This window comes from Benincasa hispida, chromosome 3, assembly GCF_027475165.1.
Source record: "Benincasa hispida cultivar pf3 chromosome 3, pf3_genome.v1.1, whole genome shotgun sequence".
Classification (NCBI taxonomy): domain Eukaryota; kingdom Viridiplantae; phylum Streptophyta; class Magnoliopsida; order Cucurbitales; family Cucurbitaceae; genus Benincasa; species Benincasa hispida.
Window position 1 is genome coordinate 5400640 of NC_143480.1, and position 144179 is coordinate 5544818.

The 144179-nt window shown below is 33.2% G+C and overlaps 2 protein-coding genes, 1 long non-coding RNA gene and 2 pseudogenes across 3 annotated transcripts; 3 read left to right on the plus strand and 2 right to left on the minus strand.

Moving 5' to 3' along the window:
• Positions 1-19705: 19705 nt before the first annotated feature.
• LARP6A (RNA-binding protein) lies at positions 19706-26931 on the plus strand. The gene is made up of 11 exons (XM_039026195.2): positions 19706-20231; positions 20720-20801; positions 22540-22634; positions 22729-22800; positions 22881-22960; positions 23051-23135; positions 25491-25538; positions 25635-25700; positions 25768-25947; positions 26411-26504; positions 26584-26931. Exons 1-11 carry the CDS (start codon positions 19983-19985, stop codon positions 26712-26714), a joined length of 1182 nt encoding a protein of 393 aa, XP_038882123.1. The 5' UTR covers positions 19706-19982; the 3' UTR covers positions 26715-26931.
• A 3949-nt stretch (positions 26932-30880) lies between these two features.
• On the plus strand, positions 30881-34788 carry LOC150036977 (uncharacterized; annotated as a pseudogene).
• A 17002-nt stretch (positions 34789-51790) lies between these two features.
• Positions 51791-54155, plus strand: LOC120074625 (cytochrome P450 710A11-like). The gene has a single exon (XM_039027806.2). The coding sequence runs from the start codon at positions 52266-52268 to the stop codon at positions 53790-53792; it is 1527 nt and encodes a 508-aa protein (XP_038883734.1). The 5' UTR covers positions 51791-52265; the 3' UTR covers positions 53793-54155.
• Positions 54156-64110: 9955 nt separating this feature from the next.
• Positions 64111-69183, minus strand: LOC150036978 (uncharacterized; annotated as a pseudogene).
• Positions 69184-125455: 56272 nt separating this feature from the next.
• On the minus strand, positions 125456-128220 carry LOC120072931 (uncharacterized). Its single transcript, XR_005480630.2, has 3 exons — positions 127108-128220; positions 126234-126302; positions 125456-126048 (listed from the first exon to the last, which is right to left on the minus strand). It is a non-coding gene; the product is annotated as an uncharacterized LOC120072931 (long non-coding RNA).
• Positions 128221-144179: the final 15959 nt, after the last annotated feature.

The window sequence follows — 144179 nt, forward strand, 5'->3', positions numbered from 1 at the left end:
TGTTTTTGTTGTGAGCTTGAGGAGCACAATAGAAACACAGATGTCAATAAAATATAATATTAAAATAAATATAATATAATACAATAATAAAATAAATAAATATTAAAATAAATTAAACATAATATATAAATATATGAAATAAATAAATAAAAAAAAGTAAAAAAAATAAAAAGGATGGATTTCTTCATTATTTAACTTGTTTAAGATCTAGTTCGTATGAGTTAGATAACTAACCTGCATCTTCACAACCAACTAGATCATAATTAGATTTATTAGAATAATAAAATAAATCAGTGTAAACTAATTCTCAAATAAAACGTACCATATGTTTACCTCTACTCCAATATCCTCCTTTTGGAGGAATATCATATATATGTAACAAAATTACTGAAAAATACTACAAAGTGTCGTGTATAAACTATTCAAGCAATATCAGTGCACTTATTTCTCAAAATTTATAGTTCTTCAGGACCTAACATTCTTCATCATCTTCCTGAGATCATGTGATATATCATTTTTCATATTGAGTGAATGAACCACCAAGGAGTATTCAATGATGTACACAATCCACAAAAGGTATTTAATGTATAAATTGATGCAATTCCATTTGCTCTATGCTTTATTTGTAAGCTAAATCAAAATTTATCATCTCAATTTCTTTTTTCAGAAATTCTATTGTCTTTGAAATCTTTTTAGGAGTTTTTGCTCAAATCATCAACATATAATAAATCTCAAGTTGTGATTTATTTATAAAAAAGATGGACAAATGGGGTTATTTTTGTATTCTCATACCAACAAATATTGAATAAGATGATTATATCACATTCGTCAAGAATGTTTTATAAGAATATCTATGATATATATATATATATATATATATATATGATTCTCTAATATTTGAATTATAAGATTATGGTACCTTTAATTCTTCAGGAATTTTTATAAATAAATATTATTATTAAGAGATTCGTATAATTGTGGTATGACTGCATCCATAAGAAGTATATTAAACTTTTTATACACAATCAAATAAATTAGATATCTCATGGTATTGTATATTGATCATTAGAGAATATGTTTTCTCATAATTAATACCAGCCAATTGAGAGAATTGAGATCTATCTCGCTTTGTATCTTGTGACTTCGCTCAATTTGTTTTACAAATACTCCACTAATATCCCACATGTTTGACATTCTTTGATGTCTAGACTACTACTCCTCACAATTTGAAAAATGAGTTTATTTATATTGGATTATTTCTTTCCACATAAGTCATTCTTTTCTATGTCAATATTTTTCATACTCACTTTCATAAATAATGTCGTGAGTAACATTGTATGAAAAAATGCCTATTTGTAAGTTACCCTAAAGGAACGAGAGGTGGTTACTTTTATGATCCTAAGGATAATAAGGTGTTTGGTGTTAACAGACGCTACCTTTTTAGAAGAAGACCACATAAAGGAGCTCTAAATTTATTAATACCATAAAATATCTAAATGGTCCACTTGGTGGGTTAATAGTGTTAGGGTTGATGCCCTAAATCTCATGTTTAAATGATAACCTAAATGGTCTGTAGTAGATGGATAAGGTTGGGTACCTTATCTTGGTGACACTACAAATACGACTTGTTTTGTAGATGTTACCATTGTTTTAAGTGCTATAAATGATCTGACTCTGATCGTTCATGTAGAGACATGTGAGCGGGGGTATTCTATACAAAGGAGTTTGTATAAGACCGAACCACGAAACGAATAGTCTCATTATATAACACCGTTAATAATAGAAACTTACATTTCACCAGGATAACCATAGGTGACATGACCTGAATCCTGAGTGAGTAGCCTATGAAAGTAGTCCTTTGATTTGTATAGGTGAGAGTGACCAATTCGCGGACTCAATAAACCTACCATTTTGGGGATTCATCTGATTTGGGAGCTGGGACACAACTACACAAGATGGAATTCACTCATTCTCTAACATCTGGGTAGGTAGATAAATTGCTCCCTTAAGGGTTAATGCTAGGGCTTGAAAAATGTGGTACCACACCCTTTCTTGGGCCGATAGAGGTTTGGTCATAGTTGGACTATGACTTATTGTTCATTAGAGGGATAAGTGGTAGTTAGGTGTAACTATAGAGGCAAAACGGTAATTTTGGCCCCATTATACTTATGAGCAATTTGTGAAGGGTCATCACTGTTGACTAGATATATCTAATAGACACATAAATATATCTCTAGTGCGAAGAGTGCAGTTGTCGGTCTTTGGTGGAGTGACAGAAGTTAATGGATGTTAAATAATTAATTAAACTAATTTAATTAAAAGAGTTTAATTAATTATTTAAGTACCATTGGAGTTTGCAGGTCCATAAGGTTCCCTCTGTAGCTCAACATAAATTATTGGGAATTAATTTTTTATTAATTTGAATTGTTCAAATTAACCGGGAGAATTAATTATATGTGATAATTAATTTAACTTAATTATATATGCTATAATTAATATAATGTATTTGATACATTATACAAAGTTTATTTGAAAAGAAATAAATATTTGAATATGATTCAAATATTAATTATGTGAACTGGATTCACATAATTGAATTTAGTATAAATGAGATTTATATTAAATAATATGTATTGATGAGAGAATTAAAATTATAGATTATATTATATTTTATGTGTGTATATATATATATATATATATATATATATACTTTATTAAAATTAAAATTAATTTAATTTAATTTTTAATTTAAATTTAAAGGGAGGAAAATAACTTCCCTCCTCTTAATTCTCTCTTAATCTCACATAAAGAGTGGGTAGTCGAAGGGGGTGATTCTTCTTCTTCAATTTACAGTATTTAGTGGAGATCTCATAAAAAAAATCCTATAGATTCTCTTTTTCTCCTCTAAATCTCTCTTCCAAAATCTCAGAGCCTACACCTCCTGAGAAATCCTCATCTTAAGAGAATACAAAGGAAACTTCTTGTGGTGGTGCCCCTTGGTTTTACCGTTCATGGTTTATTGTTTGTGATTCTTTTAGAGAAGAGATTTCGTGAAGACTGTGAGTTCTTCAAGGGTAAGTTTTTCCTAACCCTAATTTCCTTTTTTTCCCTCTCTAGCATGTTGTATAATTTTTTTAGATTTTGCATATTTTTGTTCTATAAAATTTTTGTTATATGAAAATGAAAAATTGGGACGATACCCGCTTCCGCAATGGACTTCACCGTTCCTTCAAATAGGTACACATATATCATGAATTCGATTTAAAAATGTAGGGGATTCAATTCCCACTTTAGCTAGTGATGATCTAATTATCAATTTTTCATGAGAGCAAGCATCACATGATAATGTATTAGATTAAAGAATCTTCTGGTTCTTTAATGGGTGTCCATTTTAATTCTCAATAATTCTTCTCATTATTATAGACCCTGGATGATCTAATATGTCATGCCAAATTGTAAATATGTCTGGATTCATGAACTTCAGATTCATTGTTGCATGTGTTTCAATTACTTGTATATGAGTATATAATCTAGAAAATAAAACAGACAATTCTTCCAATATACGTTTTTCATGAGATAGTAGGTATGATATAAAGATTCTCCATATTATTCTTTCTATCGGTCTTAATATGATAACCATTGCAACGTGTATCTTTAAAATTAAGTAGATTTCTCTTTGATTGACTAGAAAACAATGCATCATCAATTATAAATTATGTTCCTCTAGGCAAAATGGTATTTGTTTTTCCAAAGCCTTCAATCAGGTTTGCAGAACTTGATATTATATTGACTTTTGTTTCTAGCATTTTCAATTTGAAAAAATATTCTCTATTTTCTAGTATTGTATGTGTAATTAAACTATCTGCTAGACATAGATTTTCTTACTCATTTTTTAGTCACTCAACATATAAAAATGATCTTGGTTGCTTTATTAAAAAAAATTACAATAAGAAAAACAACACTTGAAATTTAAAAAATTTAATATTAACTAAGGAAAAAACATGAAAATAAAAAAAAAAACGAACAACATTAATACTAAATATTTAGTAGAGATCTTATAAAAAAAATCCTATCGACTCTCCTTTTCTCCTTTGAATCTATCTTCTAAAATCTCAGAGCCCACATCTCCTGAGAAATTCTCATCATAAGAAAATACAGAGATAACTTCTTGTGGTGGTGTCCCTTGGTTTTACCGTTTGTAGTTTATTGTTCGTGATCCTTTTGGAGAGGGGATTTCGTGAAGGCAGTGAGTTTTTCAAGGGTAAGTTTTTCCTAACTCTAATTTCTTTTTTTCTCTTTCTATCATGCCTAAATTTTCTGAGATTTTTTGTAATTTTTTTTGTTAAATTTTTGTTCTTTGAAAATTAAAAATTGGGACGATCCGCGTTTCTGCAATGGAACTTCACTGTTCTTTCAATTGGTATCAGAGATAGGTTTTGGTCCCAATTTTTTTTTTTTTTAATTTTCCATAATGTATTTACAATCTATAGTGGGTTGCATTATGTAAATTGATTCATATGATGAATGGATTTTTTTTTTGTTTGCAATTATTGGATTTTTTTCGTGATTGGATCATAGTTTTACAACTTTATTTTACAAATTTGGTTTGTAAAGACTTTTTGTTTTTTTGGCATAAATTGTTGTAGAGTTTATAATTCTTTAGTTTTGAGTCGCTCGTGATAGGATTTCCCAAACTCCAAATATTGATAGGATTACTTTAGTTTTTGTTCCAATCGATTTTTTCCTACGGTTGACTCATTCGGGCGGAACTATAGAATCTAAAATAAGGGGCTACACTTATAAAAAAATGTTAAGTGAGTTAATAGTTTATGGACCAAACAACAGTGACAAATATTTACAGTAACAAGGAGTTGTTCGTATATTCCCTTTCAATGAAGAGGTACCTAATCACCTTATGGTGACTTTTACCATGCATCACTGAAACATCATTACAAATAGATGTCACATGGGGTGCATTAAATTATTTCACTAAATTTGATTGGTTTTTCTAATGGGTAATACTAGAATACTAATATAAATAATTTGTATGTTTCAACAATTTTTCATTATGACTTCTGCGACACTAAATTTACTCGCCACCGACAAACTTATCGGTGAAAATTACACTACATGGAAAAACACAATCAACACGATTTTAATCATTGATGACCTAAGATTTGTCCTTATGGAGGATTGTCCTTCTATTCCTGCTCAAAATTCATCTCGAAACGTTCTGCAGGCATACGAATGTTGGATATGGGCAAATGGAAAGGCCCGAGCATACATTTTGGCAAGCCTTTCTAAAGTCTTGGCCAAGAAACATAAGCCTATGATCACTGCCCATGAGATCATGTTGTCTCTGTGGGGAATGTTCGGACAAGAGGCATGGCACTCTGAAAAACATCTTCAATGCCCATGTGCAAGAGTGGGCATCTATTAGAGAACATGTTCTCAACATGATGATCCACTTCAATGTAGCGGAGATAAATGGGTCTGTCATCGATGAAGCCAGTTAGCTTCATCCTGGAATCTTTACCTGTAAGTTTCCTGCAGTTCTGTAGTAATGTTGTTGTGAACAAGATTGACTACAACTTGACCACCTTGCTCAATGAGCTATAGACATTCCAATCCTTGATGAAATCCAAGGAACGGAAGGATGGGACAAATATTGTTTCATCCTCTAAAAAGTTCTACAAAGGCTCGACCTATGGAACTAAGTTTGTGCCTTCTTTTTCTGACACCAAAAAGTGGAGAAAAAAAAAAAGAAAGAAAAAGGTGGAAAGGGGAAAGTTAACCCACCAGTTGTTGTCTAGAAGGGTAAGAAGGCTAAGGCTGCAAACGGAATTTGTTTCCATTGCAACCATAAGGGACACTGGAAAAGAATTTGTCCCAAAACTTGGCAGAAAAGTAGAAGGCCAAGCAAGGTAAATATTATTTACTTGTTTTGGAGACTTGTTTAATAGAGAATGATGATTCAGCCTGGATAATAGATTATGGCGCCACTAACTATGTTTGTTCTTCATTTCAGGGAATTAATTCCTAGCGGAAACTGAAGGGGGGAGATGATGATGCATGTTGGAACTGGGCACGCCATCTCAACTATGGTAGTGGGAGGACTCCGGCTTACTTTACAAAATAGATATATTTTATTAGAAAATGTATTTGTTGTTCTTGATTTAAAGAGGAACTTAATTTCTGTAAAGTGTTTGATTGAATAAAAATATTAGGTACGTTTTTCTATGAGTAAAGTGTTTATTTCTAAGAATGGTATAGAACTTTGTTTTGCTAAGCTGGAAGATAATTTGTATATGCTAAGACCGTTAGCGACTAAAACCCTCCTAAATACTGAAATGTCTAAAACTGTGATAACTCATAAAAAAGACTTAAAATTTCTCCTAAGGAAAATGTCAATCTTTGGCACCTAAGATTAGGACACATAAATTTCAATAGGATTGAGAGACTAGTAAAAAATGGACATCTAAGCTAGTTAGAATTCTTTTTTTTTTACTTGTGTGTGAGTCATGCCTTAAAGGCAAAATAACTAAAAGATATTTTACTGGAAAATGTCACAAAGCCAAAAAACCCTTAGAACTTGTACATTCAGACATCTGTGGTTCGATGAATGTTAAGACAAGAGGAGGGTTTGAATATTTCATCACTTTTACTGATGATTATCTATGCATGGGTATGTTTATTTAATGCAACATAAGTATGAAACCCTTGAAAAGTTTAAGGAGTACAAGGCTGAAGTTGAAAATGCATTAAATAAAACCATTAAAACATTTTGATCTGATCGACGTGGAGAATATTTGGATATAAAATTCCAAGACTATTTGATAGAACATGAAATTGCATCCCAACTCTCGACACCTGATACACCTCAGTAGAATGATGTATCAGAAATAAGAAATCGAACCTTATTAGACATGGTTCAGTCTATGATGAGTTATGCTTCCCTACCAGACTTGTTTTGGTGTTATGCAGTACAAACTGTAGCTTACATTTTGAATTACGTCCATCAAAAAGTGTTACTGGAACACCTTTAAAATTATGGAATGGTCGTAAAGGTAGTTTTTGTCATTCAGGATCTAAGGTTGCCCAGTATATGTGTTTGAGGCAAATCTTAAGAAATTGAAAATGAAGGAAATCGGAAACGAGATTTTCATGAGCAACGGAAGCAAGACTATTCCAAATTACAATCATGAATCAACAAATTGTTTACAGTCGGCTTCAAACAAACGGTTATGCGATTCATACAGAAATTACAGCATGTAAAATACAAAGGAACAGAGATTATAACTCTAAACACATAGGCAGAAGCGTCTCCACGCTCCGTTGCGAATGAATGCTGGAATAACAATAGCCTCGAATGCCCAATCTACACGACCGCAACACCGCACAAACATAGTACGAACATTTCGCGCTCGTCCTCAGCGATCTTCTCGATCACGATCTCCTTCGCAACAAGAATGGCCTCCACAACACCACGAATGGCCTCCAGAAAACCTCGACAGTGTCGAGTTGGGTCTGACACCACCAACAAGGTGACATTGGTATTCTCGGTGTGAGAACCCAGAGGGTGGGCTCTATTCGGACTTGGTATGAAGCAGACGAAGGGAGGAAACAATGATCGCGTACACGACTGGGTAAGTGGCAGAAGTCAGAGACCTATCGTATAAGTCGATGCCCAATCGTTTAGATAAAACTATGCGATCGTCTAACAAAAGCTATGCGATCGTTTAGCTCTATCGTTTAGCTTGGTATGTCGCCTACAGACTCTACACGATCGTTTACTTTAGAACAGCAACGATCGTCTAGCAAAGCTATGTGATCGTTTAGTAAACACTACACGATCGTTTAGTTCGCACCTGCACGATCGGTTAGCTTGTCCAGCCGTTGTTTAGTAAATCTGTATTTACTTGACGACCACCGTGAGTTTCTTTTCGCTAGAGAGAAAACTCAATATCTTTTTCAAACTTTTGTAAAAACTCTTTTCAAAATAGGAAACCACTTTTCTTTTAAACTCACGGTTACCATGATCCAATAACCACTCACTACTTTGGTTATTTAAAAGAAAAAGTATTAATTATTTAATAATTAATACTATTATAAACATAAATTATAACAAACTTATCATACTATATTTATAACCTATAGTTTTAATATTCCATCTCATGAAACATATAAACCATAGTTTTTTTTTCTATTCTATGGTACTTAATGTAAATCTCATTTACATCAATCCTCCACTAGATGTATCTTATACATCATACCGATTATATCATATATAATCAAAATACCTCTTGTCAATTTGAACATTTTAAATCAACACCAAGAACTGATCCTCAACAGAATCCAAGCTACCAAGGGGACCTCGTGGACTTGTAGATCTGAAGCTCCAACGGTACGTGAATAACTGACTAAACTCTTTAGTCACGGGATCCACCATCCGTTAGCTGCCAGACACTCCACTAAAGACCGACAGCTAAACTCTTCTCACTACAGATATATTATGTGTCCATCTTAACCAATCAGCAGTGCGTCGACACTTCACAGATCACTCGTAAGTACAGGTGGGCCAATAAACGTTATGCCCAGTAGTTACATCTGTCTTCTTAAGTACCATTGATCCCTCTAATGAACATAAGTCATAGTCCTACTATGACTGAGTCTTCTCTTCCAAAAAGAAGCTGTGGCCACTATGTTCAGGCCCCGAAATTAGCCCTTAAGGGAGCAATCTCTCTACTTATCCCTGCTTCGGGAAAGGAGTGAATTCCATCTTGTGGATTGAGTTCCCAGCTCCCAGATCAGACAAGTCCCCAAAAAGGTAGGTATGTTGAGTTGACAATCTGGTCACTCTCACCCATACTAATCAAAGGACCGCCTCAAAGGCAGGAGTTCACAAAACACTCAGGACTGAGGTCGTGTCACCTATGGTCGTTTAAGTGAGATGCAAGTCTCTAGTATCAACGGCGTTATATACAGAGTCTAGTCATCTCGTGGTCCAGGTCTTTACAAACTCTTTGTATAGGATACCCTCGCTTCACGTCTTCACATGAATGGTCAGGATCTACCATCTGTAGTAGTTTACAACACTTGCAAACCTCTACAAAGTGGGTCGTATCCATAGTGTCATCAGGGTCAGGTATCCCACCTTAATCCTTATACTACAGATCGATTTAGGTTATCACTTAAGGCATGATCCACTTGTATATCACATATACATACTTAGATTCACATAAGATAACCAAGGAGCTTTGTTTATTGGATATGAGTAAATGTCAGAATTAAATAACACTTATTTTATTCATTGAACAATCTGTATCTTTACAAAACAACGAGACTCCGGGAGAATTAGGACACCAATTCTAATAGAAAGCTCGTTTAAAATTGTGCCTATTTGTAGGTTACCATAAAGGAACGAGAGGTGGTTGCTTTTACGATCCTAAGGGTAATTGATAACTTGTCTACAAGTTATTTATACTATTTTATTTAGATATTGCGGCCAAAAGAGAGGAAAGTTACGTCAATTGTATGGAAATTAGCTAAGAAATACAATAATTATAAATTATCGTCAATACACCCATTAACACTATTGCGATGGTAGACAAGAATATTTCAAGTCTGTTTTGCAGGAAATCCAGTCATCGTATGCGTTCATGGCTCAAGAGAGAAAGATTAACGCATCTACATCGCATTGCGCCCATCATTCAAGAATGACAAGACGATCAACACAATGACGACGCATGCGACAATCGATCCAGAGCTGAACTTCAACCGCATGTGGTAATAAAAAACAACATCGCATGTGGGCACACGATCGAAGATGCAAATGAGCGACGCAATCACGGAGGATTTTGACACGTGTACAACTAACAGTTGTGCATTTTCGACGGACTGATTACATAACAGAAGGAATATTTATTCCACCATTCTCGGAATTTCCATAACAATAAAGTGGGGACCACAAGTTAGAGAGTCAAAGCTTTCATCTATAAATACCCTCAAAGAATTCATTGAAAAGATATACTTGATATGCGGGATAATTGATACGAGGCTATTGAGAGAGAGGCTGATTTGAGTGCTAATCGGAGAAGATTCGGGAAGAAAAGAGATAAGGCCGAGAGGTGAGTCTCAGGGCGAATCGTTCCAAATCCCCGCCGTGAAGCTCTGTACCTAGATCAACTCTATCGGTTAAGCAAGCCTGAGAGGGAAGCTCATCCTTCCATTCACTCCATCTACGTCGGCAAGCAATCTCTCCATCCAGATCGATGTCAAGACATTGGCACTCTTATGTATCTGTTCTAACTCTTATTCATCAATTGTACTTCATCTTCTTAGTCTAAATCATTCACAACCATGTATCAGACGCTTGATTTTATAATTAAATATCATGATTACTTTCATTTCCACATTTCTGTCTATTTCCGTTCCTCCATTAATTGCTTTATCCACGATGTTTTCTTAATCCCGTAGTGATTAATATGAATTAAACAAGTAACTTAATCTGTTCTAAAGAGATAAAGATGTTTAGCTAAAACATGCTAGACGACATCTTCACCTGTGAGAGCAGAAGTGAAAATGCCATTCTGATCTGTCGAGAGAAGGTTAGAAGAATGTGTTAACTAAAGCAAGAAATACTTCCAGAGATGGAAGCAACCTTGCGTTCACTACATTCGTCCCTGTTTCATAATAAAGATGTGGGAACCGCGGCCGATCACGGAGAGGTGTACGCCAAGGGAAAGCGGAACCGTACTTATATCTTTAACGCAATTAAGAAACTTACGATGTTTATATTAATTATCCTTTCTCTTTCTATTTCGCACATAAGCCTTGCCACCGCATAACACAATCTTTGTATAATTTTCATAATTAGTCTCAACCTCGATATCTTGTATCATGTATCATCATAGCTTAGGTTTATTTTATCGCACTTTACTTTTATCATAATTTACTTTATTATCACATTTTTATCGCTTATTTTTACTTTATTGCACAATTTACTTTATCGCATGTACAAACCACACTTTTATTAAATTGAAAAACCCCTGGTCGCATATATCACAAACGTAACAAAATCAACCTAAAACAATCCCTGTGTTTGACCTCGGACCACACCGAGAAACTTACGGTGGAATAATACTTGGTTCCAACGCAAGGAAACTTGTGACAACGCACAACATACTACAAGAACATTCATTAATAACGCATACATCTAGAAGTAGTATCGCATATCATCGCAATCATCCATGCGTTGCATGACATAAGAAGATAAATTTTATTCATTCATATTCATATATGTCAATAAGTTTATGGCATCATCGCAAATTATGTCACATCAAGTTTATGGTGCCGTTGCCGGGGAACTGGTAATGGGAACATGGACTTGTAGCTTAGATTAAAATTATGTCACAACAAGTTTATGCCAGTGCCCAGCCATTGTTGTTCCAGAGGTAGTAAGGGACTTCTACCATGGACGGCTACATGGCACCAAGGATGTGGTGACCATAAAAGGGCAAATGGTGTCTTTCAGCGCAAGGGACATCAATGAATTATACCAAATGAAGGATAACCCGGATGCACCGGGCAACAAAATCATTGATGATCCCACGGAAGAGCAGACGGAAGATGCGCTGCGAGTATTAACGCAACCGGGCACTAAGTGGTCGGTTTCTTTAAAAGGCATCAAGACCCTAGCATCCAAAACTATGCTTCCGGAGGCACGGCTTTGGGTTTACTTGGTTAAACGGCGGCTGATCCCAACTTCCCATGACAAGACAATTTCAAGTGATCGAGTTATGGCCGCATATTGCATTGCGCGCGACATTCCAATTGATGTAGGCCAGTTGATCGCAAGACAAATCAGGGGTTTGTGGGGCACATAAGAGGGCAGTACTTCTTCCCATGGACAGTTTCAAGTTTATGCCTATCACTAGGTGTAGGCATTGATGAAGAGCCAATGGCAGAAGTTCATGGCCTGATAAACGTCAAGATTTTGAGGTTGCTCCTCAAAGATTTCCCACATTGCCCTGAACCCCCTTTGAAGAGGCCTAGCATTGATCTAAATGCGCCGCAAGAACCCAAGCCAAAAAGACAGCGCAGAGATGATAAGGGAAAGGAGAAAATTCAAGAAGAAACAACGCAAGATCCAGAACCCTTGGATCCTTTGCCTTTAATAATTCGTCCTCCAAGCCCTCCCGTGCAACCTTCTTCTTTTTCCCTTCCTAAGCACTTTACCAATCTTCTCCAACCGCATACTCAGCAGCCCCATCCTCACCTTCAACATCATCACCGCAACATTCCCTTCCACTGCCGCATGTTGATGACCCACACGATTTGGGTGAAGGAATCTCTGCCCAACCTCAAAACGTTGCTGGCGAGACATCGCGGGCACAACACAATATCGCCTCCTTAGCTGTTGAGTTAGCAGAAATGCGGTCCCTCTTCTCCCAACAACAAAAACTCTTCGCTCAACAATAAGCCTTCTTCAACTAGAAACTTGATATGGTAATGAATCAATTCGATGATATACAATGCAGTGCTGCTACGTCAAGAGAGGTGTTGATTAATATTTAGCGTAACATTTATACAATCCATTGCCATCAAAGACAGCTTGCGGAGCGCAACCATGAGTACTTTAATTTTCCAACAACATATCTTCATGGTCCCATGGTGCCTTCGCATCTCAGGTAGCGTCTGATGTTTGAAGAGACTCCACCCCTACCGCATCAGAACCCTCCTCCAGACCCTTCTGCTCCTCAACAATAATCTTTACATTTTTATGCGGCCATTGTGTATTTTTATTCAATTCATTATTTTTCTAAGTTAACGAAATGATTCTTTATATAGGCCAAAATTTTTGTATTGCATTAATTTGTATACTTAGTTAATTTTCAATGCAACTAAGTAACAATTCTATCTTTGTGCATGTGCCTTCTTCTTTATCATCCTTTGTCAACTTTGCGATATTCTTAATCTTTCTTTTTGTGTTATTCATTGTGCTGCCATGATGTATAATATGCTTACACTTAGAAACATGTCCCATACTTTGTACTTTCTAACTAACACTTAGTTAATTCGTAGCTTAGCAATGTTTTACCTTTTATTTTTCAAAGTTCTGCTCAAACCTTCTTTTTGAAATTTTATCTAAGTGTTTGTCTATTCTGTCCAAATAACGCAATGAGGACCTTGCGCATCTCTAAATTTGGGGGTGGGAAAGGTCTGAGCAGATGAGATCAAGATTATGCGGTCTTTAAGAAAATGCGTTCAATTTCCAAAAAAAAAAAAATCATGTCAACTCCAATGTCAGCGCAAGGGAAAACTTCAAACAATTACCAACCTGATAAAGTTAGTTGTGAAAGGAACCTGCTCGTAGTTAAATGTTCGCATGACACCCGTGGGAATAAGCCAAAATGAAGGTGGGTTTCCAATAACAACGCAATATGAAAAGAGACAAAAAATACAAAAGAAAAATAAAAGAATGCAAGAGACAACTCCTTTGAAATTCATGAGTTAAAGATGAGATTGGCACACAACCGAAGTTGGATGTTCGCATGACACCCGTGGAAACAAGCCAAAACGAAGAGTGTAATCATGATCATCAATCTCTAATAAATGACGCAAAGTTTGACCACCGCATACGGACGCATCAAGTTGTTTTGACAAGAAGAGGTAAACATTCTTTTTAAAACTAGAAAAGCATTTTTTAGCAGAAATTTGTAGTATAGAAGAATAAAGTAAGGCTTTGTTAGGAATTAGCAAGGATAGAAGGAAATTGCGTTGTTAAGTAATGTGCCTAAGTGGAGCATTTGGAGCAACCAATCGACGCAAAAAATTAGGATAGGAACTGAGCATTTTTGCCTTAGTAGAAGATATGCGTGAGGACAAGCATATATCTAAATTTAAGGGTGTGATAACTTGTAGAAATACAAATTATTTATACTGCTTTATTTAGATATTGCGGCCAAAAGAGAGGAAAGTTGCGTCAATTGTATGGAAATTAGCTAAGAAATACAATAATTATAAATTGTCGTCAATACACCCACTAATACCATTGCGATGGTAGAAAAGAATAATAAGGTGTTTGTGTTGTGAAACGCTACCTTTTTAGAAGAGGGCCACATAAAGGAGCCTTAAATCTATTAATACCATAAAATATCTAAATGGTCCAGTTGGTGGATTATAGTGTTGGGGTTGATGTCCTAAATCTCGTGGGTCCTGTAGTTTGTGATTGTAATGTACAAACAATTTTATTTATTTAATAAAATATGAGATATTTTATTCACATTTAGTAGCATTAACCCACAAACTAATAAACTAACATCCAATGTCATCTTCTGTACCTTAAACGTGTATGTAGAGATATACAAACGGATCATGTTTAAGTGATAACCTAAATGATCTATAATAGATGGATAAAGTTGGGTATCTTATCCTTGTGACACTACGAATACGACATGCTTTGTAGATGTTATAATTGTTGTAAAGTGCTACAAATAATCTAATTCTGGTCATTCACGTAGACACATGTGAGCAGGATATTCTATACAAAAGAATTTGTATAAAACCAAACCACAAAATGAATAGTCTCATTATATAACACCGTTAATAATAGACACTTAACATTTCACCAAGATGACCATAGGTGACATGACTTGAATCTTGAGTGAGTTGTGAACTCCTGCTTATGAAGGCTGTTCTTTGATTTGTATGGGTGAGAGTGGCTAGTTCGCCATTCGCCGACTCAATAAGGTTACTATTTTGAGAATTCGTCTGATTGGAGAGCCGGGAACACAACTACACGAGATAGAATTCACTTCTTCCCTAACATCTAGGTAAGTGGATAAATTGTTCTCTTAAGGGTTGATTTCAGAGCTTGAAAAATATGGCGCCACACCCTTTCTTGCCCGAGAAGGGTTTGGTCATAGTTGGACTATGACTTATTGTTCATTAGAGGGATTAGTGATACTTAAGGAGTTAGATGTAACTACAGGGGAAGTAGTAATTTTGGCCCAGTTGTACTTATGAGAAATTTGTAAAGGGTCATCATATTGTTGATTATATTTAATGGACACAAAAATATATCTGTAGTGCAAAGAGTATAGTTGTCAGTCTTTAGTGGAGTGACCGACAGTTAATGGATGTTGAATAATTTAATTAAAGAAGTTTAATTAATTATTCAAGTACGATTGGAGCTTCAATGTACATGTCCATAAGGTCCCATCTGTAGCTCGGGAATTATTGGGAATTAATTTTTGATCAATTTGATTTGTTCAAATTAATTGGGGGAATTAATTATATGTGATATAACTAATTTAACTTAATTATATATGATATAATTAATATAATGTATCTGATACATTATACAAAGTTTATTTGAGAGGAAATAAATATTTGAATATGATTCAAATATTAATTATGTGAATTGGATTCACATAATTGAATTTAGTATAAATGAGATTTATATTAAATACTATGTATTGATGAAAGAATTAAAACTATAGGTTATATTGTATTTGATGCAATATAAATCTATAGGTTATGTGTTATATATGATATAACATATATATATATATATATATTATTTATTTAAATTTAAATTAATTTAATTTAATTTTTAATTTAAATTTAAAGGGAGGGAAACTTCCCTCCCCTTAATTCTCTCTTAATCTCACGTAAAGAGTGGATAGTCGAAGGGGGTGATTCTTCTTCTTCTTCAGTTTACAATATTTAGTGGAGATCTCAGGAAAAAAATCCTACAAACTCTTTTTTTCTCCTCTAAATCTCTCTTCCAAAATCTTAGAGCCCACATCTCCTAAGAAATTCTCATCCTAAGAGAATATAAAAGTAACTTCTTGTGGTGATGCCCCTTGGTTTTACTGTTCGTGGTTTATTGTTCGTGATCCTTTTAGAGAAGGGATTTCGTGAAGACTGTGAGTTCTTCAAGGGTAAGTTTTTCCTAACCCTAATTTTCTTTTTTCCCTCTCTAGCATGTTGTATAATTTTTTTAGATTTTGCATATTTTTGTTCTGTAAAACTTTTGTTCTATGAAAATGAAAAATTGGGACGATACGTGCTTCCACAATGGACTTTACCATTCCTTCAAATAGGTGCACATATATCATGAATTTGTTTGAAAAATGTAGGGGATTCAATTCCTACTTTAGCTAATGATGATCTAATTGTCAATTTTCCTTGAAAACAAGCATCACATGATAATGCATTAGATTAAAGAATCTTCTGGCTCTTCAATGGGTGTCCATTTGAATTCTCAATAATTCTTCTCATTATTATAGATCCTAGATGATCTAATCTATCATGCCAAATTGTAAATATGTCTGGATTCATGAACTTCAGATTCATTATTGCATATGTTTCAATTACTCGTATATGAGTATATAATCTAGAAGATAAAGCAGACAATTCTTCCAATATACGTTTTTCATGAGACAGTAGGTATGATATAAAAATACTCCATATTATTCTTTCTATTAGTCTCAATAGGATAACTATTGCAACGTATATCTTTAAAACTAAGTAGATTTCTCTTTGATTGACTAGAATACAATGCATTGTCAATTATAAATTTTGTTCTTCTAGACAAAATGGTATTTGCTTTTCCAAAGCCTTCAATTAGATTTGCAGAGCCTAATATCATATTGACTTTTGCTTCTAGCATTTTCAGCTGGAAAAATATTCTCTATTTGTAAGTATTGTATATGTAATTGCACTGTTTGCGAGACATAGATTTTCTTTACTCATTTTTTAGTCACTCAATATATGAAAATGATCTTGGTTTCTTTATTAAAAAAATAATTACAATAAGAAAAAAAACACTTGAAATATACAAAATTTAATATTAACCAAGGAAAAAAACATAAAAATATAAAAAACGAACAACATTAATACTAAATATTCTCAAAATTAAAAGAATGCTTGTTATGCCATCAATTGTGCCAATTTTCTCTTCAGGAGATTTGAAAAAATGTGTCACATCCAAATCTGTTAAATTGGATGGGTAAAATATTTCATTATCCTGGTATTCAAAATTTGCTTCCACATTCCCCTTTTTCCTTTAGGAAGACTTGATAGAGATCAACTAAGTGTTTTGACGTACGACAGGTACGTGACCACTGGCCAGTCATTCCACATTAAAAACATTTATTTTCAATACATTTTGAACTCTTATCTTATGAAGTTTTTCCTTTGTGATCATCATTTTGTGTGGTTCTTTTGAAATTTGAATGATTAGAAGGACCACCATGAAAATAATTATTATTTCTTCCTCTGCCATGGTCACGACCTCGACCGTGACCACGATCACAACCACGATTATTAACATTCACAACATTCACTTTAGGGAATGATGTTGTTCTAGTTGGTCGAGATTCATGATTTTTCATTAATATCTTGTTTTTTCGGCCAATAAAAGACATGAAATTAGTTCAGGATACTATCTAAAACCTTTCTCTCGATGTTGCTACTGTAGGAGCATATCCGAAATGTAGAGAAATGTCTTCTCCAATATATTGATTTAAAATTTTGGAGCCTCTAGTGCATCCATTTATGACGAGCTTTATGAAGAATAATTGTTTTCCGATGATTACATTTTTATGGCATCCACGTGTGTTTTAGCATTAAGCACTAATGACAAATAACTATTATCATTAATATCAAATAATACAAATTCTTATTTTATAATATTTTCATATTGACACTATTGCAAAATATTATATTTATATTAGAAATTTAATATATATCAAATATGTAAAACAACATTTAATTTATTAATTATAGCAAAGAGAGAAAAAACCGACATACTTTTAGGACCTACCTTTAACGAGAAAAAGAATAGAAGCTTGTGTTGATAACATGATGTGAACTTGAGGAGCATAACAAGAACACGAATACCAATAAAATATTGTATTAAAATAAATATAATATAACATAATAATAAAATAAGTAAATATTAAAATAAAATAAATATAATATATAAATATATAAAATAAATAAATAACAAAAGTAAATAAAATAAAAAGGATGAATTTCTCCACTCTCTCCAATCTAATGTGAGACACATAGACAACATTTTGAAAAATGAGGACATGACGGATGGTCAATAAACCCTAAACCTGAGCATCTAATGAGCATCTATCATCATAATATCTATAATAATTTTTTGTTTGGAGGTACCTAGTTTGTCTTAACTATATTAAGGAAGCTCATTGAAGATTCAAGCCCAATGTGTTGAAATCCTAGCCCATTATCCAGCATTCTACATAAACCAAAGCTTTGAAGCATTTCTATTTGTGTCTGTTAAATCTTCTGTAACAGCCAATTAGGTTACTATAAATACTTCTCCAATCTCTGTATTTTGATTAAGAGAGAATAATAAAAGTTTCTCCATTTTCTTAACATTGTGATGCTATCAAGAAAAGGCTTCAGACGAGGTATGTTTACTACCAAATGTTTTCATTAACTTTCCTCTTGTTTCAGTTTTATTAACCCTTCAAGCTCATCGAATCCATCTTTTTGTCAAAATATACACTTAAAATTGAGCCTATATAAGTTATCTTATTATGTCCTTCTCTCTATCAAATTTATTTTAATTATTTTAGAAAAAATTTCACCGATAGAAAAAATGTCAAACTGTTAATAGAAATAGTAAAAAACAAAAGATAGATACTGGTAGATTTCTATCAGCCTATAATATTAAATTTTACTATTTTGTGTAAATAGTTTTCCTTATTTTTCTATTTTTAAAAATTTCTAAAAAAAATTATTTATCTACCTATTTTGATAATATATTTCTTAAATTATAGATTTCATGTCAAATATTTAAATTTTAAATTCAAATATAATTACGTTGATTAAAAAATCTTACTAACATTAAAGATTATACCTCAAAAATCATTTATTACATAATTACTTCATTTCAATTATACGTTACAAACATTATGTCATAAACAAAACGTGTCTTGCAATTAGTATCGACTAAATTGTACCAATGATCGCACTAAGATAAAATTGTACCAGTGATATCAATCAGCAACTATCATTAACTTTTTACAATGAAATAAAATATTTAAATATGTCATTAACTTCTTACAATGAAATAAAATATTTAAATATGTCATCAAATATACATACTTTTTTTAAGCATCAAATATACATACTTAACATTAAAAACATGGACGATCTAAGCGACACGAGGTAACTTCAAAACCTGTAATAAAAAATGCAAGCTGATTGACGATTTGAACGACTCAATCTAATTACGTCTGGAAATTACGTTATATCGTTATCATTATGATTACTTACTGTTTCACAAGAAAAATTAAGAATTTTGACACATTTACTGTTACCATTATTGTTATCGTTATTGTCATCGTTTGACCTTTGGACGTGACGATAATGATAACGGTAATAATAAATATGGAAAAATTTATAATTCTAACTAAACAGCGATAAAAAGCAGTTCAATTACATTTGCGATTCAGATTCAGAACTATCAATTGAATCTCATTATGATTATAGCATTTTTTATTAGGATTTGATAAAAGTAGGATTTTTGAAAACGGCAACAATTTTGAAAGAAAAATATAAAATATATTTAATTTAGATACAAAACATATGTTTTTTTTAGTCAAATTGAAGGAAAAAAAAATATTATACAAATTACTTACACCGATTAGGAGAAATTGCAAGCCGACCCGGTTAGGGTCGTAACTAAACAGAGGACGTAAAGAAAAAGAAAAACAATACTGGCGCCGATTGACTCCTAGAAATTGCGGGCAAAACATGGAATTCAAAAGACATTACAAAAAAGGATCAAGCGAAATGTCCAAATTGTCCTCAACAATGGAGGGTGTTGTCGGCTATTGATATAAAATGGTCCGTCAAAGAACCCATCGAAGTAGGAGAAACGGAGGGCGTGAAGGTACTTTGGGTTCTAACCGCCTAACGCTTCTCTCCTCCTCACCATGGCCGGCGATGAGCCTCCGACTACCTCCTCCAACGCCGCTGTCTCTTCCTCCGTCGCCGAGTCCATCCTCTCTCCTCCACCTCGAGATCCCGTCGGATCACCCAGTCGCGATGTGCCGGAAACTCAATCATTGATATCCGAAGACGATCATGACCAGGGACCCAGGGAGAGTCACGATCACGGTCACGAACCCGCAGTTAAACCCGCTGTTCTCCCGGAGGATCTGAAACAAAGGATCGTTAAGCAGGTAACTCTACCGCCTCTCCCCTCTCCACTCTCCCCCGCCCTTCCAATTGGACCTCGAATTTCTTTGCCGTTAGGTTTTGTCTGGTATGCGATTTTTGGATTTGTGGATTCTGTAGGAGTTTGGAAGTTTAATTTTTTTAGGATTGAGAATCAGTATGTAAATCTGTTTTCTCTCCTCTCATGTATTTGAATTTCTATACGTGACTTTCTGTATATATACTTGCATCGTTAGTGCAAATATTAGGAAGCTTATGGTTTGGCTATCAACTGTAGGGGTAGTTATGATATCAATTGATCATTTCACGGCCGTGATACCATATAATTTGTGATTTCTTACGCTGCTACTAGTAGTCGTTTGACGTAAGACCTGAAGAGAGCATTTTGATTATGTTAATTTGGTTTTCAATTCATTCAGCTTTTATATCATTCTGTAGAGTGTTTTAGAGCATGGCGTCGTCGTCTTTGTGATTGGTCTAAATATCTTCGCAGGTAGAGTACTACTTCAGCGATGAAAACTTGCCCACCGATAAACACTTGTTGGGATTAATCAAAAAGAACAAGGAGGGTTTTGGTATGTTACTTGGCTAATCTTCACTTTTATGGAGATTCTATTATCATTGGAAATGAAAACTCCCACTAGTATTGACCTCCTTTGAAGGGTTGAGCATGCATAATAAGTCACGTGAGAATTTGGTTTCTTTGCTATTTGGTCAAATTTTGAACTATGAACAAGTAAGCAATAAGTAATAAGTTGCTTTGGAAAAATTTCCACCGGAGCCAAACACAAACAGTTGGAACTAAGGAAAATATGTGTACTTTTAAATTTTTAATTATCTTTTCTACTGTATGACTTATGGAAACCAAGAAGCTTGAATCGCTTTCATTTCATTGATGTGGATTGCCTTAAAAAATTGCCATAGAGCTTTTCTAGATATTCTTATTAGCAGTCTAATTTGACAGCATTTTTGCTTTGAACATAGGATTTGCACAGAGTAAAATAGGAAAAAGAATCATTTCATGGAAATGATTCAGGAAGTTATCTTTGGGCATCCGTTGGTTAGGCGGGTTGTTCTGTGAAATTAGTCGAGATGCAGGTAAGGTGGTCCGCCACTCAAGGATACCAAAAAGAAGGTTATGTTAGGGCATTCCAGATTGCTGAATAGGGTGCCTACTCTACATAGATTAGGCATCTGGGCCTTCCAACCTATTTTAGTGGAAGGATGTGCTATGTGTATAAATCCATTAGTTTGTAATCTTCTTTTAATTTCTTTTAATATTTATTAGGCCTATTGCTCTGTGACTTCAGTTCTTGTTCTTAATTTTGAACCAATGACAAGGGGGACTTTCAGATTTCAATTTTTTAATCAATATATTTTAGTATCAAACTTGAAAGTACCTTTTTTGTTACAAAAGGGTATGAAACCTAAGGGATGGCTTTGTTGTGACTTGTGGCTTCTTGGGCATTCAATCATCTGAAATACCCCGAGATCACTGGACATATCTTATTGATATAGAAGAGCTCTGGAGGTGGTCTTTTTTTGTTTTATTCATATTTGTTTTCCATATTTTCCCCCATAACTTTGGTATTAATGTAAAATTTATAGAATGGTTATATTATACATGATAACTTGGAAAGAGACGAGATGGGGTGATGAGCCATGTATGCACTTCACAAGATGCATTTCTTGGACGATTTTTGGTTCAGCCAGATTTGTCTGTGATGAATTTCATGGACTATGACTGTTCTGAATTAAGCATGGTTGATTGCTGATTATTTGCTTCTCTATTCATGACATTATGGCCTTTGACGTGTGCTGAACATGTTTCATGTAAAGGACTAGAACAAACCAACGACAGTTTATCTACCAATGCTTCTAGCCTTTGCTGATTTTTGACATTGCCTGCACAGCTTCTTTCCCTAGAAATGTAGTTGAATATAATAAATCTAAATACCTTGAATGAAAGATAAAGTGCGGAACATTTTCACATTCTAAATTGAGTGAAGTGTAAATAGTTTGTTTTATGACCATATTCTCCTATTTGTTTGCTCATTTGCCCGTACCCATATCATTGTATATATATTTGATGAATGAAAATAAGACCGTTCATCTCCTTTTTTTCCAAATTTATCCTCTTTGTTTTTGTTCTTCTCTCTCTCTCTCTCTCTCTCTGTGTATATATCTATATATCTATATATCTATATATTCCTTCTGTCCATGGGTTCTGATTTCTTAATATCTTGTAGTAATCAATCGTCATGTTATGAATCCAGAAATACGTTGAAATTCATTTTCTCTTTATTTGTCTAGTTCCTATAGCTATTATTGCTGCCTTCAAGAGAATGAAAAAACTTACTCAAGATCATTCATTTATCACTGCTGCCCTGAGGGAATCCTCTGTTCTTGTAAGATACATGATGCTTCCTTTTAAAATGTAGCCACCAAAGCCTGTTTTTGCATAATGCCATGAGCACATGTTAATTTACCTGCCAACTGCAGGTCATAAGTTCTAATGGGAAGAAAGTCAAGCGACTCCATCCTATTCCATTACCTGAGACTAGGGATCCTAAGGTACTTGCTTGCATACTTATGAAATCAACAATTGATGTGTAACTTATGGTAACTGTATGACATTTCTACGTGGAGTATAGTTATTTACTATTTTGGTAGAAAATCTACCTGAGGATCATTCAGAGGAGAATATCAAACGAATATTTGGAGCAGCTGGACGGTATGCTATTTCTGTTCCATAACTATGTTTTAACAAAAATATTTCTCCCTTCACACTTCACTGCATGAAAAACTGTTTTTGTATTTTTAGCATAAGAAGCATCACCATTTGTGACCCACATGTGGTAGAGAAGTTGGGGAAAAGCAGCAAGGGTGATGTGCTGATCAGTAATAAGGTAAATTGTGTAACTAGCTGATAGAAATGAAAATTTTCAGTTTTAGATTAGAGGGGACATTGTGGTGATGTATTTGGTTATCACTCATGCTTCCCATTTGAGCTCTAGTAATGATTCTAATGAGAGTGATTTTTGTGGGTGGACATTATACTTTTTGTGTTTCTTTATATTCTCACATTAACCATGAAAGAGGTGTTCTCTCAATTTGTTTTCCTTTTGTCAAAATCGTGTTATGTACTTTATAGTGGGACAACATTTGTGAAAAGGTAGTTAAGAAATAAAAATAAAATGAAGAGAGGTTTTCTTTCACCAGACTGAAATTTTGTTGAAAGTAGCATGTTGGGACCTGAAGATAAGGAGGGGGGATTAGTTCAACGCCAGTTTGGTAATGCAGGTGCAGAGAAAATTGTGTGCACTATTCAATACAGTTAGATGTTTGATCTTCTGAGTGTCCTATTCTGTTCCTCATTACAAAAGCCAAAAGAGGAAAGTAATAATAATGTAATAATGTCCACTAATATATATATATATATATATATATATATATTAGGTGCTTAGGCACTTTGGAGAACCACACCCCAAAAGCTAGTTATTGGGTTGGGAGAGTCAAGTCACTTTAGTACCACATTGGTCATCCCATTCTAACAAATGTGGGACAAAAATCTCTCATACTACCTTGATTCCCAACAATACCCCATCCCCGAAAAAGTCGACATCCTAGCGGCTACTTTGACGACACTTCACTCGGCCACACCTGGTCAGAACCCTCCGTTGGTTCCACTCTGAAACGTCAACAACCAGCTCTGATACCATTGTTAGGTACTTAGGCACCTTGGAGAACCACACCCCAAAATCTACTATTGGGGTGGAAGAGCCTAGCCACTTAACTCTTAAGTACCACATTAATCATCCCATTCTAACCAATATGAGACAGACATCTCATACTACCTTAGTTTCCAATAGATTTTTGAGTGTTTGGACCAACTTATGAGCACCCGAACTATATACATATCTGAAAGATGAAAATCTTTCTCAATGCCAGGTTTATGTTATACAGTAGTTGGGTGATGTAGCCAATGTGTTAAAAAACTATTGAGGTTAAGCGTTGAGGCTCGCCTCGAAGCAAGACTCTAATTGTAAGCCTCGAGACTTATGCCTTCGTTGAACTATAAGAGACGTTTATTTTCATGAAATGCATTGAGGCTAGAGATGTCCAAAATACAGGGGGAATGGGGAATTTTTTTCCATTTACAATTTGGGGCACTGCCCTGACTTTTGTATATAAATAATAAATTTATGATATATATTGGAAACCTTGTTAGTATAATTATGGATGTTTTAGTTATTTAAGTTTAAGACTTAATTACTTTAATTCCTTAGATCTTGTAAAATATTTAAGATAGGATGTTCTAATTGTTGAATTTTAATTTTTACAGATTACGAGAATTTAACACTTTCATTATTTCTTTTCAAATTGCATGTATATTATTGTTTTAACAAGCAAAATTGATAATATTTTATTTAAATGAAAAATTTATTGGAAATATTAAATAATTATTAAAAAATATATTTAATTGAAATGAAAAAATTGTTAAAAAAATAAAGGCGGAGAAGTTTTCTCACGGGGAACCCGATCCTCGTGGAATCTCCACCCCGTTCCAAGCAGGAAAATTCGCGGGGATGGGGAATGCTTCCTCGTCTCCGCCCTGCCCCGTGGACATCTCTAATTGAGGCTGAAAATCTCTATGCCTTGTCCAAGGATTAGTACTTTTACTAATGTGATTTCAAAAACATATTGAGGTTTAAGCATTGAGGCTCGACTAGTGGCAAGGCCCTAATTGTAAGCCTTGAGACTTATGCCTTCATTGAACTATAAGAGACTTCCGCTTCATGAAACACATTGAGGTTGAAAATCTCTATGCCTCGTCTGATGATTAGTACTTTTACTAATGTGACTTCCAAAACATTGAAGTAAAAAATTTATAGTATTAACCAATCCTATCAACAATAAAAGTAGTGATGTTTAAGATAGCATTTTAGAATTTTTGTTTTAGTGAAAAATTTGCGGGTGTTTTTTATTTCACTTTTATAATGACCATTATGGTTGACAATACTTGGTCATAATAATTTAGGAACTGCAAAATATTTTTAATTAAATTTGAGGCTTACACCTCATAATGCCTTGCCGTTTCAAGAGAAAGAGCCTCAAGATCGTCTTTTACCCTTTTAAAACGTTCATGTAACTATGCTTTGTGCCTGTCTCGGACTTCTTGATGTAAATTGAATTATATTAAAAGATCAAATAAACTACTTTTACTCATCCAGTCGGCCTTTTTTCTTGGTCACTGTGTACAGTTGCATGCTCTTGTGGAGTATGAGACTCTGGAGGCTTCTGAGAAAGCTGTGAGTAATCAGATCCGTGCTCCATTTACTTTAAAACTTAATAATTTTACCGTGTTTGATTTGATATCAATAGTCGTTTTTCTGATGGTTCATTAGGTGGCTACTTTAAATGATGAACAAGATTGGAGAAATGGCATGCGGGTTAAGCCTCTCAAGCATCTGGTACTGTATCTTATTTCACGTATATATATCAAGTTGATTGTATTCACAATGTAGTTTTCAACTCCAGAGTAAGCATGGCCAGAGGAAACAACATTGGCGAGGACCTGATCCTGACAAAAACAGCACTGGGAGAATAACTGATCAGAGTGGTCCTGACAAGAACATCCCTGGGCGAACAACTGATCAGAATGGTGATGAAGAAATTCACAACGTAAATGAGCATCATGACGATGTGCCTGATGAGGAGGTTAATGTTGCTCTTTTACTTTCTTTTCCTGAGTGCATTTGGTCATACATGTTACTGAAATTTGTTCGTGAGTTTTCATTATGTGTTTGTCTATTTTCTTCCAACTTCCCAAGGAACTAGTTGGAGTCTGATGGCATATTAGGAAATGATTTTTAAATGGTTAAAACTACTTTCGTCATTTTCAAAATCACTTCAAAATATGTTTTTAATCAATCAAAAACAATTTAAATTGTTTAATAATAGCTTTTAAAAATGTAAAATCAAATATTTAGTTGATTTTTAATGGTTGAAGACATGTTTGGAAGTGATTTTGAACACAACAAAAGTGTTTTTAGCGCTTCGAAAATCACATGCCGCAAAAGTCCGGTGACCCTCCTTCCACTCAAACCCAAAATGTGAATTTCTAGGAGATGAGATTGCAAGAAAATGCTTGTTATGATAATATCAACTTTGCTAAATTTAGGAGGGGGATCATCAACACAAAGACAAACATGGACATAGAGGTCGAAATCAAGGACGAACTAGAAGACAAAAGTACAAGGGCGTCAATGGAATGGGTACTGACTGATCTGATCGCGTTATTGTAGAATTCATGTTAAAAAAGTTTAGCTTGATAATCTTTTGCTCTCTTTCTAGGTCATGGAACTACAACTTCTGCCCATCACATTGAACTTTCGAAGCCACCCCCTGGCCCGAAAATGCCTGATGGAACTCGGGGGTTCACGATGGGGCGTGGCCGACCTCCAACTTCCAACCAAGGCACATAGTGAGAATTTCATGAAGTGGGTTTGTAGAAATTTCGCTTTCTATGTTTTTTTACTTTGATTGATGGGCATGCTAGAACACGTCCTGGTATATGTCTGAGTAGGTTGGCCAAATGTATCTTCTAAGTCTTACCTGAAAAGCTCTGTGTCTCAAGAAAATGCTATCTTGTATAATGTTCACCTGTACGGTATATTTAAATTTGCTGGTTTGAATTTTCAACCGAGTCTCTAACTAAAAACTCAATGCATTTTCTAAAAATATGAATAATGTTTATTTAGTTCAATAGGGTAGGGAATTTGAACCAATACTCCCTTTGCGGAGGATATACATTTTATGTTACTTGAGCTATGTTCGTATTGATAAAATTATGTGTAGCGTATATATAATCAATTTTTTTTTTCTTTTGTATGAAGCAAATGGGTTGGGTAGAAGAGTTATATATGTTTTGTATCCATTTTTATCAATAGGTGGTTTCAACTAGCAAAAGAATATTTTTGGAGGGAATAACTGTTGATTGTGATTTTATAAAAGGAAAAAAGAATAAGTCCTTTGTTGTGAGATGAGTTGTAAAGTCCACTTGCTCCAACGTTTCCACCCAAAATTAAGAATCTTGTAAAGTCCACTTGTTAATATTATAATAAAGGTTAAAAAAAATAAAAACATCTTGATCAAATTATTTGTTCTTAAAGCATGAACCCACTAGCAGTATCTCTAATGTCACCCAATTCGGCCAATAAACGTTACAAATCAATATTTAAAGGTAATGTATAATTTTACTGTTAATTCAACCAAACTAAAAACAAATTACATATATATATATTTCAAAAAATAAAATAAAATGAAATTTGCAAATTGATTGTAGAGAAACAAAAACTATCCAATTTGCCAATCATTGCTCAAACCATTCGGGTTTTCTTTTTTAAAAAAATTGCAAAGAGTGCACATATTTATTAATTTTTCATAAATTAGTTAGCAAAAATTTGATAGTTTTTTTTTCCAACCTTTCTTCAACTTGAAATGTGTGTAAATTTTAAAGCTACTGTACCATCTACTAATTCATTTAATTCCTATATACTTATTCATTAAATTAAGTTCTATATAACTTTTCGTCCACGCTTTATTCTCATAAATTATTTTGCAAAAACTCAATAGTTTTTTTTCCCCCAAATCTAATGAAGGTCTTTACATAGAAATGTGTATATATTTTAAAGCTACTATACTATGTACCTATCTATTAAATTAAGTTCTATACAACTTTTCGTCCACTCAAACTATTCACATTCTTTAATCTCTAATTATATTCATTTAATTTTCCAACCATTCCTTTTTGGTGAGCAATGAGTTTTGATCTTTAGTGTGGACTTCTACATTAGGAAAGATAGCAGATTTTTGCAGATATGTTCAAATTCATCTCCTTCATCTAATTTTTCATTATATTCACAACCATAGTTATATTCTAAATCATAGTCTTCACTCTCCTCATAATTTTCTTCTCCATTTTATTCCCTTCCTTCCAAACCATACATGTTCCTTTCGTCCACAAAATTTGGTGTCTTGTCTCATTGGCCAAGTTTAATTGGACAATAATATCACTTAAATCAGAATTAGTGATGGTATATATATATATATATATATATATATATATATATATATATATGAAGTTAATTATCAAGTGAGAGTGATACAATGGGATGGATAATTAATAGTATGTTTTGGTATAAATTGTAAGGACTGTAGAAATGATGGTGAAAACAGTTGTGGGATAGGTTGTGAGAAAGGTCATTGGAGAGACATTCTAACAACTAATGAACAAAATTTTTTAGGGTGTAGGCAACTCAGATTTTGTTTTATGTTTTAGATTCATTAAATTCAATGGATATGCATTTGGTTGACGGTTTAAATTCTATTTTTGAAATCTGTTTCTGGATTCTGAGATCTAAATAGTACAAATTTCGAAAACAACTTTTTTATGTTTTCAGTGTATTCGGATTTTGAATTCAAATTTAAAATATAGAATTATATTAAAAATGATAAAAAAATAATAACAAATATAGTATTTCATGATATAAATTCAATTATTTTTGTTAAGAAATATGTAATATATTATATGTGTTGAATGAGAAATTTTAGACCAATCACAAGTTGCCATGTCATTTACTAAATTAATGATGAAATTCCAAATCATTAAATTTGGGCTCAATTAGGAGTTGACATATGTCCTGAATTGAAATTGAAGACAAATTTCGATGACGTCACGTGGTTTTATCATGACTGTTGAATTAGATAAGATTAATTGGACCCAATTTGATATTATTATTTAGGTCAAAGTCCAACTAAGTAAAAAAAATAGGCTGAATTTGACCCAAATGTCAAATCAAGCATCTGATTAATTGGGCCCAAAGGCCAACCCCATGGACCAACCAAGCCCAAGTCTAACTAATTGGGCCCAAAGGCCAGACCCATGGATCAACCAAGCCCAAGCCCACCTGTGAACTCTATAAATAGATAAGCTCTCCTCATTTGGAGGGGTCAGCAATTCTATACTCCAGAGAGCTTATAGGGAATTCTCTATAACCAGAAGACTCCTTGACTCCTGAAGCTGATCACACCTGAAGACTGAAGTCCTTTGAAGATACAAACATTCTGAAGATTGAAGTCCTTTGAAGATGCAAGTATTCTGAAGATTGAAGTCCTTTGAAGATACAAACATTCTGAAGACTGAAGTCCTTTGAAGATACAAGCATTTTCTACATTCAGAGAGTTCAAAGAATTCATCAACAAGCAGAAGACTTCCAAAACTCCACTCCTAGAAGACAGAAGACCCTTGAAGACACAAAGAAGACTCTTCCAAGACTTCTGCTTCAAGAATGTTCGGTGCTTTTCTTCTTCAAGTCAAGCACATTCACCTAACTGAGAGAGAATCAGAGGATCAAGTATTAGAGATCGAACCATATCACATCAAATCAACCTCAATATCAACACCAATTCAAGTTCAACTCCACGAAACAAGTTTCTCCGGAAGCCTCGTGTGAACAAATTGGCACGCCCAGTGGGACCATCTCTACCTCTCATCTCTCTCTCGGCATCCATATAAGGCAAATGGCACCTAAGAAGATGGCATCCAAGGCTTCCTCCATAAACGACTCATACATGGGACCTGTCACCCGCAGCCGCTTAAGAGAAGTCATGTAGGAGCAAGAACAGAGCTCCCTCATTGCCATAATATCTTGAGGCAAATGACGGAATCCCCACAAAGCAGGGTTGTCATCAAGGAAAACCCCCTGTTTGAAAACTCTATTTCCGCCTCCAGCAAGCCAAAAAGAGATTCACCGCCAGATGTGATCTCCGTCATGATGGCAGATGTGACGGCAGAAGCGGCCATGGCGGAAATGGAAAGGAAGATTAACTTTCTGATGAAAGCCGTTGAGGAGCGAGACCATGAGATCGTTGACCTGAGAGAAAAAATGCAGTCTCGAGAAGCTGCTGAATCCAGCCAAGCACCTGCGGTCAAAGCAACTGACAAGGGGAATACCGTACTACAAGAAAACCAAGGGCGACAGTCAGACTCGGTGGCCTCTCTATCGGTCCAACAATTGCAAGACATGATCATGACCTCCATAAGAGTTCAATATGGGGGGCCGGCTCAAACTTCCTTCATGTATTCCAAGCCATACACCCAGAGGATCGACAATCTAAGAATGCCTGCAGGGTACCAACCTCCAAAGTTCCAATAATTCGACGGAAAAGGCAACCCAAAGCAACATATCACCCATTTCGTAGAAACATGTGAGAATGCGGGAACAAGGGGAGATCTACTAGTCAAACAGTTCGTCAGAACCCTCAAAGGAAATGCTTTTGACTGGTACACAAACTTAGAGCCTGAGGTGATTGATAGCTGGGAACAACTTGAAAGAGAATTCTTGAATCGCTTCTACAGCACTAGGCGCACTGTCAGCATGATGGAGTTGACAAACGTCAAACAACGAAAAGGGGAGCCGGTCGTCGACTATATTAACTGATGGAGAGCTCTAAGTCTGGATTGCAAAGATTGACTCACCGAATTATCTACTGTAGAAATGTGCACACAGGGTATGCACTGGGAACTCTCTACATCCTACAGGGAATAAAGCCCCGTACCTTTAAAGAATTGGCGACCCGTGCCCACGACATGGAGCTAAGTATCGCCAACAAAGGAACGAGGGACTTCCTGAGCCACGAACCGAAGAAAGACAAGAAGGAAGTGAAGGGCACTAAGAAAATTGTGACAGGTGCCACAAAGGAATCAATGGTCGTTAATACGACCCCGTTGAAGTTCTCCTCAAAAGGGAAAGAGAAGAAGATAGAAAAGAGAAATGAAGGAGGCGAAAGACATCGCCTAACCCTGAAGGAATGATAGGAAAAAGTCTACCCGTTCCGCGACTCTGATGTTGCGGATATGCTTCAGCAACTACTAGAGAACCACCTTATCCAACTACTAGAATGTAAATGATCGGAACAGGCCGACAAAGTGGATGATCCCAACTATTGTAAGTATCACAGGGTCGTTAGCCACACAGTTGAAAAATGTTTCGTACTGAAGGAATTGATCCTCAAATTGGCTCGTGAGAGGAAAATAGAGCTGGATCTAGAGGAGGTGGTCCAAACGAATCATGCTGCGGTGACGGTAGCTCCAAGCGTGGCGGCACCAATCATATATTATGAAGAAAGGGAGAGCTTGGTCTAGTTTGGGACCTTCGAACCTATGGTAGTGCGGTTTCAGTAAGAGGTCCAAGCTACAGATCCTTAAAACGGAGGAGAGCGCGCTGACGATGACGATAATGAAGGCTGGATTCTTGTGGCACGCTGTAAGAAGGGAAGACTGAACTCTACCCAAAAAGAGCTACGCTCTCATAGAAGCTACAAGAGAGGGAGAAAGACATGAAAAAGGAAGGGTAGAAAAAAGGCTTGGAGGCCCAAAGCTATTGACGAGAAAGACGAGGATGTTCCTCGTCCCAGACGACAGATGACGTTAGCAGATTTCCTCCCGAAGAACTTCAGCAATTGGGGTTCAGAGGAGACACCAGAGATTGCTGCATGTCATGTTGTCAGTATCAGAGAGGACGAAGATACTATTCCAGGCCCATTAAAGTCGATAGGAGAACCAAAGGGTTTGTCACCATTCAACATAGATGACCTATTTTCACTCCCGCGAGAAGCTAAGACGACCCTCATTAAAGCACTGTTAGAATCCCACACCTTTGGTGCATCGACCTCCGCAGCACGTGCTTATGCCTCGTGTTGTACATCCATAGGGTTTTCAAACAAAGATCTACTACTGGGATCCAAATTGCATAATAGGCCTTTGTACGTCTCTGGATACATTCGAGAACAGAGAGTGGGTCGAATCCTTATCGATAATGGATCCGCCATCAATATAATGCCTAAGACGACTATGAAACAGTTAGGCATACTCATGGAAGAGCTATCAAACAGCAAATTAGTAATTCAGGGTTTCAATCAAGGCAGCCAAAGGGCGATAGGCATGATACGCTTGGAGCTCCTCATTGGCGATCTGAAGGCCGACGCGCTGTTTCATGTGATAGACTCAAAGACCACCTACAAGCTGCTATTAGGACTTCCTTGGATTCATGAGAATGGTGTGATTACATCGACACTACATCAGTGTTTCAAGTTTTACCAAAATGGGATTAAGAAGGTTGAAGCAGATTCTAATCAGTTTTTCGAGGTTGAGTCTCACTTCGCAGATGCAAAGTTTTACCTAAAGAGTGAGAATTCCAGTGAGACTATGCCGGCAGAGAACTTGCTGGCAAAGAAAGCAGGTGGATCCCGGTGAGGTCGCCAATAGACACAGAGAAAAGGGCGGGTAGCAAGGTACAAGCCTTCAACCCTAAAGAGAGTATAATATCCCTCGACGTTGGAGAATCACCCATGGTGAGGGGCGAAAAAACCTCAAAACCTCCGATTCTCGCTATGTCCCTTTGTCGAGACGAAAAAAGGGTGAGTCACCTTTTATGGAATGCTCAAAATGTTTGCAGGTCGGAGACATAGAAATTCTAAAGAAGAGTTTTGTCACACCCCTCACGCCGATAACGAAGCAGGAAGTCCACAAGCCGGAGGCAGAAGTGACAGGGTTAAAGCTGCCCGAGAGGCGAACTAAAGATAGATTCGATTCCAAGGTTTATAAGCTGTTGGCGAAGGCGGGCTACGACTTCATAACTCACATTGAGTTCAAGAGTTTGAAGATTTATGAGCAACCCCGACTCTCGCCAACCCAAAAGAAGCTTTTGCAAGAAGGACACACTATACCCACGTCGAGGGCGGGACTCGGATATGAGCCGTCAGAGCCAGTCCGCATAATCAGAAAGGTGAAGGGGAAAGTGGCCAACAGTAATCATATCACTGCAGAAGAAGTCGATGATACAAGAGAAAAGGAGGACAAAGATAAAAGAGCCTCAACCTTCGACCGTATTAGACCGTCTGCCGCATGCACCTTGGTCTTCGATAGGTTAAGCATGATAGAAGCAGAAAGGGAAAGCCCACATACTATTCCCAGAGTTACTTGACGTTCAGTTTTTCGAAGGTTGACTCTGCCAAATGAAGGAAATGAGGAAATCATCTGTCAATCGCTAGTGGTAGAGCGACCGTCAGCCTTCGAGAGACTGACGCAGTTCCGACGGAGAACAAAGGAGAACCCCGCGCTCCTGTTTTTGATTTCCTGAAGCACGAGAGGGCTGAAGACCCCTTCGGCCAATATGTCCCTAGTAAGACAAAGGATAATGGAAAAGCCTACGCTGACACCCCCGAAATGACCATAAGAAAAAGGGGGCCGATACCCCGAGCGTCCATCTGGCGACGAATTGACCTTAAAAACGCTGAAGCGTCATCGGACCAGAAGGCATCAGAAGAGGCAAGAAGTGATGGAGAAATCCGTAGTACCGTCCCCTCACGCATGAAGAGAAAGACCTTCGTTAATCTAAACACAAGTGAGGGCACGCTCAAAGTAAAGAGGCACGACATCGTTTTCATCAATCCTCAGAATGGAAATTTAGAGCAGGAGGAAGGCGAAACTTCATACCACCACATCACAATCACGGAAGAATCCGAAGAGGGTATGACCGAAGAGGAAGTGGAGGACGCTCTGCAAGGTCTAGAGGACGGTGGTCAATCCACGGTGGACGAGCTAAAAGAGGTGAATCTGGACACTGTAGAAAAACCGCGTTCGACTTTCATTAGCACGTCCTTCTTGGAAGAGGAAGAGGAGGAGTACATGAGTCTGCTCACTGAATACATGGATGTTCCTCCTGGTCATACAAAGAGATTCCGGGACTAGATCCAAAAGTAGTAGTCCACCATCTCGTGATCAAACAGGGGTGTCGACCTGTTAAGCAAGCTCAACGACGCTTTCGGCTAGAACTTATCCCCCAAATTGAGGTTGAGGTTAATAAGTTGATTGAGGTCGGGTTCATTCGCAAAGTTAAATATCCAACATGGATAGCCAACATTGTCCCGGTTAGAAAAAAGAATGGACAGTTTCGTGTTTGCGTAGACTTTCGCGACCTAAATAGCGCATGCCCGAAAGACGATTTTCCATTGCCCATCACAGAGATCATGGTCGATGCGATAACGAGACATGAGGCCTTATCCTTCATGGACGTATCTTTCGGGTATAACCAAATATGAATGGCCCTTGCAGACGAGGAAATGACGACATTTCGAACCCTAAAAGGGATATATTGTTACAAGGTAATGCCCTTCGGGTTGAAGAACGCTGGTGCTACTTATCAACGTGCCATGCAGAAGGTGTTTGACGATATGTTGCACAAACACGTGAAGTGCTATGTGGATGACTTTGTGGTGAAGATCAAGCGACGACATGACCATTTGAAAGATCAAAGAACCGTGTTCGATCGCCTGCGAAAGTACCAGTTGAAGATGAACCCCCTCAAATGTGCGTTCAGCGTAACTTTAGGAAAGTTTCTAGGCTTCGTTGTGAAACATCAAGGGATAGAGATAAACCAATCCAAGATCGATGCCATCCAGAAGATGCCACAAAGCCAAGGAATCTACATGAATTAAGAAGTTTGCAGGGACGTCTGGCCTTCATCTGGAGGTTTATTTCTAAGCTGGTAGGGCGGTGTCAGCCTTTTCAAAGATTGATGAGAAAGGGGGAGAAATTCGAATGAGATGAGGCCTTCCAGAATGCTTTCGATAGCATAAAAAGGTATATGATTAGCTCTCCTGTCTTAGGAGTCCTAGTAGAGGGCAAGCCGTTGATACTGTACATTGTAGCGCAAGAGAGATCACTGAGGGCACTATTTGCGTAAGAAAGAGAAAAGGGAAAAGAACGCGCTCTCTATTACTTAAGTAGGACCCTGAATGGAGTCGAGAGCAATTATTCCCCTATAGAGAAGACGTGCCTTGCGCTCTTCTTCGCCATAGATAAGTGAAGGCACGACATGCAGGCCTTCACAGTCCACTTAATTGAGAAAGTCGATCCCATTAAGTACGTCTTGTCCAGGCCGATTATCTCAGGACGTTTAGCCAAGTGGGCAATCATGCTTCAATAGTACGACATTGTTTATGTACCGCAAAGGGCAGTTAAAAGGCAGGCATTGGCTAATTTCCTGGCAGATCACCCAGTTCCATCGGATTGGGAGTTAAGTGAAGACTTGCTCGATGACGAAGTTCTCTTCACAGAAACCTCAGGGTCGTGGGTCATGTTCTTTGACGGTACGACACGAAAAAGGGGTGTGGGGGCAGGTATCATCCTCATTTCTCCAGAAAAGCACATACTGTCTTATAGCTTCGCACTTGCCGAGTTATGCTCAAACAACGTCGCTGAATACCAAGCCTTGATAATTGGTCTCCAAATGGCCTTAGAGATTGGAGTAGCTTGTATAGAAATCTCCAGTGACTCAAAGTTGATAATCAATCAACTCTTATGCCAGTACGAGGTGAAACATGACGACTTGAAACCCTACTTCACTTATGCTCACCAGTTGATGGAGAAGTTCGAAAGCGTGGTGTTGGAACATGTCCCGAGGATAGAGAACAAGAAAGCGGATGCCTTGGTAAACCTAGCCACTACCTTAACAGACCTGGATAATGTGCCGTTTAATATATCGCTGTGGCGGAGATAGGTTGTACCTTTAGTTGGGACTACATATGGGGAAACGAATGCGATATCAGTTCATCTAACCGACAAGGAAGACTGGCGGCAGCCCATCCTAAATTACTTTGAGCATGGAAGGCTACCGGATGGCCCCTGTCGTAAAACTGAGGTTCGTAGGAGGGTCGCACATTTCATTTACTATAAAGGGGTCCTATACTGTTGATCCTTTGAAGGACTTTTCCTTCGATGCCTCAATAAAGAAGAGTCAGCGAAGGCTTTGGAGGAAGCACACTCAGGCATATGCAGCGCACATCAAGCTGGACCAAAGTTACAATTCTAGTTGAAAAGAATGGCTTACTATTCGCCAGGAATGATCCAGGACTTAATGGATTATGCAGAGAAATGTGAAGCTTGTCAATATCACGTGAATTTCATTCATCAACCACCCGAGCCTCTACATCCGACCATAGCCTCGTGGCCTTTCGAAGCATGAGGGCTTGATCTGGTCGGCCCTATAACACCTAAGTCATCAGCAGGGCACTCATACATCATCGCAGCCACTGACCACTTCTCAAGATGGGCTGAGGCTGTCGTGCTAAGGGAAGCTAAGAAAGAAAACGTGGTGGATTTTATCTGCACTCATATCATTCATCGGTACGGTATTCCCCATCGGATCGTGACGGATAACGGAAGACAATTCTCCAACAGTTTGATGGATAGGTTGTGTGAAAAATTCAAATTCAAGCAGTACAAGTCATCCATGTATAACACCGCTGTAAATGGGTTAGCTGAGGCATTTAACAAGACATTGTGCAACCTACTAAAGAAGATTGTTTCAAAGTTTGGCAGGAGAAGATCGGTGAAGCGTTGTGGGCTTATCGCACCACTCACCGTACCCCTACAGAAGTCACCCGTACTCTCTCATTTATGGGGTAGAAGTTGTCTTTCCTTTGGAAAGAGAAATTCCATCGCTAAGAAGGGCTCATTACAGAGGAAAACGTCAAACTGCGGCTCCAAGAGTTGGAAGCACTGGATGAAAAACAATTAGAAGCTCAACAAGCGTTGGAATGTTACCAGGCGCGAATGTCTAAAGCCTTCGATAAGCATGTAAAGCCTCCGTCCTTTCAAGTCGGTGATCTAGTGCTCGCCGTAAGGAGACCAATTATCACGACAAGACATACGGGGAATAAGTTTACATCTAAATGGGATGGGCCCTACGTCGTCAAATAAGTCTACACAAACGGTGCGTACAAGATAGTTGATCAAGATGGGCTAAGAATTGACCCAATCAATGGCAAGTTTCTCAAGAAGTTTTACGCTTAACAAATGTAAAAAAAAAAAAAAAAAAAAAAATTGTTCGAACTACGTTATGACTTGATCTCTGTCATTATAAAGGGTATGTAGGCAACTTAAAGAAATTTAAGTTCAGTCGCGCAAAAAAAATAAAACATTCTTCTTGAACTACATTATGACTTGATCCCTATCATTATGAATGGTATGTAGGCAGCCTGAAAGAAACTTCAAGTTCAATACAGTTAAAAAAAAAAAATCTTCTTGAACTACATTATGACTTGATCCCTATCATTATGAAGGGTATGTAGGCAGCTTGAAAGAAACTTCAAGTTCAGTCCAGTTAAAAAAAAAAAAAAAAACTTGAACTACGTCATGATTTGATCCCTTTCTTTAAAGGTACGAAGGGATTTAAAGAATTTAGGTCTAGTCCATCAGAAGAGGTACGACAACCACGCAAATATGATACTACAAGATTGATGTTGATCATCCCCATTAAAGAATGACACTCCAGATTGAAGATGTTAATCCCTATTGGGGGTAACATAACGGATTGAAGAAGTTCATCCCTCGTAAAGAGCCAGCACAGTAAATAAAAGGCACACGTTTGGAATGCACTTCGCTTCCTCTTCGAAATCAAACTCGGATGCTTTTCCATCTTCAAGTTCAGAGGTTTCATCGATGCTTCATCTTCATGCTCAAGTCTACAGGCTTTTCAATGGCATCTTCATGCTCAAAGTCACGAAGTCGAGCTCAATGTGAAGATTCATCGATGCTTCGTCAAACTCAAGTGCGGAGGATTTACGGATGCTTCAAGCTCAAATGCGGAGGATTCACCGATTCTTCAAGCTCAAGTGTAGAGGATTCGCCAATGCTTCATCAAACTTAAATGCGGAGGATTTTCCAATGCTTTGTCAAACTCAAACGCGAAGGTCTCGTCGATGCTTCTCCATCTTCAAGTTCAGAGGCTCCATCGATGCTGCTTCATCTTCAAGTTCAAGATTGGCGTGCATGACCCCACTTCCATCTTCAAGTTCAAGATTGACGTGCTTGGCCCCACTTCCATCTTCAAGTTCAAGATCGGTGTGCATGGCTCTACTTCCATTTTCAAGTTTAAGATTGGTGTGCATGGCTCCACTTCCATCTTCAAGTTCAAGGTCGGTGTGCATGGCTTCGCGCCGTCTTCAAGTTCAAGGTCGATGTGCATGGCTCCGCTCCATCTTTAAGCTCAAGATCGGTGTGCATGGCTCCGCTTCATCTTCAAGTTCATGGTCGGTATGCATGGTTCGACTCCATCTTCAATGAGTCAGTTTACAAAATCATGACGCAGCTTTGCTTCATCTCCAAAGTCTGGCGTGGTTCGCTTCATCTTCAAAGTCCTGGCGTGGCTTCGCTTCATCTCTAAATTGATGGCACGACTTCGCTTCATCTTCAAAATTTTGGTGCAGTTTCGCTTTATCTCCAAAGTCTGGCGTGGTTCGCCTCATCTTCAAAGTTGTGGCGTGGCTTCGCTTCATCTCTAAACTGATGGCACAACTTCGCTTCATCTCCAAAGTCATGGTGCGGTTTCGTTTCCTCTCCAAAATGTTGGTACAACTTCACCCCTTCTCCAAAATTGGTGTAGCTTCACTTCCTCTAAAAAATGTGGGTCTGGTTCCACCTCATATACGAGATCAAGTTTGGTTTGCCAAGCTCTACCTTATATACGAGGACAACTCTGGTCCGTCTGGCTCTGCCTTGTACGTGAGATCGACTCTAGCTAACCTGACTCCGCTCAAAAGCTTGATGACATATTCTTCTCATCTTCAAAGTTTGATGGCATATCCGCCTCATCCTCAATACTCAATGGCATATTTCCCTTATCTTCAAATTTTGATCAAAGAGTAACATAATAAGGTAGACCTTATCGAGATCCTCCCTAGGGTGAAAGCATGGGAGAGTTGTAAGCCTTGCAGGCCCCTCCCATGACGTTCAGGATATGTGAACGGTGCTACAAGGTAGACTTTATCGGGATCCTCCCTAGGGTGAAAGCATGGGAGAGTTGTAAGCCTTGCAGGGCCCCTCCCATGACATTCAGGATATGCAAACGGTGCTACAAGGTAGACCTTATCGGGATCCTCCCTAGGGTGAAAGCATGGGAGAGTTGTAAGCCTTGCAGGGCCCCTCCCATGACATTCAGGATATACAAACGGTGCCATAAGGTAGACCTTATCGGGATCCTCCCTAAGGTGAAAGCGTGGGAGAGTTGTAAGCCTTGCAAGGCCCCTCTCATGTTGTTCAGGATATGTGAACGGTGCTACAAGGTAGACCTTATCAGGATCCTCCCTAAGGTGAAAGCATGGGAGAATTGTAAGCCTTACAGGGCCCTTCCCATGACATTCAGGATATGCAAATGGTGTTACAAGGTAGACCTTATCGGGATCCTCCTTAGGGTGAAAGCATGGGAGAGTTGTAAGCCTTGCAGGGCCCTCCCATGACATTCAGGATATGAGAATGGTGCTATAAGGTAGACCTTATCGGGATCCTCCATAGGGTAAAAGCATGGGAGAGTTGTAAACCTTGCAGGGCCCCTCCCATGACGATCAAGATATGCGAACGGTGCTACAAGGTAGACTTTATCGGGATCCTCCCTAGGGTGAAAGCATGGGAGAGTTGTAAGCCTTGTAGGGCCCCTCCCATGACGATCGAGATATGCGAACGGTGCTATAAGGTAGACCTTATCGGGATCCTTCGGGAGAGTTTTAAGCCTTGCAGGTCCTCTCCCATGACGATCAGGATATGTAAATGGTGCTACAAGGTAGACCTTATCGGGATCCTTCCTAGAGTGAAAGCATGGGAGAGTTATAAGCCTTGCAGGGCCCCTCCCATGACGATCAGGATATGCGAACGGTGCTACAAGGTAGACCTTATTGGGATCCTCCTTAGGGTGAAAGTATGAGAGAGTTGTAAGCCTTGCAGGGCCCCTCCCATGACGATCAGGATATGCGAACAGTGCTACAAGGTAGACTTTATCGGGATCCTCCCTAGGGTGAAAGCATGGGAGAGTTGTAAGCATTGCAGGGCCCCTCCCATGACGAATAATATATACGAACGGTGCTACAAGGTAGACCTTATCAGGATCCTCCCTAGGGTGCAAACATAGGACAGTTGTAAGTATTGCAGGGCCCCTCCCATGATGATCAAGAAACATGAACAGGCATACAGTAGATAAACCATACCAAGGTCATCCTACAAAAGACGCGGTTGTACTCCCTTGAGTTGCGCTTTAGCTCCTACAAAAGAGTAAGGGGGACAAATTAGTAAACCTACGCGCAAAAAAAAAAAAAAAAAATAGCAAGTAAAGAAAAAAGAAAAAAAGAGAAAAAAGAAAAAAATAAGGAAAAAAAATGAAAGAAGAAGAGGAAAAGGAGAGAAATGAAATATTAGAAGAAGAATAGGGGATGAAGATAATGGAAGGGTTTGGGATCCTATTTATAGAAGTTCCCTGGTTTCCATAACAAATTAAGAAATCCAAATCAAATAAACGATTTGATTTAAAATATTAGATTTTTTATCAGATTTCTTAATTTGATTCTATCCTAATTTCAAATTAAATTAAACAAATTTCCTATTTAATTTAATCTTATTAGATTTTGTCCTCAAATTTATCTTCAACTAAGATTTAGACATATTCCAAATTTTATTCAAAGTCAAATTTAAGTTGTGGATAAAATCTGACCATATTCCCAATTTTATTCAAAATCAAAATTGTTCAACATTGAGATTAAATTGCAAATAACATCTCAAATTAAAATTTGGGCATATTTCAAATTTTATCCCAAATCTAAATTATGAGACTTTTATGCTCAAGCCAAATTATTAAGGATAAAATCTCAAATTAAAATTTGGGCATATTCCAAATTTTATCCCACCTAAATCACCAAATCATACTTTTATCCCAAATTATTTAGTCAAATTAAAATTTGGACATATTCCAAATTTTATCTCAAATCCAAATCATCAGACTTTTATCCTCAATCCAAATTATTAAGGATAAAATCTCAAATTAAAATTTGGGCATATTCCAAATTTTATATCAAATTCATCTGGTTCTAAATCAAGTTGTGGAAAAGATCTAAAATTCATCCCAAATTAAAATTTGGCCATATTCCAAATCCAAGTATCCTATTGAGCGGATAAGAAAAAAATCATCTTTTATTCAAATTTGGACATATCCCAAATTTTATCTTAAATCCAAATCAAATTAAATTGGGACAAAGCTCAAAATTTTTCGTAAATTTGGCGATATTCCAAATTTTATCCCAAATTCAAGTTAAACTTATGTACTAAATTCATAGTTTGACGGACAAATTCAAGAACAAATATATTTGGATTTTTCAACTTTATATTTTTCGAGATTCATCTACTCATGTATATGCATAAATCTCAAAAGGGTCATTTGTTGAATGAGAAATTTTAGACTAATCACAAGTTGTTACGTCATTTACTAAATTAATGATGAAATTCCAAATCATTAAATTTGGGCTCAATTAGAAGTTGACATATGTCCTAAATTGGAGTTGAAGGCAAATTTCAATGATGCCACGTGGTTTTATCATGACTGTTGAATCAGATAAGATTAACTGAACCCAATTTGATATTATTATTTAGGTCAAAGTCAACCTAAGTAAAAAAATAGGCTAAATTTGATCGTCAAATCAGGTCTAAATCCGATTAATTGAGCCCAAAGGCCAATCCCATGGACCAACCAAGCCCAAGTCCACTAATTGGGTCCAAAGGCCAGGCCCATGGATCAACCAAGCCCAAGCTCACCTGTGAATTCTATAAATAGATAAGTTCTCCTCATTTAGAAGGGTCAACAATTCTATACTCTAGAGAGCTTATAAGGAATTCTCTATAACCAGAAGACTCCTTGACTCCTAAGCTGATTACATCTAAAGATTGAAGTCCTTTGAAGATACAAGCATTCTGAAGATTGAAGTTCTTTGAAGATACAAGCATTCTGAAGACTCAAGTCCTCTGAAGATTCAAGCATTCTGAAGACTGAAGTTCTTTGAAGATACAAGCATTTTCTACATTCAGAGAGTCCAGAGAATTCATCAATAAGCAGAAGACTTCCAAGACTCCACTCCTAGAAGACAGAAGACCCTTGAAGACATAAAGAAGACTCTTCCAAGACTTATGCTTCAAGAACGTTCGGTGCTTTTCTTCTTCAAGTCAAGCACATTCACCCAACTGAGAGAGAATCAGAGAATCAAGTATTAGAGATCGAACCACATCGCATCAAATCAACTTCAATATCAACACCAACTCAAGTTCAACTCCACGAAACAAGTTTCTCTGGAAGCCTCGTGTGAATAATATGATATTACAAAATAATATAATTATACATTTTTTTTTACATAAAACTAGTTCACAAATTAATAGCTAATATTTTTTAATCAACCTAGTATTTAGTGAATAATTATAATTAGTTTTATAGTTTATAACTATGTTTTCAAACACATTTTTAAAAATTGTTTAAATTGGAATTTAATTTTTGAATCTACTAGCAAACACATATAATGAAAACATGAAATATAACTCTATTTTCTTTAAATCCCTTGTTTTCAGATTGCCCAACGAACAGACCCTTAGTTCTTTATCATCCCTCGAGCGTGCAAAAACTTTTGAATCAAAGTTGTAAATGTTGTAGGTTTTAGAAATTTGTTAGATATTATAATTAAATTTACTTTCACACATTAGCTTGATCTTTTGGGCCAATCAGTGATTTAAGATGATATCGGTGCAAATTGGTTCAGGATGTTCTTGTTCAAACCCTTGTAATGTTATTTCTTCCCCCAAGTAATATTCATTTCACTTGTTAGGTCTTCTTCATATTTCAAGCGCACAAGTGAAGGAAGGTGTTAAATATTATAATTAAATTTACTTTCATCCGTTAGCTTAAGCTTTTGGGTCAATTCACTACAAGAAAAGTTAGCACGCTATCACGCCCCATAACACGCTCAAGTGATCAGGCAAACTGCCAAGGCTGTATAGTAGCGCCTAAGCCTCAGGCGCACGACCAAGACCCATGCAAGTGTCCCATCGAGTGCCCATGTGTGCCATCTTGCGTGCAGCCTAACGTGCACACATGGCTAGATGATGCACGACCCTATGTAAGACTAGGCAAGCCAACAGATGTATGGCCAAACGTGTGCCCTTACCTCGGTTGCGCGAGTCCAGGTGCACATGAGCAATCACGCCTGCATGGCCCCCAGACGACAAGCTCTGCGAATGCCCCACAAAGGCAGACGATAAGGCATATGTGCGTTGTTGCGCACGCACGCCTCAAGCGCATGTGAGTCCCTGAGCACACACCCATGGCCGAGACTCTCCAGGACGATGCTGGAAGACGTGTGACATCTCTAGACAGCTCTGGAAGCTTCTAAAATGCTCGAGGCATAGCTAGAATGGTCGTCTATAGCCTAGGTAGCCCCGAATGGTCCCAGAAGGCACTAGACAATGCTAGTGCACTCGAGAAAGGTCTGAACACGTCTGGAAGCACCCAGACAGGCTTACACAACACCAGAATGGGCTAGATAGCCCTACATAGTCTCGAAAGCCTCTAGAAAGGTCTAGAAAGTGCTAGAACGTGCCAGGCGACTCTAGATGCACATGGACATGCTGGAATGTTCCAACTCCAGCCCACATATGAATGTTCTAGATTTCTCTGTAATGGTCTAGAATAGTTTATGAGAGTCTAGAAACGTCTTGTATAGACTTGGATGCTTATAGAAAGGCCTAGTATGGCCCATGAACCTTCCAAGACACATTGAGAAAGCTCTAGATGAGTCATAACCAACCTTTAAGGGCGGTTTAAACCCCTTAGGTCAATGGGGCAAGGCTATAGATAGCCTATCACTCTTCATTTGTACATCATTGGTTGGAATCAACATTCAACCATCAACAAAGCTCTCAACCACACTCTCAAACTCACTCATTTGTCCAACACTCTTAAAACCTCTCTTCATGTACCTAAGTGTCTTCAATGGGCAAAAGCTCTTCATAAAGGCTTACTTGGTGCTTCTTTGATAGCAAGATAGCCCAAGTGCCACACTTTTGGTTGTTGCAAATAATAATCATGTGACAGGTGGTATCAGAGCAACGGTCCTTGAACCTAGGTACCTCCACACATATTCATTAGCCCTTGCAACCATATGGCATCCAAGGATGGATATTGCTCATTGATTGAGCAAGTTGTTGAAGGTCCAACAACTCGTGGCCGAAAGGCAAAACACTCTCCGTTCAAGCGAGGGAATTCCAAGGCCCTAGAAGCGAGACAACATGTCGAAACTCGCTTGGCCAATTTGGAGCAAAGCTTTGAGGAGGTACAAGCAACGATTGGCAAGCTGAGTGATGATTACGAAGGCTTAGTCCAAGAGAATGCCAAGATCAGTGTTGCTGCTAAAGAAATGATCACAGAGCTTGGATGCACACTCGGTATGGAGGTAAGTGCCCTATCCATTGATGTAGCTAATCTACGTAAGTTTGTGGAGGGTGAGCTCCATGAACTTTGTAAAGAGCTCGACGACATTTGAGTTGAATGTCAGGACAATCATAGGGCTAGTAGTCAAAATGCTTCCACTAGTTCTCCATTCGCTGCACATATACATGGCACACATGGTTTGAAGGTACCAAAGCCCGACACATACAATGGCATACGCAATGCCACAAAGGTGGAAAATTTCTTATTCGGCTTAGAACAATACTTCGAGGCCATTAGTGTCATCGACGAGGGTGATAAAATTGCCAATGCATCAAAGTTCCTACGTGCAACAACCCAGTTGTGGTAGTGCAGGAAGCATTTGAACGAGAACGTGGCCAATGCAACTTGTATATGTGGGAGCAATTCAAATCAAAACTCCAAAAGCATTTTGTTCCTACAATGCCGACATGGAGGCAAGAGGAAAGCTTAGAAGGCTAAGGCAGACTGACAGCCTTCCCGAGTACATAAAGGAGATCACAACCCTCATGCTCGAGATTGAGGATTTGTCCGACAAAGACACACTCTTTCATTTCAGAGAGGCCTCAAGGATTAGGTGAGGATTGCTGGATAGGTGCAATATGAAGACCTTTGATGATGCCATTGCTACTATAGAGGCTCACATATTACTCTTCCAAAGGAAAGAAGGAGAAGTGTTAAGAGTCTGAGAAGGAGAATCATCCTAAGGCCAAAGGAAACTCGAAAAATGGCAGGAAGAAAGGAAAAACCCCGGTTGTAGACGAAGGAAAGTCCTTCAAACCTAAGTAGCCTCCTAGACCTTTCTTTCTATGTAATGGGCCACATTGGACGAGAGACTGTCCATAAAAGAAGAAATTGAATGCCATAGCTTCTGTGTCCTGCAAGATGTTGGAAAAAGATGGAGAGCCAGAAGCAAGAATGGGCTCCATGTACCAACTTAGTACCCTTGTCCAAGATGTCTCTTCAAAAAAGAATGAAAAGAAAGAAGCCAAAGAGCCGAGTCAAAACCCAAAGACAAACTGGGAACAAAGCCTAGGTTAGTCTCCCCCCAATCCAATGAGGGAAACAAAAAGGAAACGGGATGCTCGAAGAAGCCACTCGCAACGAGGACGTTGCAAAATCGAGTGGGGGAGGTTGTCACGCTCCACAAAAATGACCCTTCAAATCACGTTGAAATAGGCCAAGATTTCTTTAGCAAGGCCAACGAGGAGTCAAGGAAGAGGCACCCTAACGCCCCCAAGCGTCGCACACATGCACGCCCAAGTGATCAGGAAAGTTGTCAAGGCCGTAGGACAGCGCCTAAACCTCAGATGCACGACCAAGACCCATGTGAGTGCCCCATCGAGTGCCCATGTGCACTATCGTGCGCGTAGCCTAGCGTGTGCACACACCCAGATGATGCACGACCCCGTGCGAGGCCAGGCAAGCCAACGGGCGCACAACCAAACGTGCGCCCCTATCTCGGTTGCATGAATCCAGAGGTGCACGAGCAATCACACCCACTCGACCCCTAGGCGACAAGCCCTGTGCGCAAGCAACGGGCACGCGCACGTCCCTACGCGCACCCCACAGAGGCATACGATAAGGCGTGTGCGCATTGCCGCGCATGCAAGTCCTTACACACATGCCCATGGTTGATACCCTTCGAGACAATGTTGAAAGATGCGCGACATCTCTAGACAACTTCGGAAGCTTCTAGAACACTAGAGACATGGCTAGATTGCTCACCCATGGCCTAGGCAGCCCTGGATGATCCCAGAAGGTACTAGACAGTGCCAGTGCACTTGAGAAAGGTTTAAACACATATGGAAGCACCCATACAGGCCTATACAGTGCCATAATGGGCTAGACAGCCCCACACAGTCTCAGAAGCCTCTAGAAAGGTATAGAAAGTGCCATAACATGTCAAACGAATTTAGATGGCTCATGGACATGTTGCAATGTCCCAACTCTAATCCACACATGAATGTTCTAGATTTCTCTGTAATGGTCTAGAATAGCCTAGAAGAGTCTAGAAGTTTCTCGTATAGACTTGGATGCTTATAGAAAGGCCTAATATGGCCTAAGAACCTTTCAAGACACATTAAGAAGGCTCTAGATGAGCCATAACTGGCCCTCAAGGGTGGTTTAAACCCTTTAGGTCAGTAGGGCAAGGCTCTAAATAGCCCATCACCCCTCATTTGTACATCATCGATTGGAATCAACAATCAACCATCAACAAAGCTCTCGACCATTCTCTCAAACTCAATCACTTGTCCAACACTCTTAAAACCTCTCTTCTTGTACCTAAGTGTCTTCAATAGGCAAAAACTATTCATAAAGGCTTAATTGGTGCTTCTTTGATAGTAAAATAGCCCAAGTGTCACACGTTTGGTTGTTGCTAACAATAACCACGTGACAACGTGTTGGTAAAAGTAACATTTTACTAATGCATAGACGTCACTAAATATTAACTTTTAGCAATACGTTATTTGTCACTATTTTTCTTATACAGTGACACTGGCATTTTCTTATTGAAAGTTATGTTTTAGCAACATATAAGACTGTTACTAAATGTGGATCAATGGTTATTGCAAGTATCTTTTGCAACATATTTAAGCGTCGATAAAATTAATAATTTGTGCCACTATAAAATTTCGAATGTTTTTTTTAAATACAATTTACTAACGTTAACCTCGGTAAAAGTATTTTATTAATTATAAAAATAATACACAATTTAATATATAAACCTATTAAAAAATTTAAAATATATAATCTTTTGAGCAAATCAAGAATCAACTAATCAATTTGTATTTAAACCAAAATTTATAATTGAAGATAAATATTCCCAATATCACAGATTATCATTGAAACAAAATGAAATAATACTAACTTGCTATAAGTTATCAACTTCGATAATATGAACAAATATAGTAACTTTTCTAGTCGAAGCTAAAATTATTTGCTATAAATCATTAAAACCACCCTATACGATTTTCAAAGTGAGGAGAAGAAACATAAATAGAGTTGCTGCACGACCAGTAAAAAATTATTTTACCAAATTTTCTATTTTTCATGAAAGTAATATAAGGAAAGATTGAAAACTATCTCTAAATTCTTAAACTTAACTTCAATTTTAGGGATTTTGTACAAAGGTTCTCAATTCTTTATCATCTTATCTTCAATATAGAAGAAGTATTTTTCAACAAATAAAGAAACTAACTGGCATTAATCTAAATAACCAAACCCATATGTTCTTGAAATAAGAAATTAAAACTTGTTGAGTTCATAAATTAAGTTCTTGATGAAAAATTGATTGGCTAAATATACTAACAAAATACATACTAATTGATGAAAATTGCACACAAAAATAACTTGAAAATGAGTAGGTTCTCTAAAAATAAGTTGCTTCCAATTTGTTGATAGGTAGAAACCTATCGAAAAGATGCTTCTAGTGTATTAATTGATGGAAATTTCACATAAAAGTATCTGAAAATGAATGGTTCTCTAAAAACAAGTGCCTTGTGGTCAGACTAGAATCATCAAAGAGTTGCGTGAGTTTGAAAATCGGGGTTAAATGTGTACTAATTGATAGAAATTTCACACAAAAATCACTTGAAAATGAGTAGGTTCTCTTGGAAACAAATACATTGTGGGTTTATTTCAACCTATTCGCTACCCGTGATGTATGAGTTCCAAAATGAGTGGGTTCGACAATACCTTCATTCACCGATTGTCTGTTCACAGCAGGGAGGTTGTTCGCCGGTGGTCTGTTCGCAACAAGTGTTCATTCGCCAATGGTATATTGGCAGCGGGGTGTTCCGTTTTTAGCAAGGAGTTCTGTCTTCGTGCAGCAGGTTGTTCGTCCCATGGGTTCACAACAGGTTCTTCGCGGCGGTGAGTAGTAGCGTCCATTTCCGACGGTGAATAAAAACCTCCGTTCGTCCCGACGTGATGCATGAGTTAAGAGGGAGGAAAGGAATATGATGTCGAAAAACTGAGGGAAAGAAGAGAGGGAAAAAGCCACAAATTTGTACTATTTTTTTTTTAATAATAATATATATATATTTAGTGACATCTTAATATGTAGTTAAAATATTTTAATGGTTTAGTGGCGTTAGTGGGTGCATTGCAAATTCTTTTAATGATGCAAATTTAAGATATATGTTGCTAATAATGAACTTTTTGTGACATTTTTGCAAAATGTTGCTATAAATTGACCTTTAGTGACAAAATTTGCACACGCTACTAAAAATTTGTCACAAAAACTCTCTTTTCTTATAGTGATTAGTGATTTAAGACAAACTATTAGAAGTGTAGTTGTAAAGATCTTTGAGTCAACTAACTCTAGTTAAGTTCTCTTTTGTATTATCTAGTTTGAGAGTGAGATTAAAGAGTACGAGTAGTATAAAAAAAGTTGTGATTGAGATCGATGAGATAATTATTGTGTGATTGTAACAATTTTTCACATAATTGATTTCTTTCAGGTGGGTCATTATTTTTCTCCGATTTTCACATAAATTTTTTGTGTTTCCTAATTTTATTGCTTTCTTATAATTTCTTAGTTGTTTTTCTTTTTATTCCTACAATAATATTGGAGATTTTCCCACAATATAAACATGCTATTATATTTCATATTGGGCATAGTCAATATCACTTAGATTTATGTTATTTATGCTTCTTTTATGCACCAAACCGTAACACACAAAAAGATGCAAGGTAAAAATATGACAGAAATACCATAAAATTACATGAATTCTAGGAAATATATCAGCTGAATCTTGATCGAAATTCATATTCAAGTGGTCGGAATTATACTTTCAAATGGCCATTTCTACCAATTTTTCAGAACAAATAATTTCTTCCAAGTCCCAATGACTTGTTTTTTGTTTCTAAAAACGGTAAAAAAAATTAAAAAAAAATGATAAAAGTGTAGAATAGGTGAGTTTGTTACAAAACCTGTTCAAAGTTAGAAACTGTTAGAAATGTGGACTTTTGAAGTGGTGGGGTACGAACTTTCTCTATCACAACAGATGAAAAATGTGAGTTTTGACTTTTAAATTACATTAAACTCAAAGCTGTTAATTATTGAAATTGGTGTACGCTAAAGGTAGGTGAAATTTTTGGTAGAGCAACGATTCAAGTATCGAGGTTTATACGTTGATTCCAACCTTTCAATTTTATGGATATATTAATAATTATTTTTCGATTAAGTTATAGATTTTGTCGTATTGAAAATACTAGGGGATTTTTGTTGATGTTTATGGATATTTATAAAACATATTCAATATATTCATTATTTGGTAAAATTGATGTCGAGCCCTATCATTTATAAATGCGTTCGCAATTCAGATTCTATTTTATGTTTTCAAATTCACTGGAATCAGTGAATATGTGTTTGGCAGACAATTCGAATTCTATTTTCGAAAATTTTGTGATTCAAAACAGTGTAAATTCTGAAATATTTATTATGTAATATATTATAAATTAGATTAAATTCCAAATTCAATCTCTATGGTTTGGATAAAATTAAAAGTTAATTCATATGATTTTAAAATTTAAATTTTAGTTCCTATGTTTTAATAGAACTTCACATATAGTCTCGATGCTTTGTTAAATCCTTTTAAATAATCCCTACCTAGAACTATTTATGAATCTTTTATCAAACCATATGGGGTAAATTCTAATTAATCATAAAGACCTAAATTCTAACTTCTTCCAAACTATAAGGACAAAAGATTTTCAATTTATCCTATAACTTATATATTATAACAAATAATTTTACAGTTTTTTTAACATAAACTATGTTTATAAATAAATTATTAATAGTTTATTATCAACTAATATTTAGTGGATAACTACAACTAGTTTGCAATTGTTTAAATTCTACCAAATAGATATTTGAAAATACGAAATATAACCATATTTTTATTTAACCTATTGTTTTTAAATTCTCTACCAAATACGCTTTTAAGAGTTAATTTTATCGGGACTAAAAAAAATACACATTTCACAATTGGCGCAATAAAAGAATGAAAAATAATACAGATGATGTTATAAAAACTTATTTCTGAGGGGTATGGTTATTTTTGCGAACCAAAAATATTTTGAATAAAAGGTAGGAATTTTTCTATTAATTTGGTTCATATAGTTTGGATTTAATTTCAATTTGGCTATGTAATTCATTACAACATTTTTTTACTAGGTCAAACTTCACAACTTATCCTTACAGGTTAGCATGGTCTACTTTTTTTTTTTTTTTTTTGAGACAAAAGTATTTTGTAGTTGGTTGCATCAGCATTCAGTAAAAAGATGATTTTAACCACTGTATTATGACCAAATAAAAACCCAGTCAAACTTTTTTTCCCCTTTTGTTTTCAACCAGTCAAAATTTGTTTTATTTTTTTGTTTCAGTTCAACTATCGTCATGGTAGAAGATGGAATTGTTAGCGAAGCTAATTGATGTTTTATTTATTGAAGTATAAAAAATAATTTAGATTGATAATTTGTCCAACAAATATTAACCATAAATTTTACTATAGAAATAAAAAATAATACAAAAGAGAAAATGAAAGGGAAGGGGTAATTGTCATGAATAATACAAATAGTTTTTTACTTTTCTCAATTAACAATTTCTTTTTTGCCTATTGTTTTAAACGATTGTTGTTGTATGTCATCTTAGTCGGGATCTATATGAAGATCAAGATAAAAGAATTTAACTACTTGAACGGTTGATTTTGTATTGTCTTAATGATAAATCGTGACCAAGATAAAAGTTGAGAAAGAACGAGATAAAGAAAATCGAATGAGTGCGAGCAATTTCTCGAAGAGAGAAGTCTAAAAAGAGGAAAAGCCTCGATAAGTTTTCCTTTTTTATTGTTGAATAGATAGTTGAGTGGAGAAACAAATTATGTGGCAAATTTGTAGACTCAAAATCTAAATTGTAGTGTATATTGTCTTTATCAAGAATTGTGTTATGTATTACTCAACATAATTTTGTTTTGATTTGTCCTTTTGGAATTGACTCGGATGGTTCTTGATAGTATCTTCAATGTTATCGTTTTTGATTTGGAGGTTTCTTGTTTCTTCTTCTTTCATTTTTTCTCTCATTTTTTTCCTTTCTCAACCGTCATCTTGACTTGAAATTTCATTGAAAAATAGAGAATTAATAGTGCAAGCGTGCCAAAGAAGAAGTTGAAGATTTTATTTTGGTCTCAATATCGATCTGGATCAAGATTACACCAACCATTTAAACAATGGGCGAAAATTAAATATGTTTTATTTGTGAAATGTGATTTTTTTGTGTGTGTGTGTTATCTCGGTATTATTGGAGATATTAAATAATGTTTTATCCACAAAATTACTATAAAATAGGTCCAAAATAGTAATGAAATTTTATATAGAAATAGGAAATAATATAAAAATGAAGGGGAAGGGAGACAGTCTGCCGAGATCCCATCTGCATTTTTCATGTCTTAATATCTTCTTCTTCACACACCCCTCAAGTGTTCTGAAACTCTGAACCAACCTTCTCTCTCAGCTCTCTCTCTCTCTCTCTCTTCCTTCAATGCTTTAATGGCGTCGTAATCACTTTCTCTGTCTCATTCCCCTATTTAACTCTCTTTCTCTTCTGCACTTTGCTTCAGATTCCTTTCGCTGGAAGTAATTATGAATTCCGTTTTGGCTTTCCTTTCGCCACTGCTTCCGTTTGCGGCCTCTCTTCTGTTTCTGCTCCTCTTTCTCGAGCAGATCTCTTATTTGAAGAAGAAACGCTCTGTTCCTGGTCCTCCTCTCGTTGTGCCCTTCGTCGGCAACGCAATTCCTCTCGTCCGAAACCCTGCTCGTTTCTGGGAAATTCAGGCTTCTTTAGCTAAATCCTCCGGAGTTGGTTTCTCCGTCAACTACATCGCCGGAAACTTCATCGTCTTCATTCGCGACACTGAACTCTCTCACAAGATTTTCGCCAATGTGCGTTCCGATGCTATGAATCTCGTCGGACACCCCTTCGGGAAGAAGCTATTTGGCGAGGATAATCTGATTTATATGTTGGGGCAAAAGCATAAGGATCTCCGCCGTCGAATCGCTCCTAATTTCACGCCTAAAGCGCTCTGCACCTACACCGCGCTTCAGCAGATCATTATTCTGAAGCACTTGAAGCTTTGGGATCAAAAGTCGTCGGAATCCTCGCCGAAGCCGATTCCCTTGAGGTTTTTGGCTCGAGATCTTAACCTCGAAACCTCTCAGATGGTGTTCGTTGGGCCGTATTTAGGCGAAAAGGTTCGCGAGAAGTTCAGAGTCGATTACAACATCTTCAATGTTGGCCTGATGAAACTTCCGATCGATTTGCCTGGAACAGGTTTCAGAAACGCGAAACTCGCCGTTGACCGGCTGGTGGAGGTCCTTGCCGACTGTGCAGAGAAGAGCAAGACGAAGATGAAGAGAGAAGAAGAGCCGACGTGTTTGATTGACTTTTGGATGCAGGACACCGTAAAAGAACTCGAGGCTGCAGCAGCGGCCGGCGAGCCAGAGCCCGTTCACACCAGTAACTTCGAGCTCGGCCTTTATCTCTTCGATTTCCTCTTCGCCGCTCAAGACGCTTCCACTTCGTCGCTTCTGTGGGCCGTCAGTCTCCTGGACTCGCATCCGGAGGTGGTGGCCAAAGTTCGGGAAGAAGTCAAATCCATCTGGTCGCCGGAATCGGATTCACTGATCTCAGCGGAGCAGCTTCTGGAAATGAAGTACACTCAGGCAGTAGCACGTGAAGTGGTCCGTTACCGCGCTCCGGCAACGGTAGTGCCGCACGTGGCGGCGGCGGAGTTCCCGTTGACGGATACATACACGATCCCAAAAGGCGCAATTGTGTTTCCATCTGCATACGAGTCAAGCTTCCAGGGATTCGTAGAACCGGAGCGGTTCGACCCGGAACGGTTCTCGGAGGGAAGGCAAGAAGACCGAATTTTCAAAAGGAACTTTCTGGCATTCGGTGCTGGGTCCCACCAGTGTGTTGGGCAACGGTACGCGCTCAACCAACTGGTGCTCTTCATCGCAATGTTTTGTACGTTGCTTGATTTCAAGAGGCACAGATCCGACGGCTGTGATGAAATCGCCTTCAATCCCACCATCTGTCCCAAAGATGACTGCATGGTCTCCATATCCAGGCGGTGCCCTCGATTTCCCAATCTTTCGCTTGAATAATTTTTCCAAATTCCCAAATTGCCCTTTTCCTCTTTCTTTCTTTTCTTTTTTTTTTCCTATTTGAATCTGGGTGGAAAAACGGACGGCTGGGATTCTTTGTGTGTGTGTGTGTGTAGGGGGGGGGGGGGGGGGTGTTGGAAATGTGTGTGTTTTTGTTGATTTGATTATTGGAGCTTTCGATTAGAGAGAAAAAAAAAAAGATTTGTGTTTTGAATATTTAAAAGGAAAATGCTGTTCTGGCGATGACTTGTCCTTTCTAATAAACAAATCAGCATCACGTGGATGGGCCGGCCGTCTGTCCATCCGCTTATCTGATTGTAATTTTCTTTTAATTATTAATAATCCACTTATCTTATTCTAATAGTTTTATATCTGAATAATTATTTTAAATCATAAACCTATAGTCAAATGACACTATCTGATCCTATCTGTCACGATCTTGATAGAAGTCTGTCATGTTTTACCATTAATAGATAGTAATATTTTACTATTTTTATATTTTAGACTAGATATATCATAATATGCTCACAATTTTGAATTTTGGATACATATCTATAAAGCATGGTGTTAGTTGTAATTACACTTTTAAACTTTTAATGATAAAAATTGAGTCATCAAATTTTTGGAAGTATTAAAATGGTAGACTTTTTAAACTTTAAAAATTTGACTCCGAAATGATAAAAATTGAACTTCAAATTTATAAAATTGTTATAATTTTTACAACTATGTAAGTTTGAGGGTCTAGAAGTTTCAATTTTTGTAATTACTATCGTATTTTAGAGGAGATTTTTGTAATGGACTAAAAATAATATATTTTTTTATAAGGAAATGTATCACTTATTTCTGATTCAAACTGTTATTTAAAAAGCAAATATTCTAAATGAAACATTGAAATAATTTTGTGTGGTGTTCTTGGTTCTTGTTCATTTTTCTTTGCATGGGAATTCCGACATTGCTTTTTAAGTATCAGATCAGTTGGTTAGAGCCTAGAGTATAATTTTGACAATATTTGTTTGTGGGACCCTCTCAAATGGGATGGGGTGGAATTTGGAAAAGTCATTTTCGAAAAAAATTTCAATATTATTGAACATTTATTCGTTTGTCACGTCAACATCTTTTAAAAAACGAGACATTTAATGACGTGGGGTTCATTCTATATAGATATGCGGTGAACAAATGGAATTTGGTACTTTAGAACTAGAAAATTTTCCATAATTTTCACTCAACAGCTATATTTACCATTTTTAATGAAGCCTTTTACTCATCATGATTCTCATTTTATGAGAAAGAAGAAGAAGGGAAAAAAAAAAAAAAAAAACTAACATGTTTCTTGTTTTAATCGATCACATGATTGTCAAATAAGTTGGGTTTCTTTAAATATAATATCATATGTTTGTCTTTTGTTTGAATGGGAAAGGCGGGTAATTTTATTTCAAGTCTTCTGATAAGCAATTCTCATGAATGTAGCAAGGAGAAAATTGAATTTTGTGTTTGATTTTTAACTTAATTTTGTGTAGATTAGTAGATTTTATTTCTAATGTAAAAAAAAAAAAAAAAAAAAAAATCAATATCTATTAGATACAAATTTAAGAATTATATAATCCCTTAAAAACGAAATTGAAAGTTTAAGGAATTATTATACAATTTAGAAATATTTCTTTATTCTAGTACGCTAAGAAAAAGTTATGAAATCACTACGCTCAATGTTAGGAGATCGACCAAAGGAGAATATCATATCTATATAAAAGAATCAAGGTTCGTTAACTTTTCAAAATATAACCTTTCGTCCCTCCTATTGAAAAGGCACAACATAGTTTTGCACTACTAATAAGCAACTTAAAAGTCATTCATAAAATCCTATTTAGTTTTGTTAGCTTTTGTCACTATTAGTCAACTAAATAGGTTACGTCCAACGGTATCCTCATACACAATTAAGGTGAAGTTTTGTTTGATAGGATTTTAAACTAGATTGAAAATAATCCTAAAATTATGATTACTAAAAACCTATTGTAAATAAAATTAAAATTTAGAGACATGTTAGACATTTTTAACTTAACAAACGAAATATAAACAAATTCAAGATTAAACTTTCTAGGTAAAAAGAAGTAGGACCGTGTATTGTTTTTTTTAGCTTCCTTTGATTTTTTTTTTTCTGTTTTTCTTTTTTGTCTGTTTTGCTATATGTAAAAACGTTTCTACGCTATTACTTATTTATAATGTTTTGTCAACTTATATGTACGAGCATCATCATTGGGAGGTTGTTGGTTGTCCAAACCATTTCAAATTATATTAAGGATATGTATAGTCAGCTATAGTCCGCTATTACCTTATTAATTGAAAGACACATGTAATGCACATGTCTTAAAATTTCCATGAACTAAATTTTATAACAAAATTTAATTTTGATTGAATTTAATTACCAAATGTTTATTACGAAATTAAGTAATTAAAGAAAATAGTATCTAAAACTATGTTTCATTGTTTTAAGTTAATTTACAATGTAAATGAAATGTTTTTGGAGGGTAAAAAACTTCAAGACAAATTTTTTTATGGAAAAATCAGATTTTCAAATATATGTTTATAGTTAAGTTTAAATTTTAAATATTTTGACATGAAATTTAAAAGTATATAAAGATAGAAAAAAAATTATATATATATATATATTGAATGAATAAAATTAAAATACATTCATTGGAATAAAAGTTTAAATTTGGATAACAAAACCTTATTTTGACATAATTCTTAAAATTCAAATTTTCTTGAAAAGCTTTAATCTTTTTGTTAAGGAACCATCACTTTGACATTTTGAAAATGAAATTTGGACCAATGAAAAATAAAATGATTTGTATTTTATTTATTCCACGAAATGATGTGTATATCATGTATGAAATGGTATGCATGAGTTCTCAATTGAAAAAGTAATACCGAAAAAAATAAACGATACAAAAACTAAAATCGAATAAATAACGAAAACAAAAATAAAACAAAAGGTTGAACACTAAATTACTTCTTTTGAAAAAATAAATAAAAGATACAAAATTTTTGTTTCCGTTATTGTGATTGTGGGAGTGAAATAAAATTGAAAAGTAGCCACGCGTTTCTTCATTTTAGGTATTCCTTTTCAACTTGAAAAGTCTTCTCTTTTCTTTCTTCCTTTTGATGTTGAGTTAAGTTGAGAGCAAGTATCCAGGAATTCTGTTAATTTCGAGTAATTTAAGGTTGCATTTCTACTAAAAATTAGTCGTTGTTCCATACCAAGACAATCATTGGAGTCTGGTGCAACTCATGTAGAGTGAATAATTATTTCCGGAACAATGTTTACATAAGATCTTGAGTTTTTTTTTTTTTTTTTTTTTTTTGTTATTTCAATTTATAAGCCTTATTATACCATTTGGATTAATTTTTCTTTCAAATATTATTAATATATACAATGTGTGTATTATAATTAATGTATCTAGTTGAAGTGTAATCAATTTGCTAGTGTTATTCAGTTCTTACACATTATTTCTTTCAACAGAAGAAATTATATGAACTCATATACGAAACAAGGTACAACAATTGGATACAAAATATAGTCTCGAATCAAAGTGTTTAGCTCTTTTTTTAGAATTATTACAAGTTATTTGTATGTTGTTATAAAATATTTACCTGGTTTAATACTCAACCTTTGAATTTTGAGATAATATATTGAATTTTTTTAAAAAAGGGGAAAAAATAGCGAAATTAGGGTTGGTATTTACAACTACATCTCAGTGCAAAAAATGACCCTTTTTTAAACCTAAGATATAAAATGTGGTTGAAGAGCTGATGCTTTGAAAGTTTTTCACATGGGATTATAATATATAGTATATGATTTACAACAAAAAGAATCTTAAATGCGGATGGATGCATGTTTAATTTGCTCAATCTGCATTTGTTGCTAAGACTTTATCCTATTGCAATACTTTCTAATAACACACCCACTAACCGTTGTAATTGATATGTATGATAACGTTTTGCTTCCAACAATTATGTGACTGTTTGTAATCTATATACAATTACAACAATTGTCAATAATGATATATTTACCGACTGCAACAAAATGTCTATTGCAGGCGCTTTAGTATCAACATTTATAATAAATATTGTAATAGAGTATATTCTAACAATTATGTTACAACGTTATGGATAATGTTGCAGTTATATAATTCTATTGCAACGATTTTAGTATCATATACCAAAATCATTGCATGCATGCATATTGCAACAATCTTTTTGCGACGATATAGAAAGTGATGTAAGCTTGTAGACAATTGCAACAATTTTCTATTGATATATTTATAAATGGTTGCAAATATGCCTATTGCAATGCATAAGTTGGAACATTTGTATTCATTGTTGCAATAGCAACAATTAAATTGCAACACATGTTGCTTATTAAAATACAGTTACAAGAAATATTGAATATTAGTTTTATCTTTAATCAATAATTTATTCAATCATGTATATGTACCTATTAAATTTAACTTATTACACATTAAAAATTTTCAAAGCGTATGCTACATTGAACAAGAAATTTGACTTTTTTCGACAGACGAAACTGTTGGAAGAAGTCAAAAAACCATCGAAAAAACCTTTTTTGATGGAATTTTGACCGTCAATATTTTAGCATCGAAAAAACCAACTGTGGCCTATTTTTAACATTGAGAGAATTTACTTTTTTCCGACATGACCTATTTTAGCATAAAAAAAGTAAAAAAATTCATGAAATTACAGTTTTTTCCGATGCCTGTACCGTCAGATCATATATTTAGGCATCGAGAATATCTTTTTTTCTTTATTTACTAAATATTATTTTTTTTACAAATATCCTATTTGTTTGAATTTTACAAATATCAAATAAACTAAAATAAAACCGATAAAATTAGTTAGCTGTCTACAATATTAAATAATATCTAATAAACATGTTTGAATCTTACAAATTTATTAAATAAACAACTACTAATAAGATTCATCATAAATATTACATAATATCCATAAATTCTTAATCCCGAAATAACATTACATAATATCTACAAAAGTACTTATAAAATACAATTCTACAACCTAACTTAGCTCGTCGGGAGATGCATCTTCAACATAAATCTTGAGATACCTACAAAATACAAATTTAAATAGTTTTAATACTCAATATACCATGTAATAATCTTAAAATGAATATAAAATTTAGAACTCAACTTAAGAACATTAACAAATTGAAACAAACCAATTCATATTTACACATTTCAATCTCAAATTCAATATAGAACTTAAAACCCAACTTAAACTTAAACATAATTATACACTACCCTTATACAAACTTTTAACCCACACCCTCTCCTGGCTCAAGAGGGGTTTTGGTTATAGTTGAATTATGACTTATTTTTCATTAGAGAGATCAATGGTACTTAAGGAGTTAGATATAACTATAGAAGCAAAATGGTAATTTTGGCCCAGTTGTACTTACGAGCAATTTATATCCAATGGAGATAGAAATATATCTGTATTGCGAAGAATGCAACTGTCGGTCTTTATTAGAGTGATTGACAATTAATGGATGTTGAATAATTTAAGTTTAATTAATTATTCAAGTACCATTGAAGTTTCAATCTATAGATGCATAAGATCCTCTCTGTAGCTCAACTGAGATTATTGAGAATTAATTTTGGATTAATTTGAATTATTCAAATTAATGGAGGGATGATATAATTAATTCAAATCAATTATATGTGATATAATTAACATAATATATTCGATACATTATAGTATAAAGTTTATTTTGAGAGGAATTAGATATTTGAATATGATTCAAATATTAGTTATATGGATTGCATAATTTTTGTTCTGTAAAGTTTGTATTCAGTGATAAAATTGAAATTGAGACGATCACCGCTTCCGCTGTGGACCTTAGGGTTCCTTCAAACCCAACATAAGAATATTAACAAAGTCAAACCCTTACTTGAACCACAAACTCAATATAACATGTATCCATCTTAAAATTACTCTCAAGCTCAATATAAAACTTAAAACTCAATTTAAAATATTAACAAACTCAATATACCATACACTAACTATATTTTACATAACTATACGCTTATGTTGTTACTATAACTACAAGATAACAACATACATACACAGTCTTTGAATTAGTTTACTACCAAAGTTGAAGAGCTCATACATAACTCGATTTATCTCCTTGTGATTCCATGAGTTGTAAGACCATGACTTTTATATCATCCATCTCAGTTTGTCTTCTTTCTTCCATTTCGTCCAATCTAGCCAATGTAACCTTTAAGGATTGTATCTCTTGTTTTTGCTCCTCTATAACTTTTAAGGAGGATGCACTCGATAATGATGTATCTTTCTTGATTTTTTTTAGGCTTCGATGTCCTACCAAGGCTACTCCTATGCCCAACACTTGCTTGCATATTTCTTCTCCCAATATTGGTTCAGATCCTTCTTGGGTGGAAGCTTCTCTCAACTTGACCATTTGACTCTACATCAATAATTTAAATAAATAATTATATGACAATTGCATATAAATAAAGTTACATTGAGGAATAAAATTTTACATATGCATCATTAGCGGCCTGATTAACAAACGAATTGTCACTCTTAGAGTGTATATACTTAAACAAGTCTACTAGGCCCATTGCTTAACCGCCGGGTCCTTTCTGGAAAACAATTTACATAGAAGATATTAATAATATTTTCTTACAAATCAAATATAGAAATACTTTTATTTCTACAATGGATTCTCATATGCGTATGAAAATCTTAAAACCAGTTGTACGAATGAACTTTAGAGTCGACCGATTCTTTTGATTAGTCTTCGCCACTTTCTAATAAAATGAGAAATTAATGGGGAATGAGTAAGTGCAATGTAAGTAAACCAAAAGAAACACAAAAGTTCTTACTTTCCATTCAGTAGATTCAACTTAGTACATAAAAAGTATCAATGTTCGATGGCATTTATAAGTCAATCAGGTGGGTGTGTTTGTGCCTCTTTAGAACTTGCATATTTTTTTATAATATTTGTATAGTTCCAACCTATACTCTTTAAACATATTTTTTTATCTGTACATTGATTAAATCATTGACTAGTTGGTTGGACAAGTCAAACTGGAAATGGTTCTGAATTTTAAAAAAAAAAAAAAAACCAATATCCACATACGCATATATATATATATATATATAAAATTTGTTAAGTATCAAATAACCATCTTACCATTAATCAACTTTAATAGGCTCTCTAGATTCTATTGGTACCTCTCTCCATGTCCCATAATGAATAGAAAATGGTTCCCAAACGTTGGTACCAATAGCATTGCTAAACCTTGTTGCATTATCACAAATTAGTTTCTCCCATACAAGATTGGTTTCTCCCATACAAGATTGATCTCGATAGGAATTTTTCCAAATGCTTGGGCATGTTTATCCAAATCAATATTCCGAGAGTACCACGTGTCATCCTTAGTCATAGAATTAGACTCTGAAGAAATTATATGTCAGTTTACACATTGGTTTAAATATAAATTATACATCTTTTTATAAAAAGAAAATGTGTATATAGAATAACCTGAATTTTCTCCCATAGAGGATGATGCGCCAATATGCTCGGACTCTATATATTCCATTAATGCCTCCTTATTAGTGTGACCTACCATTGTTCCTGTGCAAATGAAAAACAAATATTATACAACAATACATAAATTGTGAAATGAAAAATAAGATACTTATTTTACATGATTATTCGATATCAAGATGTTCATTGAGACTCAAACTCCTATCAGAAGATGATTGTACATCCTCTTCCTCGTCATTTATGAAGTCACCATCAACTCATTGAATTATCTGTTATTCTATGACTATAGAATCAACATTAACTCTACATAAAATTGATATCGTTCATTGATTCATTGATTGTACAAGGAATACTATTCACAATTTCTAATAACTCAACTTAGTCATTCTCATGTTCTTCTACTTTTGGCATGTCACGCACACGCTTATTTTGGACTACTTGCACCATTTTCTATTTATTACCATATTTGGAATCGCAAATACAAATGAGTTGATTCAATTCCATATAAATATGCTGTGAACAAATGGAATTTGGTACTTTAGAACTAGAATTTTTTCCATAATTTTCACTCAACAGCTATATTTACCATTTTTAATGAAGCCTTTTACTAATCATGATTCTCATTTTACGAGAAAGAAGAAGGGGAAAAGAAAACAGCTAACATGTTTCTTGTTTTAATCGATCACATGATTGTCAAATAAGGTGGGTTTCTTTAAATATAATATCATATGTTTGTCTTTTGTTTGAATGGGAGAGGCGGGTAATTTTATTTCAAGTCTTGTGATAAGCAATTCTCATGCATGTAGCAAGGATAAAATTGAATTTTGTGTTTTATTTTTAATTTAATTTTGTGTAGATGAGTAGATTTTATTCCTAATGTAAAAAAAAAAAAAATTCAGTATCTATTAGTTACAAATTTAAGAATTGCATAATCCCTTAAAAACGAAATTGAAAGTTTAAGGTATTAAAAAATTTAGAAAAGTTTCTTTATTCTAGTATGCTAAGAAAAAGTTATGAAGTCACTACACTCAATGTTAGGAGATCGACCAAAGGAGAATATCATATCTATATAAAAGGATCAAGGTTCATTGACTTTTCAAAGTCTAACCTTTCGTCCCTCCTATTGAAAAGGTACAATATAGTTTTGCACTACCAATAGGCAACTTAAAAGTCATTCATAAGGTCCTATTTAGTTTTGTTAGCTTTTGTCACTTAGTCAACTAAGTAAGTTACGTCCAACGGTATCCTCATACACAATTAAGGTGAAGCTTTATTTGGTGGGATTTTAAACTAGATTGAAAATAACCCTAAAAATATGATATTTAAAAACCTATTGTAAATAAAATTAAAATTCAGAGACATGTTAGACATTTTTAACCTAACGAACAAAATATAAACAAGTTCTAGATTAAACTTGTATTTTTTTTTAAAGAAAAATTGCCCCCTAAATTTTGATTTGCAAATAATCATAAGATAAATTTTTGGTTTTGTCTCTAGCTTTTGTTATATGTGCATATGTCTATGGCCATTATTCAAGTCCTCTACTATTTTTTTTATAGTGTCAATAAAAAGGTCAAGATTTTGATTTTTTTCCAATTAGGCTCCTAAATATTTCTAGGTAAAAAGAAGTACACTACGACTTCTCCCGACGTCACAATTCGTCGGAAAAGTGTGGAAAACGTGTCGAGAGAGCCTCTCCCGACGAATAAAGGGTCGTCGGGAGTTTGGTCGGGAGAAACCCATTGGGAGAGGAAATCTCGACGGTTGTTCTATACGTCCGGAGTTCCAGAACTCCCGACGGTTTTATTTAATGCGTCGGGAGTTCATTCATTAGTTGAAAATTGTCTATCGAATATTTTTAGTCTATCGTTTGTAATTTTTTAAAATTTGATCTGAATAATCTGTAAAACATAATAAACCAAATCAAGATTCACATAATTAAACAACGAAAATGAAGTCCATATTATAACAAGTAAATAAAAAATTACAATATCCAAATGAAGTCGATACTAGAAGTTCATAAAAATTCATATCACAAATACATAAAAGAAATAAAATCAAAATAACGTCTAGAACACGTCTGGAACACAACATCTTCAACAATTGTCCCAGCTCATCTCCGAACAGTATTCTACAATAAAACAAAAACATTCAAATGTTATATCGGTAAACATCCACAACACGTTCAAACTTCAATACGGGTGGTAATGAAACTCTACCCACCCCCCATGACAAACATGTAACCTCCCGATCATAAAAAAACACACAAAACGAGTAAACAATGACCAACACACATAAAACTCAAACTTTGTCCCCAAAATGGTTTAACCTAATGTCAACCCTCCCCCAACAACACATTAAACTTCGTAAATATTCATAAACACACAAGAACAACACACATAAAACTCAAACTTTGTCCCCAAAATGGTTTAACCCAATCTCAACCCCTGCCCCCCACCACAGCATATTAAACTTCGTAAACATTCATAAATACACAAGAACTCCGAGTTCAAGGACAAGACGGGTGTAATGAAACTCTACCCACCCCTCACGACAAAACAACAAAAAACACATCAAAATCCAGTTGTTTTAGCTAACATAACTGCAGGATAGCCAACAATTCTTTATCATAAAGCTACTTAAGACATAACTACTTTGCTACCATAACTGCAGGATAGCAACATATTAGACAACTAAATAATGTAGTAATCATACCTAATTTGATGGATCTCCTCTCTGTGATCATATCATGTCTTCAATCATTTTTTTCATTTCTTCCATTTGTCTTACATGATTCTCTTTCATTTGTTTCTGAACGTCTTCAAGTTCCTTAATCTTCGACTGAGACTGTTGGAAATTGGCTCTCAATTCCTTCATTCCCATCTCCGTTCTTTGAGTAGATGACGAGCTTGATGAGATACTACTCCTTCTTGACTTAGGCTTAGGGCCCCAACCTAGGCCTTTTGAATATCCGGGTCGTCTACCCACAACCGTCTCACATATTTCATTCCCTGTTAGTGGTTGAGAATCTTCTAGAGTAAGGCTGGATTGTAATTCCAACATTTGATGCTAGACACATTAATTAAATGGGTAAGAATGAGCGACTAAAGTTAAAAATGAAAAACAACACGATAGTAAAGCAAAAAATGTTACATGTGCATTTTCAACTGCCTTGTTCACAAACTTGCCACCTTTAGAGTGTGTTTCCTTAAATAGGTCAACACGTCTTATTTCTCGACCTTCCTTTGCCTGCAACTCTGTCTGAATTTGCAGGAATGACTTCGATCCACCTACGTGGTCGAACGGTAATTTCTCTCTATTCTTCCTGTTTTTTATAGACATTTCCTACATTTCAACAAAAAAAAAAATATATGTCAATAGTGTGATATATTAGTAAATGCAGCAAATGATACACGCCCTAAATATTCTACCTGAAACGCTTCACTCTCAAAGCGATCACACAAAAAGTACCAATCTCCTGCCCTATTTTTAAACCAGCTAGGCAAGTTGGCACGTGCTTGCTGAGAATCTCCACATTTTCTATAATGTCTGTGCAAATCTGCTCTAAATTCTTTGAAGGAGTTTTGCATTTGATGTTCTATAAAACGGTTAAGCCATTGACTGGACAAATCAAGTTCGAAATGAGGCTACAAAAGAATGAAGGCAGAATTAGCATAGACGATGTTCATGACTGTAAAAGAATAAACTTATAATTACTTACCAATAGTTGACTCTTAGTCAATTTTATAAACTCGTTTGGAACCTCAGCAAAAGTTACTGGAAATGTAGATCTCATGGCGACGCCGATCACATTACTAAATCGTACCGAATGTTGAGATATCGGTTTCGTCTCCCCCTCATTTATCACAATTATAATTTTGCCATGTTTTTGGACGTATTTTTCTAACTCGATGTTCTGCGAATGCTCGCGTTTCCTACGAGTGGATGCTGAGCTACTATCTAAGGAATAAAAAATTTAAAATAGTTTATGATGTATTTCAATTAAAGAATATATTTCAAAATATATTAACCTGAAGTATCACCTACAGAAGATACCGTGTTGCCTAGATATATCTCCTGGAATTCTTCATCAGCCTCCTGTTACCTATTAGGGGTTGACATTGTATCTATACAAATACAAAAAAGACAAAACAATATTAAATTAACAATAAATACGTGTAACCTAGAAAAAAAGAGAATTGAGTAGATACATCTTTACTCATCATCATAATCTAATTCAAATTATTCATCAGCACTTGAACTGTTATTGGGAGATAATTGTTCTTCATCATCATCGTTTATGAAGTCATGATCACCATGTATAATAATTGGTCTTTCCATAACTATAGGATCAATGTCAACTCTGCATAAAGTAACCTCCTCAATGGTTTCATCCACTCGGACTCCACCAACAATTTCTAGTAAATCTGATTGTGCATTTTCAACATCATCCACTTCTAGTACATTCCATATTTGTTTATTTTAGACTACTTGAACAACTTTTGAATTGCTATCATATTTGATGTCATTACTGTAAAATACTTGTTGTGCTTGGATAGCAAAGATGAAAGGCTCATCGACATACCAAAAGTGTGATGTATTGATCGATTTGTATCCTAAATCTATATGTATCCTATTACTTTTGTTGTTATCTGTGTCAAACCATCTACACTTCAACAAGAAAACACGTCTTGTGTTCGCATATTGGAAATCTAATACTTCGTCTACAACACCGTAGAAATTGTTAACCACACTTGCGTTCTCACTAATCTCCCCAGCCACTAGGACTCCACTATTTTGTGTAGCTCGATGATTATCACGCTCTACAGTGTGAAACCGTACCCCATTAACAATGCATCCATTGTAAGAGCGCACCTCAGACGAAGGTCCCATTGCAAGTGAAAAGAAATCATCAGAGATATCTTCTCTCTCGCGCCGTTGTAGAACCTGATAATTAATTATACATTAAAAATGACTATGAAAAATGAATCATCCCTCAACTGTTGCCTATAAAATGACTATGTATACCTAAGATTTGAACCAATCGGGAAATTTACGTTGATGTTTTATATATAAGTCAGAGGCGCTTTGAGCTTCATGATGAATTAACCTCAAATGTTACCTACAAAATTGATCATTTAAATGTTATATCGAAGGAGTTACCCTAGAATTTAGAAAAGGAGAAAGTTTGAAACATACTAGCGATAGTCTGTTATTTCTTTACAATTGTTGAGAATGTACCAATGTGCAATACGCTTTTCCTCCGCTAATAGCGTCCATAAAGTTGACGCTCCTAATGGTCGTACCCTCTACCTAAATAATTCAAATTCACCAAATATCTCGTGATCGGGAATGCTATCATCATTTCGTTCATCTCTATTGAATCTCATTTCAATCCCACTTAGATATCGAGAGCAGAAGTTCCATGATTCATTCATTGCATATGCTTCCGTTATAGACCCCTCGGGATGTGCTTTGTTCCATACAAATTGTTTTAATATTCGTAAACTTCTTTCAATAGGATACATCCAATTGTAACTAACTGGACCCACTACTTTGTTTCATATGGTAGATGAACTACAGGGTATACCATTACATCGAAAAAGGCAGGTGGGAATATTGTCTCCAACTTACAAAGTATGACAATGATGTCTGCTTGTAATCTGTTCAAATCACTTACACATATTTTCTTTGCACATAAGTCGCGAAAGAATGTACACAACTCAACAATAGTAATGGATACATTCTTCGGTAGGTATGCTCGAATACCAATAGGGAGTAGTCTGTGAAGCAACACATGACAGTCGTGTGTTTTCAGCCCCGATATTTTTCCATCTTTGTCATTAACACATCGTGATATGTTAGATACAAATCCATCAGGGAATTTCACTGATTTCAAATACTTACAAAACGAAATCCATTCACCATTTGTTAATGTGTATGGTACGTGTGGTTTTACAAATCTGTTATCGACCTGTATCAAGTATAGGTCATTTCTTATCTTCAAATCTTGTAAGTCTAATCGAGCATTCACTATATCCTTTGTCTTTCCTTCAATATTTAACAATGTGTCCATCAAATTGTCGCATATGTTTTTTTCAATATGCATTACATCCAATTTATGTCGTAACAATAGTCTGAACCAATATGGAAGTTGGAAAAAAAATACTTTTCTTAGTCCAGTTTAGAATTCGTTCCAGTTTAGAATTTGTTTTCTTTTTTTTATCTTGCTTCGATGGATGTTTGCTAAGTATAGAAAAGTTTAGCGTATTTATTTGTTGTAAGATCTCTTCTTCATTCATTACGACCGGTGGAGGTCTACGTTTAACTTTTCCATCATGTTGTCTACTTCGACGCCAACTATGATTCTCTGGAAGATAACGTTGATGTCCTATAAATGATATTTTTCCTCTTATCCCAAAGGACGAGTTATCTTCTTTACATATTGGACATGCTTGATAACCTTTTGTACTCCACCCAGATAAGTCACCATACGCAGGGAAGTCATTAATCGTCCATAATAAGGTAGCATATAGTTGAAAAAACTCACCAATAACAGAATCATAAGTTCGCACACCAATTGTCCAGAACTCTTTCAACTCTTCAATCAACGGTTGCGAGTAAACATCAATTTCCTTTCTAGGAGATTTTGGACCAGGTATGAGCAAAGACATGAAGAAGTTTGTTTCCTTCATGCATTTCTAATGGGGCAAATTATAAGGAATTATCACCACAGGCCACATACTATAAGAAGTGCTCATATTTCCAAACGGATTGAAGCCATCTGAAGCTAATCCCAAACGAACATTTCGGGGATCTAAAGCGAAATGAGGAAATTCATGATCAAAATGTTTCCACCCCTCTGCATCAGCTGGATATCGCAATACATCCTCTGTTTCAAATCGCTTATCTTTATGCCATCTCATGTCAGAAGCGCCTTATTTTGATGCAAACAATCGTTTTAATCTCGGTATCAATGGAAAATGACGCAATACCTTATGTGGTATTTTTTTTACCCTTGCCATCATTAACTTTGTACCGAGACTCACCACAAACGGGGCATTGTTGCAAATTTGCAAACTCTTTCCAATACAATATACAATCATATTTGCAAGCATGAATAGACTCATAACCTAGGCCTAAATCACGCAATTTTCGCTTGGCTTCATAAAAGTAAGTAGGTATAGAGGTGCCAGCTGGAAACGCTGCTTTTAACAATTCCAGCAATATGTCAAACGATTTGTTACTCCAGCCGTTGAGAACTTTGATATGCATCAACTTCACTAAAAAGTTCAAGGACGAAAATTGCGAACAACCAAGGTATAATTCATTACGTGCTTCGGTCATTAAATCCTCGAATAAGTTCGTGGTATCTCTTTCTTGACCATTAAAATACATTTCATTCTCAATCCTTCCTTCATTTGCATTTTCATTTTCAATTGGAACTTGTAAATCGTTTATAAGATTCAATATCTCATTTTCTTCGACAACATTACCCTCTATACTATCTACTTCAACATTTTGTATTGAATGACTTGTATGACTTCTAGATAAGTTTACTGGCTCTCCATGATATACTCATTCACAATCTGAGGGAAATATTTCATATGTTAATAGATGTCATTCTACAATATCTATCTTTTCCCAAATTGAATTCATACAATTCTTGCATGGACATCTTATTCGTCCGGAATTATTAACATTAAACTTTGCCATATCTAAGAACTGGGGTACTCTTTCTCTATACTCCACTGATAACTTATTCCTTAGTTTCCATTCTTTATTCATCCTTAAAAATAAATATTTTCTGACCAACTTGTAATCCAAAACAATATCCTGGATTGGAGGACAAAGAACAAAGTATTTATTAAGCATGAACTTTGATTAAAAATTTCCAAGTTTGTTCAGAGTATTTAAAATTTTAACTAATTTATAATATGGGATTTGACTTTTTTTTTTATTGATAGTGAGTTCCACAATTTTCATTTTTGAAGGCAAAATAAACGCACATTTTGAGACTACTGTTTTTAATCATCTTTACAATATATTTTTAATCTATTTTTTTTTAAGTGCAACTCACTTACTCAATGAAAAATTGTTATGTAACAATTTTTTTTAAAAAATATTAACTATTATTATTATTTACTATCTTATAAAAAAAAGTGATGAATGAAGACTCACATAATCCTTGCACTTTTTTATCTAATAAGTCCCTAAACCGTTTAAATTGTCTAACAACTTTCAAATGTTTTATTTAGTACGTCTCTAAGCTTTCAATTTTGTGTCTAATATAGGGTTTTCATCTATTCAACATCTTTTAAAATTTACAAGCCTATTGGACACAAAATTTAGTTTTATGTCTAGTAGATTCTTTAAACTTTTTTAAAATATCAAATGTGTTATGGACCTATTAAGTACCAAATTGGAGGTTTAAAATTTTATTTTATATTTTTAAGATTTATAGAATTATTAGACACAAACATAGAAACATAAAAAAGTTCATATACTAAATTTGTAATTTAACTTAGATATTCTTTCCTTCTAAAAATAGCACATAGCATCTATGTACTAATTTTCTTTCTCCTTTCAAGGAAAGTTCGAAATGTTAAATCATTCATGCTTGGGCTCCAAATAACCAACATCATATCATTTTTTAGACATAAAGATAGTGTTGTAATCAACTTGAAACTTAAAAGAATGTAATAATGTTTATCTCTAACGAGTTATGACATGTTCGTTATAAAATTACTTTATAGACTTTCAAAGAATTGTAAAACAAATATATGATGCAAAATTGACGAGATCTTAACAAAAACGACACGCACCAATATTGGATGATAAATATGTGCATTAGTTAAAATTTAAAATTTGTATCAAAATTGATATTATTGAAATCTAGTGAAATTGACACAATCTTTCACATTGTATTTTTTTTTATTAGTGGGTTAATTAATTGTAATATTTATCAAAGTTGAAATCTAATTTTATTAAATTAACGTCGACAATAGAAATGGATACAAACATTTGAATGAGCATGATTTGTACAAAAGGATGTGAAATAATGATTTAAATAAATATACAAGAGAAAATAAAATGAAAAGATTACCAGCGACGACGGCTGGCGATTAAAGGCGGCGGCTGAACGAGACGAGGAGACGACGGCGGCAGCAGGCAGTTGATTGCAGCTGTTGACTGAAGGGAGGAGCGGCAGTGAAGGGCGGAGGCGACGGAAAAAGAGGGGAAATGGGAGAGGGAGGGAGAGGGGTGGGGAACGGCGGCGGCGAAGGGGCAACAGCAGTGGGGAAGGAGGGGAAAAATGGGAGAGAGAGGGAGAGGAGTGGGGCGACAGCGACAGAGTAAAAGAGTGGAAAATGGGAGAGGGAGGGAGAAGAGTGGGGGGAGGGCAGCGAACGAACGGCGGCCGCAGCGGGGAAGGAAGGAAAAAATGAAGAGGGAGGGACAGGAGAGGCGCGGGTTAGGGTTAGGGAAGAAATGGGAAAAAATGGGGAAGAAGGGATCTGGTTTAAGCCAGATCCCATCTCCCGACGCTACCCGACGGGCGTCGGGAGTTCCTGGAACTCCCGATGGCTAACACATCCGAGAGGCCTTTATGGCGTCGGGAGAGACGGTCTCTCCCGATAACCAAACTCTCGATGCTCGATTTAGGCATCGAGAGAACTCATTTTTCTTGTAGTACTTTTTGCCGACTGACCTATTTTAGCATCGAAAAAAGTAAAAAAAAAAAAATCATGAAATTACAGATTTTTCGATGCCTGTACCGTCGGGATCATATATTTAGGCATCGATAATATTTTATTTATTTTTTTACTAAATATTATTTTTTTTTTTACAAATATCCTACCTGTTTGAACAAATATCAAATAAACTAAAATAAAACCAATAAAATTAGTTAGATGTCTACAATATTAAATAATATCTACAAAACATTTTTGAATCTTACAAATTTATCAAATAAACAACTACTAATAAGATTTATCTTACACATTACATAATATCCATAAATTCTTAATCCCGAAATAACATTACATAATATCTACAAAAGTACCTATAAAATACAATTCTACAACCTAACTTAGCTCGTCAGGAGATGCATCTTCAACTTAAATCTCGAGATATCTACAAAATACAAATTTAAATAGTTTTAATGCTCAATATCCATGTACTAATTTCAAAATGAATATAAAACTTAGAACTCAACTTAAGAACATTAACAAATTGAAACAAACCAACTCATATTTACACATTTCAATCTCAAATTCAATATAGAACTTAAAACCCAACTTAAACTTAAAATAATTATACACTATCCTCATACAAACTTTAAACTCACACCATCTCTTAGTCCGAGAGAGGTTTTAGTTATAGATGGACTATGGATTATTTTTTATTAGAGGGATTAGTGGTACTTAAGGAGTTAGATATAACTATAGGAGCAAAACGGTAATTTTGGCCCATTTGTACTTACGAGCAATTTGTGAAGGGTTATTGCACTATTGATTAATTATATCCAATGGAGATAAAAATATATCTATAGTGCGAATTAGAGTGATCGACAATTAATGGATGTTGAATAATTTAATTAAAAGAGTTTAATTAATTATTCAAGTACCATTGGTGCTTCAATCTACAGATCCATAAGGTCCCCTCTGTAAGATTATTGAGAATTAATTTTGGATTAATTTGAATTATTCAAATTAATGGAGAAAATTAATTATATATGATATAATTAATTTAAATCAATTATATGTGATATAATTAACATAATATATTCGATACATTATAGTATAAAGTTTATTTTGAGAGGAATTAAATATTTGAATATGATTCAAATATTAATTATATGGATTGGATTCATATAATTAAATTTAGTATAAATTTGATTTATATTAAATATTACAAATGATTGAGAGAATTAAAAAGTATAGGTTATATTGTATTTGATATAATATAAACTATAGGTTATGTGTTATATTTGATTTAACATATAGTTATATATACATATAATAAGTTAGTTATTATATATATATATATATATATATATATTACTTAAATAACTTTTTAATTTAATTTTGAATTTAAAGGGAGAGAAATAAGTTCACTCCCCTTAATTCTCTCTCTTAGTTTTTAAGTGGAGAGTGGGGAAGTTAGTTAGATAGATATGGTTTTTCATCTTCTTCACAGGGAGAGGTCTTTGGGAATTGTGATAGTTTATTAATTCCTCTCTCAAAACTTAGAGACCACAAATCTTGAGAATTCTCATCCCCTACAGAGAATATAAAGGTCTCACTTGTGGTGGTGTCATGCGTTTCTCAAGGAAGGTTCAAGAAGAAAAGGATTACGTGAAGAATAGTTCTTCAAGTGTAAGCACTTTCTAACCCTAATTCTGTAATATATTTTTGTTGAATTGCATAATTTTTGTTCTGTAAAGTTTGTATTCAGTGATAAAATTGAAATTGGGACGATCACCACTTCCGCTGTGGACCTTAGGGTTCCTTCAAACCCAACATAAGAATATTAACAAAGTCAAACCCCTACTTTAACCACAAACTCAATATAACATATACCCATCTTAAAATTACTTTTAAGCTCAATATAAAACTTAAAACTCAATTTAAAAACATTAACAAACTCAATATATGATACACTAACTATATTTCACATAACTATACGCTTATGTTGTTACTATAACTACAAGATAACAACATACATACACATTCTTCGAATTAGGTTACTACCAAAATTGGAGAGCTCATACCTAATTCGATTTATCTCCTTGTGATTCCATGAGTTGTAAAACCATGACTTTTATATCATCCATCTCAGTTTGTCTTCTTTCTTCCATTTCGTCCAATCTAGCCAATCTAGTCTTTAAGGATTGTATCTCTTGTTTTTGCTCCTCTACAACTTTTGAGGAGAATGCACTTGATAATAATGTATCTTTCTTGATTTTTTAGGCTTCGGTATCCTACCAAGGCTACTCCTATGCCCAACACTTGCTCGCATGTTTCTTCTCCCAATATTGGTTCTGATCCTTCCTGGGTGGAAGCTTATCTCAACTTGACCATTTGACTCTACATCAATAATTTAAATAAATAATTGTATGACAATTGTATATAAATAAAGTTACATTGAGGAATAAAAACTTATATAGGCATCATTAGCGGGTTGTTAACAAACGAGTTGTCACTCTTAGAGTGTATACACTTAAACAAGTCTACTAGATTCATTGCTTAACCACTGGGTCCTTTCTGGAAAATAATTTACATAGAAGATATTAATAATATTTTCTTACAAATCAAATATGGGAATACTTTATTTCTACCGTGGATTCTCGTATGCGTTTGAGTCTTAGAACCAGTCGTATGAATGAACTTTAGAGTCAATCGATTCTTTTGATTAGTCTTTGTCACTTTCTAATAAAATGAGACATTAATGGGGAATGAGTAATTGCAATGTAAGTAAACCAAAAGAAACACAAAAGTTCTTACTTTTCATTCAGTGGATTCAACTTAGTACATAAAAAGTATCAATGTTCGATGGCATTCATAAGTCGATCACATGGGTGTGTTTGTGCCTCTTCAGAACTTGCATATTTTTATAATGTTTGTATAGTTCCAACCTATACTCTTTAAACAAATTTTTTATATGTACATTGATGAAATCATTGACCAGTTGATTGGACAAGTCAAACTGGAAATGGTTCTAAATTAAAAAAAAAAAAAAACCCCAATATTCACATACGCATATATATATATATTTATAATTTGTCAAGTATCAAATAACCATCTTACCATTAATCGACTTTAACAAGCTCTCTATATTCTATTGGTACCTCTCTCCATATTCCATAATGAATAGAAAATGGTTCCCAAATGTTGGTACCAATAGCATTGCTAAACCTTGTTGCATTATCATAAATTGGTTTCTCCCATACAAGGTTACTCTCAACAGGAATTTTTCCAAATGCTTGGACATGTTTATCCAAATCAATATTTCGAGCGTACCCCGTGTCATCCTACTAGTTGTAGAATTAGACTCTGATGAAATTATTTACACATTGGTTTAAATATAAATTATACATCTTTTTATAAAAAGAAATTGTGTATCTAGAATAACCTGAATTTTCTCCCACGGAGGATGATGCGCCAATATTGCCTCTTTATTAGTGTGACCTACCATTGTTATACAAATAAAAGAAATATTATACAACAATACGTAAATTGTGAAATGAAAAATAAGATACTTATTTTACATGATTATTCGATATCAAGATGTTCATTGAGACTCAAACTCCTATCAGAAGATGATTGTACATCCTCTTCCTCGTCAACATTAACTCATTGAATTATCTATTCTTCTATGACTATAGGATCAACATTAACTCTACATAAAAGTGATATCGTTCAATGATTCATTGATTGTACAAGGAATACAATTCACAATGTCTAATAACTCAACTTGGTCATTCTCATGTTCTTCTACTTTTGGCATGTCAGACACACGCTTATTTTGGACTACTTGCACCGCTTTCCATTTATTACCATATTTGTAATCATTGAGGTAAAACACTTGCTTAGCTTGATTGGCAAATACAAAAGGCTCGTTAACAAACCAATGGCGCGTTGTATAGATTGATATATACCCCAAATGCATGTGCGCTCTATTGGTCTTTTTAGGACCAGTGTCGAACCATGTACACTTAAATATAATTACACGTCTTCTCTTGGCATATTGAAGTTCAAGACTTCATAGATATGACCATAGAAATTATGGAGATCACCTCCACTTTCATTTTCTGAAGGCCCCATCATCTCGATATTTTGTGTACTCCAATAATTATCACGCTCTATACTATGATATTGTACTCCATTAACAATACATCCACTGTAGGAGCGTACCTATGAAGCCGACCCCATTGCTAGTGAATATATATCATCAGATCCATTTCCATTTTCACGCAATGAAAGAACCTGTTAATTCAATATAACACATTAGACCTTAAGAAATAATGTCACTCACATTAATTCAATATAATTGCTACTTTTCTTTTAATATTATACTTACAGAGATTTAAACCAATCAGGAAAGCATCTTTGGTGCCTTTCATATAAATCATCCTGACTTTGAGCTTGATGTCAAATTAGTCTCAAATATTGCTTATAAGAAAAAGACACGTCTCAAATTTCTATTTCACATTTTGTATCAAAATCATTAATTACATAGAATGTTCAAAACATACTTTCAATAAGATTTTATTTCCATGCAACAGATTTACCAATGTGCATTACATTTCTCTTCTCTCAATAATGTCCTTACTCTTGATGCGTCTAATGATTGTGCATTTTGTCAAAACATTGGTAATTCACCACATATCTCATTCTCTGGAAGCTATCATCATTTCTCTATTGAATTTCATCTCAATCCCAGTTATATACAAAGAACAAAATACCAAATATATACGCTTTTGGTATAGAACCCTTAGAACGTGCCTTGTTTCTTACGTATTGTTTCAATGTCTATAAACTTTTTTCAATAGGGTACATCCAACTATAACTAACTGGACCCGCAACTTTTGTTTCATAGGGCAAATGGACTACTAGGTGCATCATTACATCATAAAATTCCGATGGAAATATATATTTTTTTAACTTACAAAGTATGATTGTAATATCTCTTTATCAGCAATCCAAATTTGCTATAGATATTGTTTTCGCACATAGATCACAGAAAAATTTGCATAACTCAACAACAATAGTGGACATATCTTTTTTTTTTTTAAGTATGCTCGAACACCAATTGCAAGAAGCCTCTGAAGCGAACGTGAGGGTCGTGAGTTTTTAACCCTCACAGTTTTCCATCCTTATCACTCACACATCTTGATATATTTGACACAAACCCATCAGTAAATTTGACTAATTTCATCCACTTAAAAAATGCAACCCTCTCACTATTAGTCCATCTGTATGCAGCATGTGGCTTTATAACTTTATCCTCTACCTTTAGCAAATGTAGTTCTTTTCGTATATTTAGATCTTCTAAATCCAAACGAGCGTTAGTTTTATCCTATTTTTTCCCTCAATATTTAACAATGTGCCTACTAAATTATCATAAATGTTCTTTTCGATATGCATTACATCCAATTTGTCTCAACAAAAGTTTGACCAATATAGAAATTAGAAAAATATACCTTTTTTTTACTCCAATTTAAACTTCGTTTTCGTTTTTTATCACGTTTCTCTGGATGTTTGCTAAGCATGAAAAAGTTTACGTTCAACCATGAAAACTGGAGGAGGTTTACGTTCTACTTTTCCATCATATTGTTTTCTCTTGCACCAATTGTGATTCTCTGAAAGATAATACTGATGCCCCATAAATCATTGTTTTCCTCTTAGCCTTAATGATGATGTATCTTCTTTATAAATAGGGCATGCTTGGAACCCATGGTACTCCACCCAGATAGGTCACCATACGTAGGAAAGTTATTAATAGCCCACAATAAGCTCACGCGTAGTTGAGAGTATTTGTTGCTAACACAATCATAAATGTGTACACCATCATTCCATAACTTCTTTTAACTCTTCAATCAATGGTTGTAAGTAAATATCAATTTTTTTCCAGAAGATTTTGGCCCAGGTATAAGAAGGGAGACAATGAAATTTGTATATGTTATGCACTTCCAAGGTGGTAAATTGTAAGGAATGAGCACCACAGGCCATATATTATACGGAGTACTCATATTTTCGAATGGATTAAAGCCACCTGTGTTGGGGTTGATTCTCTAAATCTCGTAGAATTTGTAGTTTGTAATTGTATTGTATAAATATTTTATTTATTTAACAAAATATGAGATGTTTTAATTGATATTTAGTAGCATTAAACCCACAAATCAATAACTGACATCCAAGGTTATCATCTGTAGCTTAAACATGTATGTAAAGATATACAGATGGATCAAATTTAAGTGATAATCTAAATGGTATGTAGTAGATGGATAAAGTTGGATACCTTATCCTGGTGATACTACGAATACGACTCACTTTGTAGATGTTAAAATTGTTGTAAAGTGCTATAAATTATCTGATCCTGATTATTCATGTGGAGACATGTGGGCGGACATATTCTATACAAAGGAGTTTGTATAAGATTGGACCACGAAATGACTAGTCTCATTATACAACGCCGTTTATAATAGACACTTACGTTTCACCAGGATGACCATAGGTGACATGACTTAAATCCTGAGTGAGTTGTGAACTCCTGCCAATGAAGGCGGTCCTTTGATTTGTATGGGTGAGAGTGGCCAAATCGTCGGCTCAATAAACCTACCATTTTGGGGATTTGTCTTATTGGAGAGTTGGAAACATAGTTACACAAAACGAAATTCACTTCTTCCCCAATGTCAAGATAAGTAGATAAATTTTTCTCTTAAGAGTTGATTCTGGGGGCTTGAATAATGTGGCGCCACACCCTCTCCAAGCCAGAGAGGGATTTTGGTTATAGTTGAACTATGACTTATTGTTCATTAGAGGGATCAATGGTACTTAAGGAGTTAGATATAACTACAGGGGCAAAACGATAATTTTGGCCTAGCTGTGCTTACGAGCAATTTGTGAATGCTCATCGCACTGTTGACTGGTTATTTCCAATGGATATCGAAATATATTTGTAGTATGAAGAGTGCAGTTGTCGGTCTTTATTGGAGTACTCGACAGTTAATGGATGTTGAATAATTTAATTAAAGGAGTTTAATTAATTATTCAAGTACCATGTAGCTTCAATCTACAAGTCCATGAGCTCCCCTCTGTAGCTCAATAAGGATTTAATAAGAATCAATTTTGGATTAATTTGAATTGTTCAAATTAATTGAGGGAATATAATTAATTCTACTTAATATACATTATATAATTAATATAATGCATTTGATACATTATAATATAAAGTTTATTTGAGAGGAAATAAATATTTGAATATGATGCAAATATCAATTATGTGAATTGGTTTCATGTAATTAAATTTAATATAAATGAGATTTATATTAAATACCATGTATTAATTAGAGAAACAAAAAACTGGTTATATCGTATTTGATATAATATAAACTATAGGTTATATGTTATATTGGATATAACATATAGTAAGTATATATTATATATTAAGTTAGTTAATGATAAGTATATATTATATATTAAGTTAGTTAATGTATAATTATATATATTAAATAAATTGAAATAAATTTAATTTAATTTAATTTTAATTTTTGAATTTAAAATGAAGGGAGCTATTTCTAACTCCCTCCCTTTAATATCTCTCAACATTCTACGTGGGTAAATGGTGTGTGATTGGCTGGTTTCTTCTTCTTCATAGAAGAGAATACAACAGATTCAATCTCTGCGTGTGAGACTTTGGAAAGCCTTCCATGTAAAACTCTCATTTCCTCTCAATCTCTCCTTCTCCAAAAATCTAAGAGCCCACAAAACTCCTTAGTGATTCTCATCCCAATAGAGAATACAAGAGGTTCTATTGTGGTGATGTCCTCATTGTTGGAGGTCTTTTGGTTCGTGATAGATCGTGACCGGAGAAAAGGATTCGTGAAGAAGAATGATTCTTCAAGGATAAGTTTACTTGAAACCTTAAATTCTTTTCTGTTTAATTTTGATAGCATGCTATAAATTTAATGTTATTGCATAATTCAAAATCTGTAATTTTTATTTTGTGTAAAATTGAAATTGGGACCGATCCACATTTTCGCTCAGGGCCTTCACATGTTCCTTCAATCTAAAGCTAGTCCTAAACGAAAATTTCATGGGTCTAAATCAAATTGAGGAAACTCAGGATCAAAATGCTTCCACCATTCAACATTGGCTGGATATCGCAACACTCCATTAGTTTCAACATGTTTATCTTTATGCCACATCATTTCAGGTGCAATATGTTTAGATGAAAATAATTGCTTTAATCTTGTTATTAAAGGAAAATGTCGTAAAATTTTATGTGGAATCTTTTTACTTTTTCCATTTTCAACTTTGTACTGAGAATCACCACATACTGGACATTGTTGCCAATCAACAAATTCTTTCTAATATAGGATGCAATCATATTTGTAAGCATGAATAGACTCATACCCTAGTCCTAAGTCACGTAATTTTCTTTTAGCTTCATATAATGAACTAGGTATAGATGCTCGAACGGGACATGCTTGTTTTAAACATTCAAGTAACAAATCGAACGACTTGTTAGTCCAACCATTATGAACCTTAATATGCATCAACTGTTAGGTTTTATGTCCTAAAACTCGTAGTTTGTAAACAAGAAACATATTCTATTTGCAATAAAGATATTATTGACTTTTATTCAATAAAGTTGTTGTTAAATATATAAATTGCACTTGTAAAGACTAAATCCAATAAATTTAAGATCCATGGCTATTATATGAATACTTGAACTTTGTGTGGAGACAGAAGAGTGGATCAAGTTCGAGTAAATAGCCAAAATGGTCTATAGTATATGAATAAGATTGGGTACCTTATTCTGGTAATACGATCAAATGCGACCCACTCTATAGTTGTTACAATTCGTTCATGTGGAGACATGAAAAATGGGGGCGTCCTATGCAATGAGTTTGTATAAGATTGGACCAAGAAATAAGTTACTCTTATTTTATAACGTTGTTATTATTTAAAGACTGACTATTTCAAAGTGACGACCTAGGTAACTATACCTTAATCTTGAGCTAACTATGAACTCCTGTTTATTCGGGATTATCCTTAGATTTGCATGGGTGAGGGCTGACTCAACAATGTCGGCTCAATAAGCCTCCCACTTCAGGGGTAAGACTAGGTAGATAGCTGGGGACATAAGTGAAAAATGGAATTCACTCCTACCCGCTTTTAGGGATACTAAAGAGGTTTTTCCCTTAAGTATTGATTTCGAGTCTTGAACAAGGGACTCCACCCTCTCATTGTCCTGAGAGGGACTTGGTTTGACGATTGGATCTAAAACCTATTGTTTATTAGAAGATTAGTGGGACTTAAGAAACAAGAAGTAATCTCGGGGTGATCCAGTCGTTATTACGAACAACCTATGAAGGGTTAACTTATTAATGATGGTTATATGGAGTGAACACAATATATCTACAGTGAGGGGAGTGCAACTACAAGGCTTTAATGCCGGTAGTTAACGAATGGTGGTTAATTAGGTAATGAGTTTAGTTGGTTAATCTCGAATCATTGGAGCCCATGATTTGTAGGTCCATTAGGTCTTCCTACTAGCTCACAAATGGAATAAAACTTAGAATAACATAATGAGTTAATTTGAAACGTTCAAATTCAAATTAAGGAAATTAGTAATTATATGTGATATAATTACACGTTTAATTATCAATTAACAAAATTGGAGAATCAGATGATATTTAAATATTAATTTCATATAGTAGTGGAATTGGTGTTTAATTAATTTAATATTTGATATTAAATTAATAGAATTAATTAATTAAATCAATTGATTTTAAAATTGAAATTTGAACTTTGTGAAAATTAAAATTTAGAAAATCAATTGTGTTTAATTTAACTTTTGAAAAATTAGATTAAAAATTCAATTAATTAATTTTAATCAATTTTAAATTGATTTTTGAAAATTGGAAAAACCCACAAAAGTGGGATTTTCCCACTTAAAGCTTGAAGCACCTCACTCACAAATCCATTCAAATCCACTCAAAAATCTCAAGTATGAACTGTTTAATTATTGTGTAATCTGATTGCATGAGAGTTTGGTACAAAACTCAAGTTTTATGTTGAGATTTAGGCCACGCAAATTAGATTTTGGCTGAGAAAAGAGCTTGAAGAAGAGTTCTTCAGCTTGAAAAAACCAATAAGCTTTCACCTCTAAAATTCCCTTGATTCAGCTTATTTTGAGTCCCACAACTCAACCTAAGGTTCCTAGAATAGTAGGGAAGATCTTCTAGTGGTGTACAATCAGTTGTTAAGAGATTGGAGCTCAATTTGAAGATCAAAGGTGTTCTTCAAAGGTATTTCTGAAACCCTCTTTACATTGGATGAGTATGCTTACTTTAATGCTAAAATTGATGAATTATAATGCTTAATGACCCTGATTTCTTCTGTTGTTTGCTTGCCTAAACCAACAATTGGTATCAGAGCATGATTTAAGCACTTAATTCGTGTTAATTTTAGCTTGGTGGGTATTTTTCATAAGACGTATGAAAATGGTGTAATGATATGGTTTTTTTTTTCCAGATTTTACATTAAATTCTCTTCATTTATGTTGTAATTCTTTTAATTGGTTTTTTGTTTATGGACCTTAATGTGTGTCTAAGAGTCTATAAATTTGTTAGAGTCAATAGAGTTGAAAGTAGGTTGTAATTGAAGAAAGAAGCAAAAGTGCTCAGCAGCAGATTTCTGAAGATGAATCTTCTGCCAGGTAGCGTTACGATGCTGCCTCTATAGCATCACAACGCTGCTCATCTTTCAGCCCAGATTTGAAGGAACCGGGCCGTGGCGTTGCAACGCTGGGATGAAGTGTTGCGACGTTGTTCATCCCAACACAGAAAGCGTGCACGAGCCTAAATCGACTGTTCAAGAGATCTGATTCAGCCGGTTTGGGTCAAGGAGGACTAGTTCAACACTTTCCAGACTGGTTCAACCCATTTTGATGCTTTGAAGGTCTGATTCGGGTGGTTCATGTCCGGTTCAAGTTGGTTCGTGCGGTCTAGAAGTGTTTTGGAGCTGGTTTTGCTGATTATTATAATAATTTAGGCCGTTTTCTTGCTTTAAATGCTAAAACTGGTCCATATCAGTGTGTGTGTTTAATTATTTATGCATGTGATGTATGTTATAATTAAATAAATCTTATATGTACATATAGTATGCCATTTAGATTTAAAATCCCACCATAGGAAGCATGTTGCATACATTGAAAGTGTGTTATAAGGAGTTATAATATATAGTATGCATATTTAGAGTTTCAAGTGTTTAATATAAGGTGTTATATTGAATCATGAAATGCTTGATGATTGTTATAGATGCAAAGAATGTCTAAAAGTTTTATAAGTTGTACAAAATTGGATTAGACATTTAAAATTCATAACAAAAATAAGTTACATGCTCACGTAGGTTAACAACTTGTTTTAGTAGTTAAAATAGGCCGTTATCTTGTAAAACTACGTTTACAAACTCAACTCGTATATAATCCTGTCTAAGGCTGGAGGTACTTAAGTTGACGGTCTATGGAACACCTCTTACCTGGGGATTATGGCCGAATAATTGAGCGTTGTTAACATGGTTTTATGAGCATACGTGAGCAGTATGATATTTTAAAATTGGTTTTTCACCTATACATCTTAGGTTATTCCAAATATAATCGTTATACTTGAAAAATCACCTAGACTTAGGTTGTTTAATTAGCCGTAACATACCTAAGTAAAGATTTATCCAAAAACAAATGGAACACTTCAGTGAGAGATTAATAACATATAGGATATGGTTTTCTTAGCTCTCACTTCCCTAAGAGTTCACACCGTGAGATCCATGTAACGTTTCGTGTCGATTATACTTCGGCTGCTCCATTCGAAAAGTGTTTGCATGGGTCAATAGCAAGGTGAATAGAGAAAGTAGTTCATAATAAGTGGGTAAAAGATGTGTGTCAACGTGTCTTGAGATCTCTTTCATTAGTTTGGACAGTGAGGTTCCTATGTTGAGTCTGCTTGTCGACTTTATGCGATCTACACTAGTCGTTATTACGATGACTATCCCCTCGGAGGGTTATAACATAGGATTCGGAACAACTCAAACTCTAGGAAATTGATAAGATTTCTTAGGTCGATTTCCAACCTTGACTCTCCAATTCAGTCGCATCGTTGGGGCTGCTAACCTCTGAGATCTGAAAATGGAGGGTTACACTTACAGAATTACTAAGTGTTCGTAAGTTCTTAACCGAAAATGGTAACTAAATGACTAACGAAATATGAGCTATTCTGGAGATAGTATTTAGTCAAGAATGTCTTGGTTTAGTGAATGAGTATTTGATTGCCCCTCGGTAGCACTTATTTTGACTCACTATACTATCATTGCAAATAAAATAATGAAATTTGGGTACATTTTTACTTTGTTAAAATTTGATTGGGTTTAAAAGTGATTTACTATTAGAATTTGTTTATAATTTCAGCATGTTGAATTCTTCAAATTTACTCGCCTTCGACATGTTTAACAGTAATTCAATATGGAAATCAAATATACCAACAAATGATGATTTAAAATTTATTTTAACAGAGAAATGTCCTCAATCTCCTAGTTCTTCTGCAGACCAAAAGGCACAACAAAGTAAATATGATTTACTTATCATTGAGACATGCTTAATGGAAAATGATAAATTAACCTGGATAATAGATTCGAGTGCCACTAATCATATTTGTGCTTTTGCTCAGAAAACTAGTTCCTGGAGACAGCTTACAGAAGGCGGGACAACCTTTAAGATAGGGACCGAGGAGGTTGTTTCAGCTAAAGTAGTGGGAGGTGTAAAGTTATTTGTTAGATATAGACACATTTTACTTGAAACTGTTTATTATATTCCTTCTATGAAAAGGAATTTAATTAATATATCATGTTTGCTAGAACAAAATTACAAAGTTTCTTTTGAAAACAATGAAGTCTTCAATTGATTGCTTGACATTAACTTGTAATATGTGAGATGTAGTTATAAGTTAATTTCTAAGAAGCAAAAGGTTAAAAAGGCTCGTAATTGGTTGTATATAACTAAGAGTATTGTTCCTATTGACTTAAGAGAAACTATATTGAATGTTTAATTCGATGGAAATTAAATATTCAGCTAACTAGGTAATTAGGACCATTGGTTGGATTTCCAATCAATTGGGCTAGACATAGTCAAGAAACTGAAATTACATTTGAGTAATTCGATGAACAAGGTTACATTGAGTCATTCTGATCTTCAACCTCTTAGCTAGAACGTCTCTGTTAATTGCATTTCTATCATTTACTTTCTTGCACTTTATTTTCTATGCATTTTCAATTATCCCGTCCACACCAAACCCCTCCTTTTACTACTTTAACTAAAAATGAGTTTCGAGGAACTAATCTTTTGTGCTTCCCTGTGATTTGACCCTGGACTTGCCACTTGTGCTACTAGTTTATATAAGTAGTTAGTTCGATTGTTTATAGATTTTATTTGATTAGTAGAGGTTTGCTAGTAATGAAAAATCCACCTCTATCAGAAAGTTAGAATCTAATATTCATTTTCAATTTTTTCACAAACATTTCTCTTTTTTTTCTTCCACTACAAGAAATTTGGTTTTTTTTTAATAAAAAATTTTTCGACGCCAAAAAAGCGTCGAGAAAACTCATATTTCTCGACCATTTTCAGCATCTAGAAAAATAAGATATCCCGACGGTAGTTTCAATGGCATCGAAAAAAAGAGCTATTTCCGACACCGTTTCCTAGACCATCAACATAAAAAAAGTGGGGAAACAAATGTTAGGATTCTCCTGACGCTATGGTTTAGGCGTCGGGGAGAAAAATCATTATCCCAACGAAAGAGGGGATGCATTGGGATTTTAAACAAGTTTGGTAAATTTTTTTAAGTCTCTCATGACGATAGTTTAAACTACCAATCAGGAGAATACACTTTTCTCGGTGATTTAAAACCCTAATTTACCTCATTCTTTTTTTACTTCTGCCAACCAAAGAAAATATTTTCCCTCCTTCTTCTGCAGACGAAGAATGCACTAGCCAATCGAGAACCCAGGCCCTTGTTGTTGCCAAGAACCCACGCTGCTGCTTCACGTCGTTGCCATCGCTGAAACGTATTTTTCTTCCATTCCCTCTTTTTCTCATTGATAAAACATTCTTGAAACATATTTTTCTTTTCATTTTGGAATTTCTATGTTTGATTGTTTTTTGAAGTAATTATTTAGTCTCTAAACTTTATACAGTGTTAAATCTATAGTTTGATGAGGAAAATGTCATCAAAATTAAGTTACATTTCTATATAATGCTTCACATTTTTTTTAAATGTATTTTTCTTTCCTTTGTTGGAATTTTTGTTTCAATATTCTGTACTTAGCCTTTGTTTTTTTACTATTGTTTAAGCTTTTTTGGACAGGTTTAGTAGAAGAACGTATTAGCAGTTATTATAATGTCCTTATTGATCAAACCCATCAAGTTTTTTAATTTCTAAAACTGAGAAAATCAAAGCTCTTTTCTTGAGCCCTGATCTTGTTTGTTTGAACAAAATTGATTTGGTTTTGTTTTAAAAACTACTTTTAAGAACTTTAATTGGGAAATGAATTATATTTTGAAATATAGAACAACTTGATAGTAACCATAATTATAAAACATATCATAATTGATCAGGAAGGTAGATGGTATATATATATATATTCATTTGTTTAATTAATCAGTTGATATTGTTGAATTTTTTCTGGCACTGATTTGGTTTATGAATGCTGAAGACAATTTTAGATAAGGGTCAGATTTTAATGTTATTATTTTGAAATTCATATTTTAGATATAAAATAAACTAAGTTGAAATTTTAGATAAGCTTTAGGTCAGATTGGTTTATTTTGTATGTTGATTAAGTTGGTTTGTTTTGTATATTGAGTTGATTAATTTGTTTTGGATGTTAAGATCATAAATGGTTTGTTTTGGATGTTAAATTAATTTATTCTTTTTTGTATGTTGAGTTAATTGGTTTGCTTTGTACATTGGTGTTAAGTTGTGGTTGAAAATTATTGTTAAATAATTTGGGATTAACTTATGGTTGAATTATATGTATATTTGGAATCGTGGAATAACAAGTCCACTTCCTTTTGCCATATTATGTTAAAAAAACAATTTCTCTTTCAAACTATATACTAAAAATAATCGAATCAAGTAATAGTTAGAAATTGAAATTATAAGTTTTAATATAACCAATTATCTAAATCATACACGTTTAACTTATCACATATATTATTAAGAATAGATAAAGGGTGGATTATGATTAGGGACAAGCTATCAACTGGGTATGAAGAAAGAGTATCCCGATTCCTTGAAGTTGCAAACTTCATGTTAACTCGAGAAAAAAAAGATGTCTATGCAGAAAATGTGGGAGTCAATAGATGGAATCGAATGACATTTATTCATTAATGGAATATCTCCATCGTATCATCAATGGGTATATCATGGAGATCCAATCGACTTGTCTAGGGAATACGAGAGTCACACATCTCAATCAACACATGTGCGACATAAATTAATGTTATGGATGAAAAAAATGAAAATTTGAATGTTATAAATGATCTACAGTATCTAATAGTCGATGTAAATGAAGAAAATAACGAGAATGAGATGCATACCAATGCCCAAGAAAGAGAAAACAATTCAAGCTTATTTGAAGACTTAATAAATGAAGCACGTAATTAGTTGTACCTTGGTTGTATATAATTCTCTTCATTACTGTTTGTTGTTAAGTTCATGATGTTGGTTTAGGCAAGCAAGCAGCGGAAGAATTCCGGATCATTAAGCACTCTAATTCATCAATTTTAGCATCAAAGTAAGTATGTTCATCAAATGAAAAGAAGGTTTCAGAAATACCTTTGAAGAACACCTTTGATCTTCAAATTGAGCTCCAATCTCTTCAGAAACTGATTGTAAACTACCCGTAGATCTTCCCTACTATTCTCTAGGAACTTTAGGTTGAGTTGTGGGACTCAAAATAAATTGAATCAAGGAAATTTTAGATGAGAAAGCTGACTGGTTTTTTTCAAATTGAAGAATCCTTCTTCAAGCTCTTTTCTCGGCCAAAATCTAATTTTCATGGCCTAAATCCCGGAATAAAACTTGAGTTTTGTACCAAACTCTCATGCAATCAGATTGCACAACAATTAAACAGCTCATACTTGAGATTTTTTAATGGATTTGAATGGATTTATGAGTGAGGTGCTTCAAGTTTTAAGTGAAAAAATCTCACTTTTGTGGATTTTTTCCAAATTTAAAAAATCAATTAATTGAATTTTTATTAAAATTCAATTTTTAATTTAATTTTTAAAAAATTATATTAAAAATTTATTTTCTAAATTTTAATTTTAAAAAAAATCAAATTTAATTTAAAAATTAATTGATTTAATTAATTAATCAATTTAATTAATTCTATTCATTTAATATCAAATATTAAATTAATTAAACACCAATTCCACTACTATAAATCCTATTCATGAAATTAATATTTAAATCATATTTAAATATTATCTGATTCTCCAATTTCGTTTAATTTGATAATTAAATGTGTAATTATATCACATATAATAACAAATTCCCTTCATTCGAATTTGAACGTTTCAAATTAACATCATGTTATTCTAAGGTTTATTCCGTTTGTGCACTAGTAAGGGGATCTAATGGACCTATAGATCATGGACTCTAATGATCCAAGATTAACCGGTTAAATTCTTTAACCTAATTAATCATCATTCGTTAATTACCAAGTCACTCCACTAAAGCCCAGTAGTTGCACTCCTTTCACTGTAGATATATTGTGTCCACTCGATATAACCATCATTAGTAAGTTAACCGTTCACAGGTTGTTCATAATAACAGTTGGGTCAATAACTGATCCTCTAATAAACAATAGGTTTGAGATCCAATCATCAAATCGAGTCTCTCGGGCCAATGAGAGTGTAAGGCTCATTGTTTAAGACCCAGAATCAACACTAAAGGGAATAACCTCTTTACTATCCCTAAAAGCGAGTAAGAGGGAATTCCATCTTGCACCCTATGTCCCCAGCTATCTACCTGATCTTACCCCTAAAATGGGAGGCTTAATAAGCCAGTGCTGTTGAGCCAACCCTCACCTATGCAAATCTAAGGATAATCTCGAATAAACAGGAGTTCATAATTAGCTCAAGATTAAAATGAAGTTACCTAGGTCATCGCTTTGAAATAGTCAGTCTTTAAACAATAAACAGCGTTATAAAGTAAGAGTGACTTATTTCTTGGTCTGATCTTATACAAACTCATTGCATAGGACGCCCTTACTTCTCATGTCTCCTCATGAACGAATTGTGATCACATCATTTGTAGCATTTTACAACAAATTGTAACAACTATAAAGTGGGCCGCATCCGAAAGTGTTACCAATATAAGGTACCTAACCTTATTCATATACTATAGACTATTTTGGCTATTTAGTCGAACTTTATCCATTTTTATGTCTTCACGTAAAGTTTAAGTATTCATATAGCCATGGATCTTAAGTTTATTGGATTTAGTTTGTACAAGTACAATTTATATATTCAACAACTTTATTGAATAAACGTCAATAACATCTTTATTTCAAATAGAATATGTTTCTTGTTTACAAACTACGAGTTTTAGGACATAAAACCCAACAAACTCCCACTTGGACTAAAACTCCATTGGATTTACATATATACAAATTTTGAGTAATGAGAGAATAAATACAATAAACTAGGGCATCGGATATCCAGTATTTCTCCCACTTGCCCTAATTCTATCTATCTCGTAGACCTAGTCCCGTTAGGTGACCCTCGAACACTTTAGCTAGGAAGGCCTTTGTAAATGGATCAGCTAAGTTGTCTTTGGAGGTTATCTGCATGACGATCACATCTCCTTTATGTACTATTTCCCTAATGAGATAGTATTTTCGTTCGATGTGCTTTCCGCATTTGTGGCTTCTCAGTTTTTTGGAGTGTGCAATTGCTTCACTGTTATCACAATATAAAGTGATAGGCAGATGCATGTTTGGACCGATTTCCAAATCGGTCAAGAACTTTCTGAGCCACACCGCTTCTTTAGTTGCTTCACTTGCAGCTACATATTCAGCTTCCATTGTGGAGTCAGCAATACGACTTTTGCTTAATACTCTTCCACACTATTGCTCCTCCATTCAGAGTGAATACTGATCCCGAAGTTGATTTTCTAGAATTCACATTGATTTGGAAGTCAAAATCAGTGTATCCAATAAGGATAAAAACCTTATTACCATACATGAACATATTGTTCCTTATTCTCCGAAGATACTTGAGGATATTTTTAACGGCAGTCCAATGATCATATCCATGATTGGACTAATATATGCTGATGATTCCAACTATATAGCATATGTCGAGACACGTACACATGGCATACATCAAGCTCCCGACTGCTGATGCATATGAAATTCATTTCATGTCTTCAACCTCTTGAGGTGTCTTAGGACAATGTTCTTTAGACAAATGAATTTCATGCCTGAAAGATAAGATACCTCTCTTGAAATTTTGAATTTTATATCTGGACAACATTTTGTCTATATAAGATGCCTGAGACAAGGCTATTGTTCTGTTCTTGCGGTTCCGAATGATTCGGATCCTAAGAACATAGTGTACTTCTCCCAAATCCTTCATTTGGAATTGTGTGGCTAGTCATCTCATAATGTCAGCCTTAAATTCTACTTCATTTTAATGAGTAGAATATCATCAAATTGTTGACATTCTTCTTGTAAATACAAGGTTCATCAACGTTCTATTCAAAGCCATAATATTTGATCGCAGTGTCAAATCTCATATTTCAGGATCGAGATGCTTGTTTTAATCCATAAATGGATTGATTGAGATATATAGATACTATGTTTCTCCCCTCTAGTTGAGATATATAGATACCCTTTCCAAAATAGCCATTTGAAAAAGCTGTCATGACATCTGTTTGCCAGATTTCATAATCATAAAAGGTAGCAATGAAAACGAGTATGCTAATGGACTTAATCATGGCAATTGGAGAGAAGGTTTCTTCATAGTCTACCCCCTCTCTTTGGATAAACCCTTTTGCCACGAGTCTAGCTTTATAAGTCTGTATCTTACCAACTTGGTCTTGTTTTCTCTTGTAGATCCATTTGCAATCAATAGGATTCATTGAAGAAACTCTTAGAGGAGAACCTTGAGTGGAAGCGGATCGACCAAATTCCATTAATTATTGAATACTAAGTTTACAATAAACATATAAAAGATATGCATTTAAATTAAACTACAACATGCTTTTACAAGAAAAGAGTTCAAGAAATATTACCTTTGAAGAACCTTTTCTTCACGAATCCCTCGAACAATCACGAACCCTTTTGAAGACCTTCTTCAAATCAACCTCGAATAGAAATCCAGACACAACCACAATGGAGTCCTCGGTATTCTCAAAGTGAGAACACAAGAGTGGTGAGCTCTGACTATTTTGGTTTAAGGGAAAGTTTAGGTGGAAGAGGTAGATTGAGAAGTATCATCTAACAACATTAGCAACAAGAAAAATAAAACATTTTTCCTTTTCTACTTTGCCCAAAAATAACCACCACCCACTAATGTGGGTGGAGAGAAAAGATGGGGAAGGCAGTGAAGGATCTCTTAACGAAGAGCATCCATGAGCGCATTCGGATCTTTCCAATTTCACTGTGACCGAAATACAACATATAAATTCTAACATACTGTTATGCAAATTCACCCTAATTAAAGGCATGCTTCGAACAATAAAAATACGAAGCGAAATAGTTCTCATACCACTTGAAGACCCTCTTCAAGTGATGAACTATCATTTAGAGAAATAAATGACATCTAATATGATTTTATTTTCCATTTCGTTTTTCGTGTTCATTTTTTATGTTATGTAATATATTCTATTGTTTATTTGGAAATATTCTAACAAATATATTTAATATACTGGTAAATATATTTGATATGTACTCAAATACAGCTGGTTTCAAAACAACTTGTTGGTTTTTCTAGCAGATTCATGGTTATTTTTAAATATACCTTAGAACATTGTATTAGATGGTTGTAAATATTCTAACCAATATATGAAATATAAATGTACTCAAATAGATTGTTGCACCATTCAAAAGTTTCGATATAACCGTATCCATATGACAATATAAAATAAATCAGAGTATATACCATAAATTCAAAGTAGTAAAAAATAAACAAAAATAGCTATCACAGTATATAAATCACAAATGGGCTTAATATTCAACACAAAACATATATATAAGCGTATCTATCTCATAAAATAAGAAATCTAAATACAAAAACTATCATCGTTTAGATAAAATAAAGTATTATATATATCACAGTATATATATACATTCATTACTTGGTTTGTGTGTCAAAGAACTCTTCCCATCTTCATCTCTTCTTCTCCACATCTTAATCATCTCGTCTAGAACTTGCGTCGTCTACCAGATCTTCCCACCTCATGCCATCGACTGAATCTTCTCGAGCCTGGTGTTGAAAGCTTCGCCCTATACCACACCATCCCACGCCATCCGTCTGCAACCACGCCGTCGTCTACTCGAGCCCGCACCAGATCTACTCTATGTCTACGTCGAATCTACTTGCACCCCACGCCAGGCCATTCATCTGAAACTTACTGGGAAGGAGAAAAAGAAAAGGAAGAGAAAGAAGAAAGAATAGAGATGAGGGAGGAAGAAGAAGAAAGGACAGGATTTCAACATTTTTGTCTTTTTTCTATCAAAGCAACATCAATAGGCATGAAACCCTAGGATTGTACATAGAGGAGAGAGAATCAAAACCCTAGATTTTTTTTTAAATTTTTTTTTGTTTTATAAAAAAATATGGATGAGGTCTTAATAATAAATACAACCCAATTTTAGTAAAAAATTGTATTCTATTGTCTTTTTCTGAAATAAATTAAATCTAACATGATGAGCTATTCAAAAGAACTAAAATGGTTATATTATCTAATTTTTAAATGTTATAGTGATTAAAATTTAAAACAAACATATATATTATTTATTTATTACATGATAAAAAATAATATATTCTAAAATTTTTAATTAAAACGACGAGATATCACGTGTATTACGTATGTTTTTACTAGTTTATTAAAAATGGCAAGATATCACATATTATTCTCTTAATTTCATTTATAGATGTTCCAACATATATATTGATACATTATTTAATTATTTAAAATTATTTAATTTTGTAATCTCTATATATTTATATATTGTTTTGATTTTCAATACACTTCGTGAAACTAGTTTTAGAAACCTAATTTCTGTTTTGAATTTTTTTCGCATATATATACATATACAAATATAAAAATATTGTTTAATCCTTTAGTAAATTATTTTAGGTAAATTTATGGTATATAAAAAATAGTTTTATCACAAGGTATTTAAAATGATCTTAGTATAAATGTTAATTTTAATTCTTTTAGTTTTACAATGTGAAATTTTAAAGTTTAGTCTCTAAAATTTTGAATTTTGTATTTAATAGACTTTTAATTTCGAGTCTAATAAGTTATTTAACAATATTTAATAATAGATCCACAAATGACTATCAATTTTTTATTTAATAGGCTTCAAATATATTCAAAATTTTTAAAATGAATTCTTTTATTACACAAAAATTATTTTTTTATTGCACAATTTTTTTTGTCTAATTGAACCTTAATTTTTTTTTCTATTTTTTTTTTTTTTACATAATAGGATATATTGATCTCTTTTTTAAAAAAGCATTAAGTAGGACTAAGACCTACTAAAAACAAAGTTAAGTTTTATGTCCGATATAACATTTAATTTTCTTTAACATTTTTATGAATATGTAAAAGACATATTTAAGATAAAACTGAAATTTTAGAAATCAACAAGACAAAAAAAAAAAAAAAAAGAATTTAAGGATCTTTTAAATACCTTGTAGAGTTTAAGACAATATATTATATATATATCTAAATGATTATGGGCTAAAGTTCTAAAATTACATCAACTTGTACCCCTCCGACATCATATTCTGGGTCTATTATTAATCGTAAGTTTTAGGTTTTTAAATGGATTTATATACTTAACAAATGACTAAGGAAAAATGAATGTTAGTAACAAAAAAAATTATGTGGATAGTTATTATATAAACCAAGCGATTTGAAAGTTGAGTAACTAGTATATAATATAATTAAATTCTAAAATAAAATTAATTAAAATTTGTGTGATTCTTTTATTAGTATAAATAAGTGAATACCCAACAAATTATTTGAACTTTAATATATTAAAATAGATTTTTGTACAAGATAGAGAGAGTGAGAGAGAATTTGGACTATGCTAGAAAACTTGAATTAATGTAATTGAATAAAAATCATTAAATTAATGTAATTTAATAAAACTTGAATTAATGCAATTTAACAAAGGGAGTTTTACATAAAAAAATCATCCATCCATCTTATCTTTTATAAATGTTTTTAAATTTGTATTTTTTCAAAGATGTCTTGTAGTGTTAATTTTAGACAGTTTTACCCTTTTTCATTTATTTATATTCATTTTTTATATTTTTTTCTATTTTTGAAATTCCCTTAATGGTGGAGAGAGAAATGCATATGTTATAGAGAGAGAATATGCATTCAATACATTTTTTTTTCTCATTTTCAATTAGAGAGAAATGCATTTAATAAATTTTTTTCATTTTCATTTGGAGAGAAAAATGACATCTAATATGATTTTATTTTCCATTTCATTTTTTCGTGTTATTTTTTATATTATGTAATATATTCCATTGTTTATTTGGAAATATTCTAACAAATATATGAAATGTATTAGTAAATATATTTGATATGTACTCAAATACAACTGATTTCAAAACAACTTGTTGGTTTTTCTAGCAGATTCATGGTTATTTTTAAATATATATTAGAACATTGTATTAGATAGTTGCAAATATTCTAACCGATATATGAAATATAAATGTATTCAATATATTGTTGCACCATTCAAAATATTTGATATAACCGTATCCATATGACAATACAACATAAATCACAGTATATATCATAAATTAAAAGTAGTCAGAAATAAACAAAAATAGCTACCACAGTATATAAATCACAAATGGACTTAATATTCAACATAAAACATATATATAAGCGTATATATCATAAAACAAGAAATCAAAATACAAAAACCATCATCTTTAGATAAAATAAACCATTATATATATCACTGTATATATATGTACATTTATTCCTTAATTTATGTGTCAAAGAACTCTTCCTATCTTCATCTCCTCTTTTTCCCATCTTCATCTCCTCCAAAACTTGCATCGTCGACCAGATCTTCTCACCTCGCGCCATCGACCGAATCTTCTCGAGCCTGGTGCTAGAAGCTTCGCCCCGCACTACACCATCCCACGCCATCGTCTACTCGAGCCCGCACCGAATATGCTCATGTCCACGTTGGATCTATTTGTACCTCATGCCAGGCCATTCATCTGCAACCATATTACTGGGAAGGAGAAAAAGAAAGGGAGGAGAAAGAAGAAAGAATAGGAATGAGGGAGGAAGTAGAAGAAAGGATAGGATTTCAACATTTTTATCTTTTTGAAGAAGCAACATTAATAAGCGTGAAATCTTAGGATTGTGCATGGGAGAGAGAATCAAAACCCTAAGTTTTTATTTAAAAAAAAAAATTGTTTTATAAAAGAAAACATGGATGAGGTCTTAATAATAAATATACACCAACTTTAGTAAAAATTTATATTCTATTCGTCTGTTTCTTAAATAAATTAATAGTCGAAGAGAATAGTGTAATATGGACCTATAATTGAGGATATATATAGAAAGCCTTTAACAAAACCCCATGAAACTAGCTCCCAAAACCTACTTTGTCCAAAAATTATGCATTTAGAAAAAACAGAAAGAAAAAAAATAAAATAAAATTTAGCCTCCTTAGATTTCTCTTTTTTAGTTTCTCTCTAATCTTTTTTCCCTCTCTTTTGCTCTCATTTTCTCACCCTCCATTCACAACACTCACTCTCTAAGGTTTAAAATCACTCGGTAATCCTTTCAATTTGGTTAACATTGGTAAACTAGCTTCTTCTTTCATCTCAAGTTTAGCTTTTGTCAATTGAACATCTCCACTAATATTTGCTTCTCTGACAGTTTACTTTCTTTTTGGCCATCAATATAATTACAAATAATATTGGAAAATTTCCTCTTTGTTTATCATATCATTACCTTTCCATTGATTGCAAATGGAAGATGTACATATCAATTTTTGGAGATGGTGTGGTGATGTTTGCATAATAGAACTTTAGTTTGTTTTATTTTTCATGTGAGTACATAGGTAATAGGAACCAAAAATGGATTAGAAGAGAATATTGAGATTGTAAATGAAAGTTACTATAAGTTAAGCACTTCCTATTCACTTCTCTTCTGTTTTCTCTTACTGATGGTTGCAAATTTTTTATTTCATGTATTATATCCCTTCGAGAATAGAGTATATGTTGATAGTTGCAAATTTTGGCTTTTCTTTATGTTTGTGTGGATGCATTTGGAGATTGTCGCCCCACTAGCATAATAATGTAGTGCTGATAATATTATTGCTCTAATTAATTCACCAGTTTAATTCACTGGATTGTTTTTTTTTTACTATATTTTTCTAACAGATGTGTCTTTCTTCGTATAGGTGGAAAGATACTAATAACACAAATGTGTTTAATTGAGTAGTTGTTCACGTGACAGGCTTTGTGAAGCTTCTTCTTGATTGGAACAACTCATAAAAATTTGTAAGTATAAAATTATATTTGATTTAAATTAAATTATTACTCGTTTGTTAAGGAAACCATTTAGATGCTAAAACTACCAGAAATAATGGATACGATAGAGACTATGAAAAAACTAACGAAAAAGGTTATAAAAGACTGGGACAGCCCATATTATTAAAAGTCTGGGACTTTTTATAGCTTTTTTGTAGAGCTATAATGGATACTATAATAGAGTATGGAGATATAACATGTATACATGGCTATGAAAATATTTAATAGCATTAATCATTAAAACTATCTTTAACATATAATAGCTTGCTCTCAATGCCATTTTTATTATATAATAACTTTTTCTTAATGTTTTATTTGACATATGGTAACCTTTTTTTAAGGCTACTATATCATATATATAGCTTTAATCTTATGTTATAACAAACAAATTGAAATTATGTCCATTTACATTACAAACACTTGTTTTAAGTTAAATAGACATATGAAATAATTCACAATGTATGCATCAAATACAATGACTTCCTTTCATTATTGAAATTTAGTAATCAATTTACATTAGAAACTAAAAAAATTATCCAATAATACAAAAAAATACATCAAATGTAATTTTCAACCATACAAGGTTCACAAAATACAAAATTCATCAAGTTTTGAGGATTATAACATCATGGAATTGAGCTTCCATACTTGATCTTCTTCTACCTACATAAAAAGTGAATTAGCATCAGATTGGTTCCCAAAACCACAATTGAATGTTCTATATAAAAAGTACATAATTGTCATTTTGACTCTCAAAATAAACTAAGAATATGTGGTTCATTAATAATACAACGTTACTTAAACACAATTCAACACCACTTTTATTACAAAGAAGTCTAGAAATATTTATTATTTTCAATAATTTAAGCAACAAAATATTGATCAATTCAGCACCACAACAACTCACTAAAGATGCAACCAAATTCCCACATATTTGGGTAACAATATCAACCAAAGATAGTATATTAAGGCCAATAAGCTACACTAAAAAAAATCTATATCCTAAGTGACTAATTACAACACCTACTCACACAAATTTAAATCAAAATCAGAATATGTAAAATTTAAGAACTTACACAAACTTGTCTTAAATAAATATAAAATCCTTTAATTGATAAGTCAAAAGTAAATCATGTACTTCAATCTTTCAAAATTAAGAATCATTTGTATACCACCATCTTGACCTGTAAAAAACTACTCAACTGAAGGGAGGAGAAAGAAAAGAATGTTAAAATCAAGAATTTAAATTCCACAACACAAGATAACAAAGTAATCAATACTAGTTTTTTCGAATAAACGAACTTATTGAAATGAAAGAGGTAAAGAAACACACAATAGCATCGAGTGGGTTTCGTTTTGCTGCAGATCTGGGCGAGCATCAAGTTGTTCACAATGGGGGAGTTCTGGACCGAATTGAGGACCAGATCAATACTTGGACCAAGTTCGATCGAGGAACAAGTTCTGGACTGGATCAAGACTTGGATCGAGTTCGATCGAGGATCGAGTTCTGGACCGAATTGAGGGTCGAGTTCTGGATCGAATCAAGGATCGAGTTCTAGCATAAAATTTTTACTTTCAGCATGAGATAGTACCTGCAATTACAAATTCGAACGATACCCATAAGAATTAAATTTGAAAGCACGAATGTTCAAGAGTTCATTGAAATCCAAACATAAAATAGGTCTAAAAGGGTGGGAGGATCCAGTCACTAACCTCGAATCGTTAGCTTCAAGTATCCAATAGTTTTGAGAAAGAGACAGAGACAGAGAGAGTTGGTAGACAAAAAGCTGGAGTGAAATCCATAAAACCTAAGAGTTGAAATTGAAACATAAGAGAGTAAGAAGAAGAAGAGTGTGTGTTCTTACCTACAAAAGAAAATATTCTTCATGTAACTTGCGAACCCTAGATGGAGATGAAAACTTGCAAATGCTACCAAGAGAAAAAAGAAACAAGGTTTCGTCTATCTTCTGAATTTTGGTACCTAACAGTGGACAATCGTACTATCACCAAGATCGGTGGAGATGGATTTGAGGCCTGACCCTAAAAAGGGAGTAACACGAAACAATAGCCAGATTCAACAAGGCTGCTTTAACATTCTCATCGAGATGAATATTGGGTTTTATGAGAAGAAAGAAAAGTTGAGATTTAGGAGAAATAAATGTTGAAATTTGAGAGAAGGAAGATCTAGGTTTTTCGTATAGAGACGAAGAAAGGAAAGGACGAGCAATAAGAAAAAGAAAGAAAGAATTTTACGCGTCGGATGGATAATTCAAAAATTTTAAAGCACGCCCCCCAAATTTAATTTTTAATAATTTTCGCCTTTTTTTAGGGATTCCATAGCCTATTATTAAAAAGGCTATGTCCAAAAGCTATTATAAGCCCTATTTGTTGTAGTGTAAATGGGTATATGATCTTTAGCTTTGTAGCTATTTTTTAGAGAGCTCTTAACGTTGTAAGTAGTTATATTATTTTGTTAGTACTTGACCTTGTAATTAATTATGTTATTTTGTATGTGTTCTTGTAAATGATGATATTACTTTGTACTATTTTATTTTGTATATATTATCATTATCGTGCATATGTTACAGGTATACATAAAATATTATTTTGATATGATAATGTGTATCTATATATTACAATTTCTGGTTTCATTTACTTTTTATTAGTCAAAATCTACACTTGAGAGAAACATAAGAAATAGTGTTCATCATTATTGTGAAGAAAGTGAAGAGGCTATAAATGTAATTTAAGAGGACAATATGTGATCAAATATGACATTAAGGATTGTCTACGACATTAGCCAGATAATATCCCAAGAGATGAGTATGTAAGTTGAGTATCATTTTGGTATTTAGTTGAAAGAATAATTATTATTTTTATTTCAAGTTCGAGTTAGTAATTAGTAGTTTTTCATAAAACTAATTTTTTTTTCATATTTTGTTAATTATCTAACCAAAACAAAGTGCTAGAAATATGAAAATGAGAAAGAAACAATAGGGCACTCATTCACTCATTCATGTGGTAGAAATGAATCCACACAAATAATACTCCAATACAGGTACAAATTTTATTTTGCATTAAAGTTTTGTTATATCTAATCAAAATTAGTTATTATTATTATTTGAACTATGAATAATCGATAGCAAATAATGCAATATCATATACTTTTGTGTTTATTGTTTAGGATCCTGAAGATAACACACATAAAAATGAATGCATCAAGTTCATGTGAAGTTAACTCGTTCATTTTATGATACGTTAGTATCTCAATTTAGTGGCAAAATAGTTTTGTTTAATTTGAATTATTAACTTTTTGTTTTTTCCGGATGATGTAAAGATCTCGTAGAAATATTATTTTGTTTGAATACTTCTGAGTTGAATTTGTTTAATATAAATTTTAGTTTTTGAATTTGTGTTACCATACTCATAATGTGTTTTAGATTCCATTTGGAATTATTTGTATACTTTAGAAGTTCTAATTCTTATGTATTTATCCCAATTAAGGAACCATTGAAGTAGCAAAATAATTTTAAAAGCATTAACAAATGTTGGATGAAAATTATTGTAAAAAAACATGTTAAAGTGTTACAATCAAAACCTCATTGATGTTTTATTATAGATGATATTGAAACAATTATTCTATTTTATTATTGCAGTTCTAAATGTTGTTACTACTAATCTTTTAGTAGTTTAAATTGTTGTATAAACTTGTAAGCGTATTTAAATTGTTGCAATCGGACGCATATTATCGATGCTACTAATAACAATATTGAGACAAATTTATCTTGCAATTGCAACATATTAATTAATCGCTAGTATCAGTCTTGTAGCATTATAAAATCACTACAATAAGTAAAGGGAAACCATTGCAAGATTTTACAACACATTTATAAACTATTGCAGTAGATTTCCAATATCGTTGTTATTAAAGCAGATATTGAAGCGCTTTCTCCTTCAATGCTAACGATTCAAACTGTGTTGCTATTTCTCGTGCAACAGTTTTGGAAATGTTGCAATAAGAAGCTTTTGACGGCTGCTATTGATAGGCGATATTGCAATGGTTTTAACTTTTGACTCCAACGGTTCTAAAAACGTCGCGATTAAGCTCTCGACACCGTCTTTCCAAACGCTTTCAAAATTGTTGCTACATCGGTTGCAGTAGTTACAAACCGTTGCTAAAGGTCATATAAACTGTTGCAATAGATAGCTTTTCTTGTAACGATCTAGATGATTTGCATACAAATGTTTGTGCTATAAGGTCCAGATGGTTTTTTTGGAACGCCATATTCTTCGGAAAAGCAATTTAAATTTTTTTATCAATTATGTTTGCTAAATTATGAAATTCGATTTTGTACCAGTTAGATTCAGAGTTAACTATTTTTCGTGATTATTTGTTTTGGTCGGTTTTAGATTAGTTAGTTTTTCTATTTGGGCATTTGATCATGATATAAGTAATTGTTGGGTATATTTTACTACTCTTTAATTTAAGAAGTTAGTAAATCGCATCAAAGGGATTTTTAAAAATAGAAAATAAGGTAAACACAACATAACAAAATTTAATGTTTTTTAATAGAGAATGATAGAAGTCTGATACTACTGATAAAAATCTATCATTGATACTATTTGATAGATGTTGAAAGAAATCTATCAATATCTATCTGTATTTTTTTTTATTATTTTTATAAATAATTTAACATTTTTTCTATCAAAATTTTTCTAATAAAAAATATTACTTTATTTTTTTTTAGTCATGGGTGGGCCTAAAAATTTTACACATTTTTTTTCTTACAATGTGGGGGTAGTTTTACATATCCTTATCAAGTTGGTGTTTGCTTCTTTTATTTTATTTTATTCTTTCCATCTCTAATTTAGGAGACAATTCACGTGCCCTGGGGACTAAGGACCGTTTGACTTTTCATTATGACAATTTAAATTAGAGGTGAAAACGGATCCGTTGGCTTTTAAATTCAGTTTTGGTGTTTTTAAAAAATATATGTTATATTTTTTTAATTAAAAAAATAGTTCGATTTGGTTTGCTTCTAAATTCGATTTTACTCTTTGTTGAATAAATATATATATGTTAAAAATGGTTCAATTTGGTTTCAAATTCGGTTTTCGAAATTGAAACCGAACCGAACCGAATAAATTCGATTTTAAAATTTCTTCAAACCAGATCGAACCGTATTTTTCGATTTCACCAAGTTTTCGGTTCGATTTTTAGAAATGATTCGGATTTTGTAGTTTGAATGACCACCCCTAATTCAAATGAGGAATATAAATTAATTTTAAATCCATATCTTTAGGGGAAGTTAGCTATGATGCTAAGCAATTGACTTATGTTTACGTTTAGCTTGTTTGCTTCACCTTACAAACAAAAAAATTATATATACTCCCAAATCTAAACTAATGGTCGTATTAATTTTAATTCTAAACTTTCATATAAATTAATTTAGAAATTCCAAATGTAATTTAAAATTATACCACCTCATATTTTAAAATGGTTTATATAAAATCCCGTCAGTCAATACCAAAATTAAGTATTAACTTTAGGCGTACATTTTCTAAATTTCTTACAGACATAATTGACTTATTGCTCAAATCTCATGAATAAAAATGTAAGGTTAACACTTTTTGTCCTTGACCGTTCATAAAATAACAATTTAAACTCTAAACTTTAACGGATAATGATTTAGTTTTTATAATTTTACATTTATAAAAATTTTGTTCCTAAATTTTATTATACAATGATTTAGTCCATATACTTTACAATTTATAGTAATTTAGTCCTTATCAAAAAAATTTAATGAGTATGATTTAATGAAATTTCTTACACATGTAGATTGAAAAACTAACTAGAAATCAATTTATTTATAAACTATAAAGACTAAATCGCTACGTAATAAAGATTGACACTTAATTTTGATGAAACTTTTCATAATAGGAACTAAATCATTACAACTTGTAAAATACAAAAACTAAATCATTACTTATGAAAGTTCAAGGATTATATTGTTACAACTATAAAATATAAGGATTAAAATCATTATCAATTAAAGTTAAAAGACTAAATTTGTTATTTGTATGAAAGCTCAAAATTAAAAGTATTTTTTAAAAAATTAAAATAATTTAGCATTTATTAGAATAGAATGACTTTTTTTTTTTAGTTCAACCTAACATTTTGGATGGGACAATTCAAGTAAATTGTTTGTTAAAATTACGAAGGTAGGTGGACAAATTCAATATAAATTTTAGCATCATGTTTCAAAAGGTTTAGTTGTTCCAATTCGTACCTTCATTCATACATTTGAACTCATACAAAAAAGTACAAGGACGTTAAGGGATTAAATTTTCAATTTCATTGAAAAATAGAGAAAAAAAAAATTATTTTTAGTTCATCTTCATTTAGAAAGACAGATCGATTAATAAGATAAATATTGATTGTTAAATTGAGCATAGTTCAAATAGAATTTTTATGTATATATTTTGAAGTTTGTTTTAATTTAGTCTATAAAATTTAACTTGAAAGAGCTAAATTTTAATAAACTATATTGTATGAATCTCATTTTCATGTTGAGACAAAAGAGGATTGTCAATATTCGACTTGACACGTGTAATTGAAGAAGACTATATTTTTTCTATGCGTGTTCTATTTTTATTCTAAGAAATGATCCCAAATAATTCTAAATCTCTTTCAAGTTTTATTCCACCTATGTTCTATTTTTATTGTATCGGACGGTCCAAATAATTCCTCTCTTCCAGCATTATGATCATTTAAAAAAAGTTTATTAAATGATGTTTAATATTTATTGAAACATTAATTATTTGACTTCTTTGTGGTTCTACTGAATCAAATTACCACGTTCTAATTGTGTTCATTAAACAAAATACTTTTGGCTAATTTAAATATACCTCAATTTTTTAGACAGTAACTTTCTAGATCGAATAATGCGTTAAATTCTCATTTCCTATTTGCAGTTTTATAATAAATTTTTCTATTTTTTTATTATTCTGAAAATATTAATCAAATACTCAAATTTAGTTTCCAGTAGAGAAAATTGAAGACGAAAATTTGAAATTTTGAGAAATTCAATTATTTGACAGTTCTCTCTATTTTTTCTTTTTTTTAAAAAAACATAATTATTTGACCGCTCTAAACATACCTCATGAGAGTGGAATTATTATTTGATGATAGTAACTTTCGTTGTTATTAGATAAACATGTAGTTTCTTCTTAAAATTAATTAGAAAGGAAGGAAGTAATTCATATATATCCTATTAAAGATGATGGTATCTTTTCATTTTTACGATGTGGGAGTGGAATCCTCAGCTCAAAATATTCTACTAACTATTAGTAAGTGAACAGAAAATTTTTTCCTAATTAAATATCAAAATATAATACCTTTATAAGATGCAATATTGGACTAATCACTACTACGAAACTGGTTCTAATGTCGGTTTAAAACAAATATTATAGGGGTACAATATCGTTGAATTGACATTGAAGATCATGTTACAAAAGGTCTTCAATGTCGGTTGTTTTTAATGTCAGTTTTAAACCAACATTATAGATGACCAAGATTTCAATGCAGTTATCTTCAATGTCAGTTTTCAATCGACATTGAATATTATCTTCAATATGGGTTTTCAACCGACATTGAATACCATCTTCAATGTCAGCTTTTCACTTTTTTTGTCAATAATTATCTAATATTAAATGTTTGTCATCGTTTTGATATTGAAAATATAAAAAGATATATACATTTTTTTTTTACTTACGCACGTGCAAGTCAATAATATCTATTTTTAAAAAAATAATAATAATATTTCTATTTTACCTGTACATGTATAAAATAAAACCTTAATTGCTTTTGTATATACAACTCAACTTTCAACAAACACAAAAATTAACTAATTCACAATAAAGAAAGTGACAAATTGTTTAACTAAGTAATTTATCAAGAGGTTACATTGATCAATATATACATAGAGCTCTAAAGTTTAAAGAACGAAACTGAAACCTAATAAACAATATATCTTAGGACTTACAAACACAAACTAAACAAAGTTATCAAATCTAGTAATTCAACTTAACAATGGAAAGAAATTCAACTCAATGATTTGGCTTCCAATAAATCTTGTGAGCCTCACGCCTGGATATGCATATGAATTGACTTTAAGGATTGTTGTAGAGAATGCATCAATGTTGAAATCAACCTACTTTGAGCAATGTTCTCTCAAGAAACAAACTAACACAGCAGGAGGAACATTCTAGCAAGAAAGAGAAAAATGAAAAATGAACAAACTTTGAGATTTTCTGATAAATAATTGGGAAATGGGCATAAAATACCAATTAGAAACAACAAAGCAAGAGGGGAAATGGACAATAACATACCAATTAGAAACAACAAAGTAAGAGGTCTATGTTCAAAAAATATAAGTAATATCTAATGTGCACTAAGCTAAGGCAACTGCACCTCGCAACTCTTCTTATTGAACAAATACAAAAGAAAAACTATTGAAACTGGCTAACAAAATTTACTCATAAACAACTTAAACGACGATTACGAATACCAATATTTTATCCAAAAAAGTGCGAAAATGAAATACATAGTGAGCAAGAGAGAGCACATATATTGGTAGTCCTGTTTGACCAATGCAAACCTGTATAAGGAATTCCTTTGGCCTCTAACAAGGATTAAAGCGTGCCATCTTCACCAATGCCTCCATGCACTATAATGTTCACAATAACAGTAAAAAATGCATAGTAAACTTTTATGCTATGATTTTATAACTTAACTGCACTGTTATTCAAATTCCAACAGAATGCATCGAAGTCGTGAAAAGTAGAAAGCAAATACTAGTACAGATATATGTTACTAACTAGGCTATAACTGATCATTACCGGAAATGCCAAGTCAAGAAGAGCAGTTTGTGAAAAGCAGGTCATCGGGATGCAATTGCAATGAAAAGAAGCAAAACGATGCAGCAAACTACGCTTATATTATTAAACAAATGGAAACAAGCGGAAACAACAAGCTGATTGTGTCAAAGGCAGAGAATGCATCAAGTCAGATACCAAAGTATGATGAAATAGTAAACATCATAAGGTATTCGTGATCAACATAAGTAACTAAACAAATTTGTCAAACATAAACAACTTGTACAACAAATCAACAAATACAAACCCAAAATAGAGGTTCTGAACCAGCAATAAGCACCATAAACAATACTTCATCAACCTAACGACTAAGGTTGTCTAAAGGAAGAGAACAACAATAACTCCTTAATTACATAATTTTATCAAACACACACAAACAACTAAATAAATTTGTCAAACACAAATAAGTAAACAAAAACAACAAATGATCAACAAAACAAACTCAACTAGTTTATATTTTAAACAAACAAGAAGCATTATAAACAATAACCTACCAACAGGGAGATATATATATTGTATGTATGTATGTATATAATAGAGCAGCAACAACAGAGGCATCATTCACTAGTATGAGACCACATTTTTCCTTTTGCAATTCTCTAAGTTGCAGAGAAAGATGAGTATTGACAATATATGAAAAATTAGAAAGAATGAGACCACATTTTTTAGCAGCAAAAGCATACAAAAAAATTAAGTTTATTTCCACAGGGAAACCGAGGAATGACAATAAAAAAAGAACACTGGTTTACTGAACTGAGTTCAATATGAAATCTAAAGACAAAAGCACTAAAACTACTAGAAAAATAAAATGATGCCCAAAATTTTTTATCGACTGTACAATCTCAAGCCAGTAGAGCATTTATTCGTCTAAGTAAAGCTAACATCTCCAAAACTTCTAAGCAATTACACACCAAAGCAACAAAATACAACATTAATACAAAGTTCCACTAGTTTGAACTCCTTTTCTGGGCTAGAGTTCTTTTGAAGAAGTAACTAATCTAATTTACTTCTCTCTATTTGAAGAAGCATTGAGAACACTTATGTAGCAGCCTTGCCTTGTGACCATCTCTCTTTATGCAGCAGCCTTGCCTTAGCTTAATGGAAATACTCATTGGATTTTCCCCACTTGGACCAATCAAAGCAACAAACCAATCTCATAATTTCAATATATATTCATTTAGCTTTTATATTGTATATGTATGTATCTTTACAAATATTTTGGGGTTGGCTTCCGCTAGATAATACTAATTTTAATTTTTAATATGATGATCCTTTAGCTTCTGATCATAGGCCCACATCTGAGACAACGCCGGTGGTTGGAGACTCTAAACGGCGGCAAAATGCTGGCAGCTGGATGCCCGTGGCTCGGTGGTGCACGTGTAGGTGGGCGAGCGGCGAGATCAACGAAACCCAGCGGCGGCGACACTAGAATCTACTTCCTCTTTGACTGATAAAACTCAACGACGCTGCTAATCGAAGCAGCCAAACGAACAACCAGACAAACGACAACAACGTGTATGGCTCGGACAGTGGTATGCAACATGGGTAATCAAAGCGTTGAGCTAAGAGATGAGAGAGATGGTTGTGTGGACTGATGGGAGATGAAGAGAGGCAACTGATAACTTTTTTTTAACCATAACTTTAAACGCGCACACACTCAAACCAGAGAGATGTTTTCACACACATTGACATTGTAGTGAATTAGATTTTAGTTTGTAATCTTAACTCATTTGTCATAATTGTAATACTTTTATTATTATTAAAAAAAAAAAAAAAAAAAAGTTAATTATGCTAAATTGGTTAAGGCATATTTTCTCAACTAAGAGGTTAGATATTTTGAATCCTCCATTCTCATTCGTTGTTGTCTAACAAAAATATGGAAGGAGTGAAGAAGTCACACAAATTTGCACACGGCGAGAGAAAGGTGCAGAGGTTTTCTCGACAAGCTACATAAGTATCCAAAATTCGAAATTTGAAATTTGGTTCCTTCCCAATCTAATGTCAAGTGTTTGTGTTTGAAAAAAGAGTTCTTTTTTAAAAGAAAAAAAAAACAAAAGAAAAAGAAAAAGAAACGGTTAGGGTGTTAGAAGTTATTGTCTACCGTTAAAAATAATAGAAAAGCTCATTCAGTTGACAATTTTGTCGAGCAAAATAAACTTTAAAAATTGTTGAAGTTCAAAATTGTGTGTTTTACAAATATATATATATATATATATATATATATATATTTTTCATGAATGGTTAAATTTAATAATTTTTATATGTAGTTGTTAAATATCTTTTGGGTATTGTGTCCAACAAGCCACACTTTATGCCAAGGACACTTTTCATGATCTCTTTCTTTCTATGGTAAAGTTGATATCTTCTATTTTTATTCTTTTCTTTTTTTGGTGGACACTAATAGAAAAACGTTCTGGCTTTACTTTTGTGTTGTAGATGTGGATCCATCCAATTTAGCTAATGGCATTGGCATACAATTAATTAAATAAGATGGTATATTTTTATTCCTTTTAAAATTATTTAGGTTTAAATCCTATTCTGGTTTTTTAATTTTGAATCTTGTTCTATTTTGGTTCTTAAACTTTAAAAAACGACCGTTTTAGTCTTTAAATTTTTTTTAAAAAAAATATTTATTTTGGTCTCTACTATTAAGATTTTGTTGACTCTTTGATGAAATTGTGTCAAGCATGTGTTGAGCAAAATGAAGGTGAAGTAAAATGCTAACAACTAACGTGCCAAAATACTAAATAACCAAAATCTTGAACGCAAAATGACTTTTGATGACCATAGAAAACTATTTTACCACCCAATTGAAACTCTACATTTTTTAGCGTGATAAACTTATTTGATAACTTAATCATCTAAAAATACAAGTCATCTCATTATTTTATATTAAAAGTTAACAGAATTTTAATAACAGAAATCCAAGTAAACGTTTTTTAAAAGTTTTAAAGATCAGAATAAACGTTTTAAAAATTTAAGGACAAAATAAAACAAACTTCAAAATTTAGGGACCAAAATAAGATTTAAACTAGTAATTTAGTGTGAATATTGAATTGGAGGGTTTCAAAAGATTTATTTAAAAATTGTGGTAGCCAAAAATGATAAATTGGAACGTTTGAAATATCTGTTAACATATTTGTAAATTGAAATATTTGACATTATATTAAAATTTTATTATTGTAATATTTTTAATATATTTTATAAATACACATAAAACATCAAAGTATCATCTATTGATCTCCACATGAATTTGAATACTAACAAATTAACAGGGTTTATAAAACTATAACTTAATTTTGGGTAAACTACCTTTTTAATTCTCGAATTTTGAAGAATATATATGTTTGGTCCTTGAATTTTCAAAATATATCTCTTTAGTCTTTAACATTTTAGAATAGGTGCATTTAGTCTCTTTTTCAAAATATACCTTTTTAATCTCCAAAATTTTAAGAATGAATTTAAAAGGTCCTGGAACTATTTTTTTTTTTTCACTTTATATAATTATATAAAATTTTGAGTTACAAAAAATATGTATAAGAAATAATTTTAGAGAAAATGAATCTTAAAAAAATAATTTTTAACTTAAAATAATAATAATAAATTAATATAGTGACTTTTTAAATTTATTTTTAAAAATTGAGGGAGTAGAAAGATATATTTTAAAAATTAGGGACCAAGATCTATTCTAAAAAATTCGGGAATTAAAAATGTATATTTTAAAAATTCATGAACCAAATACACATATTCTTCCAAACTTGAGGATTTAAAAGATAATTTTTCGATTTTTTATAAATATTTTTATTCATGAAAATGTATGTTGATATTGATAATTTATGTATATATGGAAACTTTAACATATATCTCAATGGTTAATTTTCAACTGTTTCGAGGGCATATATTAATGTAATCCATGAAATTGGTTTTTTCCTTTATGAATCTATCTCCTTTCCAATAAATAAATAATTTATTGTCCAAGGCTTATGAATAATGGAGTTAGGTGATGAATGCCTAACTTTATTTAATTGTGTTATATTTTAAAATTAATTTCAACGATACATAAACAATAACACGTTAATATAATAAAAGTTTTTATATATGTATATATGTTTTTTCTGAATATAGAAAAATGAATCAAAATTTTATAAATATAACAAAATTTCACTGTCTAGTTTATCAAATAGACTACTATCTGTATTTATCTGTGTCACCGCAATAGACACATGACACAGATAGACTGTGATATTTTGTTATTATTCATAAATATTTTAAACAGTTTTGTAATTTAAACTATTTTTTCGAGAACAAATTAAAATTAAAATGTGTCTTTTATCATTTGCGGTTTCAATTCTACTGTTGAGGTTTGAAATATATCTTTGTCACCCCTCAACTTTAAAAAGGTTAGTTGAATTTTGAAAGAGAATAATGAATTTATATTATTCTCTCGAATTTGTATTGTTAAAAGAGAAAATGATTGAACTAAAAGATTATAATAATAAGAATAAGAATAATATGAACATTTTAGATTTTAAAAAGTGAGTCTAGACCTTTCGAATACAAACTTGTGTTACAAGAAAGAAATTGCAGGCTTGCAATTTCCCACATGTGAAATGAAAATTTTTCAACTGGTTGCTAATGCTTGTTGATCAAAAAAAAAAAGTTTGATTGTTCCGTGTGAATTTGTAAAAGGTGGTGTACAATTCAATATGTTCCAATCTTGAACTAAAAATCTTTGAAAATGGTTGATTCGATACTTTGAAGAATAAACATATTAATTTAACCATTTAACTTTTGAAAATCCAACCAATTTAATTTCGTTTGATTCCTTTTTTCATTGGTTCAAAAAATTTATATTTTCTTTCATTAATACAATGTGAAGGGGATATTCTTTCTTTTTCTCAATAAAGTGAAGTGGATATATATTCGACGTTTAAGAAAGTTGCTAACGTATTATTATTTAAAGATAAAATAATCTAAATAACAAGAGTCTATACAGACTACATGATTAGATCACAAGTCATAAGTCATATAAATCATTCGCGATAAGGAGTTTGGAGAATTATAGACTGAAGGAATGATATATCATGCAACGGAAGACTACAGAATCTATAAGCACTTAAACTACATTTAATTTGAGTTTTAAGCATGATGTTCATATGATATTCATAAGAGGGTTTGAAACATATATTACCTTTGAAGATTTCTCCACAATTCAGCTGAAATCCACCAAGATAGAGCTTGAAACACTGAGAGGACTACCACCAAGATCTTCTCTACTATGCTCAAGCTAGAACGTGTGGTGGAAACACTAAATCAGGTTGAATTGATGAAGAATAAGTGTAGGGTTTCCAGGTTATCACTTCAGAAAGTATAACTCGAAATTCTTCATGTTCATGCATGAAGCTTCTATTATATATAGGAAGAATTCATGCAAATATATAGGGTTGCATGAAGAACAGTTCCAGCTTGAAGATCATTAAAACTAGCAATAGAATTTGGTACCTCTTCAACAAATATGGTTGGTAGATTTTTCCCAAAAATTGGAAAAATCCATTAACTAAAAATGATTTAAAAAATCATTATTATTTTTATTTTTATTTTTAAATTAATTTTATAAAATTAATTAAATAAAACTAATTCTTAATTGATTTTTAATTAAATTTTTTAATTAAAATAATATTAATTTAATATCTAAATATTAAATTAATAAAATATCAATATCACCAATAAATCAATTTTATATTAAATCATAATTTAAATATTAATTAATTTTCTATTTTCGTTTAATTTTAATTAAATTAAATGTTTATAATTGTATCATATATGATCAATCGAAAACCCTAAAATTGATTTTGAACATTTCAAATTCATAACCCTAATTTCATACATTAATACTCAATTTGTTATTCCAATTTAATGAGCTAGTAAAGAGACCTAATGGACCTACAGATCATGAGCTCCAACGATATGTAATTAATTCGTTAAAACTCTTTAATCGAATTAATTAATATTTGTTAACTACCAAAACACACCACTATAGCTCGATAGTTACACGCTCCTCACTGTAGATATATTTATGTCCATATAAACCATAATCAGTAAGTCGATCATTCACAGGTTGTTCGTACGTATTTACAGCTGGGTCAAAATTATTGTTTTACCCCTGCAAAAACATCTTGTTCTTTAAGTTCCCACTGACCCTTTAATGAACAATTCGATTCATAATACTACTTATGAATCGTGTGTCCTTCTCTATCATAAGAAGGCGGGTGGAATCAGCACTTAACAAAACAACTCATCTGCTAACCCTAAAATGGGTAGGAGTGAATTCCATCTAGCAGAGTTATGTACTCAACTATCCATCTAGTCTTATCCTCAAAATGGAAGGCTTATTGAGCAGTGTTGTTGGACTACTCTCACCCATGCAGATCAAAAGATAATCCCAAATAAATAGGAATTCATAGCTAGTTCAGGATTAAAATCAAGTTATCCTAGGTTACTTTAGTATGAAATAGTTAGTTTTAACAGTAAACGGTCGTTATAAAGAAAAGTGACTATTTCATGTTTTAGTCTATATACAAACTCATTGCACAGGATGCCCCAACTCACATGTCTCTACATGAATGATCAGTGGATCACATCATTTATATTACCTATACAACGACCGCATCCAATAGTGTTACCAGGATGAGATACCCAATTTCATCCATATACTTATAGACCATTTAGGCTATATACTATTAATTTATGTCACCACATAAAGTTAAAGTATTCATACTATAGCTATGGATATGTTTATTGGATTTTCATAATAGAATGCAAAATCAACAACCTTATTGAATAAGATACTCAATAATATTTAATTGATGAATAAAATATTTAACACAAAATTTACGAACTGCGAATAGAACATTCCCAGCATAAACATCCGATCTTTACGCACAATAAAGTGGGTTATCTCATTTTGGCTACGCGAACATGAGAGAAAGCAATAATTCTCATATCTTCACCTTGCGTATAAAAAGAGTGATGTAGATAGCTTTATATACTCCTTTTAGTTGTAATATTAAAGCTTAGTTTTTATCTTGTTAATTTAATTCAGTTAGACTTCTTTGTAACCAGCTGCCCAGGTTATCACAACTAACTACCTTAGTTTTTAACAAATTGTAACCGGCTGTCCAGGTTATCTAGAACCAGCTGCTTCAATCTTGTATAAATTGGCTTTTAACCATCATCTATGATTCATCATTAATAATATCATCTTGAGTTTCTTGGAACTACTTCATTAAAGAAACTTCAGTGATATTGATAGCTCAAAATAATCATATAATCAACTGCAATATTTGAGATACGGAGAGAATATATACTCTCAACCCTAGAACATATTGTCATCACTTCAAAAATCTTCACCTTTTTACAACAAGGGAGAAACTTCAAACCAAAAAAACTAACACATCCCAAGGGATCTCGATGTATCAACTCGAGATCATAAAAATATTGACCAAATATTTTATTTATTCTATCACATTTATTTATACAATTGTATAAAAAGTATAGTTTACAAAACTTTATAAAGTTTTTATTGTTTATTGTTTTTTTTTTTTGAGAAAAAAAATAGAAATAAACTTTTCGAAAGGTTTTTTTTTTTTTTTTGGTTGAACAATAATTACAGATGCAGAGGTCTTTGATGATTCAAATGGTAATAAGTATCATACCTATTAAATTATATCTAGATTGTAATTAATCACACTAAATTACATGAATTTTCTTCTCAAAGGAAATTACATGATTTACTATAAGGAAATTTCCATACATGATTTATAAATATAATCTATAAATATGTTTCACATGTTTTGTTATTATTTTTCATTTAAGTCTTTTATTATGTATTCTGATTTTAGTCCATAATTAGATTGTATATATTGATTTTATTCTAAATGATAAGCGGAGAAAACAGCTGTTATCGGCATGGTATCAGAGCTTAAACCCTAATCCACTAAATTTCTAGCCGCAACCGACTAGAATTCTTCTAAAACACCTTCCAGCAATTCAAAATTCCTTTCAACTAATCTTGAATTCAAGTGGGATTCTTCAACTATCCACCAAATTGGAAATTTCAAGGTTTTTGTCCTCTCGTTAGCGTGGATTTTCACATTCAAAAGTGGTCTTGAAGTTTAAGCTTTTCCACTGTTGTACATTCAAAGTGGGAGTATTTTTTTTAATCAGTTTTGTACTGGTGAATTCAAAGGTGTGGCCATAAATATTTTTTTGGTTCCATTGAAGTATTTTCACCATTGAGCCAACAGGGTATTATCACTATTGGAGTATTATCACTGGCGACAGAATTGGAGGAATTGTCGTCGCTGTTGTTTGCTTTCTGCCAATTAATTTGGCCTTATTTTGGGTTGCGTACTCATAGTTTATCAGTAACATTTTCAGCACAAATGACGGATGTAGAAGAAATTATTAAAGGAGGAAATATCGATCCTCCTTCTTGGATTATTGACACGGGAGCAACTCGACATGTGGCTGAAAATCTAAATTGTTTGATTCATGCACATACTATTGTTTCCTCTGATCGGTTTGCCTAATAGGAATAGAGCACTTGCAACGATGGAGGAGCGAGTAGCTCTCGCGGGTGGTTCTATGCTTAAACATGTTTATTTGTTCCTACTCTACAATACAATTTAATACCAGTGTCACAATTAATTGATTATGCTAATTGTTGTGTCTGATTTACTTATTCTCTTTGTGCTATACAAGACCAACATTCAGGAAGCCTAATTGGTGCCAGTGAGCAAAAGGATGGACTTTATCTTTTTGGTGAATTCCTATAGACACTCAAAGTTCAAGATGTATCTGCTTTTGAGTTGTGGCATAGAAGGGAGTGGTAAAATTATTACCTGCAATTAATTCTAATTCTACTAGAAAGAAATTGAATCATGCGTGTGTAATGTCCTCAAGCTAAATAAACTCGTGATGGTTTTTCTGTTAGTGATAGCAAAGCCAATCGTATATTTGAAATGATTTATTGTGATTTATGGGGTCCGTATAACAATACATCATCTTTTTGTGGTGCTCATTATTTTTTTTTTACTATGGTAGATGATTTTTCAAGAGTTTGGGTTTATTTGTTGAGAAATAAAACTGAAGTTTCTATATCATTCCATTCCTTCCTTGCTATGGTTGAACATCAGTTTGAGACATCTGTTAAAATAGTGTAGTGTGAAAATGAGATGGAATTTCAATACATGCATGATTACTTTGACGAGAATGACATTATTTTTTAAACTTCATATGTTGGAACTCCATAACAAAATGGGATAGTGGGGTGCAAACATCAACACATACTCAATGTGGCCCCTGCTTTAATGTTTCAAGAAAATCTTCCTATTACCTTTTGGGGAGAATGTGTTCTGGATGCAGTTTATTTGATCAATCGTACCCTATTTGGTTTATTGTAAAATTAAACACCTTTTGAATTTCTATTTGGCCTTACTTCAGACTTTTTGTGTTATGTGTTTTTGGATGTCTATGTTTTGCTCATAATCAACGAGCAAGATGGGATAAATTTGATCCACGAAGTCGAAGGTTTTGGTTTGTTGGATATCCATATGGTAAGAAAGGGTGGAAGCTATACGATCCTAAAACTGAAGAAATATTTGTCTCCCATGATGTAAGATTCTATAAGAACAAATTTTTATATGTTGAAACTTCTATAAGAACAAATTTTCATATGTTGAAATTAGTACTTCTGTATCTACTGATGAAAATATGGTAAATATTAATCTTTTTTGGATGATTTGGAAAGTATTTTTGAAGAAGTAGTGCCCTCTGATGATGTTGGTCTAATAGAAGAAGTCGTAAGGTCCACTAGAGTGGTTGATAAAATAAAGGTAGTTAAAGGATGAAAGTTCTAGTAGTATCTAGGGTGAAACTTCTAACCACACCATTACAACTTGATTCACCAACAGTGTTACACAATGAAAACAACAAGTAAGTGAAGTGGTTGAATTGGGTAGAGTTTTACGAACCAAACGCCCATCCGTTCTTCTTCGTGATTTTATTACTAAACCTACAAGATAAGAGAGTCCATCCCCAAGTTCATCAGTGTCCACGAGCTCTTTAGATACTCCACATTCTATAGATACTTTGTGAATTATGATAAATTTTCTACGCGACATCATATATTTCTTACAGTTGTGGTTGTAGGACATGAACCTCGTAATTTTAACGAAGCTATGAAAGATGGTGATTGGAGAGAAGTCATGCGGAAAGAAATAAATGCATTGAAAGCTATTCAAACTTTGGTCATGGAAGTCTTGCCCCCAGGCAAGAAAGCTTGGGGTGTAAATTAGTGTATAAAATCAAATATCACGCGAATGAAGGGATGGAAAGACTCAAGACTTGCATTGTAATTTTTTGACAATTATCAGTTTGAAGGTATAGTTTATAACGAGACCTTTGCTCTAGTGGAAAAAATGGTCACTATACGAATTTTTCTAACAGTTACAGCTGAAGGAACTCTAAAATAGAATTAGTGAGCGAAAGCGAATCATTCCAAACCTTATTGTGAAAGAAATAAATGCATTGAAAGCTATTCAAACTTTGGTCATGGAAGTCTTGCCCCCAGGCAAGAAAGCTTGGGGTGTAAATTAGTGTATAAAATCAAATATCACGCGAATGAAGGGATGGAAAGACTCAAGACTTGCATTGTAATTTTTTGACAATTATCAGTTTGAAGGTATAGATTATAACGAGACCTTTGCTCTAGTGGAAAAAATGGTCACTATACGAATTTTTCTAACAGTTACAGCTGAAGGAACTCTAAAATAGAATTAGTGAGCGAAAGCGAATCATTCCAAACCCTATTGTGAAAGAACATGAACATTTACAATCAAACAAAAATAGTTATGCATTATGGATAAATTACAACATGCTTCAAAGATTAAATACAAAGGATCAAGTACAATACCTTTGAAGAACCCTTTTCTTCACGTATTACCCTCGATCTATCAGCAATGCGTCCAACTGTACAAATGCAACAATCCTCTAGAAAATCCTCGACCACCAGCGAGTATAACTCGATCCACGACCCTCGAACAGAACTGGACACCATCACTCGATTACCTTAGTATTCTCGATGTGAGAATCCAAGAGTTATGGGCTCTGTATGAATTTGGACAGAGGGAAGGAGGAAGTAAATGATCGAGTAGACGATCAAGTATGCGACAGAAGGAATAAGTCTATCGTATAGACTTGATACTCGATTGTGCAGTAAAGCGAGTGCTATTATATAGAATACTCAACGTGATCATTTAATCTCTTGAAAATAATTAGATTACTTGATGTGTGAAGCTTGGAATGAAAAAATGAAAAACCAATTTTCAACTTTATCCCATAGTTAGCCATAAACCGTGTATAACCACCCACTAAGTCGGTTATTGGAGAAAAAGAAATTTAATTATCTTATAATTAATAATTTATAAATAAATACAATGACTAAATTATCATATTATATTTATAACCTATATTTTAATATTGCATCATATGAAACATATAAACCATAGTTATTTTTCTCTTTTGTGGCTTTTAATATAAATCATATTTATATTAATTCCTCCAATTGAATAATGTATCAAATCCATCAAATCAATTATATCATATATAATTGAACTAATTTAATTATATCATATATAATCAAATTCCCTCTTGTTAATTTGAACATTTTAAATTAACCCAAAAACTGATTCTCAATATGAATCCATTGAGCTACCAAGGGGACCTTATGGACTTGTAGCTTGAAGCTCCAAGGGTATGTGAATAATTGACTAAACACTTTAATCACGATATCCACCATATGTTAACTGTCGAGCATTCCATTAAATACCAACAGTTGCACTCTTCGTACTATAGATATATTTTTGTATCCATTGGATATAACAAATCAACAATATGATGACCCTTCATAAATCGCTCGTAAGTACAGCTAGGCCAAATTGCCGTTTTGCCCCTATAGTTACATCTAACTCTTTAAGTACCACTGATCCCTCTAATGAACAATATATCATAGTCCCACTATGATTAAACCCTTCTCGGATCAAGAGAAGATGTGGCGCTACATTGTTCAAGCCCCGGAATCAGCCCTTAAGGGAGTAATTTATCTACTTACCTATGCTTCAAGGAAAGAGTGAATTTCATCTTGTGTAGCTGAGTTCCCAGCTCCCCAATCAGATGAATCCCCAAAGTGGTAGGTTTGATTCAGCGATCTAGCCCCTCGCACCCATGCAAATCAAAGGACCGCCTTCATAGGCAGGAGTTCACAACTCACTTAAGATTAAGGTCATGTTACCTATGGTCATCCTAGTGAAATGAAAGTCTCAATTATGAATGACGTTATATAATGAGACTAAACATTTCATGGACCGATCTTATAAAAACTCCTTTGTATAGAGTATCCCCGCTTGCATGTCTAATACACGAATGATCAGGATCAGATCATTTGTAGCACTTTATAACATTTGCAACACCTACAAAGCGGGCCACACTCATAGTGTAACCAGAATAAGGTTTCCCTCCTTTATCCATATACTATAGACCATTTAGGTTATCACTTAAAGCACGATCCACTTGTATGTCTCCACATACATGCTTAAGTTACAACGATAACCATGGATCTTAGTTTATTGGTTTGTGGTTAATGTAACTAAAATATTTCATATTTCATAGACTAAAGTGAATAAAATATCTCATATTATAAATCACAAAGTGTTTGTTCATACAAGTGTTTACGAACTATAGGACCCTACGAGATTTAGGACATCAACCCCAACAGTAGCTGCAAAGAATTAGGAATTGCATCATATATATGTTCACAATGCTTTTCTTCATGGTGATCTCAATGGAAATGTGTACATGAAATTACCACTTGGTTTTATAAGTAATACGTCAGGTATGGTGTGTCGCTTCAAGAAGTCTTTGTATGGCTTACGGCAAGCACTAAGATGTTGGTTTTCTAAGTTGGCTACTTCATAAGAAATATGGACTCACTCAGTCTTATTTCGATTACTCATTATTTACATTGTATCAGGGAAAAATTCAACGTCCTCGTATATATTGATGAATATCTAATTATCTTTTATAGTGACTCTTCCGATGCTGCATCATTTAAGAAATATTTAGGTGCATATTTTCATAGGAAAGATTTAGGCATTTTGGAATATTTTCTTGACGTTAAGGTTGCACGAAATCTAGAGGATATTTTCCTTTGTTAACGAAAGTACACTCTTAACATAGTTTTAGAAACATGGCTTTTAGGAGCTAAGCCAGCAGGGTTTCCAATTGAGCAAAATTATTGCCTTGCTCTGGCTATTGGTCCTTTGTTGTCAGATCCTAAAAGATATTGGTGTCTAGTCGAACGTCTCATATATTTTTCTTTTCACGTCTTGACTTGGCATATGTGGTGCATATTTTGGCTCAATTCATGCAGGAACCACGACAAGAACATTCGGATGTTGTAGTTCGTACAATTCGTTATTTGAAAAGTTGTCCAGGTCAATAAATTCTTCTTCGCTTCATTTGTTATATCTTTCTATCAAGCTGGTATGATTCTGATTAGGCAAGTTGTCCTCTAACTTGTCGTTCTCTTACTAGTTAGCATGTGTTTCTTGGCGATTCTCCTATCTCTGGAAAACTAAGAAGCAAAAAATGGTGTCTCGTTCATCAGTCGAGGCTAAGTATCACTCCATGGCTTTTATTGTTGGGTAGCCTAAAACTCGTAGATATTAAATATTATTAATTGAACGTCATCAATAAAGAGTTATAGATGTTAATTCAATAAATGTTATTGTGTCGTTTTCTATTTTGTCTTAATAACCCTAAATCCAATAAACTAACATCCAAGACTGTCTTATTGAGTCTTGAACTATATATGGAGACATACAAGGATCAATGTTCAAGATACAACGTAAAGGGTCTACAGTATAGGGATAAAAATGTGTACCTTATCCTAGTGACACCCACTTTGTATTCGATATGAATGCAATGATCCAACATGTTTGTGTAGGTGACAAGCGAGTGGAGGTATCCTATGCAATGAGTTTGCATAAGATCAAACCGCGAAATAGTAACCATTGGATGTAACACCGTTAACTAGTTAGGTTGTATTTCAATAGGATGATCTAGGCAACTTAATCTTAATCCTAACATATTATGAATTCCTATTCATGAAGGATTGCCCTTTTATTTGTATGGGTGAGGGTCGCCAGTTCGCCGACTCAATATGTCTACCATTTTGGAGACAAGACTGAGAGGGAGCTGGGAACATCATAATACAAGATGGAATTCACTCGGTCCCATCTTCAGGGTAAGTAGATGAGTGTTCCAAGTGATATCTCTAGGACTATTGGTTGCACCATAAATTGGTTATTCATTAAAGAAGTATGGGCACTTAAGAAGTCAGAGGTAACACAAGGGTAAAACGGTAATTTGACCCAATTGAAGTTACGAATATTCGTGAATGGCTAACTTGTTGTTATTAGTCTATACTCGTATATACATAAATATATTTGTAGTGAGGAAAGTGCAGCTATGGGTCTTTAATGAAGTGTACTCACGGTTAACGAATACTGTTGCTAAAATATGATTGGGTTTAATAACAATTCACTAATAGAATTTGTTTATATTTTCAGCATGACTAGCTCTTTAGTACAATTACTTGCTTATGAAAAGCTTAATGGGGATAATTATGCTACGTGGAAATCAAACTTGAACACAATACTCATGATCAATGATCTTAGGTTTGTTTTAACTGAGGAATGTCTTCAAAACCCTAGCTCAAACGTAAACCAAACTATTCGAAATGCATATGACAAGTGGACAAGGGCAAATGAAAAAGCCAGAGTCTACATTCTTGTCAGCATATCTGATGTTTTGGCTAAGAAACACGATGGTATGCGTATCATTAAAAAGATTATGGAATCTTTACAGGGGATGTGGGACAACTGTCCTCCTCCCTTAGACACAATGTCATCAAGTACGTTTATAAATGTCGTATGAAAGAAGGGACCTCTATAAGAGAACATATCCTGGACATGATAGTCCATTTCAACGTGGCAGAAGTAAACAGAGTTGTCATAGATGAGAAAAGTCAGGTCAATTTTATTCTAGAGTCTCTTCCGAAGATCTTTCTACAGTTCCGCACAAATGCGATGATGAACAAGATAGAATATAACTTGACGACTCTTCTCAATGAGCTTCAGACTTATCAGCCCTTCTTGAATTCTAAGGGACAGGAAGCAGAGGTACATGTTGCCACCACAAATAAGGTCAATAGAGGATTGTCCTCTAGGACAAATTCTGGCCCTTCTTCTTCTAAGAACAATAGTGTTCCGATGAAAAAGGGTAAAGGGAAAGGGAAGATTTCTACTGACCACAAAGGCAAGGCTAAAGTTTCAGATAAAGGAAAATGTTTCTACTACAACAAGAACGGGCACTGAAAAAGAAACTGCTCAAAGTACCTTGCAGAATAGAGAGAGGAGAAAGCAAAATAAGGAAATTAGTTTCTAAAGATTGCTTGCAGAAGAATGGATAATTCTCCAAGTTTTGAACATGAGAGATTATCTCAGCAAAATCAGTGGGAGTTTCTTAAGTTGTTATCCGGAGATAGATTCATTATATTAGATAATGTACTTTTTGTTTTTTAAATGAAAAGAAATCTAATATCTATATCTTGTTAGAAAAATTAAAAGTATCTTTTGACATAAGTAAAGTGTTCATTAGCAAAAGAAGTATTTTTATTTGTTCTACTAGAAAACATGGCTAAAACGAAAAACAAAAGGCAAAATGTTTCTTCAAGTACATATCTTTGACACTTAAGCCTTGACCACATTAATCTCAATTAGATTAAGAAATTGGTTTAAAGTGGTCATCTAAACCAGTTAGAAAACAACTGGTCTAGAGCCAAAGAACCCTTAGAGGTTGTTTATTTACACCTTTATAGTTCGATGAATGTCAAAAGCATGAGGAGTGTATGAATATTTCATTAGATGATTATTCAAGGTACAATTATGTTTACCTAAACTCATCATAAGTCTGAACCACTTGAAATGTTCAAGGTATATAAGATTAAAGTCGAGAATTTGTTAGGTAAAACATTTAAGACACTTTGATAAGATCGAGGTGGAGAATACATAGACCTTTGATTCCAAGACTATTTGATAGAACATGGAATCTAGTCACAACTCTCTGCACCTGGTGCCTCAGCAGAACGGTGTATCGGGAAGAAGAAACAGAACCCTATTAGACATAGTTCGGTTGATAAGTGAGCTATGCTTAATTGCCTAAACTAATTTTTGGGGATACTCAATAGAGACTGCTATATACTTTTATAACATAGTTTCCATTAAAAGAATTTCTAAAACTCCATATGAGTTATGGAGAGGTCGTAAAAGTTGTTAACGACATGTAAAAGTTGTTTACGTTATGTCAGAATTTGGGGACGACTGACACATATGTTGATGCAAACCCCTAAATAAATGAAATGTCGTTCAAAAGTATGCCTATCTGTAGGCTACCCAAAATTTGAATACTTCTTCAAAAAGAATAAAGTATTTGTATCTACAAATGTTGCTTTTCTTGAAAAAGATCACATTTGAGATCATGAATTCTTGTTATAAGCTCGTATTGTGTTAAAGTTTCCATTGAAGTTATAAAAAATCAACAAGTGTTGTTGATTTAGCTAGTCCTATAACAAGAGTTGTTAGAATTAGTCAGTTGCATCTTTCTCAAGAGTTGGGAGTACCTTAATGTAGTAGGAGGATTGTGTGATAGTCTGGCCATAAAATGGGTTTACCAGAAACTCATGTCATCAATTTTTTATGATGGCATCGAGAATCACCTCAAAGAGTTGAGGATATAAGATGCATTCTATATTTGAAGTTAGAAAGTTGTTATATGTTGATGAGTTTACAAAGGTCCTCACGGTTAAAGTGTTTGAGGGTCACTTAGTGAGTCTAGGACTACGAGTCGTATAATCTAGAGCAAGTGGGAGAAAAACCCATAGGTATATGATGCCTAGTGAAGACAAACCGTGGTATGTGATGCCCTAGTTTATTAAATTTCTCTCCAAAACTCAAACAACTCAACATTATGTGAATACATGTGTTACCACTGGAGTTTTAGTCCAAGTAGGAGTTTTTTGGGTTTTATATCTTATAACTCGTGATTTGTAAACAATAAACTTATTTTGTTATCAATAAAGATGTTATTGAGGTTTTATTCAATAAAGTTGTTATTGAATGTATGAATTGTTCATTTCGTTTTAGAAAGAATAATAAATCCAATAAACTAAAGATACATGGCTTTTATATGAATAATTGAACTTTATGTGGCAACATAAAGATAGATCAAGTTCGCATAGTAACTTGACCTTAATCCTGAGCTAACTATGAACTCCTGTTTATTCGGGATTATCATTAGATTTGCATGGGTGAGGGTTGGGTCAACAGCACCAACTCAATAAGCCTCCCATTTCAGGGGCAAAATCGGGTAGATAGTAGGGACATAGGGTGCAAGACGGAATTTACTCCTATCCGTTTTTAGGGATAGTAGAGAGATTGTTCCCTTAAGTGTTGACTCCAAGTCTTGAACAAGGGGTCTTAACCTCTCATTGGCCTGAGAGGGACTTGTTTTAATGATTGGATCACAAATTAATTGTTCATTAGAAGATCAGGGGGACTTAAGGAGCAAGATGTTATCTCGGGGTAAAATAGCTTTTGACCCAGTCGTTATTACGAACAACCTGTGAAGGGTTGACTTACTAATCATGGTTATATCGAATGGACATAATATATCTACAATTAGGGGAGTGCAACTATTGGGCTTTAGTGGAGTAACTTGATAGTTTATGAATGGTGGTTAATTAGGTTGAAGAGTTTAGCCGGTCAATCTCAGATCGTTGGAACCCATGATTTGTAGGTCCATGAGGTCCCCCTACTAGCTCATATCAGATTAAACCTTAAAACAGTGTGACGAACGAATTTGAAGTGTTCAAATTCGATTCTTAGAGCAAAGCGTTAAATATATACAATATATTTAACCTAATGTTTAATTGTGAATTAAACATAAAGAGAGAGAAAATATGAGATATTTAAATAAGATTTAAATATCAAGATTATGAATAGAGATTCATATTAATTGGGATTAAAGTTGGATTTAATATTAAATTAAATTAATTAAATTGTTTAATTAATTATTCAATATTAATTTAATTTTAAAATTAACTATTAGAATTAATTTTGAAATTAATAGAATTGGTCAAAATTGCATTAAAAATCAAAATGGTTGACTAGGTCAAAAATACAATAAAAGTCAAGATGTTGACTTGTGACTTTGAAAGTCAAAAAGTCAAATTTGTTGACTTTGGACTTTGAGAGTCAAACTTTGACATTTAACCAAGTTAGTGGAAAGATCCAACAATTGTGAGCGAGAAATGCTAACATTTGCATTACAAGTGTTGTCTTCAACTGAAGACACTTACCCCACTAATCCCACTTTGAGTTGATGAGTTTTTTAGTGTCAAATTCTCATCAAGCTCAAAGTTGCATGTTTTGCATGAAATGGTCTTTAAAATGAAGAGTTTAATTAATTCTAATGTTCTTGGCCAAATGGAATTTTAAGAGATTATTTGATAACCTCAACCTTTATTTTCTCTCAAATACTTAGTCTTTACCTCTTCAAATTAGTCACTCATCGGATCCCACCTTCCCATTCTAAGGTCGGAGAATAGTCGAGAAGACTCTCATTGTGGTCTACGAACCATAAAGAGATTGGAGCTGATTTGGAGAAGACTTGAGTCTAAAATGTTGTATTTCTTCTATCCCTTTGTACTTTATTTAATTGCATGCTTATTCTTTGAAATTAACCTAATTAGAGTACTTTAGTTTCGTTTTTCCTTCCGATGTGCATGTGTTCGTTCCATCATATATATGATGTTTATGATAATTAAATATATATGTACGTTAAATTTGATTTAATGTATAAATAGTTATTTAATTAATTGTGCTAATTAATTAAATAAATATTATTTAATTAATTGTGCACAAGAGAAAACTAGGAGTAGGGGTTGGTCACTCTCTACATAAAGTCTTCCTTTATGTTTTAAGATTTTTTTCATTTTATTCCTATATTTTTTTTATGTTGAAAAATTACTAGCTTTCATTATATGCTTATTTCTATGTTTATACTTTCTTTGTCGTGGAATTTATGTCATATTAGAAAATATTACACGTAACTTTCCTTCAGAATTGGTCTCAATTCATTCATTTTTTTTTTTTGTATTTACAGATATTTTAATAAAGATTAATTTTATGTATTTACAATTATTTTTTATATAAATAAAAACAGTTTTTTTTAATTGTATACAACTTTGAAGTGTACTTTTTAATTTCACATAAAATTTTCAGATAAAATAAAATGAATATAGAATGCACCAAATTAAAATTATAAATAGAATTCTAAATTGAAATTTAGAGATTGAAAATTAAAACAAACCTTAAAATATTTACAACAAATCAAAGTCCACAACTAAACAATCCCCAACAAGTTCAACATACAAGTGAAAAATACAAAACCATAAAACATTACAACTAAACAATCCCCAACAAGTTAAAAAACAATAGACTATAATGATCATTCCAAATGTAAAATTTACGAACCTCGAACTAGTTACAAAAGGTATGTTCGATTAGTTTGGGCCCTACACGGAAGGAAAAGAAGTATAGTTAAACCATAGGGTATATCAATACAATTGAAATAGAAATAAAATATAATAGATCATTGATGCAATCATACCATGCAATGAAATGAATATTATTTGTGAGGCTATAATTCACTGTTTTATCTAATTGAACCCAAGTGCAAGCTCAATTAGAGTCTTGGTGAGTCTAGGGTCGAACTCGGTGATTGCTTTACAAGTATGCAATGAAGTCTAATGCTTTGATCTTGACGCAATTGATTACAAATCATATTGATTTTTTATTACTCAAACACTAAGCTATATGCGATGGGGTTTATACTTTGAGTGAAACAGTATATGCGATTGTTGTGAAATGCAGATATGCGATGACAGGGAAAAGAATATTCTCTAACAATTCCTAAGCAAATATATAAATTATGCGTTCAAGCGATGCACTCAAGATTAGAACTTACACTTCTCAGTGTACATGGCCACACTATCCTATCTCTAGGATGCATACGATGAGTGTGTAATGCAAAAGATGTTACTCTAAGGAACCTCTTCTTGTTTTGTGAGTTCTAAATCTCTAATTCTCTCAAACTGAGATTTAATCTACCTAGGGTAATCTTTCGAGTTATCCAAGTATTTCATCCGACATACATAAAAAAGTAAAATGCATAGTTTAGATATTGCTTAGTTCATGTTAGATAGATACTTCTCAACCCATGAAAGATTTAGCTGCTCATAATGAATAAAGAGAGTATGGATGAAAGTTGAAATGAATATGTATTAATATTAAAAGATATGAGTCTTTGCAATGCTTAAACAATAAAAATACACTTAAGATAAAGAATAGGGAAATGGAGTCAAGTCTTGGTGCACAATTTCTTGTTTCCCCTAGTTTTCTCAATGATTGTTTCACTAGAAGTATTGAAAGATGGAGTTCCTCTTCTACTTCCACAGGAAACCAAAGCTCTCACTAAGGTTTTTGAATGGATGTAAGAGAAAGGGCTTCTTTGACAGAATTTTCACTCTTGATTCTTCTTCCAAAGTTCTCCTCTTCTTTTTTTTTTTTTTTTTTTTTTGCATGGCGATTTCATGGCTATTTATAGACATCCGAAGATAGTTTTTCTTCTCTTGCTTATAATTGTATTGATAAGGTGCATTAAATTCTATACCATGATGCACCGCCTACTGTGTGTTAGAGGTTCATTGGTTCTGCATCGAAGCTTTCTTATCAGCCACCAACTCAATCTTCGATTTGACATTCACCACCCATGTGTCGCGTCATTTCTCATCGCTTGGAATCATCGACGTGTCTAGTTATGCGATCATGTGTAAGCGTTAAGAATTCTCATTTGATCGCATCAGCAGTCATTCTGCACTTAAACAAAGTGATTTTAGTCTTTAAAATAGACAGATTAGGCGTTGAGTGTGTGCGATCGCATGCTGCAATTATTTCTATTAATTTTCTTTGCAAATTATGCATTTTCAAAGTTTTTTTGAAATTGTTTTAGATAAAAGAGGGAGAATAATTTGTATTTCTACAAGTTATTGATCATACCTTTGATTATGTTCGAAGTGAATGAACGAGACAGTCCACAACTAGGGGGCAGAAAAATTGTTTTAGGGCCTAACAAAAACATAGAAATGTTAGCGATAGATCTTACTATGATTATAAGGAAAAAAAAAGGAAGCATGCCTTATATGGATAGAATAAGTTGAAGTTAGACGTGGAAGAAGAAAACAAAATATATTGCAACAGCCAAACAACATATATGAGAATGTAAAACGGTTTAAGAAAAAGTTGAAATAAAAATGTTAGAGCAGAGACGTACCAACATAGTTTATCAGAGGAGGCTGTGGAAAAGTCTCAAAAAATATGAGGGATTCGTGTATAAGTAGATGATATAATAAGGATGGTTGATGAGAAAAGTTAGATATACTTAAGTGCACCTAACCTCAAAAAGATCAAAGTACAGTACACCCATAATAAAGAGAGTCAACTCAGAAATAAATAAATTAAGAAATGGTCACGTCAATATTAATTTGGTGGTTGAGCTGAAAATGGACATAAATACAACATAATAACTCACACATAAATGGACATAATAATAAAGATTATAAGGTCTTAAGATTTGATATAGCTATCTCATTGGAACAAATCTAACTCCAAGCAAAGAAAATAAATAGTTTCAATACTTGTAAAATTGAAGTTAAATTTAAATGTACGAAAATTGAATTTAGTTGAATACTGAAAAAAATTTGAATGGAACAAAAAAAAGAAATCCATTCATCAGATGTAGAACACAAAACAGATTGAATATGTATGGAGGAAGAAATTACAAAGCAGTCCACAAAACATAAGGAAAAACATAGATGCATTCCTTTTTTAATCTAAATATCGAAATGAAATAAAATAAAATTAGAAATCATACTCAAATATGAGACTGCAGATTTTGGAACAAATCATCATCAGCCTTAAGAGGGAAAAAGATAGAAAACAGACTTGTTGTTGAGGTGATTGACCCTCCACCAAGCTCCAATTACATGGTCAGTATCCCCTACCAAGAATTCACTCGTCGTTCAATTTTGATGGAACATCATAAGAAAACGACAAGGGAAGGACACATCGTTTATTATTGAAGCGGCAAGAGGAAATCTAGAAGAAAAAAGTATGGAAGACAGTCAGGAAACAGAACAGATATTAGCAGGGGAATGAAGAATAGAGACGAAGTAAATACAATATAAATGGATAAAAAAAATATAACTCATTTGAGCAAGTGGAAACAAATTGTAAGAGATCAAGAACAATTTATAAGAGCCAACCCTAGTTAGTCACAAACATGCAAGCCAAAAAGATGTCAAAAATGGAGTGGAAGCTAAATCAGAACAGTCTGGAATCAGACGAAATACAAAGCCAACAACAATCGGAAAATCAAACATGCAAGGATGAATAAAACATGAGGAAATCAAGATGACAATGTACAAATTTTCAGCGAGAAACCAAATATTCGAAAAAAATCTAGATCTATTATAAGTCGTTCCTATATACTAAAAAAATTGTTAGATCTACCAAAAAATGGTTAGATCTACCAAAATATTGTTAGATCTACTAGGAAATCTTTTGTATCTACCCGATCTAAAAAAAAAACATACAAAGAAACCAAAGAAGAGAAACGCATCGTTGAGCAAGAAAATTCATATGGAATGAAGTCTGAGAGGAATACAACCCATTTGAGTCAGAGAGCGAATGAAGAGACGAGATGAAGAAGACAAACCGAATGGCGAAAGAAGAGAGAAGAGAAGAGAGAGAGAGAGATGAGTAATGAAAACGTATGATGGGAAGAGAGAGAGTGAGAAGGGGGGAGTGTAATTAAAACACCTGAAAATGGAGTGTGAAACGAGGAGAATAAAGGGTAAGTAAAACGGTAGGTTTAAAATCTACTGTTTTCTTTTAAGCGGCCATCAAACATGAGATGAACCTTTTAAGCCCACCCAACCTAACTCCATGGAGGCTATCAAACAGTCCCTATATTTTTTATGATAGGGATGTCTCTCCATGAATATCTGAAGAGGTATAGTGAACAATGCGTGCATTTAATTTATACTGTATAGTTCGTGAGGTATAAATATTTTGAGCACAAAGATAGTGGCAAAGCTGATGAGGTATAAATATTTGAGCATACTATATAGTCCATCATTTTGTGTGCCCATTCTTCTCATTATGCTCAAGACTGACATCGTTTTTTTTTTTTTTTAACCATAACAAATTTCAAGCTTAGATTATGTGGTTTTGTTGCTAATTTCTTCGTGGTGCTGTCTTTCTAAATTATTTGTTGATGGCTCTATTTAAGATATTAGCTTAAACTGAAATGTATTTATTTTTTCTTAACTAAGTTTGATCGGTTTAGTCTATTTATGTTCTTATATTTTCACTTATTGTTAAGCTTCATTTTATTCTGCATTTTGTTCTTTGATCATTATACTCATTTCATTAATTCAATTAAAAAAAAGTCGTTTTCCATTTCATTTTTTTTTCATTATGGTAGACTTAAGTTGTTTTTAAATAGTAGATTGAGTGAATGCTTAATTTTTGCAAGTTTATAAATTCTAATGTTTATGTTATGCATCACCTAATTTATTTGGTTGCTATCCATCTTCTCTCTTTGTTTTGATAACTTTAATTGTTTGGGTTGATCATTTGTTTATGATTTCTATTGAATTTGTTTTTGTCAACTAGTTTCGTTATGTTGTTGGGTTTAGTTAGAAATAAGTGTTGGTTAAGGTTTTAGATCTATTTTGTAACACTTAAATTATATATTTCTACTTTAAACTTCTTTTTAGAATTGTTTTTGTAACTTTCGATCCAACCAAACTTACATTATTATATGGTTGTTTTGAATTTCAAGTGTTCACAATAGCTTTAATGGGTGGATTGTATTACTCTCTTTAATAGCTTTAATTGATTTTAAAGTTTTGATATTCATGAATAGTCACTTTACTTTTAAATTTTTACTAAGAAAAATTTTGTGGAGGGAAAAGCTAAATAGTTTTATTGTGATTATCATTGACATTGATGCATTGAGTTGTACTCTAAAATAAATATTATATATTTACTAGGTCTTGTATGAACCTACTGAAGTGGTGAATCTATCATGCAAGTAATTGGCTTTTTGTTAGTGACAAAATTTGTTATAATATAGTTATTTGTGACAATAATTTGTTGTATTTAGTTTCTTTGTAAAAAATTTACCAAATTTGGTTATTAGTTTGCTTGTATATGTCCCTTTTGGAACATTCGATAGTTTCTTTGTAAAAACGTTATCAACTTTATTCTTATATATGAAAGTTTTTATTTATGTTTGTATCTTTTTTATGCTAAAATAGTATTTGTGTTAAAATAGTATTAGTTGATGAAGAGAACCACGTGTGTAATGACAAGATTCAAAAAACCAACAAACTATCAATACAAGTATTTTATTGACAATATAAAAGTGTCATAAATATAAAATTCTATGACAATAAAAATGTGTTGTGATAGAACATTTATTAACATAAAATGGTTGCTATTCAAATAAATTTGACAATAGAGTGTCATGGTTTATATATTCTTGACAAAAAAAAAATGTCACCATATATTCTTTTTTGACATTTTATAATTATCGTTAATACTCATAACGTTAAAAAAAATACTCAATCCATCTGAATTGATGACAATAATAATCTGTTGTAATATATTTGATAATGATAGTTTATAATTGTCAATAATTATTCATTATTGACAATTATTTATTGTCATGAGAAGACAACTTACGACAATTTTCAAAAACTATCATTGATGCTCATATCTTGACAGACGATACAATAACTGAAAATAACTGTATGATTTTTAAATCTGACAGTTGGCCTGAAATCCCACTTTATTACAGTGGAGAGGGTATTGGGATTGTAATTATTTTTTATTTAAGTCTTTTAAGATGTATTTTGATTTTAGTCTTTATTTAGATTGTATATATTGATTTTTTCCAAATGTAAAATGGAGAAAATAGCTTTTCTTGGCATTTAATTTCCTGTAGCTTTGTAAGAGACAATCTGTTATCTATAATTTAAGCATAATTAAAGAATAATTTCTTTTTTGTTTTTTTGTAATTTGTTTGTTAGTAAGTAAACAACTTGTTCACGATTCAAATCTCTCTTTTTATTTTAATTTATTAGAAAGACGTCTTCAGTTTTACTTAAAGTTGGCAACTACTCTCGCATTGCACATGCCTACAGTAAATAATAACAATATATTATGAATATTATAATAATAAATCGATGCTCATTCATTATCTATATTTAGTGTTCATATAAGTCCACATCTTATTTGTCACTTTATCTATAAATAATATTTCGTAGATCTTAAAATCACACTTATATTGGTGAGAATTACACTTCAAAATTCCACTAATTTTCATATTATCCAAATTTATGTTTTTAGTTATTTTATTTTATATTATATTTTATATATTTAATATTATTATATAAATATACTATTATATTATATTTTCTCTATATTCATGTTTCCGTCGTGTTCCTCAATTTCACAATACAATACTAATTATTATCATTATTTTAATTATTACTATTATTTGAAAAGATTATTATTATTATTATTAACAAATAATCTCCTCACATACATTTGATGGCGATCAAGGCAGATTTATTATGGGTCTAGGGGGCTCGAACCTCATCTCAATTCTTTCTTTATATATATATATATATATATATATTGGAATAATATCAAAACCATTAGCTACTTTAGTGGTAAATCTACTTTCTAGCCTCCTTTAGACTTAGGTTCAAGTCTTATTTATTACCAATAAAATTTCTGAATCCGCCACTAATGGTGACAGCATACGAACAAAATTCAACATTTTACTGGAGTATATTTGACTCGTAAAATCTAATACATGCATTACTGAAATTTGATTCACATCAACTTCATAGGTTAAGTTGGGTTTAGATAAATCAATTTTTTTTCGTATTAACTTATTACTTCTTTTTATAATATAAATTTGAATAAATAATTTGGTTAACTAGAACAACCCAACCTAAATGTTTCGTAGTTAAATTGGATTGGGTTCTTTTTTTGTTTTAATAAAAGTTATTTAAGTTGAAAAAATTAACAATCAAATCCAACTCAATCTACGAATACCCCTAAAAATATATTAAAAAATAGTAAATTAAAAACACAGGATTTTTTCTATAATGATTCAAACATCTAATCTTTGAATCAATAATATATAGTTTATGTTAGTTGAATTATGTTTGCATTGATAATAAAAATTAGTTTAATTTCAAGGAAAAAAACAAAAGTAGGGTCACATGCAGTTATAGACAATATGTTGGTTGGCACTTTATATTTTTTATATAAGTTCTCTTATTTTGTTCCTATTCAAAGTATCTCACAACTTCAGAATCCTCTGCTTCGATCTAAAAAATTTCACACCTTTTTTTATCTTTGCCATTTTTTGTAAATGGGTCTTTTTAGTGCTATATAGGAAAAATTTTCTTATACCACAATTATACTTTTGTCATATAATAAACATTTAAGAATGAAAATAATTAATACACCGTGAAATCATTTCTAATTGCAAAATAAAGTGAATTAACATTTTTTAAATAATTATTTTTGTTATCGCTCAATTTCTTGTGTTGCAGTAAATCAACATTTTGAGTTAGCTTGTCTTTGCAGGCTTTCAATCTTTCACCTTTTGGATTTTTTTTAATTTTTCATCTAAAACTTGTTGGGTTTCAAATTATTAGAAATTGTTTGGCAAAGTGTCATATTTTATATTGAGCTTTTCTCATGTGCTTGCTATCTTTATGTTCTAACTTCATTAGTTTTTATTTAATATTCCCAATAATGTCAATCAATCAACTCAATTGAGTTGTATTCGTAGAATTAGCTTGCTTTAGATGTCTTCCCAACTTTAGATCAACAACCTCTCGATTAGGATCTTAAAAGAGTTACTTAAAATATTAACGTTCCGTTTTGTAATCATTTGATTTTTTTTATTTTTAAAAATTAAGTCTATTTCATTCGCATTTCTTTCTATAACTTTTATCTTTTTTAGGTACAATGATTAAATTTTTAGCCAAATTCCAAAAACAACTTTTTTTTAGTTATCAAAATTTGACTTTGTTTTTTAAACCATTGGTGAAAAATAAATGACAAATGAAGAAATTTAAAGGTGGAAGTAATATCCATAGGCTTAATTTTCAAAAACAAAAACCACAAACTAAGACCTCATTTTATGTTTTGTTTTTGTTTTTGAAAATTAAGCCTATAAACACTACTTCCACTTTTAAATTTCTTCCTTTGTTATCTATGCTTTACTGATAATTTAAAAAAACTAAACCAAATTATGAAAAATAAAATAATAACTTTTAAATACTTATTTTTGTTTTTGGAATTTGGTTAAGAATTCAACTATTGTAATTAAGAAAGATGATGTCAATCGTCGTAAGAAATGGAGAGGAAATTGACTTAATTTCTAAAAATAAAAAATAAAAAACGAGATGATTATCCAATAGAACCTTAACAGATAGTAGGAGGAAAAAGATAAATAAAAGTAACTTTTAGTAATTAAGGGCAAAAGGAAGGGAAGGGCCAAACATGAGGGCATAAATGAATATAATTTGCTAAATGGTGAAAACATATTGATGCAGATGGAACAATATTCCAAACCTATTGTTAGGGAGTTCACAAATATTAAACATGCATCAAACAGTTATTAGAAAAATCAATTTTGTGTCATACCAAAAGAATGTTTCAATTTTCAATTTTCAATAACAAACATATAATTTTATGGACATCAAGGCAAGAGCGCATGCTTGACCTACTTCTCTATTTTTTTTTTTTTTCTTTTTTTTTTACTTCAACAAGAATGTGAGAATCTAAACCTCTAACCTATTGAATTGAAATCCTATAAGTTATGTTCGAGTTGATACATCTACTAAAGATCTGTTTGGATTGACTTGCAAAAAACTCATTTTTATTTAAACACATTTGATAAAAACTTATTAAAATGCACTTAAAAAACTATTTTGAGTAGCTATCAAACGCTTCATTATCTTTAAAATGACTTAGTTTTTCAATTATATACTTAAAAATACATTCTAAACCTACCTAAATTGATACGAGAAAAATAACTTAATACATCTTATCTCCCCTCAAATTGGAAATTTTGGGATCCACTGAAGATTGGAAATTCAAAAGATTTTGCCTTTTTGGGCTTTCATTTTCATTTTTTAAAGGAGCGTTGAGTTCATAAACCAATAGGCCTCGTCCAAGATGTAACGTTGGGCGTCTTGTATTGGGTGATCTGGGCCGTAGGCGCTTGGCCCATTATAGCTGAAAATTGGGCTGGGCTTTCATTGAATTAGCAATAAAACATAAATTTGTTTTATAATTTTGTAAATTATAGTATTGATAAAATAAAATAAGAGTTTAGAGTTTAAAGGTATATATTCTTTTTTTTTTTTTTCTCAAATAACAACAACAATAAACATTACCGTAAATTGTAACACAAATTTAGATAAATTTTGTAATTTTGACTTTAAATTCAAAAAAGTATTGCAATCTTGATGAGTATTCACTTGAAAATTCTTTATAAAATAATAAAAAAAAAAATTACTATCAATTGCATAAAACATAAAACATAAATGGTACAGAATTGTTCAGATTTCAACCAAAAGAAACAATATAGGTAATTTTTGTTAAAAATTTGTATGGATTTCAAAAAAGTACTCCACGATTAATTTGTGCATTACTTAAAACTTGAATTTTTAAAAACTTATGTTATTAAAATTAATAAGTTTTCGAGTTCAAGAATAATGTGATCTTTAAAAGTAATAACAAAAATGAGTTATATAAGATATAAATTTCAAAAGTAATATTGAAGGCAAAAGTGTTAAAAAAAATATAGTAGTTTTTTGTGGAATGGAAAATATGTACTTGGTACATGATTACATTTCAATCCAATCAATGTCCATGTCAGCCATATGGAGACCAAACTCGTGGACGAGGTTCACAATTTTAGTTTTTTTTTTTTTTTACTTTGACTTTTTTTTATTACTAACTAACAATTTTCTTTTTAATATCAAAAATATTTTGATTGCTTTTTTATTTTATTATTTTTTTTTTTTTTTTATATATCATACTCATTTACTAGATTTAGTGTCTCATGATATAATGTAATTTCATTAGTTTTTTAATTTCAAAATAGAAGTTTACATGAAGTTAAAAGTTTGAATTACAAGTCACTCAGTTTTTCATAAGGGGGTCGTCTTCTTGAGCCTCTAGATTAGTTTTGCCTTGTTGTCGTTCTCTTCTATGACCATTACGTATTCGATCAATATCAGCAATATTGAATCGTCTTGTCGACTGAATAATACTTTCTACATTTACCAAGATTTGGTTACACATTGAACTCAACTCTGGTAAATTATGTTGTACTGAACACTGCTATACATCTTGGACAAAATTATTCTGTATGATGAAAAAATTAATACTAAACAATGTTCATACCATATATTTGGGAAAATGTAAGATATTCAAACTCTTGCTATGTAGTAATAATAAATGCCGTCAAGTGTAATAAATTGTCCAGTGATTGAATCGTAATAGGAAAAATATTCATTTGATACAGCTGGTCCATTTGTTATTTCTCCTTGTGCACGACGATCATGACGTGCACGCTAGTATGATATATATTATGCGTGAATTCGACGCCAATCTTGGTCGTGTTTACATCTCAAATCGATCTAGTGAGTGTTAGGAGTGTATAGCACAACGAAGGTATCGTTTGTTGTAGATCGAACTGTCTCAACACATGATATGGTTTATGTCAATCTACTATATAGAAGCATATAAGAGGGCTTCCAATAGTTGATTTGAAGTGATTTTGTATATTAAAAGTCCACATACAAATATTTAGGACATGTTGTTTAATTTGTCTCATGCATCTTACATTTACAAAGTAGTTGTTTAATGTTCGATGTGATTGCTAAAGATGGAATGGTAATTGTTCAGAGGTCTGTTGTGGACCCCAAACAAAGGAATTTTTTGTTTTTGTTTGTTTCATCGACTCAAGGCTTATACCATAAATGCAATAAAAGCAGTAAGATCAGGGTCAAATCCACAGAGACTAATGATTAGCTATGATAATTTAAGAATTCCAAGTAATGGGGGTTAATTAGATTTGAAAATCAATTAACAAGTAATCAAAGAAAACATGAATGAGTGCGAAAAAAAAAAAAGGATTAAATTCAATCAATGGAAAATTCTTGAGATTAGCATGCAAGGTGTCTTGAGATATTTGAAAATTGTTTCAGATATAATTTAGTCTATTCACTTTATGCGATAATATGATTCAAGAATTAGGTTAGAGACCATATGTAAGCACCCAGTGGAAGGAATAACATGGAATATGGGTACATCTCGTTGGTGAATCGATGGTTCTTATTGACATAATTGTTTGTATTATATAAAAGGATTCTCTAAGCTAAAGTGTGAGAGGATCTCCTAGATTTTCTAGAACTACGAGACATGTCTCTAGTATGTCAGAACAAGTGAGAGAGCATGTAGGATATAATGTATACCCTAGGATACATGTCTCATCGGCTCATATTTTCCCGACTTTAGTGCAAGTGGGAGATTGTTAAGGTGTATGCCTTAAAGCCTCGTAGTTTTATGTTAGTTGAATCAATTGTATTTAATTTTATATTACTTGTGCAATAATCCATTAACCTAATATCCAAGATTATCTGATGTAACTTAAACGTGTATGTGGAGACATACAAGTGGGTCATGTTTAAGTGATAACCTAAATGGTCTGTAGTATATGGATAAGGTTGAGTATCTTATCCTGATAATACTACTAATACAAACCGATTTATAGTTGTTACAATTGTTGTAAAGTACTACAAATGATCTAATCCTTATCATTCTTGTGGAGACATGTGAGCATGGGTATCTTATACAAAAGAGTTTTTATAAAAATCAGACCACGAAATGTTGAATCTTTCTTTATAACGTCGTTGCTAAAAGAGTCTTACTTTTCACCAGGATGACCATGGGTGACTTAACCTTGATCCTAAGGGGCTGTTTGGGGCGTTGAGATAATATAGGATGTGGAGAGTTTTGATGTCTCGAGAGTTTGATGTCTGGGTAGTTCTGATCGAGTATGAACAATCGAGTATGATCGAGTATGTTCAAGCACTGAGATGATATACGATACAAGGAAGGAAAACGATGGTGAGATATGAAACACGTTCCAAAAATGGGTCCACAAACAATTAAAATTGGTGAGATAGGATAACGGGCGTCCAAGCATTGAGATGATATAGGATGTGGGGATATGCCATCTCATGTTGGGCCCTCAAACAGCCCCTGAGTGAGTTGTGAACTGAGCCTATGGAGGCGATCCTTTGATTTGTATGAGTGAGTGTGGTCAGATTCGCCAACTCAATAAGCTTACCATTTTGGGGATTCATCTAATTGGGGAGCTAAGAACACAACTACACAAGGAAGAATTCACTCCTTCCCTATAGTAAGGGTAAGAAGATAAATTGCTCCTAAAGGCTGGTTTTAGGGCTTAAACAATGAGGCGCCTCACCCTTTCCTGGCCTAAGAGGGATTCGGTCGTAGTTGGACTATGACTAATTGTTTATTAGAGGGATCAGTGGTACTTAAGAGTTAGATGTAACTACAGGGGTAAAACAGTAATTTAATCCAGCTATACTTACTAGCAATTTGGGAAGGGTCAACGTACTGTTGATTGGTTATATCCAATGGACACATAAATATCGCTAAAAAATGAAGAGCTCAGTTGTCGATCTTTAATGGAGTAACCGACAGTTAATGAATGTTGATTAATTTGATTAAAATAGTTTAATCAATTAATCTCGTATTATTTGAGCTTCAAATATTGGTCCATAAGGTCCCCTCGTTAGCTCAATGAGGAAGGGTGGGAATCAAATGAATTTTGGTGTGATTAAATTGTTTAAATTAATTAAAGGGAAATAATTGTATAAGATATAGTTAAATAATGTATATTGATATATTATATAATATAATGTATGTTGATACATTTTTATTAGAGAAATAAATATTTGAATATGATTCAAATTTTAATTATATGAATGTGGTCTATATAAAAACTATATGTTAAAATTTAATGTGAATATGATTCATATTAAATTTATATAGTTTTATGAGAGAAATAAATGTTTAAATATGATTCAAATATTAATTATATGAATATGATTCATATAAGAACTATATGTTAAAATTAATATGAATATGATTCATATTAAATTTATATATTTCATTGAGAGGTGTTGTAATTTGAATATGATTCAATTATTATTTATATGAATGTGATTCATATAAAAACTATAGGTTAAAATTAATATACTAAATTAAATAATGTATAAGATACAGTTAAATAATGTATATTGATACATTATATAATATAATATATGTTGATAAATTTTTATGATAGAAATAAATATTTGAATATGATTCAAATATTAATTATATGAATATGATTCATACAAAAACTATATGTTTAAATTCAGTGTGAATATGATTCGTATTAAATTTATATAGTTGTATGAGAGAAATAAATGTTTGAATATGATTCAAAGATTAATTATACGAATATGGTTCATATAGGAACTATATGTTAAAATTGATATGAATATGCTTCATATTGAATTTATATATTTTATTGAGAGGTGTTATAATTCGAATATGATTCAATTATTATCTATATGAATGTGATTCATATAAAAACTATAGGTTAAAATTAATATGAATTTGATTCATATTAATACCTTAGGTTATTTGAGAGAATAATGTGAAGGAACTCTTGAACAAGAGCATCCATGAGCGGAAGCGGATCTTTCCGATTTCATTGTGACAGAATTACCACACATACATTCTAACAAATAGATATGCATTGTAACACTAATTATAGGCATGCTTTAACAAATAAATACAAATGACAGAGAGAAACGTATCAGTTGAAGACAATCTTCAATCAAACTCAGTCCAGCGGAAGCAACTTCTCTACGCTCCTTATCACTCAGCAAATAGTCGCCTAGCAGCACCATGGTAGTCTACACGATCGATAATGCACAAACCAACAGCAATCGAGGACAACACCACCACTTGAACCCCTCGGTATTCTTGGAATGAGAATCCAAAGGGTGGACTTTGATGGAATTGGTAGAGGTAGGAGGAAAATACGATCGCGTAGTACGAACAAGAAGTGGGAGATGGTAAAAGCCTATCGTATAGTCGTGTGCTTTTCGTTTAGAAAAGGTACACGATCGTGTAGGTTTTGCTAAGCGGTCGTCTAGCAAAAGATAAGTGATCGTTTAGGACTGCTCGGCGCGCTAAGCGATCGTTTAGTGCGGGGTGTGCGTCGTTTAGGACGATGGACGCTATCGCATGGCTCTCAACGCTAAGCGATCGTATAGAAATCACACCGTGAGTGATTTTTCTTGCATGCTTTTTCACATATGCAAAAATGAAAACAATTTTCAGTTTATTCTTCAGTTACAAGAACTGAATTCGAACTTTCCACTATTGCACGATTCCGGAGAATTACTCGACCAATTATCTCAAAACCACCTAATTATTAAATAATGAATATAATCATATTATATTCTTAACCTATAATTTGATATCATATATCTATTATAGTATTTTTATCCTCTACTTGATATAAATCATATTTATATCCAATTTCCTCCAAAATAATGTATCTCATACATTTAGTCAATTACATCATATATAATTAACCAGTTCAATTATATCATATATAATCGAACTCCCTCTTGTCAATTTGAACATTTCAAACTAACCGAAAAACTGATTCTCAACTTTATCCAAGCTACTAAGGGGACCTTATGAACCTATGGCTCGAAGCTCCAACGGTATGTGAATAGCTGACTAAACTTTTTAGCCACGAAATTCACCATCCGTTAACTGCCAGGCATTCCACTAAAGACTAACAGCTGAACTCTTCTTACCATAAATATATTTCTGTGTCCATCGGATATAACCAACCATGAGTGCGATGATACTTCACAGATGCTCGTAAGTACAGCTGGACCAATTTACCATTTTGCTTCTGTAGTTATATCTTACTCTTTAAGTACCACTGATCCTTCTAATGAACAATATAACATAGTCCAACTATGTGTGAATATCTCTCGGGCCAAAAGAAGGTGTGTGGCGCCACATCGTTCAAGTCCTAGAATCAGCCTTTAAGGGAGCTATCTATCTACTTACCCCTGCTTCGGGGAAGGAGTGAATTCCATCTTGTGTAACTGAGTTCTTGGCTCCCAAATCAGACAAATCCCCAAAGTGGTAGGTTTGAGTCGGCGACCTGGCCACTCGCACTTATGCAAATCAAAAGACCACCCTCAATGGCAAGAGTTCTCAACTCACTCAGGATTAAGGTCATATTATCTATGGTCATCCTAGTGAAGTGAAGTCTCTGTCATGAATGGTGTTATATAACGACACTTTGTGGTCAGGTCTTATACAAACCCTTTATATAGGATGCTTCTGCTTGCATGTCCCCTACACGAATGATCAAGATCAGACCATCTGTGACAAGTCACAACACTTGTGACCATTCCACAAAGCGGGCCACATCCGTAGCATTACTAGGATAAGGTTTCCCTCCTATATCCATATACTACAAACCGTTTTGGTTATCACTTAAGACATGATCCACTTGTATGTCACCACATACATGCTTAAGTTACATCCAGATAACCAGGGATTTTAGGTTTATTGGTTTGTGGTAAGAACAATAAAATATTCAACTGAGTAAAATCAAAAAGTGAAGTAAAATATCATATATTGTACATCACAAGCGTTCGTATAAACTGTTTACAAACTATAGGACACGAGACTTTAGGGCATCAACCCCAACATAATAAACTATAGTTTATGTTATATGTGATATAACATATAGTATAAATATATATTAAATTCAATTTTTTTTAATTTAAATTTATTAAAAATAAAGAGGGGGGGGGGGGAGGAGGGGGGAGTTATAACTCCCTCACCCATTAATCTCTCCCTCTCTCGTGTAACAAATGAAGAGAGAGAAATTTCTCTCTGTGTGTTTCTCTTTGGTTCTCCTCCTCTCTTTGAATTTTATAAAGAAGAAAAAAAAACTCTCAATTATCTTCTCCTTCCTTCACGCCAAGACTGAGTGCAAGCCTACACCCCTGCACGCTTCTCGTCCCTGAGAATAATGGGGAAGACCCCTTGGCAGTATCCGTTCCTGTTCGTTGAGTTCGTGGATGTCGAGTTCGTGAGATTGGGAGAAGACGACTTAAATTGGAGAGGAACGTGAAGAATTGGTCTTCGAATGTGAGTGATTTCTTAATCTATTCCTCCCTATTTGCACTGTAGAAAGCATGTTTAGGTTTATGTTTTTCCATGGTTTCTGTCACTCTGAATTCTGTGCATTCTGTAAAAACGAAATTTAGAGATCGATGCATCCAATTGCTTCTATTGTGGAGAATTCCAATCCCTTCTCAATGAACTTGTCAAAGGTTCTCTGTCCATTCTTAATCCAAACTGAATAGTAACATCCTGCAACGTAATGGTGCATTCTCCACAAGGCATGTAAAATGTGTGGGTTTCTGGTCTCCAACGCTCTACTAAAGTAGTAATGAGGTGTCAATCCCATTGGATAAATCTAATTTATGCAACCCTAAGAAAACCAGCCTATTGTATGTAAAGCATAAAAAGTGGATCAAACGGAATAGTACGTTGTGATAATGTCTCCCTTCTCCGACAGCCCAAAACTACAGTAGAATAACTATCTCATATCGATTGTGAACAATGAGTATTTTGTTGATATAGTTACATAGGATTAGAAGGACCAAGATCTATGATGCACAAACACTGAAAGAGTATAAACACTTATTAATGTAGTCAATTCCATAACAAAGTCTATTACATAAAAAAAATCCATTACGTAACAGATTCAATTTATATAACAAAAATTCATTGCATAAAAAATGCAAATTATATATCAAAATCCATTACATAACAAATCAATTATATAAAAAAGTCCATTACATAAAAAGTCAACTATATAAAAAAGTCCATTACATAACAAAGTCCATTACATAAAAAAGTCCATTACATAACAAAGTCATCAATGGCCCAAAGATAAAACACCTAATATACGTTGTAGACAAGTACGCTTGTTATGTTCTTCTCCCTTGTAAATTGTATATCGAACTTTTTGGCTAGCCTATCTCCAATCCATTTCATTATGAATTTGCGTACTCTTTGGGTAACCTTGTTCTCTTAGTAAGTCTACATTTGGACGAACTTTTACAAGTGATAATTTTGGCCAATAATCTGGGTGTTGTATTGGATGAAAGGGACCTTCATAACATCGTTTGAAATGTGACAATTTGTAGCATTCATCGACAAGAGGTAGGTATGTCAAACACATGTAATTATAAAGTGCAATTATACGAGAGCGTGGAATCTTGAATAACTGTCATTTATAACAAGAACAAGCCCCTTCTTTCAAGCTTACAATTTGTGTGTATTAGCCTTTATAAGGAGAAATCATACTTATGTCAGTTTTTGTTAGACAAAATATAATCTACAATAAATAGGTTAACCCTAGGATCATCAAATTTTCAAGAATAAATAATGTACCGGATTCCATTGAGATTTATGATAGTTTCAAAATGACGATGACTTTAAGATAACTATTGTCTTCCTCAACCAAAACTCCGAATGCCTTTAATGGGATCTCTCTCTAGTGGGATTCAAGAAAGATTAAGTGCTTATAGTTTTGGTATCTTGGGGGTCATAGCCCTAAGGTCGCTTTACATACTAGTTCAATTAGGGTTCTCATTAACCCCCAAATAACAAGGAATGAGCTTCTGCCCATTAAGTCTATACCCAATTAGAAATCTAGGACCTTAATTAATTAGATCACATAATAAGGCTTAATCTAATAAAATAACCCAATGTGATAAAATATTAATCCACATACATAGCCCGTACTTTAATTATACATATTATTATTATTTAAAATGTGTCTAAAAATCTTACTTAGGTTATGTTTGTGTAACTGATGTATTTAAATTAAATCAACCTTAAGTGCGCATAAACATGTTATTTCAATAATAGAATTTCCCTTTAGTTCAATCTGGTTCATCTTCTATATTAGCATGGAATCAAGACAGCTTTCATCACTATCCTTGTAACTAAACCTCCCTTGATCACCCATTCCAATACATTCAATGACATAGATCAAGTATCGATGGATAGCATGGAAACTACATGCAAAGTGATATAGGTCATGCTTGTTTCCAATGAGTCTAAATTCCATAGTGTGATCATTTCCATAGTGAGATCATTCTTAAAACCTTTATGCTAAACCGCACTTGTTAAACCACATGCATGATAAACAAGTTCAGATAATAAAACATAAACCATCGACTTTATTCTATATAGAAAATAAACAAAATAAGGTCAAAGAAAATTTTCAATAACAAACTCCCACTAAACCATGGAATCATAAAAGTGACTAACACTCATGTGAAAAATATGCTCAAGAAAAACTTTAATGGTAAACTTTTAGTCAATGGATCTGCCACCATAGAGTTTGTTCCTACGTGTTCTATCGAAATTTGTCCATTATGAACTCTTTCTTTAACAAATAGAAATTTCACGTCTACATGCTTTGACTTCTATTGCTTTTGTTGTTGTTGGAATACATTACTGCTAACTTATTGTCACAAAATAATTTTAGTGGTCTTTCTATGTCAACCACTATCTGCAGCCCATTGACAAAATTCCGCAACCATATTCTATGATTAGATGCATCATAACATGCTATAAACTCCACAACTATGGTAGAAGAAGCCATAAATATTTGTTTACACTTTTGTAGGATACCGCTCCTCTTGCCAACATGAAGATATAGCCTGAAGTGGATTGCAAAGTGTCTTGGCATCCAGCATAATAGAATCAGAATACCCAATGGTCTCCATGAATTCTGATATTTGATAAATGAGCATATAATCTTTTGTTCTCTGTAAATACCTCATAATCCGTTTGGCTGCTTTCCAACGATCCATCCCTGGGTTGCTCAAATATCTGCCTAACATTCCAACTATGAACACAATACCCAGACACGTACATACTTGAGTGTACACTAGTCTTCCAAAACTGATGTATGGGGAACCTTCTACATCTTCTTAGTCTTGAGTATGGTATTGGGGCATTGACCTAATGAAATTTATCACATTTAGCGACCAAGGTATCTCCTGGTGCACAATCTTTTATGCTAGATCTACTCAAAATCTTTTCGATGTAGTTCTTTTGTGACAATCTCAAAACATCTTAAGAACAATCTAGTAGTATTTCAATTCCTAAAAAAAAACAAACATCATCAAGATCCTTCATCTCAAAATTCCTTTTGAGAAATCTCTTAGTGTCATGCAATAAACTTACATCATTACTTGCTATGAGTATGTCATCGACAGATAACACTAGAAAAATTGATTTACTCTTATCGGACTTGTGGTATACACGATCTTCCACCATATGCACCTCAAAACCAAAGGAGGTTATCACTTCATGGAATTTGTGATACCATTGACGAGAGGCTTGCTTGAGACCATAGATGGATTTCTTTAATTTGCACACCAGACTTTGAATTACTAAACACAAAATTTTTTGGTTGCACCATATAAATCGTCTCATTAATATTCCCCATTGAGAAACACAGTTTTTACATCCATTTGATGTAGCTTTAAATCAAAGTGAGCTACCAGTGTCATAATTACCCTGAAAGAATCTTTCGACGAAACTAGAGAGAAAATCTCTTTGTAATCAATGTTTTCCTTTTGAGTAAAACCCTTACAATAAGACGAGCCTTATATTTTT

What these genes read in the sequence shown, in the direction of transcription:
- LOC120074625 (XM_039027806.2), top strand. Translation starts at nt 52,266, where the DNA reads ATGAATTCCGTTTTGGCTTTCCTTTCGCCACTGCTTCCGTTTGCGGCC.
- LARP6A (XM_039026195.2), top strand. Translation starts at nt 19,983, where the DNA reads ATGGCCGGCGATGAGCCTCCGACTACCTCCTCCAACGCCGCTGTCTCT. An exon ending in TGAGGGAATCCTCTGTTCTT is followed by an intron (nt 22,635 to 22,728) that starts GTAAGATACATG and finishes TGCCAACTGCAG; the next exon opens with GTCATAAGTTCTAATGGGAA. An exon ending in ATATTTGGAGCAGCTGGACG is followed by an intron (nt 22,961 to 23,050) that starts GTATGCTATTTC and finishes TTGTATTTTTAG; the next exon opens with CATAAGAAGCATCACCATTT.